Source organism: Photinus pyralis, unplaced genomic scaffold (genome assembly GCF_008802855.1).
Source record: "Photinus pyralis isolate 1611_PpyrPB1 unplaced genomic scaffold, Ppyr1.3 Ppyr1.4_LG8, whole genome shotgun sequence".
In the NCBI taxonomy this organism is placed as follows: domain Eukaryota; kingdom Metazoa; phylum Arthropoda; class Insecta; order Coleoptera; family Lampyridae; genus Photinus; species Photinus pyralis.
In genome coordinates this window covers 17,698,524-17,840,222 of record NW_022170819.1, presented here as the reverse complement: position 1 = coordinate 17,840,222, position 141,699 = coordinate 17,698,524, and the positions used below count along the sequence as shown (strand labels likewise).

Below are 141,699 nucleotides of genomic sequence, written 5' to 3'. Positions count from 1 at the left end.
CCGCAGGTTCCTTTTCCCTAATACTAAAAAAACTGATTGAATAGGCGATCTTGCCTTTGCAATGGCAAAGATCAGTATGATCTTTGGCAATGGTAAACACTTGATAAACAAATGTACGAGTAAGGTATTTAGTATCACTATTATTGCAACACATTAACATTCGAAATTATTAGGGCCATTTTCCAACAACAAAATCTTATGCAAAGTATTGTATATTGCAACAACACGTACCTAGATATCTTCTCGTCAGTATTCGGGCATCCGCAATAAAGGTAATGTTTGAGAACAATAAGTTCAACTACTTATGCGATTATAATAATCACGTTACAAACAGACAATATGAATGAATAAGTTGTGCGGCGACACAGCGCAAAACAACCCCAACTAAACATAAAGTGGAAGCTATCATCCCTAACTTAATTATGCCCTCCCTAAGACGGTTGCTGTTTAAAATTCCCACCCTATTAAGACTATAGGAAGATAGCTCACCTAGGATTAACTTCAGGACTCCCAGATCATCCATTAGATTTAACTAGAGGTTCGCCCTCGATGCCCCCCTAACATACGTCTCTATTTCGCCATCTAATTATACGATGTAGGCTTGTGTATGAAAAATAAAGTTATGTTCGCCTCGTACGTGTAAAGGATAATAACCTTTAAAGCCAATTTTCATCCATCTCAATCCAGTTTTCTTAACATGAGACGGTGGCGTAAAAGTTTCACGAGGTTTCAGCGCTGATTTATTCTCCCTTTCATGTAGGCTAACGTGTAAATGTGGTTTCGGGTAAAGTACACTTTTATAACGTAAACGTGTAAATTATTTACGTGTAGTTTTCTTCTGTTTATTTATTGATGTTGTACGTGTCCGATTTGTGAAGAAGAGGACTGAGGTTTGGAAAACGTCACGCTCAATATCGCTCTATCTACGTGCAAGTGCTATTTGGAAGATTAAGCCATAGATTTGTTTTATTTTTCTAGCGTATTTTTGACAAAAAATATGGCCAGTAGGTACTTCTGAAACCACATTTCCACATAGTGTACGTACCTATATCGGACCTATGTCTGTCCGAGCGTTCTTGACTAAAAAACATCTTGGAAAGCTATAGAACTTCCGCAGTATAATAATAAACTGAATTAAGGTTTTCTAGTGAATGTCTAATTTAAACTTACAGAAAATTTTGTTCTGCAGTCTATTTGTTTATTGATTTTGTAGACTACCGAGAATGTGACTCAAAGCAGCTAGTTATTTTGTTATGTTAAATGGCAATCCCTATTTTATATATATTTTATTGCATTTTTGGATTCTACGTAAAATTTCAGTTCTTTTGATACCCACATGTCGATATCTACTATTTATGGTTTTTAAGTTATTTTATTTTAAGAGAAAAATTGGCGGATGCAGACGATACCTTGATAATTGATTACTTAAAAAAGTTATGGTAACCCATTTTTACCAGTACATAGAGAAAGAATAGGGCTTTCTTTCAGATAGCAATCGAATTTTAAACAAATCTAGTGACACTAATCCGCCACCTGTTATAGGTTGTCACGAGGGTTGAGATAATTTTTTCAATAATCGAAAATTGGCTCGCAGTGGTTTCACCTATGAAGATTTTTGGAATGTTATTGTTATTTATGGTAAAATGGACAGAATCACGGCGCACGGGGAAGGCGGAACGAAATTGTATGAATTTTGGAAACCCCCAAAACAATTACTTAGAGCAATTGTTGCAAATGAGGCTAATATTGTTAATGTCCTTGGATATTTCACGGCGTACCCCACTAATTTGTTGGGCGAGACGCGGAAATTGCTTTGGGTTTAAATATTAGTGCATCCCTAAGAAACTACAATTAAACGGCATGTTTAATCGACATAATTAACATTACTGGTGTGATCAAAATCCTATTTTTAAATCGACAAGTACCTACACTTCCAAGGGCTCTGGAAGTTTAATGTGTTTTTTGCATTGAAAAATAACAAAACTTTCTGTTTCTATGTGTATCAAGAAAATTTGAATACAGAACGTTATATTAGGAAATATTGTTGTTGAACTGCAGCGATAGACGGTGCCCCTGCACATAATGCAGGCATTATTTCGGAATTTTTACATTTTTCCAGGGAATTGCATCGGAAACCTGGGGCCTGTTCATTCCCCGGACCTTTCCCTCTTAGATTTTGTTTTGTGGGGATATGTAAAAGAGACAGTTATGCCGGGGCTTCTCACAACAAGAGAAGACATGATCTTGAGAGTAGAAATGCACTTACAAGCCATTGAGTCAATGATACAAACTCTACAAGAGAACATTTAAGGAAAAGAACTGAATTGTGTTTGCAACACGAAGGCTCTCATTTTGAGCATGTGTTGAAGAAGAGAGGGTTTTAAAATAACTTGATCCTATTTTCATATAAGTTTTGAATATAAAATTTTATATTCCAGGATATAAGTTTGTGTTTTTCAATTAGCTGATCACTTTGTTGTCTTTTTATTAATTAATTATTTAGTTTACAATCAATGAAAGAATTCCTTCCTTAATTGGTTTAAAATTCAATTCTCATAAAATCATGACCGACTACTAAAAAGAAAATCCGGAAAAAATGGTATCAATTCAATGAAAGCGGAATAACTCGGAAACTGTTAAAGATATCGGAACATGTAATATCAAAATATGTCTTATCTAAGGCAATAGTAAGAAACTGGTAATTTCATTTAAAAAACTGAGTTTTTAGTCTTTGAAATTTTTTAAAATTTGGATCTCCATAGGTGCGGTCGTACGCAACATAATTTTTTTTAAGTACACTAAAAGAAACCCCTCTATGCACTGGTAAAAATGGGTTACCATAACTAGAACAGTTTTCAAGTAATCAATTATCAAGGTATCGTCTGCATTCGCCATTTTTAGCGCATTTTTGGAAAAAAATACGCTATTATATTCGTTATGGCTGGCTGTCCGACTGAGATCTCAGCAATTACAATAGCTAGAGACTTAACATTTTCACTAAAAGCTTTCTGTTATAGTGTAGATGTGCAGGCTCTAGTCTAGTTTGAGTTAGATTACTCGTGAGATTGATAATTTTAAACTTTGCTAATGAAATACTGATCTGCATTACCAAAAATGCGCTATCATCATGCATATGGTGATTTACAACTTGTTTTTCTTAAAGTCAAAATAACTTAAAAACCATAAATGGTAGATATCGACGTGTGAGTATCAAACGAACTGAAATTTCACGTAGAAAATGCAATAAAAAAATAGGAGTTGTCATTCAAAATAACGAAGTTACTAGCTACTTCCGGTATTTTCGGAAGTACCACCATTTTGAAAATATTTTACATCGATTCAGCATAAGTAAAGAACACAAATTTTGAAAACTTTAAGTAAGCCCCCCCCCCCCCACTTTTGAAACAGTTCTTATTGTTTAATCGTGATGGTTAATATATGGCTTTAATACAAGTGGCGCAATTGAGCGCGTAACAAGACGTGCTGGTTGGCATACATACCGGTACCAAAATGCGCTTTGAGAGAGGGGGGCCGCGTTCACTTGGCCCCTCCCAAATATATTTAAGCATAATCAAAAAGCAAGAATGACGCACAGATATGTTTTACGGCGCATTTTAGCGCATACCCAAGAGTACAATTTGGTATAGAAACGTGATAGAAAAAAGTAACTTTTAAAAACGTTAGCCCCCCTCCCCCCCTCCCACTTTTTGAAAATTTGCTATGGATAAACAGTAATGTCACTAGCTTCTATTTGAGTGGCAAAAATGAGTGCATAACCAGATGTACCAGGTGGCATTCATAACAGTGACAAAATACGTAGTGGCAGGGGGGCTACATATAGTTGACCCCTCCCCAAATGTATTTTCGAATTTGGTGGCAAATTTGAGCGCATAACGAGCGCATTACTTTACAATAATGTGACTATCAAATCTCTAAATGGGGGGGGGGGGGGGCAAGTTCACGGACTCTAATTGCGTCGAGTGCTTCAATACCAATGCCTCCAAAATCTCGGAAGTCACTCCACCCCATTTTTCTTCGTGCGTAAGTAGTGCCTACAATGATGACGGATTGAACTTATTCAATGTCAAAAATTGCTCTACACTTAGAAGTCCCACATTTTCTAAGTTTACGACGAAATTCCAAAAAATTTAAAAGTAAATTTGTAACAATTGTTAGAAGTTCAATAATGTAAAGGTAAAGCCAGTTTATCACGCACACTTTGTTCGGTATTCATATTTTTTTAATATAAACTTTCTACAAGTTTTTTGGCACTAACAGTATAAATGTTAAAATCGTTTTAGTAGTGTAAAGACGGAACCAAATCGGCCGAATCGGCCACCCTCACTTTAATATATGAAAAAATTAAATACCAACACCCCGCTTATCCTACATTACTCCATTACCGAGTGGATTCACTCTAGATTCCTTATTTCTTGTACGATTTTGCTCGTAAGCAGTTTAACATTGGGAATTGATTGAACAACTGATCACCATCGAAATCTGAGGAAATATTCGTTTTGATGTAGTGGAGGTTATGTTCAATTTTTAATTAAATAGGTACCTACTTTTGATGCTATCATTGAATAATACTATTTTGTATTAGAGAGAGAAGTTTAAGTAAGTTTAATGAAGTTGCATTCATTTGTTGTTGCGGATAAATGCTGAATTTCCTTGGCATCTTCCCAGTTTTATACAGGGAGAGTGAAACTTCCAAAGAAACTGGGTTTATGCGGCAGGGCCATCTTAATCACAATACATTACAGTGAAATAACAGAAATTGCTACAAGTGTGCCTTTATATCATTATATCAATGAAAAAGGATGTAACGAGCCGTTTTTAAAAGTAAAATTTCCAAATGGGGATGAAAATTTGGAATTGGAAAAAGTGGAAAGTAGACACGTTACGTCTTAATGAAGATGTTAAATTGTGTATGAAGAGATTACATGGTTACAACTAAAACGTGCAGAAAAGTTTCGCTACCTATATCCTCGAAGCTGACTTGCCTTTTGAAAGGATCTTTGAAAAAGGATCACCTAATATCTAGAGGTCGAACGACTCTGATTTAGATGTGCTGTGAGTAGAAGGAATGAAAACAATTTGCGGAGAATGAATTTGGGAAGAGCTGCTAATCTGGATCAGATTATTACACTTTCAATTTAAAAATATCGGATGTACTTTTCCAGTTCACCTGAAAATAGGCGACGGTGAGTTCATTACAGATTCAAACCGACTCTCACGTTGTCTGCACAGTGTCGAATTCGCTATAAATGATTAAGGGTAGAATTGGACAGGCAAAAGGAGCAACTAGATAATGTCAATTTGGATGCCCTTTAAATAAGCAATCACGTGGTTTAGGTATCCGTCTAATTAGCGAAGTGCGAATGAAATCGGTGGAAGTTGACAGACGTCTGTGTAGAGATGTCAAGCGGGTATAGAAAGAGGAATTATCCACTCTTGAGAATTAATATTAGCCCCATTTCATCTTATCGCGGTTATGTAATATTAAACGTATCCGTCATTCCCCTTTGAAGCACACTATCGCCTTGCCCTCGGAATATGAAACTTGCACGTGGTGCAACTGGCATTGTTGGTCATCGGGGAGTTCAGGAACGTCTGTCGGACTTTCCTTTTACTCTTGACACTGACATGTCGCATTCTTACGTTCTGTTGATAACAGCTAGCGTTTTATTTATACGGTATCGTAGAAAACTACACTTCTCAAGTCCTTGTGGGACATATCAATGTTCCAACTATCTTCCTGATCCCTTCCAGGAATATATTCATGAAACTTCTTTTTAAAGTTCTTATTTAGATTTTGCAAGATGAGAAGCGAAAAACATAGGCCCACGGGCACAGTGTAAATGCGCCACATTAAAGAAAATAAGCAAAATATATTGTCATCAGAATCTGAGAACCCTAACGTTATAACATCTCTTAAATATAACATGAAGATGAAATATAACCGGTAGGTTACCAAGACGTATGACGACTTTAAAGCCATATTGTACACCGGTTTATATGACATGCAATTTGCAGTTTAAGTGATCTATGGACGGCGCCGTTTAAAATAAGCCGCGCCTAATTTCATTTTTAATTATCGCCTGAATGAAAATCCATTTACGCATCCTCGTCTTGTTTCATCGGTTGAATTAATTAAAAAATAATCGATGTCCCTAACAGATGATGCGTAAAGTATGCAGTTATACAAATTTCGAGTGGCTAGTAATGAATAATATGCATGTACCTACACATCAGAGTTCATAAAATGGACACGGGCGGACGTGAGGGAGAATGTGATTTTCATTATCGTGGATATGACAGCTTAAATTCGTCCCCCACACCAACCGCGTGTAGGAAAAAAAACAATTTAAGTTAACCCATGGAATAAACTAAGCGATTACATTTCTCGCTTGCGGTACCACAGCAGAAGAAATAGGAATTTGTTTATAGTTTGCTATTTCGAAATTATTGAACGTTTTATCATTACAGTGAGAAAGTTAACAAAAAATATAGCTAAAACCAACCACTGGGACCTTGCTTTGGCAAAAGAAATGAAAGATCTATACAGATTTTGAGTGTTAAAGCACCTATAATAACGCAAAACAGCTGAAACATTGGACCAAAAAGCGTTCTTCACCGTTCAACGTCTTCGCACGCTTTTTTTCTACTTTTGTTTGTGTTTATTAGTTATCACTAATAATTCATTTATTATTCAAAGCAGGGGCGGTTTTATACATCTACTCGGGGGGGGGGGGGGGGGGGGAATAAAAAAGCTACAGAATTGCAAATGCAGAGGTGCGTTAAGTAACAGTGTGCTATTCATAAAAACTGCAAATCCCAACATTCTGTACCACATTCAATTAACTTAACTTGCCAAATATTATCCCAATCCAATTTAAGCATGAAATGAAATTTTAAAAAAAAGCAACAAAAAGCGCCATTGTTCAAAAAAAGCAAAAAAGGCAAAATAAAAATAGGCTCAAAGGCTTTCATTTTTCATGAAACGTATAGATCCAAAACTAATAACCATTACATTCTGCATTCAAAATTAACGTATAAGCAAAATGCCATAAATCCGCACCATATTCATTATTATATAAATAACATTTTTAGGGTTGTTTTACATTACAGCACATGAGCAGACGTGTTATTAATATGCATTTATTGAAGTTAGCAGTGCGGTGGTAATCAGTGCCGAGTGCAGTCGTGAGTCGCAGTCTGGACAATACACCGATTCTGCCCCCGCCGGCATTATTTTGTATTTTATTCAATTTTACTTTTCCATCAGGTGGTTTGTGGTTAGGTCTATTTAATTCGATTATTATGTAAACCTAATGAAATAAAAAAAACAATTGAGCAGTATGTTTAGGGGGGGGGGGCGATCGCCCCTGTCGCTCCCCTAAAAACCGCCCCTGATTCAAAGTCAGTAAACACAAAGCTCCTTATTCAAATAAATCGGCAGGTAAGAATAAAAATGACATTTTACAACTTATTCCTTAAGTAGATGGTACGACACCCTCATTAAGTTGCGAATCACCTTCTGTTTTTTGTCGGCGGCCCGGTGCAGATTTATAACTCTCGCCAGGAAAGATTTCCGGTCACAGCACACCTTGTGTCGATCTACAATCTATGTTTTTCTTAAGATGTGAGCAACTTTCAGAATAGGATCGTGCTAATGTTGAACGAAAAGTCCTTTTGTTCAACATTGACACGATACTATCCCGGAAGTCGCTTACATCTTTAGAAAAACATAGATCGTAGATCGGGATCAAGTGTTCTGTGGCCGGCAATCTTTCCTGGCGAGAGGTTTATATGTATACATATAGATGGGTCAGGTCCTACTTTCCTTTACACTTTACAGTATTAATATTAACTCAGCTTTTAACGTTTAAATCTGCGATATTAGTTAATCATTATAAAAACTGCAGTACACTGATATTTTAATTAATATTTCATCTTTAGTCCTTTGCAATCGCTCATCCTAAATTAACCGCTCATCTAATAGTTGCTAGACAATTTTTTAACTTTGACATTTTTTTTCCGCTTTTTTATAATAAAACGTAGCATACTTTTGTTCTACAAAAAAGTCTTTTGAATAATTTAATAAAAATATTACCTTGTTATTTGAAAAAAAGTTGTATGACGTCACGGCACAAAAAATTTTTTTTAGTTTTTTAACTTTGAAATTTTTTTCTGTTTTTTTGTAATAAAACCTGGCACAATTTTTGTAGGTTGTACACAGAAAAATAAGATCTTTCGAATAACTTCATAAAAATTTTAGATTGCTATTTGAAAAAAAAAAGTTCGATGCCGTTGCGGAACTCTTTAGAATACTGCGGCTATTTAACTCTTCAGTGAGCAGATTAGAATCATTTTCAAAAGGACATGTTTTTAATAAACAGGCAGAAAATTTTGTGCCTTTTTTTTCAAAAATCCTTTCATTATTTTCCATTTCAGTTCAGACATTTTAACATGTCCAAAGAACGGTGATCGCAATAGCCACCTAGCTCGAGCTAGAAAGCTAAAAATCTATGTTTTTCATGTGCCATAATTTTAAACCTTTGCCGTTTATTAAAGACTGATCCACGAGATCGTTTATAATATATTACTGTCTGAGTGTCTACCCGTCTGTCTGTCGATCTGTCTGTCCGTCAGTCTGTCTGTCTGTCCGTGTGCAGTTGCGTACGATAACTTGTGTATTTACACAACACAATTTTGTTTTCTGTTAGGATATTTAAATGAAATTTTGTATGTAGGCACCTGAATAAAGGTAAAACTAGTGAATACCGAATCAAATAAATTTGTTTTGCCACTTGTGTATTTTATCTGTGGTTTTGCGCATGCGCAATCCGATCCGACTCAAAACACGTAAACAATTATTGCGCATGCCCAGATCCACATTCGTTATTTGTAAACCAATTCTTCTAAAATTTTAGCATAGTATAGGTACTTCTTATAAATCGAAATTGGAGTAGCAGGTCAATAATGGATTGCACATATAACTTTCTAACTTCTTATTTGTGGTCGGATTTTTACGAAATTTTAACAGAAGTTGGAGAAGTGGAAATGCGATTTTTGTAAATCGTCAATAATTACTTTTTTAACTTGTGAAAATTTGGTGTGCCATAATGTATTTTGTACTAGTTTGTACAATAAGCACCAAATTTTGTACCATTACTTTTTAACCGCCAGTAACATGTCAATTTTGGAGGTGCAATTTAACGGTACAACCCCGAGTATACAAATTCATACAAATTTTTATGCCATAATTTTGTACTCATTTTGTACTAATTTGTGCCGTAAGCAACAAGCTTTGTATCACTATTTTTTAATCGCTAGGAGTGCTAGGACCAAATCTATACAGGGTGTTCATTTGAAAACTTCCCACCAAGGATTTATCGAAAACCACTAATTAAGGGAAAAAACGCCGAGACACGTCAAAAGATTTGTTAAGATGGACAACTTTTTAACCAAAAACTTCCACCCTTTGCCCCCCAGAGCCATTCCCTTAAAAATGTTAAATGACAAGTGGTATTGAGTTGTTTGAAAGGTCTTTCGAAGTCCTTTAATTTGACGTTTCATTTTTGAAAATCGGTCGATTCGTTTTCGAGAAAATTAAAAAAAATTTTATTTAATTTATTTAATCGACCTATCTTAATTTGTTCAGATATAAAACAAAAACACACGAAAATATCACTTTTATTTGTTGCTATGGGAAAGAAAGAATTTAATTTGCTATCAGTCCTTTGTGACAGTCTTGAGATAGTGAAAATTAATTTATTGATTCAGATTTTACTTCCAAAATGGTTTACACACTAGCCAAAGAGCGGAAATTTTTCTAATTTTCTCGAAAACGAATCTATCTACACGCATCTTGTTGAGCAGGCCGTTGTACCGTTAAGTTGCAACTACAAAATTGATTTGATAGTGGTTTAAAAGGTATTGGTACAAAATTTGTTACTTGTGGTACAAATTAGTACAAAATGAGTGCAAAATTATGGGGCAAGCATTTATAGAAATCTGTATACTTGGAGTTGTGGCATTAGGTTGCAACCCCAATGTAGATTTTGTCCTAGTTGTTAAAGGGTAGTGGTACAAAACTTGTTAGTTACGGTACAAATTAGTATAAAATGAGTACAAAATTATGGTACAACAATTTTCAAGAATCTGAATACCTACTTGGGGTTGTGGCGTTAAGTTGCAACCCCATTGTAAATTTGGTCCTAAGGATTAAAAGGTAGTGGTACAAAATTTGGTATCCATGGTATAAATATAAATATAAATATTAATAGATTTGCTAATTTTATTAGTGTGAGTTACAACATAATGAACTCCGTCTAGTTTTGAATATGACTGTTCAAAGGGAAGCCGCATGTTCCGTCCTGCACGTTGGGGTTGTTAGTTTCACTCATCTTTCATTTTTTATAATTGTTATAGTTAATATTTTAAATCTTGCCTTATTAATAAAACTCGAGAAAAGATGGTTGACACAAAATAGCATTAAATTCTCATGTTAACGTTATAACTAGTTGTTTTTCTCATGCTTGTAGCCTTGTCCTTAGTTGACAAGAGTAGGTAATAACTAAAAGGGGTGGAATAAAGAATTAACACTTGTTAAAAAATGAAGGGTAGGTAAATTATCGCCGAAAGTTTGCATATAGCTGGAATAAGGTTAGTCTGGAGTCGTGCAGTAATTCGACATTTCAACTCGCATATTACTCAATTTACGTGTCTGGAAGCTCAAAGTCTAATCTTATACGAGTGTTATTAGAACATGCGAAGTTTGAAATTGTGTTAAACGGGGTCCACTTTTTAGGTGTATCGGCGGAGTTATAAATTTTTAATTTAGCGCCACACTGACAAATATTAGCGACCCGTTCTGCCACCAGCATGTGTGTAAAAATAGATGTGTTCATATGGGTACAATTCCCTTTTCCCTAGTAAATCAAACCGGAACAATATTGACGATACAGGACCGTAGTTGGTATAGGAAAACGTGGCAAAGAACTTCCCGGTCAAGTTCGACGTACACAAAGGCCGGCGCCTGAAAGGGTGCACGTGGCGCTAAAAGTAGAAGTTAAGGGTTAACGTACACGCGTGGAAGTAAACTGATTCGTGGAAAACGTGGATAATACGCTTCTGTCCCAAATAACAGTTAATATCAGGAGAGAAACTGACAGCGAAATGTGTTAGGCGTAAATATCGGGATATCAATACTGAAGCGGTATTCTGAATCGCTGGCTCATTTCTTGCACCTGCGGCTGTGTAAATCATAGAAGATGGGACCAAGAAAGATTCGGAAATAATGATAGTCGTAATGCATTAGCATATTTCATGAAGCATTATGTCGGAAAGAAATGTTACGACAACCGAAATGGCCTGAAAACTTTTTAAACGAACCATTTAATATTTTATCGCCACATGCATTGTGTGAATAATGCAGAAACTACAAGGATCCACCCGAAGATGACTTATAATTTCTTACTCAATTTAAGGAAATTATGAAGGAACACCCCTCATCGGTTTCTGCATTGCCCCTTGAAACGTGAAATTGAATGTGATTGTCTAAAATGTTCCTATCGAAAAATACACTGTCCTGTTCTTGCACATGTGTAAATTGTGTTGTGAAAATGACTAAGATAGTTTAACTAAAATGATATAATGAACTATAGATACTATGTATAGTATGGATATACTATCGCGGATTAAAGCAACTGAAAATTTTGTTACAAGATTATTATTACCTAACTTTAGCTATTGCCTTAGTTTGTAAAAATCCCTTCTTATTAATCTAGGAGAATTAGCTCCAACAGAATTTTTTATGGAATTCATTAGAGAATCAAATTTTTATACTTTTGGTAGTTTATCGGTCACTTCACAATTATTAACAGGGATTTGTAAACGATTTTGGACTTCTGTACTTGGAAGTGCTATTGATTTCTGATAAAATTGACTTTGATCTCTTGGAGTCTAGTGTGAATGTTTCTTTGACATAGGTTGTAGTGTAGTAGACATAGGAAATTTCATGACGATTTCGGGAATAAAGTATTACTAAAACCTACGGCGCTAGAAAAAAGAAACTGTTTGGCACCAGAGTGAATCTCAATCAAACGTCGTTTAACCTTCCTGCTACGAAGAGGGATACCAGTTACAGGTGTACCCCAATTTTTGTTTTTTGATGATAATTTTGTACTAAATGACTTCTGCGCTTTCGTATACCTACCCGTTTATTGATAAATTTTGCAGAAATGATGAAAACACTTTTAGTCGTAGCATTATAAAAAAGGACAAAGGCGATTAAGGCTTGAATTTCGATACTATTGGTTTGTATTATAGTTCAGGCCAAATAGCTCTAAAATAATTTATTAAACAAAAAAAAGTTTGCGATCCAAACCGGGTTTTTCAGACAGGTAAAATGATTAGAAATTGGGGATTAAAACAGCTGAATTTTTCCGTGTGCGAAATCCCGGGGGTTAAAAGGGGTGGAGAGTAGTGTTTTGCAATTTGTGACAAAAATATTAACTTTAGGCGAAAATATTCAATTCAATTCAATCTGCACTATTTTCCCATAACCTGTAAAAAAACCGGAAAAACTGTTTTTCTCGTTTTCTATTCTAATTTTTGTGAAAAAAGTAGGTTTTTCTGGTCGCGAAAAATAGTGCAGTAATACAAAAGTTGTTTTTATTTTTTCACCCCTTTCAATCACCTGGATTTCGTCTGCGGAAAAATTCAGCTCCCTTTCCCCAATTTCTAATCATTGCACCTGCATGAAAAACCCAGTTTGAACCGAGAACTAACTCGATTGTCAAAAAATATCATATAGCCTGGACAATTATATTTAAACACGTTTCGCAATGTGTTTTCGTTTGAGTTCTAAGCCCATAAGATGAAAAAATTGCTCCTTCTGCCGGAAAAAACAACAATTACTTAAGTAGGGGTGTGGAATTCAATACAATCTAAAGGCGCGTTCTCACGAGTCAAGTTTAATTGACCAATTTTAGTTGATCAACAAAAGTTGAATACAACTTGAATTTGAATTTTGTTCACATATTTCAATTAAAACTGAATCAATGGTTCAATGTAAAAATGGCGTCGAATGCGGTTGTGCGTGAATGTGTTCAAGGTATTACTGTTTTGTTAAAAGAAGAATTGAAAAGAATTGTTAATAATTTGAACAAAAGGCGTAAGAAACGTCGGTTTTGGGTGAGGCAGTGGATTCTAAGAAGAAATAGATGGGGGGCATCAGAAACATTGTTGAAGGAGCTAGCATTAGAGGATAAAGAAGGGTATAGAAATCATTTAAGGATGTCCGAAGAAAAATTTGAGGAGCTGCTGTCAAAAGTGTAGGATGTCATAAACAAGTAAAAAGGCTTTCGCCCTAAGACGAGTAACTTCAGCGCATTTTCCATAAATTGATCAATACTTCCCCAAAGGCCATACCTATGTGCGCTATGTTTTTCATTACTAGAGGCATATATGGTTAAAATTTTAAAGAAATATCTTCATAAATAAGGAAGTTGACACTTACTGCGCAGTTGATATTACGCGTCTTGCGCATGCGCTTATTAATCTGATATTTACAAAATGCAATACGTTTGCTTACTATAAGCATCTTTGGTTAAAATTTTAAAGAAATATCTCCATAAATAAGAAAGGTGACATTGCGCAGTTTGCGCATGCGCACATCTGATTTTTACTATATGCGATATATTTGCCTTTACTACAAGTAGGTATCTGTGATTAAAATTTCAACAAAATATATTAATAATTAAAAAAGTTAACATTGCGTAGCCTGCGCATGCGCAGTTCAAATGTCAAGATTTTCCTTGACTCATGTGCCAAAGCGATACGCTACCGAATGCAAAAAGAACGAACTAAGTATCTTGAAAACTGTAGGAGTAGTTAAGGCCTCGGGCAGACGGACGGACAGAGAAAGTGGCTGCAATAGGCGACCAATCCGACCTAGATTAAAGCTGCAAGTAAAGTTACTTTAAGATATTTAGCTACAGGGGATTCATTTACAAAAATTTCATCATAATACTTTCAGACCACTTGAGGCTCATATTGTTTTCCACTATTTTTTAATGGTTAATAGCCTAAACACAGTCAACAAAAGTTGACTGCGTAATTACTAATTCAGACGTTTCAATACAAGTTTCAGTTTGAAAACAATTCGTGATGATTCATCACTGGAACGATAAAAGTTTGCTTGGGTCAAACTTTTCTTGATCAATTACAAAGTTGATCAACTCGATTGAATGAAAGGTTCTCACTACAGTTTTCATTCAACTTTTGTTGATCAACTAAAATTGGTCAACTAAACTTGACTCGTGAGAACGCGCCTTAATCAATATGTTTTTTGTATATAACTGTTTTACGAGTTGTTATTTCAATGGAAGATACTGTTCCCTCACATACAGTGTGATTGATTTTGCGTGTCCAAGCTCCAAGCGTATATTTTTTTATTATTGGAGATAGCAAAATAGTGTAAAACGAAAAAATACTCTACTTTCAATTTCTGATAAAGCTACATATTCAAAAAAACAAGTGATATAAAAACAAAAAAACATCAGAAAACAAATAAATTTTTTTTAATAGAACGGTTACTTTGTTCTGTAATATTCTTAAAGAGCTTGAAATTCTCTTTACAATGATATCAAAAATGTAACGTTTTTAAAACCAATCGAGTAACTGTGGAAATTTAAAAAAAAACAAAAGAGAGTTTTCCACTTGTCATGTATATGTCACAAAATCAGTTTAGTGAACAATATACAACTTATAATTATTTCTGTAACTGCTTTTCAGCTGTTTAAAATTTCACAGCTACTGCGATTGGTTCTAAACACATCACTGTAGATTTAATTTGTAAGATGATAATTATAAGATACTTATTTGATATCCGTGTAAAGAGAATTTCAAGCTCTTTAAGAATATTAAAGGAAAAAGTAGGTAACCTTTCTATTACAAAAAATGAATTTGTTTTTGATGCTCTTTTGTTTTTATATCACTTGTTTTTTTTAATACGTACCTAGCGTTCTCAGTAATTGAAGGTAGAGTATTTTTGTTTCTTACACTTTTTTGCTATCTAAAATAATAAAAGAAATATACGCTTGGACACGCAAAATCCATCACACTGTATATCTGTAACATGTTAATTCTAAGGTAGCTCTATTTTAGGAAATTAATTTGTTGAAACTGTTCACTACGAATAAATGCGGTTTCATAAATGCGTAGTGATGATCAACTATTTTTATTTTTTAGATGCCAGAAGATGTATTGTTTTTTCCATTTGGTTTTCCATACGATGAAAAACGAAATGTACGAAAATTAACTAATTCCTAGGAGAAACTGAAACCACTCCAAATAGCCATTTTTATAACAAGCTCGTGATTGATAGTCGTCTTAAAAAAACAAGACTTTAAAATCCCGGGAAACGTCAAAATTACCGTTTTGTCCCAACTATTCAGAAACGTACCATCTTATTTGGCTAAAAGCTACCGTAGAATATAAGAACGGGGTGAACTATTTACTACCTACGAAGTTTATTAACAATTTAGAAAATGGTCTCCAAAGTGTTAAGTGCTCATGGTTTTGTATGCTAACTAATAACTATTTATAAACAGTACCTAATAATGATGAGTTTTCAACAACCCCTTTAACAATTAGGTACATGTTCTGTCTCAAAAGAACTGTTATCAATGTTTGCCTTATGGGCAGAAAACTCAGCGGTTAAATTAAAGTGTCAAATAGAAAATCTACTGAGTTATTATGGGAATGTTCAACGCACGCAATCGTACTCTAAATATTACATAAAGAACGCATTAGAAAAAGGTTTGGTTCGGATGACGGGGTGTTTCAAAAACGATTAGAAATCGTTAGTAATCAGTGAGAAACTGTTGGTTTCAACAAGAATGGGAATCAAACAAAATGATGACGATCGGTCGGTCTGTCTGTACTCTCCTTTCCGACTAAACCGATTTAAACCAAATTTGGTGCACATATTCTTAGATATAAAAAGAAGTGCTGACAAGTTGTAAGTGTGCCAAACAAATGATAGGAGAATGCTCGGATGGAACTATGAGAGTTAGCGTTGGAAGTATAGCCTCTGAATCAATTTGCTGACAACATATCGCAGAAACTGAAAGAAATGTTGCAACAACCTGATAAGATGGAAAGTAAATATGAACGGCTTGAAGATAAATTAACACCAAAATGAGTACTTAAAGGTGAAGAAGAAGATGTAGTGTTTTCGTTAGAGGAGAGAAGCTGGATCTACTGAAATGGAAAAACAAGCATATACAGAAAGGTGTACAGGATGTACTTAGATCGAAAGCAAACTGGATATCAAATTAAGGGAGAGACATTAGCAAAAGTGCTAATGCCATTTATGGTTGTGAAGCATTGACAACATGTGATGAAGGACGAAGAAAGAATAGAAGCTTTGGAAATGTGGATATGTGGATATGGAGAAAGGTTTGGAAGATTAATTGACACGAGGAAGTGCTGGAAGGAGTTGGAGAAAGCAAATCACTCATGGACACCAATTACAAAAGAAAGAGATAAATTGGTTGGATCATGTAGTGTTTGGTGTAAGTAAAAGAAGGAAGGAAGTAAGATGAAGATGATTTACGATGTCAAGGAAGAGAGATGAGTGTACGTAGTAATGAAGAGGAAGGTATAAGATCGAACAGCACTAGGACTATTATTAACATATTATTAAAACAATCATCTTTTAAAATCTGTTGATTTAAGTTGCGATTAAAATCACGATTTAAATCAGAGCAACTTTCTATGCCAATCAAATTAAATTTTTGTATCCCATAACACAGTCGCCGCCACTGGATATTTAAGATACGAACCCACATTTTCTAACCTTACTTTTAAACTTCAACCTCTAAATCAACAAAAATGAGCAATTTAAACGAGGGACCAAAAAAATCAAGCCTAGAACTCATTTACAGTGGCATGATCTTCTTAGAGCAATTTGTTGAAAATGTTACAAGCTACTCGTCACGTTACAACAGTATTTCGAGCATTCTTTACGCACCGGAAAACTTAACGGGCAAACCTTCCAAGTATCCCAACTACGGGGACGACCCAAATAGCTACACTCTCGTAAGTTTACCTATTAATATTGTTAATACTAAACGGGAGCTTTGCAGCGGTCCTACGGAAGCTGGTGGAATCAGAGCGAGGCAGCTCAACCTGCCTATATGCCACAAGACGTCGATCCTATACCGTCTGAAGATTTCGTAACTGTTAGGTCTGGTGACGGCTGTTGAATTGATTCTTAAGTTATCTATGTAGATTTAAGCACGGTGTGTTTCCTGAAAGTATCTGTATTTATGAGACTTACAATCCGGGGGCTGTTGTACGGATTTGGGGTCATAAAATGGGCAATCCATGGGTGCTGTTATGGCAGGGTGCACCTCAGCTTTGCTTACCTAGCTCTAGACGGTTTTCACCGCCCATTAGACAAGTTAAGGAACTGATAAAGTAAGTTTTTTTTGGAGTAGAACACATTTTACATTGGATTCTTGTAGCGAGATTCGTATCGAGTTTAATCAGAGCATGTTAAGTTATTATACATCGTTGGATGCAGTTCTGTTAACTGGGTATCAACCTAAATCATTACTGCAGGGTGAGCTGTTACAGAAAGGTCTTTTTGATTGTTTAGATGGTTGTGAGTGTGATGTTAATAAATGTACCCCAATTCATTCAGGAGGGGATGGTCTTGACTTGTTTGCAAGTTTACCTGTAAGACTATTACTGTCACGAGCAGCATAACTGTGTTATTACAGTTTGAGGTGATGGTGCACATTTTCCAGTATTTGGATTTGAAGTCTTTGTGTCGGTGTGCGCAAGTTAATAAACGATGGCACTCCATCACTTTTGACCCTACTCTTTATCGGGAAATTAGTTTGAAAGTAAGTTTTAAGGCCAGTGGAGTTATACACAAAAAGGGCAAAGTTCACAAACTAGTGGGGTATCTACTATCTACCATTTTTAGCTAAGAAACTGTTCTGTCAAGAATTTGGCACCTGGTTTTGGTAGATATCTATTAGAAACTCCACAAGTCATTTACATATGAGTCTGCATATCCAAAAACCAGATAATAGCTAGATTCGTCATATACGTACCATTTAAAATATGCAATTTGAGAAATATACCCCTAACACATACTAAAGATATGTATCGACGCCTATAATTGTTCCCGAGGTATCTAACTTTGTGGTAAATTGTTCTATAGATGAACCTGGGACAGATTCCCTATGTGAGATACGACTAGCAACACACAATAAACAAGGACCACTATCACCACCTTCGTCAGTATTTTGTCTGTGGTATTAGTTTTGTAATAATTTAAACAACCACATATTTCTATATAGGCCAATTGGATTTGAAGATACAGCTTTTCAAAATTTGGTAATATTTTGAAAAAATGAAAAAGGGTTTACTTGCATTCATCAGTATTTTCCAAAAGGCTTTAGCTCTGTGCGCTATGTTTTTCTTTAGTAGAAACATAAATATGAAAATTGGGATTGTGCACATCTGATTTTTACAATATGCGATATGCTTGCCTTTACTGGAAGCATCTGTGGTTAAAATTTCAAAAAAATATAAATAAAAATTTGGAATTGCGCGGTCTGAGCATGCGCCTATTAATCATCAAGATTTTTATTGGTTCAGGTGCCAGAACTGTAAGCTATCGAATGCCAAAGGAAGAAACTAAATATCTTAAAACTGTGGGAGTAGGGTGGACGGGGAAAGAGGTCATAATAGCGCCTTCCAACATGTGGAAAATGTGCTTTATTATCCACCATATTCACTTATTAGATTATTACCTATAATATGTAAAACGAGCATTACCCTCTGTTTTAATTCAACTTTTTCTCGTTCCCGTGGGAATTTCGGGAAGTACGCAGATTCGACTTGAAAACGTAATATCCCGTTTTTCCGGTTCTCGTACAAATTTGGGAAAATCTTGGGGCTCCCTTCAATCTCCAAGGAATCTACATGCCAAATTTCAGCTTTCTACTCCCAGTCAGTAGTTATGGCGGGTCCGTTAACTTGGCCCCCCCACTGAGAGATTTCATAGTCGTATTATTTTGAAATGAATGCGCTCGTTATGCGCTCATATGCGCCACCGATAATAACTCTTGCGCCATTATCGTTTTTTAGAAATCCGAAAAAACATTTGGGGGGGGCAAGTGAACGTAGCCCCCCCCCCCCCCAGTACGTATTTTGTCCCTTGTAACTAGGTCACCTGATACATTTGGTTATGCGCTCAATTGCGCCACTTGAATTAAAGCTAGCGCCATTACGGTTAAGCCGTGAAAAATTTTCAAAAAGTGGGGGGCCAACTTAACGTTCTTAAAAATTACTTTTTTTAACATCTTTTCATACGAAATTGTACTCTCAGGTATGCGCTGAAATGCGCCGTAAAAAGATATCTTTGCGCCATTATTGTTTTTTGGTTATCCTTAAATATATTTGGGGGGGGGGGGGCAAGTGAACGGAATCCCCCATAACGCATTTTGCTACCGGTATTTGTGCCACTTTATACATCTGGTTATGAGCTCAATTGCGCCACTTGAATTAAAGCTAGCGCCATTACGGTTAAGCCATAAAAAAATTTTAAAAAGTGGAGGGTCTAACTTAGCGTTTTCAAAAGTTATTTCCGGAAGTGCGTACATTTTGAAAATATTTTACATCGATTCGGCCTTCGGAGTAACTCCTAAATACAAATTTTTAAAAACCTACCTATTTTACTTTCCCAGAATCTTTTAACTAATGCTCCCAAAAAAACACCCTGTATAGTGTTTCTGAAACACTATAATGGCGCTAAGATTTTTGTTTACGGCGCATTTTAGCGCATGATGAAAGGTACGATGTAGTAGAAAAAACATGTTAAAAAACGTAACTTTTGAAAACGTTAAGTTAGCCCCCCCCCACTTTTTAAAAATTTTTATGGCTTAACCGTAATGGCGCTAGCTTTAATTCAAGTGGCGCAATTGAGCTCATAACCAGATGTATCAAGTGGCACAAATACCGGTAGCAAAATGCGTTATGGGGGATTCCGTTCACTTGGCCCCCCCCCCAAATATATTTAAGGATATCCAAAAAACAATAATGGCGCAAAGATATCTTTTTACGGCGCATTTCAGCGCATACCTGAGAGTACAATTTCGTATGAAAAGATGTTAAAAAAAAGTAACTTTTAAAAACGTTAAGTTGGCCCCCCCACTTTTTGAAAATTTGTCACGGCTTAACCGTAATGGCGCTAGCTTTAATTCAAGTGGCGCAATTGAGCGCATAACCAAATGTATCAGGTGACCTAGTTACAAGGACAAAATACGTACTGGGGGGGGGGGGGGCTACGTTCACTTGGCCCCCCTAAATGTTTTTTCGGATTTCTAAAAAACGATAATGGCGCAAGAGTTATTATCGGTGGCGCATATGAGCGCATAACGAGCGCATTCATTTCAAAATAATACGACTATCAAATCTCTCAGTGGGGGGCCAAGTTAACGGACCCAGTTTCGGCTGTACGCTGTCAGTCAGTAATGGAAGAGTTGTACGCATATTAAAAATCCAATAATAGATGAAATTTTGAACACAGCTGTGGACGAGGCACTTGACAATTTGCCATTTTCCTCTTCAACAGTGGATGAAAGTATTGTAATGAACATTCCGGAACTTTCCATAGACATCGAGGTGCCATGAAAAATTAGTCATCGGCGATAAAGAACGAAGGCGGATGTGCGTAATCTTTTCGAGAAATAAACATTCTAGAAAATCTCGGAAGTATCCGGCAACGTTTCGACAATATAAGCAAATCGAATTATGATTCAGTTCAGTTCCAATTACGACGCCGAAGTAATAAATAATTCGCGCTGTGATAAATTGTCTATTCGTAAGTGATAAATAGTATTGTACTGTTGTAAATCAATTCATTTCAAACCTGTTATAAATTTATTGTTAATTATTTGTAAATAAATAAACGACGTAATTAAATTTACGTTACAGTGTGGTACCAGCAAGATGGCACTCGGGCCTACAATTATAACGTAGTTAGAAGTAAGCTTGATACGTATTTTATTTGAAAATGAGTGGTTTGACACATATAGACCTCTAGGTTTCCGGTTTTGACGTCTTTTGACTTTCTGTTTATGGCGGCATATTGAACACTTTGACCTTGAAATCTGTGCACGCGCCAAGTCTAAGCTTGGTTCTTGTCTAAACTAACTGAAAGTCATCATGGTTAACTAACTAGCGCTTTTTCCTGAGCTAATGTCACTGAAAGGTCATTGTGGTTGTTGTCTGATTTGAGTAGGTTCTTGTCTAAACTCAAAAGTCACTGAAGGTCATCGTAGTTGTTGTCTAAACGAAACGGTAGGGTTCTTCCCTGAACTAATATCGCCGAGGATCAAACCTGCAAGCGAGTTATGTACGCTGCTTTCAATGTCGAAGGGATTATTGGGGGCATATAAAGGATTTAGCGCAGGAATTATATTAAACTCGCCTAAGGCAAAGGTGTAGTATTATCTTTGCTGAAGATCATCGTGGTTGTTGTCTTAAGCTAAACTAAAAACCCACTGAGGATCATGTGATTCTTTCCTGAACTAAAGCGATTTTGGGGACATTGGGGCATTCTTGAGATCTGCGTCTAGGTCCTCATTATATGGAGGCTTTTTTTATTGATAGGTTAACGACGGGCATAGCCCAAGGAGATATTGATTATCAATTTTGAGGGATGCACATGATCACTAAAGCAATGTCAAACAAAAGGGAGAATCCTGGCTTCCTATTGGTTGACTCCTGACAACAACCACGATAACCTTCAGTGATAATAGTTCAGGCAAGAACCCTAGGGTTTTGACAACAACCACGATGACTTTGTAAAGTGCTTATCTTGACGTTTTCAACAAATGTCTCCACATTTGCCCGTGTATTTTATTTGATTTTTGCCTTTATTATTGAGTGGGCGTGGTTTCAGGTTGTCGATCAAAATTTTGCTATTGCTAGTTTACAGTAATTCGAGTTATTCCTTTCCATTAGGTGTTGATTACGGTAGTAAGGGGGGTATTGCATTGGGGTAAAAAATGGCCCCCCACTTTTGACGGAAATACACGTTTTGAAACAGCAGGAATCCGAATGAAACAAAATCTCGATGATATCGGTCGGCCTGTCAGTTCGTCTGTACTCATTTCCGCTAAACGGCTGAATGGATGGGAACCAAATTTGGTACACATATTCTTCGAAATAAAAGGGCAGATTCAAGTAGGTGTGTAGGTGGTATCTGTGCTAGCCACGGCAACTTTTTTGTTTTTGTGTTTTATCTGATTAAAGATTTTGGCAGACAGTACCCTTCCTGAGCTCGGAAACAGCTGCGGCTACGACTCGAAGGTAATATTTTAATTTCAACGCGACTCCGTGAGCTTATTCTTCTTCTATACTGATTAATTTTCCCTTTCAAAGGTTCTTCTGTCTTTAGAAATAGTGGAGTTATGGCAAAAAAAACGAAACATGTGCTAAATTCAAATTTTTATGACTTGTGGGTTTCAAGTCAATCATATCAAATTTCTTATTCCTTATGGACGCCATATTGGATTTTTACACGAGACAGAGAAAATTACAAAATCGGAGATACCAAATACCTAGGTACTTTGTATTTCATTCGGAAATTAATCTGGAATTTTTGCATTGAACTAAGTTTACAATTTTGATTTTTGATTTTTATAATAACTTAAATAGAGTTTGTTGTCATGTCAACCTTTTTCTATATGCTTTGTGTTATTTGTTTATCTTCTTGACTTGTGTAAATAACGTTTGTTATACAAACACCAATTATTTATTACTTATTGTTATTTATTACTGTATTTCTTATGGTCATAATTACCTAGATGACCGTATTGATGGACACTATTCCAGACAATAAACAAAAATGTTAAATAATTTTAGGCAAGCCATGGATTGCTATAAGAAATACATTGTAAACTGGAACGCAAAAATTCAAGATTAATTTCCGAATGAAATACTAAGTATTTGGTATCTTCGTTTTTGCAATTTTTTACTTTATCTAGCGAAGTTAAAATCCATAAGAAATAAGAAAGTTGATGTAGAAAGATGAGAAAAAATCATTAAGGGTTTGTTAAAATTATTTTTTGCACTTTGAATATAAATGAATGAACGCGCATTTTCGATTTTCGGTTTTTTGGCCAGAACTTCGCAATTTGTGGAGTTACAAGAAATTTTGAAAGGAAAAAGACCTGCGTAACTCAGATGAGCTTACGTTAGTAGCTCTAACTTTGGCTACAAGGGTCCTGGGTTCGAATCCCAGATAAGGCATGGCTGTTTGTGATTGTATAGTGGGTTGAGTGTGAAGAGTAGCAAATTGCTAACACTCCGCCCACTATACAATAAAGGCAATAAAATAAAAAATAAAAAAATAAAATTAATTAGCGACTTTCTCTTCCGGATTACGAGATTCCCATAGTGAAAACGAAAATTAGGTGCGAAATTCTTGACAGAAGAGTTACCTAACTCAAACTAGATATAAAAAGTAAGTGTTTGGCCGTTTTGCGTCTAATAAACACTGCCAGAACTTTAACGAAATCAAAATAACTGTTTTGCCAAAAACAATTAAAGTTTTTTAACTTGAACATTTTTTTCTGCCTTTTTTTTGTAATAAAACCTACCATAATTTTTGTAGGTTGTACACAGAACAAGCGTCGAATAGTGTAATAGAAATGTTGTGTTGCCATATGCCTAATATACAGATCCAAAATTTGAACCAAACCGTTGAGTCGTGATCTTAGAAAAAAAATGTATTCTTTAAAAGTTGCTTAAAATGAACGTCGACGTTTGATGAAATTTTGCGTGTGATGGCAATCAGAAGTTATTCAAACACCATTTCTCGTGTACTTCCACTAAATCGTGTGTAAAAATAATCTAGAAACTCGTACAGCGATCCCCTAATTCACAATAATCAGGCTTATAACTGGAAAAAGACGGAATGAAGACGATAGAGCACAAATCAAAGTTGCAACATTCCTTTTTGCTTAGAAGGGCAGCTCGAGTTTGCGATCCTTGATGTATGAATTCACTGGCCTAATTATTATAGTTTACCATCAGTATGTAAGTAACATTTTTTATTGAAGAGATATTGGAACAGAGTGGATGAGATCGTAATGAAGCACTTCATCACCAAGTGCCGAAACGTAAAGAAACTAGACATCTCGTGGTGCGACATTGAGAAACAGATTACTGAGCCAGTTTTCATGGAGTAAGTCTCACAGTGACAGAAAACTTTAACATCCTTATCGTAGATTTTTGGAAAAGTGTTGCCCGAACATTACGCACCTCTCTTTGGGTCACTGCTTCAGTCACTCTTCGTCATTGGGCTACCTCGCGAAATATGGAGAGCTCACCGGTTTGCGTGCCCATGTTACGATTACCATACTTCTCATTTTTTTTTCAGATTTACGTCTACGCAATTGTAAATGTAACATGAATGAGTACGAAGCACTGTCAAATTTGAGTAAACTGACTGCCTTAGATCTGTATTGCTCCAACATATCTGATGTGTATTTAATTAAAATTTTAAGAGCTAATCGCGACCTGAAGTATTTAAACCTTGGTAATAATTGCGCGTATTGTTTCGGCTGGGTAATGTCTCATTTCAGATTTGTGTGAGTTGCTCGAAAGGCTCGACGAGGTTACTGAAGTAATATCCGTTTTCAATCCCAATCTGGTTATGTGGAGCTCCTGGAAGACACATTCGATCACTTCGGACGGTGTTAAATTCCTGGCGCGGTGCTCGTCTCTAAGGGAGCTAGACCTTGGTTGGTGTCTGCTTTTAAACGATCCCGGTAACAGTCTTGAGCGAATAGCGTCAAATTGCAAACACTTGCGAAGGTTTGTCGTGCCGTTAATGGTCCAGTTAATTTTAGGTCTTTGTAGATTAATTTTGTGTGGTTGGAGAGGTGTTAATGATCAACTGCTATTGCCCATAATTCGATCATGTAAAGAGATTAGGGAATTGGATCTTTTAGGGATGAAGAATATATCTGTGGATATTTGTGAGAGAATTTTGTCTTCATTACCCAACTTGCGACTATTAGACATAAGTTTTTGTGATTTAATAAAACCCGAGCAGGTTTGTTGATATTGCAGAGAATCGCTACTTAATCAATTTGGTTTTAGGTTGTCCTTTGGAGGCAGCACTATCCAAATATTACTATACAACAAGCGCTGTGATTTGTACTCACTGGTGGCATAGTGTTGAGTATCAACGTATTAATTTTGTTTCTTGTAAAGTGTTAGCAAAAGAATGTAGTATATTTTATTAAGTGTTGCTTTTATTTTATGATTACCAAACTAGGTACCTCAATACATGGGCAAGAGCCAAATAGATCAATCACCTCCAGCTTAATATTTTATTTTTGTTAACTTAATCCATATTTTTAATAACTTAACAAAGTTGCCCATGCAATCCTATACCTTATTCATCAAACTAATTTACATGTTGGCAATAATTGTTTTTTTTAATTAGGTATATGAAAAAATGTAACGTAAATATTGAACCTAAAAGTGAATCTTATAGGTAAGTAGTAAAATTTAGTAATTGATCAAGGTTGGTAATGAATAATTAAGAAATAACAAAACTCCATTTATTCTTATCGAGAAAATTAAATAAAAGTGAAAACAATTAAACTGATTTTGGGAATATTCAAAGACCTACTTAATTTTATTAGTTTGGTTACCCTTGTGATACAAATGTTTTGTTAAGTTTGAATATTTTTTGTATACGTACTAGTTCAAAAGTTACAGCCCTTTGAATTTTCTTTCGAAATTGGTTTCTAGTCTATAACTTTTGATTGAGAAGTCTGATCGAAAAAGTACGAATTGTTTTGGATTCTACGCACCAAAATTAATAAGAAAAAGTGTTTTCCCGAGAAATTTTGGTGCAGTCGATTTTTGGTAAAAAAGGAAGGTTGTACACTGCCTTATTTTTTTGGTGCCCGCAAAAAAAATTGTCTGTTACTAACATCTTGTATATTATTTAATAATATATAAGATGTTAGTAACTAGGTAAGCATGTAAGCAAATTATTATAATTATAATCAAAAACTGAGCGATCATTTGTAAATCGAGTTGTCCTAGAAGACATAGTTAAATAAAAGTCATGTATTTTTTTGTTTATTTAAATTGAAATATCTCTATTTAAAGTTTACCAAATGGTGTACCTGCCAGAATGAACTACTAGAGCGCACTTTTGGGAAATGGAAATTATTTTAATACTTGGACAAAATGTGCCATTCGTCGGGCTCTTGAAACTAAAACGCGACACAAGACCAACAAAGATAGGTAGGTAATTAATTATACTTGTGGTTTTACTGTTGGCACTAAAAAAAAGCATTATGCGGGTCACTCTGTAATTGGGCGCAAGCCTGTTGGGGGCCCAGGAAAAGAGAAGGATAATAAATAAATAAATAAAAAATATGAAGAGAAATAATTAGGAGCCAGGAGATTATGACATTCAGAGCACCTTTAATAAGGAATGAGACCAGTAAAATTATGGAACCGGTGACGGATTTTAAACGACTATGAAAATGTTAGTGAATTTAGGGAAAATAGAAAAAATACAAACAAAATAGGCGTCGTAATTTAGGGCATGTGAATACGAAATTAGATGAATTAAAAGTGTTATAAATAGACGAATTAAAAGGTAAGTTTCAGGGAAGGAAACAAATAAAAGAGATTGATGTACCTACCTAATTATCACAGTTAGGGAATATTGGAAATTAATAGGGATAGGGAATCAGGATGACTCAATCGGGGAGTGAATCTTGAACTTAAAAACGGCATCTATAGTTTGCAAGGAGGAGGTAACGAAACAGCTTTTAGACTCAATTACATTGTACGCATTCGATGATTGACGATTATTTGATTCATGATATCAGTAAGCGGTTTAATGGTTGAGATCCAAATTACTTTAGTAGGGGTTACAATCAAAATTTTGCTAGAGGAGCAGCTAGGGGTTACAACCAAAATTTCAATCGAGGCAAAGGTACAAATTTAAATTGTGGTACAAGTAGGGCGAATGTAGCCTTTGTGAAATTGACACCTAGATAATGTCAATTAAGTATTTGTGTAATTGGAAATTAAGTTGACTAAGTAAAGATTAATTACTTCCTTTTGCTTGCTTCTGTTATAATAATTGCCACTTTGTATTTTAAATTTTATTAGGTATTTAATGATTCATGGAGTTCTAGTAAGAAGTTGGCTGTTAATCCCAGTCCTAGTATAGACTTTCCAAAAGATTGTCACCAGAAGAGTTTGGTAGCAAATTCAATCTCATTGCGAAGTTTGGCACTATCAAAGAGTTTTCCAAGTTGCACAATTTGGCGCATATTATACGATTATCTTGCAATTTATACAAAATCGACACGGGACAGACCTATCAAGTCCTGGACTACACTTAGTATTGCGAAGGAATCCAGACAGAGCCGTAGCCAGAGGAGTGCAAGCCCGCTCTTGGGGCCCACTTTGCCCGCTCTTAAAAGTTGCTTAAAATAACACAATGTAGCATGCTCATAAATAATCAAAATTTCTTAAAAAAAATTAACAAAACAAGAGATAGAAAAACTTCAACCATTTTAAGTGGAGAAAGATGTTTTCGGTTGAAAAATGGATTTAATAGTTTCCTAGCGTTTCTTCGAAAACGACATTTTTGGGTTTTTTGTTCAGGACTTCGCTATTTGTAGAGCTACAAGAAACTTTGACAGGGAAAATTAATCAGCATAAAATTGTGCTTAAATTTGCCTATTTAAGCTACTTTGCATCTAGTGCGGTTTACGAGATCTATGGTGACAATGAAAAAACCCACCCTGTATTATTATCATTTTATTATCTTTTTTACCACCTGCAATACGCAATACAGGCATAAGAGAGATCCGAGGAGAGATCTACAAATGACCTTCTATTGTATTTGGAGAACTTATGCATTTGTTGAAGATGACCACGATATAAAAAATTAAAGTAACCAGAATATCCAGAACCAGAATATAAATGGGCTTATTTTGTAGGTACTAATTTTAACGTTAAAAAAATTTGATGTGGCTAGCACAGATATCACCCCCACACTTGCGCATGCGCTATTCTGCCCAAAAGTAAGAGAGATATTGCATTGACCCCCACTTTTTAGACGGAAATACACGTTTTGAAGCACCAGGAATCCGAATTAAATAAAATCTCTATATTGTCGGTCCATCTGTACCTACTCTCATTTCCGGCTAAACGGCTGAACTGATTGGAACCAAATTTGGTATAGGTACATATTCCTAGACATAAAAGGGTAGAATCGCGCAGGTGTGTGGGTGGTATATGTGCTAGCCATGGTTAAATTTTTTCAGATATAATTAAACTGTATATAACAAGCTGGACTCCCAGATTCGACACTAAAAAGCGTATAAGCGGGGAGAAAACGAGTTAAACTAATTTTAATCTGGTTATAGAAACGATTTAAATGCTGACAAATTGGAATGTTAAAGTGATCTAAATGAAATATGGGTCAAACTTATAATTAATAATACCTACTTCATACATTCTTATGGTGTTATCTACTTTCAACCGAAATGATATTGACAAGTACGTTTAGTACGTAAATGCAAGTTAATTAAAAATATATAGCCTCGATTTACACCTTAAAACTCATTAATACAGTTAAAAACTGCAATAATAGAATTACCCTTGATCTAATTTTAACCAACTTATGGCCGTTTGCACCAACAAATTTAAGGGTAGCTTAAAATCCATGGCACCCATTGTCTCAATAATCGTTGCCATGGATTTTAAGCTACACTTAAGCTAAGCTCCACTTAAATTTGTCGGTGCAAACGGCCATTAAACGCGGAAATTAAATCCGCTGTCGACTCACTGGATAAAATTAACCCATTTTGTCCTGCACTAGAAATAGTCTACAAAGTCCATAGGCCAACTAAGCGAATTACCAAATTAACCAACTTCAATTTTCAAAAAGGCAGATTTTCTTAAAATGTACGTCCTTTTTCGCGATTTAATTGGAAGGAGTCTCTTATTCTGAAGACGTTCACATACTAGGTAGATGATGCAGTAACTTTAATGAAACAATAATGAACATTTTCGATTAATGTGTTCCGAAAGTTTGAAATAGGAGTGCCCATATTTGGTTTAATATAGACATTATTAAGAAAATCAAACAGAAAAATAAGTTTCGGCTATAGAGCCCATCGGAAGGCTTCATTGAAGCCAGGAAAGAACTCAAAAGAATGATCCTCTTTGCTCATAAGAAGTACATTAATCAAATTGAAATGGATATGCGGAAGAATTCCAATAAATTCTGGAACTATACGTTATACTATAAGTCGTTGAGGAAAAATAGTCAACTTCACGGAGTTTTTTTAACCAAAAACACCTCGTTAACGGACCCCAGAAGCATTGCGGACGCCTTTGCATCCTTCTTCGAGTCAGTCTACACTGTTGAGAGGAATGATGGCCTTGAAGATGACGTGGAATCGGACCTGGTGTTATCCAAATTGCCTTGATTGAATCCGAGATACTGGAAGCAATTAAAAAATTGAATCCGAAGTCGGCTATGCGCGAAAATGTAATCCCACCCTACATCCTGGATGCGCATCTTTATAGGTAACCCCCTTACTACATCCATTTAATTTAGCTTTGCAAACGTGTACATTTCCTGACGCTTGGAAAGGCACCAGAATAACACCAATTCACAAAAGTGGAAGCAAAAAACGACGATTACCAATTTAATGCAGTTTACGCATTTCTCACAGCAGCAGCCTTGGATGAGAGAGCCCAGGTGGACTGTGTTTATACAGATAGAGTGATAAAAAACTCAAAAGCACTACTATTACTAGATCGAAAAATCCCTTACTTTTTGACGATAAGATGAATGGAAAGGTCTTACTACGAGTCACCTCCGTTAAGGACCTGGGCGTGTTTTTCAATACCAACCTTAACTTTAACTTACACATTGAATACCTAACAAATAAGTGTTACACACTTCTTGGTTTCGTTATCAGGCATACACTCAATTTCACGAATATACAGACAATGCTAACCTTATATAATGCGTTTATTAGATCCAAGCTTGAGTATGCTGCATGTATCTGGTCTCCTCAAACTCTCAAATACTCAGACATGATCGAAAAAGTGCAGAAAAAGTTCATCCGAGTAATGTTTTTTTAGGTCAACCCAAAATTATCCACATTTGATCTCTTACGGTACCCAGCTTAATTACTTAAATAGTACTTTCGGCTTAGATATAACGAGGTTAGAAACCCGACGGTACATTGCCTCCACAATTTTTGTCTTCAAAATTTTACACAACTTGTTATACTCTTCCGAATTACTTCAAGAAATTAAGCTTAAGGTACCATTTGTTAAGCTAAGGCAAAATAATACTATTTTTGTAGTTAACAACACAACTTCCCCACTTATTAAGATCTTGATCGCTTTAAATAAGTTATCCTCAGTTAATGATATCGACTTTTTTCACGATCCCCTAAATTCAATAATAAATAAAATTAGATCCTAGTCCTAATATTTGTTCAGAGCCCCAGTGCCATGTAATTGGAATTTTTATTCTGTATGGTTTCTGGTTAAATAAATAAATAAATAAATAAAAAATAAATATTTGCGGACGACCTGCAACTTTTTAATAAAATCCAATCCGTAAGTGACTGTCAAAAATACACTGAAACTAAATATCCATAAGTGTAAGGTCTTAACTTTTACTAAGTCGAAAAATCTCTTACTGTTTAACTATAAGAGAATTGGAAAGGTCTTACTAAGAGTCACCTCAGTTAAGGACCTGGGCGTGTTTTTCAATACCAACCTTATCTTCAACTTACACATTGAATACCTAACCTATAAATAATGTACCCCCTACAACCCCCTAGATTCAACTCTGATTTATTTAAACCCAGAAAATTTAATTGAAATCGAAAATGGCAGGTAGGTACTCGTACTATAGAGCAATTTTTATGCAATATTCTTATCTTATAAAATAGGGTGTGGAAGGGTTATATTTGCTTGCTAAAATGATAGGGTGGAACTTTCTTCGCCTACTTTCACAATTTTTAAGCGTTTTCTTGATTGCTGGTAAAATATGCATTATGTTATAAGGATTAATTATTATTCATGGGAGTAGGAGGAGAGTTTTAATGGGAGTAGGAGGATGGGAACTGATTTAGATGTTGGATTATGGTTCACAGAGTTGAAATTGAGATTTTAATTAGCCTCTTACATTACATCGGGTTCAGTGAAAATAGCCGTTTATAAATACAACAATTTTTAAGTCAAAGAACCAAACAAGCGGTTTTAAATGATCACGAATCGTCGTTAGCTAATTTTCTTGCAGGGGTACCCCAGGGTTCCGTACTCGGACCGCTGTTGTTATTATTTACACTTCTAATTTTGGAAAATCACTGAAATACACTAAATTTCATCAATATGCTGATGACACACAAACACAATTTGATTTCTTTGACTATGAAACTTGCAAATAAATATATAAATGAGGACAGTCAAATTCTTGTGAATTTATCTGAAGAGCATGGCCTGCAAATCTTCTACGATTTTATTTGGCAAGATAAACGCCAGAAATATGGCAAAACATGAGGTTTGTGTGAAAGTCAAAGACAATCAATTGTCAAACGTAGATTGTGTTAAAAGTCTGGATTTATATATTGATTCGGGATTATGATTTAAACGCCATATGTTCTCTATAATATCTAACGCGTTTACCAACCTAAAATTGATAACAGATACATACTCAATAAAAAAATAAAAACTATGTGACTCAATAGTGGCTGTCTCATTTTAACTACTATGATACACGAATACAAATTTCTTTTATGCGTCTGATATTCGCAATAAGAAAATATGATCGCATTTCCCATAGATTATCTGATCTGAAATGGTTAAATATGGCGAATAGAAGGAAATGACATTCTCTAGTTTTATTTCACAAAGTAATCTGGAGCAAAACACCAGGGTATTTGTATAGTAAGATCCAATTTAGCTCGAACCCTACATTCAAACTACACCCCCCTTCCACAAAACAGCACTATTCGAAAGGTCCTTTACGTATAATATTGCGAAGCTGTATAATGATTTGTCGAGTATAATATACAAAAGTTATCTTTTAGGTTTTTTTTGCACTCGTACAAGATAAATGGTTTTAATTATAATTTTTCAATCATTTCACGTTCATTGATAATTATTCTAAGATGTAAAATTATGGCAAGGGTTAAGTGGTAGAGCAGGGTTATGGGCGAATTTTGTCACTAGCATCTGAACTTCGCCCTTTTAGTTGCGTTCATTGTATATATGTATTGTAAAGAATGTTTTATCGTAAAAATAACTGTACGTGATTAATAAATGGCATTATTATTATTAAGGTGTATGTGGAAACTATTTGAAAATTACTTTATTTTCAATATACCTACACTAATATGGCGAGAGTTGTTCTTTTTTATGGTGAGAAGAAAAGGGAAAACTTTGCAATAAGCAAAACCACAAAAAAAAGGTAAAATTTGATGAAGAATTGGCTAGCTGACGGCAAAAATTCATTTTCTTTTGTACAGAACTTCAAAACATTGTTACACGAAGGGAAGTTTCAACCCTTTATTGCAACAAAGGCCGAAGATAGTAAAACCAGTAATAAAATGTCTAGTAACTTTGAGTTTTGGAGCCTCTTGGTTTGCCTAAGGCTATATGGCGGCATGTCTCCTATACGTATTTTGGCACTTTAGATTTCTTATGACAGATAAAGTGTATGTAATTTTCAATACGAATGATAGGTTAAGGCGACCTAAGATTATGCATTGGCTTATGTACGAACACTTGTGGTCTACAATATAAACATTTTTACCTAGATTTTAACACTAATCCCGAACCCTATGCGCAAATATAGAATGGAACATCTTAGAAACACTTTAAACATTGAATTTTTCAAAAATGGAAGAATTTTCGGTTAGATAGATCTAAATGCGTACCAAATTACCTTAAAATAAGTAATTTTTCCCTTCATGTCAAAGATTATGAAACACCGACGCGGTATGAGCATTGGTTATTTAATACGTTGGCAGTTCGCGATAAATAATTAAATTACAGTCTTGCAAATGAAAATACAGGACACAGATATTGTTTATTGACCATCATGGGCAATTACACACGTTCCAGTTTTGTTGCAAATAGCGCCCCTAAAACAAATGATTTCGATACGAGTTCCCTTTCGAAAGTTGGAATCCAACAGAAGTCAAATTGGCAAGTCGTAAACGTACTGGGCAAAGTTTGTACGCCGCATGGTGAGAACCACCGCAATGACAGCAAATCGGCGTACTACGGGGATGGGGGCAAGTTTCGACGCTATGATTTTCGCCGCATCTGACGCACCGGGGCCCGTACCGACAATGGGTCGACGTGTGCCAGAACCCCTGACATTTGAAGCACTGAATAATGTCGGACTCTCCTTGGTTCGTATACTTTTCTGGAATCGCACTGAAGGACGTACAGTTAAAGAAGTTCAATCCCTCGTCGATCAACCGCTGCATTTCTAACGCGTTGCGTACCTCGACCGTCACGTGCGTTTTGGTCCGTATCACCTTACTCGTACGAATGCCCTGCTTTCTTAGCGCCTTTTCCAGTTCAGCCTTCGGTATGCACCACGGTACATCTTTAATCAGTACTCGTGACCGATACCTGTATTCTCCCGTAATAAATCTTGCCACCTGAACTGGTCCCCGAAAAATATCCTGTAAGGGCAACTTTAAGACACTCTCCACATCACTCTCTTTGGAAAAGGAGATCGTGAGCCCGCAAAGTGTTTTCTGAAGACGAATTTGACCCGTGACTATCTTTCGCGTTTTCGAAATGAGCGACTCGAGGCCCAGATCTAGACGCGCGTTTCCTTTTACCAAGTCGTGCGTTGTGACATACAGTGAACACACAAAGGGCTGCCTCGGGTTACCACCCCCCGATCTAGGTTTGATTTCATAATAGTGCTCCGATCTAAGCTTATTACTGCGCTTACTGCAATCGCGATGATTAAATTTTCGATTTCTTATCGGTAAGTCAGAAGTTGACTTGGTTCCACGAGAATGGACTGAAAACTAAGGGCCAGGGTAAATACAGAAGGGAGTCTCTAACTTACGCTGGAGCTGGACGAACTGTGATCGATTTCTGTCGTGCCAGTACTGCTGTCAATGCTACTGACACTGCTTAATTGGCGTATAGCCCAAGGGTCGTTTCTCGAAGACATTCTTTACTTACCCGATCACGGATATTGATACTTCAACATGAAGTTCACTGCTGCAAAAGGGAATCAATGCGCTATGCAAAAATTATCTTGTCATTTTTTAACGAAATGCAGGAATCATTACTGTTTACAAGAAGCGAGAAGTTATTAATTAAGTCACGATGATGTGTTTATATAAATACTCAATAATGAGATCAATTGTAGGTACTTACATGAATGTGTGTATTTCATCCCTCAAGTCCTGACGAAGAAAACGTCACTTATTTAAATTTCCCAAACAAAAACAAATCCACTGAAACTGTGACAGATGATTTAAACGAATCTTTTATTTATGACACTTGATAAAAGCCGGATGTGATCTTATACTGAACGAAGATTTACGACACCCTAAGAAAGTTTTAATGGACCAAATAATGTGTATACCAACAGTTTCTGTACAACAGGGGGTAGGTACAGTATACATCAACACATTTTTCGAGACTTTTGGGAATTTGATAATCGCCGGTACAATCAAATAAAACTGGAGATGGACCAATCCTAAGGCAACCATTTGACGAAGATCCATCTAACTTAGACGAAAACGACGCGAAGGCGGGCAAATGGACACTAATAATACTGCAACTTTCTTTCGTAAATGAGCTAAAATCCATTGGCTACATAAATGCTAAATTGTACATCATTGGTTCATTGGCTCAGAGAGCTTCCTTAAATTGAAAAGGTACGTCACGTTTTAATCACTAAAGTGTTTTCCCTCAAGGAAGTAGCTCAGGGTAAATTGGAATGCGGTGTAATTGCATTAATTTCATTAGTAAGGTGATGGATTCAGAAATGGGAGGGAATAGAAGATAGTGAAATAGAGAAAATGTACAAGAAAATAAAATTCTAATGAAGAAATAAGGGAGAATGTTGTAGTACAATCCGCGACCAGAAAATTGGCTCCCGCATGCGAAAGCGTAGAACGGACAAGGTAGTTCAAATTATGTAATCCCGAGATATATAAGTCGGGATTATACGTAATCCCTCGCGTAATCCCGAGATGTAAGTGAGGATTATACTTAATCCCGAGATATAAGTACTTACATCTCAAGATTACGTATAATCCCGACTTATATCTCGGGGTTAATTCTCGAGATTAAGTATAATCCCGACTTATATCCCGGGATTAAGTATAATCCTCACTTACATTTCGAGATTACGTATAATCCCGACTTATATCTCTCGGGATTAAGTATAATCCCGACTTACATCTCGAGATTACGTATGATCCCGGCTAATATCTCGGGATTAAGTATAAGCCTCACTTACATCTCGAGATTATGTATAATCTCGACTTATATCTCGGGATTAAGTATAATCCCGACTTATATCTCGGGATTAAGTATAATCCTCACTTACATCTCGGGATTACGCGAGGGATTACGTATAATCCCGACTTATATCTCGGGATTACATAATTTGAACTGCCTTGTCCCTTCTACGCTTTCGTACCCGGACATTCAATACCAACCACTCGTTTGGCAATAAGCCTTAAAAATTATTAAAAATACCAACTAACACCGTTACAGAATTCTACGGGAGCAATGCGAATTTTATGGGGGTAAATTGTCCTGGGAGAGAATTGTCCAGGATCGAATTATCCGGGCGTGAATTGTCTTGGGATTGAATTGTTCTGGAATCTGGGAGCGAATTGTCCGTACGTGAATTATCCGGGCGCAATTTGTCCGCACACCATTGCAAAATAATGATAGGGGATTAGATTAGATTCGTGCTAGAGTTGGTGAGTCAAAACGTACTATTTACTATTTGGTTGCGTTAAAAATTAATTTCGAAGAGGAAATCGCGTACACTGTTTGTGCCTGAGTTTTTTACTGCTAAAAATTTATTATAAATTGTTTTTCGCGAACCATTGTGCACCATTTTTAGTGCGTTAAAATTGGATTGTTAGAGAAGTTATAAAAGCAGACCTTTTTTTGTACGAGAGATTTTATTGCGCGTATGTATTCGTGGTTCGATTTCAAGAACTGGAACTTGCATTCTATTGAGTGAATTTTATACAAATAATAATAGTAAAGAATCAGCGGTTAAAAACATATTAAGTAGCGAGAACTCCTAAGATTTGGGTTGGTGACAAATTCCTAGTTACAGCAGCGGCCAAAAGTTTATCACATAATATAGTTTTTCGGCAATTACTTTTCATGGTACTATTACCATAGAATTGCCAGATGTTAATAAATAATTTTAAAAAAATGAAACACCCCTACAACAAGTAATATCTGACTGACTCGAATTGTTTTTCATATCACTCTTAAGAATATAATAATATTTTATTGCCAACCGTAGTAAATCCTAGTATTACAATGAAAAAATCAAATTATGATAAACTTTTGGCCGCTACTGTACTTTTTTAGCGGTCTGATCATAGTATGGTCGTTTGAACTTAGTGCAAAGTTCATATTAATATAGGTACTTAAGTGAAAGTAAAATCAATTGATTCGGAAGTTACAGTTTTACATCTCGAGAACCAGAATAAAACCTCTGTGTATAACGGCATACGGTAAAGATGTTAAAGATAATTAATTTTTTACATAGTGATGAAATTATCGGACTTTTTTTAACGAAAAACTGTATGGAAAGTGGTACTTTTTTCACGATTTTTACTATGCGTTTCCATGGAGTTTAGTCCTGTCTATTTTCCATTTTTGAGTGACAGTAAATCGCGAATGTCAATAAAATTATTCAATTGCGGTTTATTATGGATCACTATGAAAAAAATTTCGTGTACAACACGTGTTGAAAGTGTCTTTTTTCCATGCATTTGCATGAAACTGCAAATTCATGAAAAAAAGTATCACTTTCAAAACTAGTTGTACAAATAACTATGGTGCAACTTCATCGCATCAAAACCTAGTAATAAATTAGCCAATATCAATACAGTAGAAAAGTGGAATTTTATCTCTGCATAAATAACAACGATCTCGAGTATTACTTTCTGGAATTTTGAAACTGATTGATTTGGATTTGCCATTTATACCAATTTTCCTTCCATCAAAATTGGCATTCATCACGAAAATAACGTACAGGGGTGGTGCAGTTTAGCTGTACCGCACAAGAGCGATTTATTTCGATATTTAACTGAAAAACTAATTTTTCCAAGGAGAGATCAGATCAATCCACAGCAGAAAGGAATGTCACCCACAATAATAACTGTAGGTTATTTTAATTTTTGTTTAATTGTATAAAATAATGGTCGGATATTTTGAGGAGTTTGTATATTGATTTTGTTTGAAGTGAGTAATTTTAATTTTTCCTAAAGGGTTCAATCCATGAGAATTATTTCCATGAACAGATTTGTACTTCAGGGTTTGAATTATTTGGTTTCATTGGTTGAGAATTGCATTTAATTTCCTTTGGTTGAATTAAAATTTTGTTTCGTATTCCAGGGGTGTGTGTGTGTGTGTGTATGCGTATTTGGACCAAGAGAATGAACCATGGATTTATCATATGGTAGAGATAAAATATTTTTTCTACAACTGTCAAAAAAACCTGTCATTTTCTGACGGATTTCGAACCGCGAAGTACTAGATTTTTAATCGGTTAATTAATAAGTAAGGTTGCTCTTGACAACGTGCGCGAAATCGTCAACAGTGAAAAAAAAGTATTTCGCGCGCGGGACAAAGTTGAACTTAAACAGCAAATTTAATTAACAATCGGTTCAGTTGTAGAAAAAATATTGTATATAACGCTAGCGCGAAGTTAATTCGCGCATTTGACTGATATTTTAACTCGGCTTCGCCTCGTCAAAATACCTTCAGTCTCAATGCGCGAAATTGAACTTCGCGCTCTTGTTATATAAATAACTATTTTATTATACCTGAAACACAATCTCCGTTTTAAACACTCAAATGCGTGCGAAAAAGGGCCTTTAAAACACACGTGCTTTAAAGTTGCTAAGTAACGATACTTCAAGTATGACTTTTGAAACTGTCATCTGGATGAAATAAAAAATCCTCCTAGGTCGCTTTCTGTAAATGCAGAACATTTCTTTGGCTTTTGTACCTATCCTTTGGTTGAAGCTTTCACAAACGCGCGTAATTTAGGGCATGCTTCCAAATCTGTTCCACTTTTTAATCGCAGCATTGCTTTAAAGTTTTGAATGAATGCTCCAAAAGATAGAAGATTTAAATACCTTTGACATTTCCTTCATATATGCCAGCATTATGGATGCATTTAAGACTGTATTCGTAAGTAACTTCCTATTCATCAATGGAAACAACTTTTCATATTCTTTATAATAGGCTTTACTGGAGTTGGATTTTACACCTACCAACGTTTGTTTTGATTTTACGACAATCGATTTAATGGACGGTGTATTATCTTTTTCAACGGAAATCGTTTAATTCACAAAGACGATGATTTTTATAAGCAAACGTCAAGTGACATTTCCATGGCAATCGTGAAATTACGAACACCCAGGCCACTTAATTAGACATGTATTCGAGTATAACGTCAATATGACTTCATTGTATTTTCTATTTTTAAATTATACTGCAGGTATAATAAAAAATACTATAAGATACACGTGTATAATTGGTCTTTAAAGCACTTGCAACGTTAAAGGCACTCCGCAGTTGCGCGTGCTTTAAAGACTTGATTATACACTTGTATCTTAATATACTATAGATAAGGATCAAATTTATCAGGAAATAGGCATTGCTTTTTTTTGTATTTCTTTTTTATGAATCAAACCAATATTTCATATCCGGGAACATGTAAAGAAAATTGCTAGGAAAATTTGAATTTACTTTTGCTTTACTTACGATATTAGAGCAACTAAAATGATACGTATTTATTGAAGTTCAATTAAACCACAGCGTTAGGATTGGAATTTCATAACCATGGCATAGGAGTTAAAAGGACAAACTTCTGCAAGGTAAGGGGTAGTAGATTATTTTATGTGGAGAAGTATTATTTTTCATGGCGCAATAAAGGAAATAACCCTATTATTGAGTGCAAAATTACATTGTTGTATTTTCATAACACTTTTCCCTCCGGAGACAGGAAAAGGAAAAGTAAAATCTACTCTAGCGATAATGGCGCACACGTTTTTTTAACTAGAAAAAAAATAACATCGATCTAGCGAAAAGGATTATTGTTGAAAAAGAAAACTGTCAAAAGACTTTTTCCTACGCCGTTTGTTTTATAAAAGTAGATACGCGGACATCTGTTTTAATCGTCATCGTATTGCGTATAAATTGCGAAAGATAACTAAAAATTCTGTTCTCAAATTTAATCCAAATTTCGATCAAAGAACGTTTCCTTTTATTTATCTCAAGAATAATTTGATATTCATTTAAAACTAATCGAAATCGTAGTAGAAAAGAAAAACACTTACCCTGCAAGCAGTTCCCTTCTGAGTCATGGGAAATACCTGAAAACGAAGACTCTGTGAAAGTATCTGCTTCTCTGATACATAATTTTACATACCATAAACGGACTTTTTGTCTAAAACGAAGCTACTAAATTGGTTTTCAAAAAAACGTGGGTATTTTTTTAATTTGAACATGCATTGAAAGGCTTTTGCCGTTTAAAAGAGGAAAAAGAAATCGTACTAGTACCAAAGACTATCCCCCTCAGTCCTTGCTAGTACTAATTTGCAAAATAGGTAATCGAATGCATTTTATGACAGTTTATGCGAAAGACTTACCCCTGCACTTTTCATCCAGAGAAATTAAACTCAAGAAAACCATAATGTTCAAAATACGACACTAACACTCCCGCACAAATAACGACGCGTCTATGATTTATTGCCGATTTGGATACTAATTCAAGAAAAGGATGCGCAGATTATCGAAAACAGGTGTACGGTCAACGTCACATGCGGCGACGTTATCTACATTCCACATTTCCAAAGAATGGGTATTTCCTATAGATTTATTTTAACGAATTTGCGATGAATTATAATCAAACTTTCAAAATTAAAAACGGACTCTAAACTATTTCTGCTTGTTCTATACCATTTTGTAAGGAAACAGGCCACTTATGCCTTATTAAAACTAGAATTTAAGCCCAGTTTTTGAGCTTTAATTTTCACGAATTCTTTAGTTATTTATAGGGAATGTTATACAGCGTGGCAAGTTGACGGAGGGACATGGAGAAATAACATGGGAAAATACATTTTCGGCAATTCCTGCTCCCCATTTTAACGTAAAGAAGAAATAAAAAGACCTTCGGATAGATAATTAATCGGCATTAAATGTCACCAAAAATGCGTGCCTACGCCCTTTTTTAAAAGTATGAAAGTTAAGTAAATAAATCCAAAAAGGTAGTAAAAAATTGGTTGGCCATGATTTACCTACCAAATTTGTCACCTAATTCTTTGATTTATAACTGTTGTCATCTCTAATAAACACACCAACACGAATAATAATTACACTACAGAAGAAAAGGTCTTTGTAAAATCGTATTATGCTGGGAATAATCCACGGCGAAGTTTGTGATTTAGTTTAATGGCCGGTTTTTTATAGTGTAATTATTTCACCCTCTCGTGGTTGAAGTGAGATGATAGTCAAAGGAACGATTTGTTGTAGTAGGTACCTAGCAAGTGCGACACGTCACTCCATGGCCAACCAGCATCGTGTATGGTGACCATAAGGCCTTATTCTGCTAGTTGTTTCAACATACGCCAAAAAGCATTTCCGCCAAAACATTTTTTCGCCATTACATAAAGTTTTCGTGTATTTTTCGTTATGGAACGTTTTGGAAAGACTTCCGATGCTAAAATTAGTTAAAAAGTAAATAATTTAATTCCGGCTAACATGGTGAAAACTCATAAGTATGTATGAAAAGGTTTATTTTGTAATCCCTACAAAAGACCCCTTAGGTACGTTTAGAACCAGTTTTCGCAATTTTGCAAACACAGGAATTACGTTTTAAATAGCCAAACTTGAAACGAGGAGCTTTAAAAGCTTTAAAATTACGAACCATTAATCTGATGTTTACAATATGCGATACGTTTGCTTTTACTAAAAGCATCTTTGGTTAAAATTTCAAAGAAATATATCCATATATAAGAAAGTCTGAGCATGCGCACATCTGATTTTTACTACATGCGATATGTTGGCCTTTACTAGAAGTATCTGTGTGGTTAAAACTTCAACAAGATATATTAATAAATAAGAAAGTTAACATTGCGTTCATTATAATCAGAAAATACTATATTGGTACACTCAACGTATCTTTTTGGGAACACCACGAGTCCTGTTCCAAAAAAAAAACGTTTCGTGCCCATTACAATATATTCGATTATAATGAATGCACTCGTCGTATTATAAGCGATTATACTGGGCGCGATTTTGTATCAATTTTTGACTATTTGATTTCTATTTCATTAAATAACAAAACGTCAAAGCACATAATTGATCAAATTTTGTAAAATTGGTTTTCTTTTTTCCATAATAAAATGTATGATAATAATTTATTCGAATCGATTAAATTTGCTCGATTTGCTTCTGAATGTAGTATTCAATAATTTAAGTTTTCGAGTCCAAATTATTCACGAAGTAATGGCTTAGCAGCTGGGATGAACCTTCGCGTAGAATTTATTAAAGCGTTGTTACGAGGCTAAGAATCTCAGCTTATATCAATATAGAATATTAGAATACAATAATTATTATTATTATTTAAAAAAATATGACTCCTTTAGCAAGCATATTGTGTGTATCACCATCTGAATTATTTTTTGAATGATTGGTCAAAACATAACAAAAAAATGAACGGAAAAGGTAGTACAAGATAAAATTGAAAAGAAACACGCTCGACAAAAACATTATTATGATCGCAATGCAAAATCAATGCCGATATTGAATGTAGGAGATATAGATATTAAAAAAAAATAGTAAAGAGTGGCATTATGGGAAAATAATAGGAATAGTTAGCAATAGATCATATACAGGTTAATTCAAATTCGAGGCTCCCGATGGGGACCTCGGAAACAGTAAGAGATAGATAGGTAGTTTAAATATGGAAAAGTTGCGTATTTTGATGCTTAACCAAATGCCGTTTTGAAACTGAAAAAATTCCGACTACTTTCGGAGAGAGAAAAAAACGAAATTTTGCAAAATGATTTTTATTTTTCACCAAAGTTATTTAAAAAGATATTTCAAAATAAGTGACACATTATTAAAGCCACTTTTTTTCCTCTACAAGATGCTACTTTTAAATTTTAAGTCTGACGTTTCGTCTCCGGTTAACCATCATCAACTTTGATTTTTCTTATTGAAGTCATTTTTACTTTTTTAAAAAATAAAATTGTCAAAAGGCTCTGTCCTGCGCCCTTTGTTTCATAAAATTATAGATACGGGGACGTTTCTTTTAGGCGTCACCGTATTGCGTATAAATACGAAAGATCACTAAAGACGATTCACTTTCTGTTCTAAAATTTAATCCAAATTCATTAACCAAACAGATCAAAGAAGGTTTCCTTTAATGTATCTCAATCATTTAAAGGTTAACTGACACCGTGGAAAAGTAAAACACTTATATGGTAAATACCTGAAAACGAAGACTCTGTGAAAGTATCTGCTTATCTTAATGCATAATTTTTAGGGTATAACCTTCCTTTTTTACCAAAAATCGACTGCACCAAAATTTCTCGGGAAAACACTTTTTCTTATTAATTTTGGTGCGTAGAATCCAAAACAATTCGTACTTTTTCGATCAGACTTTTCAATCAAAAGTTATAGACTAGAAACCAATTTCGAAAGAAAATTCAAAGGGCTGTAACTTTTGAACTAGTAGCCCAATCTTGGAACTGTTTGAAATTATGGATTCTACAGGCCATATTCTATAAGAAAATTTCCGAGGAAATTTCTTTTTCGGGTCGATCTGAGAAAATTTTTTTCGGGGCTCAAAAAAAGGCAGTGTATAACCTTCCTTTTTTACCAAAATTCGACTACACCAAAATTTCTCGGGAAAACACTTTTTCTTATTAATTTTGGTGCGTAGAATCCAAAACAATTCGTACTTTTTCGATCAGACTTCTCAATAAAAAGTTATGGACTAGAAACCAATTTCGAAAGAAAATTCAAAGAGCTGTAACTTTTGAACTAGTGGCCCAATCTTGGATCTGATTGAAATTGTGGATTCTACAGGCCACATTCTATAAGAAAATTTTTTTTCCGGGTCGACCTGAGACAATTTTTTTTGGGGGGCTCAAAAAAAGGCAGTGTTACAACCCCTGATAATTTTACATATACCATAAACGAACTTCATGTCTAGAACGAAGCTACTAAATTGGTTTTGAAGAAAACGTGGGTATTTTTTAATTTGAACATGCATTGAAAGGCTTTTACCGTTTAAAAGAAGAAAAAAAATCGGACTAGTAGGTACTAATTTGCAAAATGGGTTTTATGACAGTTTATGCGAAATACTTACCCCTGCACTTTTCATCCGGAGAAATTAAACCCGCAAGAAAACCATTAATGATCAAAACACGACACTAACACTCCCGCACAAATAACGACGTGTCTATGATTTATTACCGATTTGGATATTAATTCAAGAAAAGGATGCGCAGATTATCGAAAACAGGTGTACGGTCAACGTCACATGCGGCGACGTTATCTACATTCCACATTTCCAAAGAATGGGTATTTCCGATAGATTTATTTTAACGAATTTGCGATAAATTATAATCAAAACTTTCAAAATTAAAAACGGACTCTAAACTATTTCTGGTTGTTCTGTACCATTTTTTATGGAAACAGGCCACTGAAAAATCTTAAAACTAGATTTTAAGCCCAGTTTTGGGCGTTTTAATTTTCACGAATTCATTTACGAAGCATCAGGATTTACAAGATGTAATGAGAATCCAAATGAAGCACACTTTGCAATCCTTGTTCCAATATCGGTCTCCGACTTTTGGATCCTTTTTGCTTTCAATTAATGAATGCGAAACATTTTCTCCTTATAATACGCATTATACGAAGGGTCGTTTTTATACTCCCGGCCTATGCATGAAAACAAAGGACTAGAGCAACAGCAAAATTCTCTTTGTCAGTATAATTCCAGAATCCAGGGATAATAGTTTCAATAGCATCTTTAAACCAGTATAAAAATATTCATTTGGTTTTTTCGTAAAATGGCCCTCAGCGGCTGCAATAAGTTCGTTATTGTCTCTAAATTTTGTCCCCCTTATGCCCGTTTGTACCGACAAATTTAAGCGGAGCTTAGCTTAAGTATAGCTTAAAATCCATGGTAACGATTATTGAGACAATGGTTGCATGGAGCTACGCTTTAGCTAAGCTCCGCTTAAATTTGTCGGTGCAAACGGCCTTTAGTGGTTCTTCGGGATTCTGGGTGCTAGATCTGGACTATAAGGCGGATGTACAATTTCTTTGAAGGCAAAATTAGTTACAACAGTGTTTGAAAGTTTGGATTGGATTGGTGCATTGTCGTGGATCAAGAAGACGCTTTGTGCCAGTTTAGTTTTCCTCGTCTGTTCACTTTAATAGCATCCCTAAAGACTCCTTTGACACTATGAGGTTTGACCGTTCAGATTACGTTTTCTAAGTGGATTAATTCAAAGTCATCTTTATTTCTTCAGGTCCGGAACCTGATCGGCCAAACCGGATAGTGGAAAAGGGGTCTTAGGCGATGGCATCCTGTTTGCATAATGCTCTCCCGTTACTGTGCTACCCTTAGTCATATAATCATTCAGCAAAATTATACATTATTTAAACATAATCTATCATAGAAATGAAAATGTTCACTGTATTACGAAATTTACAACCCCGGCACTCTGAGTATGCTGTAAGAGACTGTTTTAATAACTTGAAAAACTGATCAAGCCTAAAGCATACGGAAATTTATTATTGAAGGGCAGTTTAAGGGTTGTTTATACATTATTTAAACATAATCTATCAACGAAATAAAAATGTTCACAGCATTACGAAATTTACAACCCCCGCACCCTAAGTACTCTATAAGTTATTGTGTGAATTACTTAAAATAATTGGCAGGCTTAAGGCATACGGAATTTTATTATTCAAGGGCAGTTTAAGGGTTGTTTATACATTATTTAAACATAATCTATCAACTAAATAAAAATGTTCACTGTATTATGAAATTTACAACCCCCACACTCTAAGCATTCTATAAGTTATAGTGTGAATTACTTGAAATATTTGGCAGGCTTAAGGCATACTGAATTTTATTATTCAAGGGCAGTTTAAGGGTTGTTTATACATTATTTAAACATAATCTATCATAGAAATAAAAATGTTCACTGTATTATGAAATTTGCAACCTCCGCATTCTAAGTATGCTGTAAGAGATTGTTTTAATAACTTGAAAAATTGATCAAGCCTAAAGCATACGGAAATTTATTATTGAAGAGCAGTTTAAGGGTTGTTTATACATTATTTAAATATAATCTATCAACAACAACTCTAAGTACCTAACTGATTTTAGAAAAATCTTTATTGAGGCACTTTTTTATGCAGAATCCATCGCAATACACAAATTTTATACAGGGAAATTGTTTTTTCTTATACGACGCCAAATTAAATTTTTTCGTACGGGCCACTCTATATCAGTAGTACTGGAATTATGTTACAGTGGAGCAAAGGAATCAAGGGAGGTTTAGTTTTAATGTATGTAGGTATGTAATGTATATGTGTGGGTGGGTATTTACCGAGGACATCTGGACCGTATATAGGGATATATGACGGAGCACTAAATTCTCAGCGAAATTTGCAAATTTTACAGCATCAGCTTGAACCGTTTATTGAAGACATGCCAATTAATTTATTGCAAAGGGTATTTTTACAACACGACGGGGCACCACCGCATTCAGCGAGAATCATCTAAATGGGCAGTTTGGAGGAATCTGGATGGGGAATCAAGGGCTAATCCAGTGCCCCCATCTCCATGTTTAAGACCCCTTGATACCTTTTAATACAAAGGAAGAATACAAGGGACGAATTAGAAGAGGCGTTCCTAGGTGCATTTAACCAAATCTCACCTTTGAATTTAATAGAAGCTGCAAATGGGGTAAGGAAAAGGTGTAGAATCGGTTTCGAACAGACTGGGAGACAATTTCAACATTTCCTAACAAAAATAATTTTTTTTACTTTCCTTTATTATTGTTACTTATTTATCTGAGTATATTTAGATCAATACTAATTTTCAGTTACGTTTGTTATGTAATTTATAATACTATTAATGTTTTATTCACAAAAGTTGATTTTGATTTTTGTGTATTACCCGAAATTAAAAATATTTGGAACTAATAAAATTTCTACATAACCTAGAAATTTTCGTTTCAAACAACCGCGCCATATTTTGTACGTAGGTACCTATTAACTAGGTCCATTTTTGTCTATCTCTTAAAATAAAGGGTTTTCCATCAGAAAGTGCCCCATTTGGACCGCCCTGTACACTGTGTGCCCTAGACAGGGATCATCATCCCCGTCAAGTCAGCCAACATTTCTTCAAAAATGATTTTTGGAGGTTTTCCTTGTTTTGTAACGAATTTTATAACAGGCCAGTATTCGATTTTATTCATTTCGGTACACATATAGCGCGCGAATTCAAAGCAGCCCAGTCCGGAAATATAAAAACGACCCCTTGTGCATTCTTATTACCTTACCTAATTTGTTTTGTGTTAGAAGCCGCCCTTTCTTTATCTAAGCCAGAACTGTATGCATTAAAAAAAGTGGATGCCGCGAGAAATTGAAATTCGCACTCCTGGCATATCCTTAAAAATTGATTCTATGTCAATGCCTACAGCTTTCCTCCCTATGGTCTTTTAACATCAAATTAGAACATGCAATTTCCTGTGCAACGTGTGGATCCAATTTGAATTTCATTTGACATGCGCCTTCGCCGGCCCACCAAATTAGAACGACTATTTTTAATCCGCTCTCATATTTGCCCACGCGAACAGCGAAAATGTCGAACAAATTCGCCGATAAAGATTATTTCTTGCGTTGCAGCGAAAAAACACTGCAGACCGACGAAAAGGGCTTCTTCTTGCAGTTTTCCGATCACGTAAGCGAAATCGCGGGCGAAAAATGGATTAGGAACACGTTCGGAAAACTAAAAAGTGACCGGGAACGTATCGGGGCAATCTACAGTTATAAACCTGTAAGTTGTAGTAGTTTAGGTTAACGTTTTGATCCGGTTCAATTGGTCCAGGTGAAGGAAATCGTGTGTGAAACTCTTGGTCACGTGCAGGAGGTGTATCGCAAGAAAAGTGCCGAAATTTCTCATAAACGGCGATTGGAAGTGGAGAAGCTTTTGGAAAAGGGAGAAAACGACAAGGCGTTACTGCTAGCCTGCCAGAGCGTACTAAGGGCCCCACCTACAGGTAGGTACCTTTGGAGTCACAGACAAACTGGAGCTTCCAGATGTATTTTAGGTGAAAATCATAAAGTGGACGATGGATTTACTCTGTCCCTGGCCTACTGGACGCGAGCCGCCGTCTTGATGGAACTTAAGAAGTACTCTTGGGCCTTGCTCGACTTACAGGCGGCACTAAAGGAAGGTGTTTCGGACGATATGAAAGTTGAAGCCTTCGTAAAGATGGGCGCATGCTATAAGGGAATGAACGAGCCGAATAGGGCAAAAATATCCTTCGCCCTTGCCGAAAAAATGCTTGCAGTTGACTCAGTTAAGTGGAAGAAACTCGAGCGTTACAGAGTGGGCGACTTTCAAGAGGTACGTGACGTAGATAGGCGAGGTAGGTTGTTCATGGTGACCACCGGTCCAATCACTTTAGAAATTTCAGTGTTGCCGCCTCTTGCTGAAGAGCGACACGCGACTTTTACTAACGCATCAACAAAAATTGACGTCAAACAAGATATAGGCAAAGGTCGATTTGCTGTGGCACGAAGCGAGATACACGCCGGCGATACCTTGGTTGTAGAGGCGCCTTCGGTCGCATGCCTCCTGCCAGAGTGTTTCGCAACGCACTGCCACCACTGCTTTGACAGGTGACTTGCTTCCTTTCGACAACCACTGAGCACATCTTGCAGGCTTGAATCGCCAGTCGGATGCACAGACTGTGCCAGTATCGCGTTTTGTAAGTCAGAATGTCGGGATGCCGCCTTGGAAACATACCACAAATACGAATGTCACATTCTCGATCTTCTAATCGGTTCCGGCATGAGCGTTTTGTGTCATATGGCTCTACGGATGGTATCCCAAACGACATTGAAAGAATCTCTGAGCCAATACGAGGAATCTCGACCATTCTGCACCAATGCACACTTAAGACCACCGGAAGACTTCTTGCAAAGGACCCTAATGGCGGCCTTTCTCTTGAGATGCTTGCAGAAAACGAATTACTTTATTGATGGGGAAGGAAATGACGACGGTACTAATCACCCAGTTTGGGCTAATTTAAATTGTTCACGCTTCAGACGTCCCAAATGAAGAAGAGCAGAAAATTGGGGAGTTACTACTGTACAATTTGGAGATGCTTCAGTTTAATGCTCACGAAATATACGAGACCCGTTATGAGCAAGAGAACGAGCTGGAAAATGCAAAAATTGGCTACATTGCTGTTGCCCTGTATCCTACAGTCGCTCTTTTTAATCACGAGTGCTATCCGGCGGTTACTCGGTGAGTATGATTTGATATGACTTTTGATGTCAATTTCTCAGGCACTTTGTGGGAAGAAGTATTGTAATCACCGCCGTTCGGCCGTTAAAACTTGGAGACGTAATTGCGGAGAATTATGGTCCGATCTTTACCAGGAAGCCCCTGATATCCAGACAAAAAGCGTTAAGCTCCAGATACTGGTTCGAATGTAAATGCGAGGCATGCTCGCAAGATTGGCCTAGTTTCGAGACCGGATTGGAAACGATAACTAATCGTTTGCGGTATTGGGAAAGAGAGTCGATGTGATTCAGAGTTTGCGTTTTAGATGCCCAAATGACAAGTGCACGAATTTTTTTACTCTTCCTCTCTCGAATGAGAAGCTGCGGTGTCCCAGATGCAAGAAGAACGTGTCAATGGTAGATTTCTTGGAGAGTTTGAAGGAGGTTCAGAAGAACTATGGAGACGCACACGATTTGGTTAAGGAGGGTAAAACTGATGAAGCAACTGTGCTGTTGTGTGATGGAATCAATACATTCCACTTGTGAGTAGATTTCCTCTTAGGTTCAACTCTGAGTCTTTGTTTTAGAATTTCTCGGCCTCCTCATGGCACAACACATGTCGCTCAAGAGGTATTGCGCGCATGCTTAGCTCATAGAGGAAATGTATATGTTAAGAGTAAAAGTTAGGCTCTCTACTTAAGTGAAATAAATTTGTTTATGCTTTTATGTTGTGCGCAGATTTTTCGTTCTGGAAGGACAAGAGGTGAGTCCATTGGCTTGGCTCCATGACGGAAGAAATTAAATTGGGTCCCTTCGCAAGAGATGCATTAAATTAATTCTTCTTGAACATGACATGATGCGTCAAAAACTGGCCCCATGGGATGAGTAGCACCTAGAGTAGCACTGTCCTTAATTTTCAGACATCTGCGTAATATTTTCCCACAAATTTAACACTGGGACCGTAGTCACTAGTTTCTTGTTGTTGGCGTTTCAGTGTGAAGAGATACTCCTCTCCTTCATTCTAAGGGAGGGCTACAATGTACCTTCCAGCATCTTCCCACTCAACTGTCTTGTAGAAAAATTACCAGCATTCGTGTCGCTTTCCCCCTCTGACTTCTTGTTTATTGGGTTTATGCCGATGGTCTCCAGATTCCATAAGTCAGAAAGGTCTGTCGGGGTTGTGAGCAATGAAACGATTGTGTTAGCCATAGACGTGGTTAACTTCCCCAATCGTCCCCAAGGGTCCACCCAAAAATAGTGTCAATTCTTCTCCAATTTTTACAGAATTTCCTTGTTGCGCTGCTCCAGCAGTTATATAACTGCAGTGTCTTCAATTATCTGAATCTAAAGTTGCTTTCCCGGTTCTATCAACAATATTAGCTAAGTGTTTCGGAGGATACTGGGAGTGCACTGATGATTCACATTCTGCTGGACATTCTCTCCCACCATGACTTATAACATTGGACAATATTGGATAATGACTGCGGTTTCATGACTAACATCGGCCTTTCTTCTTGCATTTCCTAGAGGGATGGCCAATTTTCTAGCACATGAAGCAAGCATTTTTATCAATCATTATTTTCTGCTTATCTTCATAAGTCATCTCTTTCGATTTCCAACATTTGGCAGAGTCGTGATTTTCAGCACACAAAAATACAGAAATCCTTCCCCACTACATGGTATAACAATCTGGAGGCTGTGGGAACATTGAGTTCTTGAATATTGCTTTTATTCTGGGTCCCCTCCTACCATTCCATCTTTAATTGTTGTTGTGAAGGGGTAGGTTCGATTCCAATTTCCATGTATTTCACAAGAGCGCGAAATTTGTCTTGCGTGTAGATTCTCATCCAATTTTTCAAACTGCGCCCACCATCCAAGTCAGTTTTCTAGTTTCCCGCCGAATTTAGGGAGTTCAACAACAGGTACACCCTAAAAGTGCTCGAGCGGTTTATCGCGAGCGCTCGGGAAAAATGCTCGTGAGCGAAAGAAACGCTCAAAAGCCGAAAAAGCGCTCGTGAGCGGAAAAAACGCTCGGGAGCGAAAAAAACGCTCGGGAGCAGACAAGGCGCGAGCGAGCAAAAAAAAGCACGCTTTTAGAAGCACCAAAAGCGCTCGCGAGCGGAAAAAAACAAAATGCTCGGGAGCGGACAAGGCGCTCGCGAGCGGAAGAAGCGCCCGGGAGCGAAAAAAACACGCTCAGAAGCGGAAAAATATCTTGCGAGCGAAAAAAGAGCTTGTGAGCGATAAAAAACACTCATGACAAAAAAAACCGCTCGCGTGCAGAAAAAAGCGCTCGCGAGCAGAAAAAAACAAAACGCTCGGGGGCGACAAGGCGCTCGCGAGCGGAGAAAGTGCCCGGGAGCGAAAAAAACACGCTCAGAAGCGGAAAAATATCTTGCGAGCGAAAAGAGAGCTTGTGAGCGATAAAAAACGCTCATGGCCAAAAAAACTGCTCGCGTTCAGAAAAAAGCTCTCGAGCACTTTAAGTAAACACTTGAGTATCGAGCACGCCCGCTTCGAAAAGTGCCGCTTGGGGCGTTTTTTGAAGCGAGCAGTACCCAACTCTGTCATTTGGTAAATCTAATATCACTCTTTGACCATCCTCCATTCAGCAACGAACTCAAGATTATTTCTCGAAGTCTAGATCAGCTTCTCCTTCAACAGGTGGGCTCCCTCTCAATGTGGGGCCTTGTCGTGGTTGAGTAACCAAGAGGGCGTGTATCGCCATGTTCGAGCCGGCATATGTCGGTCCCAACTGAGAATGCAAACTAAAGACAACACCCCCGTCTTTGTGCCGTTCGAGGGGGCTCGTAATAGCGGATGTACGGATCCTGGCAATTGAGTTATCTGGAGTGGTGACAACACACTTCTGCGGCGGGAATTTTGCATAAGACGGGAGGTCATGGCTAACCCACCATGATCAATCGGCTCTGCTGTCGGGTCAGACCGCCAACTGCGTGAGCATTTAGAGGGCTACCGGCGGAAAACTGACTAGCGGAAGGTAGGCCGTTCTCAAATGACCTACCTCGAAGTGGAACCAGCTCTGTTTTCTGCTACCCTCCAGAAGCTATATTCTCCTGGTAGCCTTGGCGTTTGGATAGACGTTCCCTTATTGGGTCCCGTGGTGGCTGTAGAGCTGGGAAGACAAAATTTCATTCGTCTGCCATGGATACTGACACAAAGAAACCTTAGCCAAAGAGAGCGTCCCAGAGTATCCCTCAAACTTTGTTGCAGTACACCAAGACTAAGCTCTTAGAGTAATCGAAGAATGGTGTATGGAACACTACTTCTCCAGCAACCCGACAAACACGGATCCAGTTCTGTTCACAAGAGAAAGAAAGGTAGAGGGTCTTCGGACTTCCCTGCTATTACAAGAACACCTCCAATTTTCAGAGACAGTGAAATACATAGGAATCACACTTGACAAAAAAACTGAATTGAACCAAATATATCCAGCCCAAAGCCGAAAAAGCAAATAGGGCTTTCTGGCAAAGTCACCGTGCAATTGAGAGACATTCGGGACCATCCCCAAATACTGTTTTGTGGCTCTACTCTGCCGTAGAAAACAGAAATTTGAAGGAATTTGACTGGAAATTCGAACTAGGTCCAATTTAACATTGGCATATGGAGGTGACACTAAAGCTCTCTGCAGACGGGGACAATAGTGGCGTCCAGTACTAGCGGCCAGAAGTGGCAGCCAGTGAACTGGCTGAACAGTAGGCTTCCACATGAGGGCAGTATTGGCTTCCAGTATTATGTACTTCAGAAGTTCACTCCGATATGTGGCCTTTATTGCCTTTATACGAGCTCTCAAAAAACTCAAGTCGGGCACTGCAACCCCTACCTCTATTAATTCATTTAATAACTTCATTATTGCACTCTCCCTCTTCGTCTTGTTGGTATAATCAGCATTACGGACGTTCCATAGCAGTTCGTAATTTACGTACCTAAATGTCTAAAAATGTATTTATATGGTCCGCACTCCATTTCACACTCCCATTTGGACCCCGCTGGACCTAACCCCCCCACCATTGTGAATCAATTTAAGAATGGTATCCAATTTATGAGCTATTTAGGAGCTTTTCATATCGCAAGCTTAAAATTTTAGAGCTCGCTTTAATCACTAGGAATCGAACATTTCTTATGGGGTGGCCGAGTCTACTTGGACTCAGCCCCCCCACTGATCAGAATTACTTTTTTCAAATTAAATTTTGTACTGGAATTACGAGCTATTTAAGAGCTTTCATTTACAACCAATTTCGATTTTTGAGCGCCACTCCTAAAAGAGTAAATAGATATAATCGATGGGGCGGCCAGTTCCACTTGTGACTGTGTTAGAGCTTCCTAGTGCGTTTAGTACCTCTGTGTGCATCCAAGGAAAAGTCCTGAATCGCCTACATATGAGTCTAATCCTGCACTCGGTGCTTTGTTGTCTGTTACTCTAAAGATTTTCCTTTTAGTAAGGTTTTCTGTTAATATAATTGAGCAACTGCAGTCAGGATTGCGTATACCTCGGCTTGGAGCACGGTTGCTTTTTGTCCTAAATTCTGAAGCCCTGTCAATTGCTTCCGTACACTCCACAGCCGGTGCCCTCCGTAGTTTTTGAGCCATTTGTGTAATGCACGATTCCATTCAGCTTTACCATACTGGTATAACCCTCCCATTCGTATCGAGCGGGGATTATCATCTTAAACAGGTTCTCCCTCGTGCCGACATTCCGTAAATTGGGGAAAAGCGTCGACTCTGTCAAGGATCCAGGCTTTGATCTTACCGAGAGCCTCCTCCTATTAGCTTTCGGTGCGCCGCCCCGGAGAGTTTTTTAGGCTCTTTAATGCCGGTGCTCTCGGAGTAGTTTGTTGTGTTTTCTGTTTTTTCTTGGGCCATAAGAGTGCCACGAGTATGGGGGAAAGAAATGTCCGCACGCGTCGAGCCCCTTGCACACTTCTAAGGCGACTTAATACAACGGTGTGGCGCCCGGTGCTCCGAAGTTGGAGCCAGTAGTTGCTGATCATCTATTCAGCCACGCATCTACTTCGGCCCTCTGACTCTTGGAATTTAGGTTTTTACGACCCAAACGAAACGCTTCTGGATTCCGCAATAGTTCAAAAGAAGACATAGATCGGTCCGATTAGCTGCTAACACTGATGAGAAAACATTCAAAACCACCCCAAGTTTTCACTTTTTACACAAACAAATGCACTCAAAACTCACAGAGAGTACGTGCTCATGCAACTAACCGGTAGCTCAGAGGTAAGGCTACTGTGAAATGGACCTGGCCGCCCTCAACGATTGACTATTTGACCTATTGAGGGTGGAGCTCCAAAATTAAACTTACTTATATAGGTAATTATACTCGTCATTCATGGACAAAGATTAATTTGTAATAAATAAAGAAAAACAGATTAGGGGCTACGCCAGAATAGACCTGGCCGCTCCCAGGATGACATCTATTTGCTCTTTTTAAGAGTGACGCTCAAAAATTGCAATTACTTGTAAATGAAAGCTCTTAAATAACTCGTAATTCATGCATAAAAATTAATTTGAAATAAGTAAACCATAACACAGGAGGGGCTACGTCCAAGTGGAGCTGGCCGCCCCATCGATTATATCTATTTGCTCTTTTAGGAGTGGCGCTCAAAAATCGAAATTGGTTGTAAATGAAAGCTCTTAAATAGCTCGTAATTCCAATACAAAATTTAATTTGAAAAAAGTAATTCTGATCAGTGGGGGGGCTGAGTCCAAGTAGACTCGGCCACCCCATAAGAAATGTTCGATTCCTAGTGATTAAAGCGAGCTCTAAAATTTTAAGCTTGCGGTATGAAAAGCTCCTAAATAGCTCATAAATTGGATACCATTCTTAAATTGATTCACAATGGTGGGGGGGGGCTAGGTCCAGCGGGGTCCCATTTGGTCTCGTCTTCACTTCCTCAGGTTTGGAACACATTTTGCAACAAAAACACTGAATTAGTTCCTCTCCCAGCAGAGTCCGGCGACGCACTGGCAGCCAGTACCCATTTAGCAACGTCCAATAATGGCAGCCACTAGGTCACGTGACCCGAACTAGCCCTCCCAGCGTCCACTAAACTCAAACCTGTTTGACTTTGGTGGCCGCCAGTAGCTTACTGGACGTTGGAGCGGCAATACCCCTGCACACGAGGACAATAGAGGGATAATTACTGGCCTCCATTAATGGCTAGTACTACTGGACGCCACTATTGTCCCCGTCTGCAGAGAGCTTTAAAATAGACAAAGGAATAAAAAAGTATCTCATAATTTATTAGTATAAAAAATCAGTCATTTACACTTAACAACTATTGCATTCCTGAATCGCTCCTTTAGAGCTTCCTAGTTCTTCTTGTATTTGTTCCAGAGATTTACCTCTCGTTTCAGGAATGTAGAACTTAATAAATACCACACTTAATATTACGCTAATAGAGTACATATAAAACGGTATGTGCGATCCAAGATCGCTCATCATCACAGGTAGAGTTTTGGTAATAATGAATAGACACGTCCAGTTCGTTGTTATTGTAATTCCAATGGCCAAGCCCTTAACTTCTGATGCAAATAGCTCCCCGTAAATCATGTAGGGCACGGGTCCGAGACCAACGGAGAACAAAAACGCGTATATCACGATACTTGCTAAGGGTATCGCATCCATGCCAGGAAAATCAATATTATAGAGCTTGAGATGAAAGTACAGAGCTAGGACTCCTAGGCAAACCCCAGTGCCTAAACAGGATATGTACAGAAAAACTTTCCGTCCGGCTCTTTCAATCATGAATAGCACTATGACAGCCGATAAGAGCTCGACGACCGCAACAATAATGGACGATATAAACGGGTCGAGATCAGTACCGGCAGCTTGAAAGATTTGAACAGTGTAAAATATGACGCCATCTATACAACTTAGCTGTTGAATGATGGTCAACCCCACTGCGGCGATGAGCCCACGAACAACCGCTCGGGACTGTAAGGCCTTTCGAATACTTGGCTTCCTGTACTCTTGGTTCACGCATACATAAATGTCATCCAGGGCCTTGTCAATGTTATAGTTTTCAGGTCTGTAGAACCTCAGCGCCTTTTCCGCCTTATCTCTACGGTTGCGCTTCATTAGGTACGTAGGGCTTTCGGGTAGGAATATGAAGGCAATCCCCAATACCAACGCGCAGGTTCCCAAGATTAGAGTCAACGTGACGTAGTGCACGTAAGCACCGCACGTGACGACGACGACAACTCCAACATAAATCAAAAATTCGAAAAACGATCCCAACATTCCGCGTAGCGATACGTCGGAAATTTCGGAAATGTACATCGGGCCAACTACCGATATTCCTCCGGTTGCTATTCCAGACAGGAGCCGGCCGAGACACAGCACGTACACGTCCCTTGCGAAAACAACAATCGCGGTGAATAGAAGCACCGGTAAAACCAGGCCGATGGTAATCTTCTTCACGCCGTACCGGTCGGCCAAGTACCCGGAAGGTAAGGCGGAGATCAGCACACCGATCGCAACCATTGCCCCAACCCACGAACCTTCGGAGGTGGTCAAGTGGATGTAGGACGTCGAGTTTTCGCTCTGCATCTGAGGCAAAACCGGCGCCGTCCAACTGAGCGATGCACCAAGAGTAACCGGTCCCAGGCAAACTATGGAAATAGTCAATATCGACAGCAGATATTATCAATGACACTTACCAGTTGCAATGAACTGTTTCGCTTTGGGAATTAAATCGTTCCCCTTCGACGCGAGAGTGTTTTGCATTTTTTCTGGGCTCACGCTCACACCCACTTGATAAGAATGTAATTTGGCCTAGGTTAATTTGTCTTTTTATATAATTCGGGCTCGCTAAATAAAATGTGACGGCATAGTTACCGACTTCAGCATTATCTTACTTTAAATAATCCGTCAAATATCTAATATTTGCCAAGCGGGAAATGAATAAGATTTCGAAAAACACACCAGGATACTCTTTTTTAGATTCTGTTGTTATCCGCTTAGGAGACGTAATTCGCTTCTGGCAGATTTATTGTTCGTTTAATTAAATAACCATAATCATATTTTCCAGTTTTTACCGTGAACGTAGTGAAGCAGTTTAGTTTCTTTTTTGTTACTTATAGTGATTTTTATTAAGGGGGTAACAAAGTGAGTGTGTCATTTCACTTATTTAGAATAATTCACTTTACAACTTTGGTAGTAATTTTGAAGGTCTTTGTTTGCATTTTTTTAACTCATAAATCTTAACTTAAGTCATAAATTTGATTTTTAATTAAACCACGGATTTTGAGTTTCTCAAATGGAACCTGTGAAATTAGTTATACGCTTTAGGGGTTAACTTCAAATTTAATGCTCTTATTTAATCTTTGAAATTTTAAATTAGAGCTTGAATTAGATTAATTGTGAATTTTGACTGGTACAGTTATCGATAAAATCTGATACTTCTATCTCTTCCAATCTGATTTCCTTTCACCTAAAGTACATGCAATACGTGAAAGGCATGTACTCTACAGTAAAAGGACAATTTGTTGGAAATGTCAATTTGGCTGTAAGATGCATGCTGATTCATTACAATCCTGGGAAGAAGTATTGGGACGAAACTGTGAGTTCTGCGTTGAATTGTGAATCGTTTACCATTTGAAAACAAAAACAGCCGAAGAAGTTTGGTCGGGGCGGAAACCAAATGTGAAACATTTAAGTGAATCCAAAGGAAAAAACATAGAAACTTGATCCGAAGGGGGTAAGAAACGATAGTGTAAGAGTCTGAACTTTTAGATCAAGTTAGTTTCAGTTTGTCAAAATAGATACTTCAGTTCTTGATTTTTTTTAAGGCTCGACTGCTATGGTCATTTGCCTTTATTTGTAAACTAACTGTAACTATTTGCCTTTAGATTCTTTTTATTAGCCCCGTTATTTTTAAATGTTCCATTAAAGTTTCTATTGCACGCTTCTCATCACGAAAAATTTCTGGTTCCGTTTCTGGTATACCTACTTGCATTCTCTGTATGTTATACGTTGGGCATTCACAAAGAACATGTCTGACACTCAAATTTCTTGATTATTATTGTTCCTATGGTAATAAACGTATTAATTACATTATTTACGGATTTATTTATGGCAATTCTACTAATGATAAACAAACAAATAAGGATTGAGACTTTTTGTTAATTACTCTGTCTGTTTCCCCCTTTTTTCTCATACTGATTTACCAGTGATGTAATTAAATCAGATTAAAACAAGGAATTCACTTAAAAAACAAGCAGTATTAATGTTGGATTGAATTACTTATGAAAATGGATTAAAAAAATAATAATAATAAATTAAATAAGTTGTCAATATCTTCGGACTATTCAGATTCACGCAAGATATTAGTGTACCATGGAAAATATGACCTTCGTCCTTAATGTTGAAATTTAGCAAATTAGTTAGCTCATCTTTCCTTCGCGCACCAGCAGGGTCCATAATTGAAACGGTCCGACAATTAATTGCTATGATTTCAATGGCCAATTTACCTTTATTGTTAACCTATTCTCAATTTCAAATTTTTTTGAGTTTTTGCGTTCTTAGCCTTTAGAAATGCCTAAAACCTTGAATTTCTATGGATGTTCGAAGTGAGCCACGAGTAGGTACCTATTTCGTTTGTTTAATTTTTTACAGCCTTTTCAACGCAGCATTCTTCTGAATCAGCCAAGATTATTCTTCTTTAAACTGAAGGATGAGAATGTAGATGAAAGTGTGGCACCACCATCAATGCCCCAATCCCATACGTCATAATGGGCCAACACTAAAGTTTCATTCGTATTATTGACAGTCACAGCAAAATTTCTATTGTCGTTTCATTGTAGACCAGCCAATATTAATGTTCCCATCTATTCTTCCTACTTCGATTATGTTTTCATACATGCGATTAAAAAACAGCGTAATGAAAAATTGCGCCAAAATTCAAAAAAACTCAGTCCGGGAATATAAAAACGACTCCTCGTATCACCACACGAGTGATGTGCATATAATGATCTATTTAGATAGCATAAACCTCAGCTACTGACAGATGGATTTACTGTTATTGCAACATTAAGTTGTTTGCTGAGATTTAAAGTAGATAAAATTATTTACAACCAGAGCTGGGCAGTATTCGATTTTGTAAATACTTTTATGGAAGCAGTATTTATATTTGTAACTCAAATACTTTCACAAATATTTAGTATTCTAATACTTCGCAAAGTATTTGGATACTTCGTAAGGTATTCGAATACTTCGCATAGTATTTGAATACTAACCTTCCTTCTTTTACCAAAAATCGACTGCACCAAAATTTCTCGGGAAAACACTTTTTCTTATTAATTTTGGTGCGTAGAATCAAAATCAATTCGTACTTTTTCGATCAGACTTCTCAATCAAAGGTTATAGACTAGAAACCAATTTCGAAATAAAATTCAAAGGGCTGTAACTTTTGAACTAATAGCCCATCTCGTTTACAATATGTTATTAAGAAACAAGGTGGAAACAAAATAATCCTTTTCGGTCATCAAAATCATATCTCCAAAGAATGGTTTCAACCCCATGGTAAGCTCCAACGAAATCAAAGGAAAATTGCTCCAAAGTACTTTTTTGTAGTGAGTAAAAATCGTTTAAAGAACCTAAGTTCATTAAAAGCTCTGGCATCTTGCGTAAGTAAGATTTCTCTTTTTTTATCTTTAAAGGGTTCGATTCTTACAACTGCCCTGTAAAGGCTCTACGGTCATAATTCGATGGCAGTATACTCGTAATGAGGCTTTAGATAAATGTTATATTTTTACTATAAAAGTATTATGTATAAATATTAGACTATAAAACACCATGGTTTCTAATAATAATTAACAATAAAATCAATAATCTAGTTCATTTTGGATTTGCTGTAAAGTTTTTCCTCGCGTTTCCGGTACGGAAAACTTAACAAAAACTGCAGAAGCAATCATACATATCGCAAAAAAATAGAATGTGTAATTAGGCCCCATATTTTTTAACATAATGGGAAACGACTTTGTAACAACGCTGAGTAGGACCCAATTTGTGGTCATGGTTACACCATTCGCCAACCCTTTGACATCTGGAGCGAAGAGCTCTCCGTTAATTAGCCACAGAATTGGTCCCATGCCGCTAGCAAAAGACAGCGCATAAATCACCAAACTTGTCAGTGGAATTATCCCAATTCCGGTAAAATCGATTCCGTACGCCTTCATATGAAAGTACATCCCCAGTACTGCGAGAGACGCGCTCATGCCAATGGTGGAAATGAACAAAAACGTTCGTCTATTCGCCATTTCCACCACAAACACGTTCAGTACAGCACCCGCTAATTGCACCAAAGTGAAGATAATAGAAGAGGTGTACTCGTTCATTCCAGTCTCTGCAATTTGGAAAATATTCACCGTGTAAAAGATCATGCTGTCGATTCCGCAAAATTTTTGAAAAATCGTCATACCAACAGCTGCCGTTAGTCCACGAACTACCCGCTTACTTCTAAGCGCCTCTCTTACGCTCAACTGTCTCTGTCTTCCTCCGATACTGTTTTCAATCTCAACAATAATACCGGAAACATCACACTTTGCACTTCTGTAAAATTTAAGGGCCATCTCGGCCTCCTCCCTTCTGTTATTCCTCATCAGGTAGTTCGGACTTTCGGGCAGAAATACGAAAATGGAGGCCAAAACCAAACCGATCACCCCCAAGATTATCGTCAGCGTGGTATATTTAACGTAAGCTCCGACAATTGCAACAGTCACAACCCCTACGTAAATGACAAACTCAAAAAACGACCCTAGCGTACCTCTAAATGACACGTCGTGAATTTCCGACATGTACATAGGACTAACCACGCAAATTCCACCGGTTGCGACACCAGAAAAGAAGCGCGCCGCGGATAGGCTGTAAACGTCTTCGGAGAATGAGACAACTATGGTGAAAATCAGTACTGGGATTATTAACCCGATGACGCATCTTTTTGGACCAAAACGACTCGCCAAGTAACCGGTAGGTACGGCAGCCGCCAATACTCCCAAGCCCAAAATGGAACCCACCCACGACGATTCTTCCTTTGTCAGATGAAGGGAGGATGAATTTGATTCGAGTTGCGGCAATACCGGTGACGTCCAGCTTACCGAAACGCCCAGGGAAAACGGGCCAAGACAAACTGTAACAAATGGCCTATGGGTTTGATATGGATGGACTTATAAATTACTCACGTGATGCTAGAAGCTGTTTCAATCTACCCAGCACACTTTTTCCCAAGTAATCGTTTTCTGGCATCTGGACTGCACGATACGTTATTTTCAGAAGTAAATAAAACTGACACCAGTCAGGAAATATGCATTAATATTGTATGAAAATTAAGTGTGGATTGCAACGCATCATGAATGAGATCTATTTCTATTAATCTTTATTTAAAAGATCATTAGGTTAACGCGTTGCAATTTCATGCCTTCGGTCCCCCTTCTCATCCTATTGTTGCAGCTGTTTGATTTTTTTGTCTGTGTTTGACGCCAATTAGTGCACACTGTGCATGCAATTACCGTGCATGTTGAGCGTCATGAAGTGTGCAAATATTGTTATCATACTAAAAGTCCTCAGCAAACACTTATTTCATTTAATTCTCGTTTCTGATACCTACCACTTGTAAAAGATAAAATTAATAATAATAATAATAATGTTTATTAATCCAATAGATCACAATTTCTGGATATAGGACAAGTCAAATTAAACCAAATGTAACCAATAAAATACGTACATATAACGGTAAAAGACAATAATATTCTATAAGTAAGTAACAAACACATAAAGAAATCACAAGAGTTAAAATGAATGATTGAAATACTCTTCGATGGAATAAAATGCATGGTTGACTAGAAAGTTTTTTACTGTGTTTTTAAAATGGCGTCCGGCATGCGGTTTTATTTCCATGGGGAAGTTTGTTGTATATTATCGCGCCCATATAATACGGGTTCTGCCTAAATAAATTAGTGTGATGGTTGTTTATAGCTAGATCATTGCCGTGCCTTGTGTTATAAGAATGAAATTTAGCTCATTGAAATCTCGGATACTGTTTTTAACAAATTTCAATACTTCCAATTTGTATATGCACGGGAAAGTAAGTATCTTCTCTTTGATAAAAGTCTCTCTGCATGACTCACGAAAGCTTAGATTGAACATTAGCCTTACTGCTCTTTTCTGTAGAATAAATATTGAAATATTCGTCTAACGTTTGTTGAATTACCCCAAAGAACTACATATCTCAGTAATGATTCAAAATTTGAGGAATAAAAAGTTTTGACTACGTGCAAGTCAGTGATTTCCTTTAACCTTTTCAAAACATAACAATTCTTAGCACAATTTTGTGCAACAGTACACACTTGTTGTTTCCAATTTAGAGACATATCAAGTTCAATACCCAGTAATCTCATTGAGGCTACTTGCTCTATAGATTTGTTATTTTTCCTGATTAATGTTCTTTCCGTATAAAGATGTTGACGCATAAGGAATTGCATTGTGTAGGTTTTATCAATATTTAAAATTAGTTTATTTTCGCTAAGGAAAGCATCTAATGTTTCAAGATATGGTGATATCGAATCTGTCAGGGATTCTAAATCGTTTTCCGAAAACAACAAAGTTATATCGTCCGCAAAAGCTGTGTAATGGGAACTAATACATTGACCTAAATCGTTGCAATAGAGTATAAACAGCAGGGGCCCTAAGATGCTACCCTGGGGCACACCAACATCAAATTCACGCAATGCAGATGTAGCTTTTAAATATTCTACAAATTGTTTTCTCCCGTTTAAATAGCTTTTTAACAAATTATTTATTTTGCCTCGCAGCCCATACCGTTCAATTTTTTGCAGCAATATTGTGTGATCCACACAATCGAATGCTTTTTGCAGGTCAACAAATAGTGCGAACACTTTGTTACCGGAATCAAGTTCGGTGTAAATTTTGTCCAAAATTTTGCAGAGAGCAAGTGATGTAGATCTAGATTTTCTAAAACCGTCTTGCTGCGGTGAAAATAGATTGTTTGTCTCTAAGAAGTTAGTGATCTGTTGAGTCAAGAGTTTTTCAAAAACTTTAGAAAAAACAGATAACCTTATAGTTACTCATCGAGTATGGGTTGCCTTTTTTGAAAAGACAAATTACTTTAGAAATTTTTAGTTCATTTGGAAAGTAGTCATTTTCAAAACATTCATTTATTAATAGAGTTAGTGGTTTTACTATTAAAAGTGCGCTCTTTTTTAAAATTGAGACAGGAACTAAATATGGACCAGAAGAGTGCGTATTTTTAAAATTATTAATTACATTTAAAACTTCTGTTTCGCTAACCGGTCTAATAACGAAGAAAGATTTCGGGTTTATGGAATGTAAGTACTTTTGCTCAATATCCAGTGAAGAGTGACAAGGTCAGTTCTGTTGTTTTGTTGTGACGAAAATAGTTCTTTCGGTAAATTGATAAAATAGTTATTAAATTCATTAGATATGAGAGTCTTGTTTGTAACTTCGATTCCGTCGATAGTTATGCTGGAGACATTATTTATTTTAGATGATTTACTATTTTTATTAATGATTTTCCACAGAGTATTAGATTTGCAATTTGAATTTAAGATTTGTTTGTTAAATGACAGTTTCTTCGCAGTTCTTATTGATAAAATTAATGTGTTTGTAAATGGGAAAGCTCAAGAAAATAGTATATTGGAAGACAAGTGTTACAATGTGACCTATTGTAATACGATTATCTTTTGGCACGAGTGGCATAGCGAAGCGGAGCCACGAGTGTCCACAAGATAGGAGGATTACAATAAAGCATTGTAACACGTGTTTTTCATACTATTTTTTCTATTTCGGGGCTTTAATTTAATTAAAAATTAATTATCAAAAACTATAGGAAACTTAAGAATTAATATGTCTTAAGTTGGCAACACCATTTACGTTGACAAATTTTAAGTTGGCAGCGTAGATAAACACAACACTGACATTTGGAAACTTTAAATTCCGTGAATGTGTAATTTTTTACTCCTAGATAAATTTATTTATGGTGGATGTGTAAACTGCTGATTTGGAATGTATTAAGTTCTTCGTGTACCAAAAATCAAGGAAAACACATAAATTTTACGTACGTAATTTGATTTCACATCTGATGATTTGACGTTGACGTCTTGGCGAACTGCCAACTTAGAGATGAAAAGTTACCAAAAACAATGTTACAATGGAACTCATTGAAACACTGTTTTTGCCGAAAACAGTTGCACAAAATTCTCATTGTAACACCGAAATAGAAAAAAAAATTTGTTTAACCCCCACGCAAAAAAAGGTTTTAAATTCTCATGCTTGTCAAAACGTTAAGATTTACCTTTTATACCACAAAAAAAACAAAACGTTCATATTTTGTACCACTCGAAATTATTCAATTAAGCACATTGATTATTATGAATAATGACCGTATTAACCGTAGCATATATACATCTCCTGATTTTACACTTTCACCAGTTCCTTTAGCAATTTGATACAAAAAATAGTCCAGCAGTTTCTCATTAAACAACCCAAATTTTTTCAATAAACAAACCGCTTGTGTAATTATAAGTAAACAAGTTGTAAATCAGCATATGCATGATTAAAGCGCATTTTTGGTAATGCAGGTGAGTATTTTATTAGCGAAGTTTAAAATTATCGATCTCATGAGTAATTTTGGCTGCGTTAAATAATTAATTTTATTTCATTTCAATTGACGGTACGTCTTCATTTTGTAAAACAAATCACAAAGTAAATAATAAGTTTTTATACTGGTAGCGCTATCTAACGGTAAAATTATAGCACCTCCGAAACCCATATCGAAATTATTTTCTTCAATTATCGATCTCACAAGTAATCTAACTCAAAATAGACTAGTGCCTGCACATCTACACTATAGCAGGAAGCTTTTAGTGAAAATTTGAAGTCTCTAGCTATTGTAGTTGTGGAGATCTAACGCGGACAGCCGGCCTGCCAGCAATAACGAATATAATAGCGTATTTTTTTCAAAAATGCGCTAAAAATGTAGGTTTAGTGTTCGGTTGTTTTAAATGTTTATAAGATTAAATTATAACCCTCGATTTCAGATATTTTGGCTGTTCTGATTCAATAATAGTATTATTTTATAAACTTTCCTTTGGTTGCATTAAACCTTACCCAAATAACAATTTTCGCCAGGTTTTGTCACATTTACTATTATATGGGATATGGGATAAAACAATGATGTGTGAGCTTATGAAAAGAATTGATTGCTGGGGTTAATCTTTCTACCCTCAACACTGGCAAAAAAAGATTGCCGCCGGGTAGTTGCGGTATAATAATCTAAAAGTCGTGATTGCTTTAAACCAAGTATGGATGGGGGATCTTACTTACCCTCGAATCCATGACCGTCGGGGTAATCTTGCCACCCTCGACAGTACTCAAAAGGATTATTGACGGGAATGCTACTACGATGCGCAGCTCTAGGATTTGTTTCCTCTAAGTGTGACAAAATCTCTTTTTTTACATAAAACATCCCCCAGTGAATTTTCAAACATTTATTAAGTGATTTATTGAGTTCGTGGCTGTATTAAAATATAAGGTCCATGAGGTACACGTGTATTTAAAAGTTAATCTGTAAATAGTAAGTGTTCTTTAAAATTGACGTTTTCTAAAGATAAAGCCAATTTATAAACTAACTATTGTTATTTATAGTGATTATAAAGCAAAAAGGTCTTTCTTGTGAAAACATAGTGTTTGGATCAATATGTACCGGTCTCCAAAAGAGCATCAAATTGGGATCGAAATAATTTTTTAAGTAGTACAAAAATATAAGTCTTAACGTCACTAGCATGAAAATTTGAAGCCGTTTTTGTGTGGGCGTTAAACGAATTTTTTGTACGTAAGGGGCTGATTTCACCCCCTCAGACGGTCGCTAAATGAATGCCAATTTTTTGTGTGGTACAGAATGTGAATTTTAACGTTCTGACGGGCATGAGAATTTGTAGCCTTTTTGCGTGGGGGTTAAACGAATTTTTTTATACGTTAGGGGCAGATTTACCCCCTCAGACGGTCGCTAAATGAATGCCACTTGTTTGTTGCTACAGAATGTGAATTTTAACGTTTTGACGGGCATAAGAAATTGAAACGTTTTTTGCGTGGGGATTAAACAATTTTTTTTACGTTAGGAGCAAATTTCACTCCCTCGGGTGGTCCCTAATCTATAGTAATTACATCAAGGCTGCCACAGCGGCCATTTTTTATATGTTTCAATTATCCTGCGCCACTCGACGTTCGGGCGTTTTCGGCAATTTGGCTGCTGAGGGCCTAGAACAAGAGGGACAATAAATAAATAAATAAAAAGACGGATTAGTTTGATATCGGAAGAAGAACTCTGTTTAATTTATACGTAGAAGACATGGGCGGAAACATGTTGGAAGAGAGAAAAATATGGTATGAATATAAATATTTATGTAGGTACAGAAATAACACAAGGTTGGAAAAGCGAAAGAGAAATTAAAACCAAGATAGCGATAGCAAAAAATAGAGGAGGATTTTTACTGAGACTTTGCATTGAGAGAAATGATATTAAAGATGTTAAAGTTCATAAAGCGCAGGAAGATAAACTAGATTCAGAGCCGGGCAGAATACTTTCAGAAAGTATTTGAATATTAAATAGTAAATACTTTACACAAATCAAAGGTATTTGAATACTAAATACTTTTACGTCCAGCACAAGCGAATACTAGATACAGATACATTGAAAAGTATTCAAATACTTAAAAAAATAAGTATTCAAATACTTTAGAATGTATTCGAATACTTTAAAAAGTATTCGAATACTTTGAAAAGTATTTCATTATCTTACTTTGAAAAGTGTTCGAATACTTGTCACTCAAATACATTAAAAATTTAAAATAGTATTCTAGATAAAAGGCTTAATACTACTTAAAAAATCAAGTTATACTTCGTATGGAGTTAGCTTTTTTTATATTTCTATTGTTATATACAAATTTAAGGGGAGTAAAAGCATATTATTTTTACTATATTATTATGGAGGTACCTACCAGGACCTTTCTTATACCAGTTATATCCTTAAGAATACGTGTACCAGTTTTCAAAGCGATCGTACGTGGTGCACATGATACGTACGCCTTTCAGAAATTAATCCTAGCGATTTTGGAACGGATCCATTTTTGACCATCCGTTTGTCCGTGTGCATGATAACTTGTTTATAAACGAGCGATCGCTTTGAAAATTGGTACACGTGGTCTTAAGGATATAAGAAAGGACCCTATTGTTTTTAAGTTACGTAGACTATCGAGTCAAAAAGTTTCACTCCAGGATCGTTCGATATTCAGTTGTATCGGATTTTTATATTTGATTTTGTGACAATGGAAGCTTTCTCTAAACATTTCTAAATTGTTCCCAAACATTTAAATAACTTAAAAGTACTGCCTTTTTTTGAGGCCGGAAAAAAAATTGTCTGAGATCGACCGGGAAAAAACATTTTCTTATAGAATGTGGCCTGTAGAATCCATAATTTCAATCAGTGCCAAGATTGGGCCACTAGTTCAAAAGTTACAGCCTTTTGAATTTTCTTTCGAAATTCGTTTCTAGTTTTTATTGAGAAATCTGATCGAAAAAGTACGAATTGTTTTGGATTCTACGCACCAAAATTAATAAGAAATAGTGTTTTCCCGAAAAATTTTGGTGCAGTCGATTTTTTGTAAAAAAGGAAGGTTGTACACTGCCTTTTTTTGAGGCCCGAAAAAAAAATTGTCTCAGATCGACCCGGAAAAAATTTTCTTTTAGAAAGTGGCCTGTAGAATCCATAATTTCAATCAGTTCCAAGATTGAGCTACTAGTTCAAAAGTTACAGCCGTTTGAATTTTCCTTCGAAATTCGTTTCTAGTCTATAACTTTTTATTGAGAAGCCTGATCGAAAAAGTACGAATTGTTTTGGATTCTACACACCAAAAGTAATAAGAAAAAGTGTTTTCCCGAGAAATTTTGGTGCAGTCGATTTTTGGTAAAAAAAGGAAGGTTATACACTGCCTTTTTTGAGCCCCGACAAAAAAATTGTCTCAGATCGACCCGGGAAAAAAATTTTCGAAAAAAATCGAATACTGCCCAGCTGTGACTAGATTGAACATGTATTATTAAGAAGGAACAGTTTGTTGAAGGAAGTAGTCAAGGGAACTGAGGGAAGAGAGGAATAAGAAGAAGAAGGAAATTGGTTAACGATCTGAAGGAGGAAAAAGAGGGAATGAAGTAGTAAAGAGAAGAGCAGAGAAGTCGTGGAAAGAAGCCATCAGGGACCTGCTCTAGTAAAAAAACTACCGATGATTAAAGCTCTCAACGGAAGGAACTATTTTCTACCAACTACCACCCTTCTCCCTTATCCCTGATCAAAATCGGTAGGTTGGGGAAGGGGAATTGGTTTTATCCTCAACGAAAGGGATTAATTTCCACCAAATACAGTCCTCTACCCCTTAATGTAAATCCTCATATCACAAGAGCGGATAGAGTCGGAGGGAGGTACTCACAAAGGACGATTGAGACATCTGGAAGAAATATAGCCATTGCCCCTTGGTAATGTCAAAGCTTTAATCTCAAAAACAGTATCTCAGATGAGAGTACCCATAAATGATAATGTAAAAAACCTCCCTCCCCATTAATTATCCACCAAGTAGGTAAGCATCTAGAAGATCAAACATAATGTCAATTAAGACACTTTTGGCTATGACTATGGACTATGGAGAGGGTTGCGGCTCGCGAAATCCAAAATGCACTCATGTTCAATTAACATGTGGGTTTTGACGCTTCTTTTAACTGGTGGCGGGTGATAAAACAGAAAACACGTGGTCGATAAAAAAATCTTTTCTAAAAACTTAATCCTATTTACATAGATACGTTTTTTGCGAATAAAAAACACACAAACAAGTTAATAGTTAAATTATTATGAGCTAAGGTCACTTTGAATTTGTTCTAATGTCTTACCGCGCGTCTCAGGTACGAAAAACTTAACAAAAATGGCGCACAAAAACATAGACGCCGCAAATAAGTAAAAAGTATAATTAGGGCCCATATTGTTCATCATTATTGGGAATGACTTTGTCACGGTGCTCAGTAGTATCCAATTTGAGGTCATCGTTATACCATTCGCTAGCCCTTTCACGTCCGGTGCGAACAGTTCTCCATTAATCATCCACAGTATCGGTCCCATGCCCATGGAAAATGTGAAGGCGTAAGCAATCAGACTTCCAAGCGGAATCGCTTCTATTCCGGTAAAGTTAATTCCAAGCTCCTTCAGTTGGAAGTACATGCCCAATACTCCAAGTGATATTCCCATGCCAATTGTGGAGATGAATAGGAACAGTCGGCGATTGGCCATTTCTATTACGAAAACATTCAAAACGGCGGAGACCAGTTGCACCAAGGCCAAGACGATCGTGGAAGTGTACGCGTTCATACCAGTCTGTGTTACTTGAAAAATGCTCACGCTATAAAATAAGATACAGTCGACTCCGCAGAACTTTTGGAAAACTGTAAGTCCAACGGCTGCAATTAAGCCGCGTATAACTCGTCTGCTGGTCAGCGCCTCTTTTACGCTTAGCTGGTTCTCCTTGCTCTTAATACTGGTCTCAATTTCCATCATTGCATCGGAAATATCACAATTCTTGCTTCTATAAAATCGAAGCGCTCTCTCTGCCTCCTCTCTCTTATTGATTTTCATCAAATGCGTCGGACTTTCGGGGAGGAATATGAAAATCATCGTCAAAGCCAAACCGACAATCCCCAGCATGACGGTTAGCGTTTTGTACTCGACGTAAGCGCCGATGATCGCGACCAGTACTACCCCAACGTAAAGTAAAAATTCGAAGAACGACCCCAAAGTGCCTCTGAACGATACGTCTGAAATTTCTGACGTGTACATCGGACTGATCACGCAGATTCCTCCCGTTGCGATGCCGGAGAAGAAACGCGCGATGCAGAGGCTGTACACGTCCTTCGAGAATACGGCGACAACTGTGAATATTAGCAGTGGTAGGATAAGTCCGATGACGCATTTCTTTAGACCGAAACGGCTCGATAGGTATCCTATGGGTAGTGCGGCCGCTAGTACGCCGAGTCCCAGCATCGATCCGACCCATGACGACTCCTCGCTGGTTAGATGGAAGGAGGTGGCGTTTGATTCGAGTTGTGGTAGTACAGGTGATGTCCAGCTGATTGATACACCCAATGTCACCGGTCCAAGACAAACTGAAACAAAAAGGAACGATTAAGTTTGATGAAAGCAGGAAAGTTTACTTTTACGCTGCACTATAGACCTTTGTCTATCAGTAAATGTACACAAATACGTGTATGTTGGTGACAAACACTTCAAAAAACTAAAGTAAAATTTCAAAAAATCGCGAATAATTAACTCACGTGTGGCTAGAAGTTGCTTTAATCTCCCAACTAAATTTTTTTCCAAGTAGTCGTTGCAAGGTGCCATTTTTTGAATTATTTCAAAATAAAGCAAGAAACTGCGGATGAATTCCGAAGTAGACCGGGCGTACGATGACACACACACAAGACTGGCTCCAGTCTTAAGTTGTATGTAGGTAATAACAATAACTTGTGTTAATATAATCCTTCTTCGCTATTTGTAAAGTGAGCACGTGACCTGCGTGTGCATTTGCATTGTAAATACATTTTGGGCAAAGATCGCCACCTACCATAACTTTCAGGCATGGCCCATCCTTAAGGCAAAGTGCAATTTGATGATATCTTTATCTACTTAAACAATAATAACACAAAAATGAAAAACAATGCGCTTTTTGTCGAAATCCACAAGGCAAACTGGAAGCTCGGTCGCTTCGTTTCTAGCTGGGTCAGTTGTGGCCGGAATATTTAAATAAAAGTTCATTATTTTACGATTATTATGTTTTAAGGACTATAATACACTGAAGGATTTATCCTTTACATATGAGAAATTGATTGTCTGTTCGAGTTTTTAAATTTAGATTTTTAATAAAATCGCTCTTCTTATATAGATCCATCAAACAAAGCAAAATTGCATGAGAAAATACAAAACCACAAGCACTCCCTCTTGGGACGGTTCATTTTATTTTTTTTTAATCAGCATCCTTAGTAGTTTCCGAACCATTTACAACCTTTCCTAGAAAGTTCTAAGCTGACTTTAACTTCTAGTTGGAGCTGTAAACCTCCTCCTTGCTCCCATCGATAGGGAGAGGTTGCGAGTGGTGTATGGGACGTGAGCCAAAACCAATTTAATAGGCGAAGCCCTTTCCTTTAAATGAACATGACCAGCTATCATTTTCAGAAAATATGGTTTTCCAAACCAGGAGAGTAATTCATTAGTAAATTCTACTCCCGCGAGAGTAAGGTATATTCACAAAATACAAAATCTCTTGCAGCCCACATAAGTTGTACAGAAGCAAGTTCAAGAATCAGTTGGGGTAGTTATATAATGTGAGTATTATAAATTCAACATCGTTTCAAATCACTTCAGCCTTAGCCCTCAAAATATCTTCTTCTCCCGGATCTTGGAGTTTTACGCACGAGTTATCTTCAGCTATACATCGAACAATCAAATCACCTGGCCCTTGATGAAGCTTTATTACATTGGACTTCATTAACAAAGGGTGGCCCTTTAGACTCTTCAGCTGCTCTTCGCCAGTCACGTCCATACCACCATTTTTTGTTCAGTTCATCTCCTTCAGAAATAGATCAAGCACGTCTTCGAGCCCTACACGAAAAAAAATCAAGTGCTTGGCGGCACACCTTGCATAAGCTTCCCTTGGATCTCTTTTGGAGGGTTCATCTTTTAGAATTTCGATGTGCCTTCGTATGGATCTAACTGTCTGTATTGCCCATACTTGCTCCTGTGGTGAAGCTGGCAATATTTTGGATAATCACGGCTTCTTTTCTCGCAGAAGTGCTGGGCGAAGATCTCCACATGATACGATTAATGAGCAAAAATTTCAGTGACGTGTGCTGATGCCGTCCTGCATACATTTAACATCACGAAAGACTGGAAAGGCAGCGAGAATTCGATAAAATGCCGAAAACACATCACCAAACAAAATATGCTATTTTTTCTTCAAACTTACACAAATTTACACAAAAAACTTATTTTAATGGTAGGCTCTTATAAGATATTGATAACGTTCGTTAAATTCAACGTGATTGTCAAGTAACTAGAAGTTTGTTTTCCTTGGCATAAATAGGCAGGTGCTTTTTCCCCCCAGAGACAGGAAAAGGAAAATCTGCTCTATCGATAATGTCACGTGTCATACGTGGGATTTTTTTATTATCCTAGCTTTTATTTTTTTAGTCGTACAGAAAGATAACAAACCATTTCATGGGAATGGTTAATTAGAGAGGATAGTAGGGATCCTTCCGGAGAGATTTTAGGGATCGATTCGGTGCTGAGCTGCGGAGATTTTAAGCGTAGAATTCTTTAATAATATTAAAATTGGGTCAATATAATAATATTATTAAAGATCTATAGGGAAGGTCTAATTATTTTAAATAATAATATTATTAAAGAATCTATGGGGAAGGTTTAATTAATTTTCTTACAACAGTAAAAACATAGTTCATTTTCGTGGAAGATATATAACCATTTCAATGATCGCGATAAAAATGATAAAATTCATCTATATGCTAAGGGTGAAATTGAAATTCTAATTTGGAATTTTAGACGTTTAAACGACGCAAGTTATAAACATTCTTTAATTGTGTGTGCGTACTATAAAAACAATTAATGGCTTATGAGTAATGTGGTGTCATCCGCACATAAAAGACACTTAGTTAAATTTGACAAATAGCCTGGGAAGTCATTGAAAAAAATTAGAAAAAGAAGAGGTCCCAAAATGGATCCCTGAGGAACCCCCAAATTGATCATCTTCATATCCGATAGCCTTCCATTAATCTTCACCGCCTGTTTCCTGTTTTGCAAGTACGATGCAATTAAGTCGTGGCTGAGCTGGTCGAAATTATAGACAGTCTTTAATTTTTGAAGTAAAATATCATGTGATACACAGTCGAACGCCCTCGAAAAATCTAAAAAAGTTGCCATAGCAAATTCTCCCTTTTTAAAGCTTTCTAAAATATAATTCACAAAAGCTGTGACAGCATCGGCATAGTGCTTTGATTTTTTCGATACCCAAGCTGAAACTTGAAGAAAAGATTATTGTATTCAAAGTACTTTATCATTTGTCGATAAATGGCAATTTTGAAAATTTTTGACACTGTTGGGAGTACGGACAGTGGCCGGTAACTGCTAGGATCTTTTCTATCTCCTTTCTTATATAATGGTATGACAGTTGTAATTTTCAGCTGTTCAGGAAAAATACCACACTGAAAAGACAAATTTACTAATTTTGTTAGTGGATGAATTAGAACGCTACGATTATGTTTAATTATCTTCGTACTCACCCCATACACGTCAGGAGTGCTACTATTTCTCAATAAATTAATAATATCTCGCATTGCTGTTTGAGAAACGGCGTGGAAAGTAAAAGATACATCCAAATTTAGTTTAATATTCGCACTACAAGTAGCTATCGGATCAAGATTTGCATAGGAAATTATTTGGAAAAGCAACTTTTGTAGACTGAAAAAGGTAATCGCTAAAAGTATGTTCATTGTTCCTGAGGTTTAGTATTTTTGCTGAAAGAATGTATAATTCTCCATGCAGCTTTGATTGTATTTTTGGAATTTAAGATTAAATTATCGTAACTAAAACGTTTGGCTAACGTTAGCATCCCTATAATCTCGTTTAAGATGATTTCTTAAACGTTGCAACTCAAGTGACTTCTTATTGCGAATTGCGATAAATAATCTCCACACAAACCACCCTATTACGTTTTTCTTTCAAATCATCATTGAACCAATTTATATTATTGTCACATCTCCTCACATTAACTTCTCTTTCAGGAAACGCCACCAAGAAAGCTTCCATAAAGTAACTAAAAAATGTTTCAAATTTATCGGTAAAATTCAATTAATTATCATTCAGGAAATTCCAATTAACCAGAGTTAACGAGTTAAAGAACAAACTACATCCCCTTCTTGTGGTGGGTCTAAAAATATTTTTAACAAGATCGGTAGATATATAAATTCTTTGTTATCTGGCAATTAACGGACCAAAATGATCTGATAGCAAAGTGTCACAAATTCTGGAGTTGTAAGTATCCAGGCTAAAATTAATAAATGTATTATCCAAACAATTTTGCAACCTTGTAGCCACAAAATTTGTCCTTAAATAACCGTATATTGTAAATAAATCAGATAAATTGGTTGTATTTTTCTCCAATGCGTTAAAGTTAACGTTAAAATCCCCTGTAATAATAACATTGTTGCTGTACGCCAGTTTATACAACAAAATATTGATATTGTCCAAAAAAACATTAAAATCCCCATCTGGAGAACGATAAACTACTACTACAATAATATTCCGACATTTGAGTGCACATATCTCACAGTGCATTTCTATCAAATATTTATATTATATTATATTTATTCAAGCATGTTGTCAGTAAAAAAAACTGCTTTCGGTCATTTTCATACTTTGTTAAAAATATTAATAAAATAAAAATAAAAAAGAATAAAAATATGAAAATAAACTCATGCAGTTTTTAGACAACATGCTTTCCAAAAAATTATCGGTAATTTTGCTTCCTTGAATGCCAAATAACTTCTTATTATCTTCGCCCCTTTTTTTCCTAACTACTGTAGTCCATTTCTGCTACTGCTACCGATCATAGTAGCCTTGGTGGCTGCTACTGATCGGGTAATTACCTTGTTAGAGTCATAAACTATTGCCACTACCTGATTATGCAATTTATTATCCTCATTATTTGATTTATTGACCCCTAAAGCAGGAAATAAAAAATGAAACTCAAAAATTTAAGTTTCAAGTAAAAAAAGGGAAAGGAGCAATTCTTTCATTCGGAATGTGACCAATCATTGCATATAAATAGGTCTAGCCGAAGGTCATTTTAAAATTCTTGCTAAAAAATTCAAGCAAAGTTACCTAATAAATTCGATAATTTCATTTCAAGGAAGGGAGATTCAAGCCCCTTTTTATGCAACCCCGTTGCATAATAACGTGCAACCGTGGGGCTGAAAAGAAAGGTTCTGTTGCAACTGCAAACCAAAAGACTTAATTTAAACCAGAAGTTTCAGAGCTTAAATTGCGATTGTTTAGGTAACTAGTAAGAACTTTGCAACAAGCAACATTATAACATGACAAACTGCTAAAAACGTCTCCTGTGCTTCTATGTAATTCAGCCCATTTTATTTATTTTATCTATTCGTTTTCGAGGTATCGTGCTAATGAACAGATCTCGAGACAGATGGACAGGCACCGCAAAATTATAAACTCTCTACGTCCTAGGAGATCGTCAATAATTTGAAAATGTTGGTTATTTAAAATATTTTTGCTATAGTGTTTTATAAAGAATATATAATAACCTGTCATATTATGTAATAATACACAGGGTGTTCCATATCAAAGTCACATTTTTGTTATCATCTGAAAAATGCGATGTGGTTTTGTTTTTTTAATTGCAGATTTGAATTCATTGGAAAAAATACACAATTTTTATTTATATATATACAGTGTGTAAAGCGATGGGGTATACAAGAGGGAATTTTTTTTAAATATTGATTTATGACAAAAATTTATTATTCATAATATTTCTTGCTTGCTTTGAAAGTACCAATTACGTTTCGATTGTTTGTGGTTTGATAGCAATACGCTATTTTGATCATAATGTAGAATAACTTTCAATAAAAAAATTAATTTTATTATTTTTCCAAATTTCTATAAATAAATTTTAGATTATCGAAACTTTATTGGTACTTTCAAAGCAAGCAAAAAACATCATGAAGAATAAATTTTTTTCATAAATCGATATTGAAAAAAATTCCCTCTTGTATACCCCATCGCTTTACACACTGTATATAGTTGGAAAAAACCTAAATACTTACCAACGGTTATTAAAAAGCACAAAATTTAATAACAAACAAAATTTGCCGAGAAAAATGTAAAACACTAATTTAATTAATTCACAGCTTTTTTGGGACACCCTAAATATCACCACAGGATATATGTTCCTACATTTTTCGAACTAGCTATGAAGTTAATTAGTTTCTCAAGTTTATTTCAAAAAAGTTTAATGTTGAATATGTGGATTATAAAACTGCCTGTGTCAACTTGAAAATCTGTCCATTATCTTTGCATAGAACTAAGATTGATGTTATGTGCTTATATAAAATTATCAATCACCTTCTTGACAACTACTTACTTTCCAAAATTCTAATGATTACTCCTTCCTATGTCCCTCGTCATCAACAGCCTCTCCTATCATCTCAAGCTAGAACCAATTTCTATTATAATGCCCCAATGAATAGAATTTTTTTGTTGTTTAATAACAACGCTTTTCGAAACTTGGACATTTTTTCGTTTAGCTTTAATTTATTTAAAAAGAAATTATTTAAAATATTACTTGAGATCTCTTAATTCGGTTTATTAACTTTGTTATTTATCCTTTTTCCTTTTCTACACGTCGCATCGCATTTACTATCTTGCCATACATCATTTATTTTACTGTATCTTAATTTTAATTTTATTTCATACTGTACGTAATTACATTTTGTTTGCCTCTACTCTTTGTTGAATTTAAGTAGCACATCACTTGTGTCCTGCATACTAATTTATCACTTATGTGTTTAAAATTATTTTTATTTTAATATTTTATTTATATTTTAATTTACTCTGTTAACCTTGTTTAAGCTTTTATTTTGATTATACTTGTGGAATGTCACATTTACCATTGATTTATATTTTTTTCAATACGATGTAGTTGCTATCTTAGGTTTGTCCTGTTTGCAACTCAAATTGATTAAATAAATAAATTAAATAAATAAACAAATAAATTAACCAACTCTTACGTATATATAAGTAATAAATTATGGAAAACAATTTAATACTTACTAAATAGTACACAATACAATAGATAGTGGCGCCATCGTGCTGTATTTGCGAACTAGTGCAAAATTCGGCCTGGCAACATCCAGAATCTGATTCAGCACATTTTTTTACATCTAAAAAACCATGTGGCCAAAATGGCTCATAAAATGCCGTTAGAACTAAGAAACAGAGTCGTTTTTCGATTTGGCCACTTAACTATAGGGGCTATACTCATCTGCAAAGCTCACAGAAACAATAAAAATCTGCACTTAATCCTTAAGACCAATCGATTGACTGTAACCAGTTGCCAAAGGAAGAAGGACCTTGTAGTTTGTGTGCTCGCCATAAAAGAATTATATTGCTTATCAAGCTGAAGAAGCGTGAAAGGCAACCGCGTTATCTCTAATTGCACAGTAAATTTACAAAGTTAAACATTTGTTTTGGGTTAATTTACAACTTTTACTGATACTACGTAACAATGCTGTACCAGTGAAACAAAGAAAGTATCCCATTCCCACACTTTCTTGAGAATTCACCTCTCAATAAGCAATAAAATAACTATTGTTCAATCCTGTCATTGAATACAAGTGTTTCTTACTTAGATACCAAATGTGAAAGTGTTTGTTTTACCCATTCAAACTATTTCCATAGCAACGGGTGAGCGAAAAGAGTGAGTGAAAAATTTTCACCCACTCATAAATACACATACGCTGAACATTTATTTATTCATAATTCATCACTAATAGATACAAAGCAACAAAATTACTTATAAATATGAAAATTAACATCACAATTGTTAAAAATTGGTTGATTGATACCAGGGACTTTAACTTTTCCACTTCCACTTCTCTTTGATCAAATGTCTTCGCTTTTTTAGGTTGATAACCCTTAGAATTACTTTTTAGAATCGCGAACAAGGTTTTAAACCTAAAACATTTCATATATTACAACCAGTAAATTAATAATGAACTGAAACTTACTTGCTTATGTCCACTTTCTCAAAAACAAATAGGGTGCATTTAAGCATCGAAAATATAGACCATAAAGAAGGGGCAGCGTATTTTTGTATCAATCCATTGAAATAAGCAACCACTACTTCTTCAATTACATTTACGTTTCTGTTCTCCATCCACGACCGAAATTTTTCCAACTCCTTGATGTATCTGTCTTTGGATTTTTTCGGTAATAAATTAAATGTCGCTGCATTCGCTTCTTCCAAAATGTTATCTGGCACAAATACACTATTTTCATCTTCCATTTTCTTGGAAATCTAAACGCGCACACTTTTGCTACAATTATAATTTGTTGACACATTGTGTCAATTGTTTTACCCAGATCTCATGGGAACCATAACAACGAAAACTACCTACTATGTTTTTTCAGATGCTTAAATATTAAAAAAATAACTATTACACTGTTTCTTTTTAAATTTTTATTAGTAACAGGATTGAACAAAACGCTATACAGCACTCGTGGAAAACTAAATCACTCACTTGTGTGTCGTTCCACACTCGGCTACGCCTCGTGTGTAATCTCGACACACGCGTGAGTGAAACTTTTAGTTTCTCCACTTGTACTGTAATATACTATTTTCTACAACTGTCAAAAAAACCTGTCATTTTCTGACGGATTTCGAAACGCGAAGTACTAGATTTTTAAACGGTTAATTAATAAGTAAGGTTGCTCTTGACAACGTGCGCGAAATCGTCAACAGTGAAAAAAAGTATTTCGCACACGTGACAAAGTTGAACTTAAACAGCAAATTTAATTAACAATCGGTTCAGTTGTAGAAAAAATATTGTATATAACGCTAGCGCGAAGTTATTTCGCGCTTTTGACTGATAAACTATTATCTCACTAAGACCATGTTCATTGCAAAAACCCAATTCGTTTATACCCATTAACATGGCCTTTTGCCTTTATTATTCATAATTGCGTGTAAAAACGTACGCGTTACTATTATCGGAATACAATTAAAAGTAAGCCATATAGTTAGCTTATCATTTCTAATTGCTTTTTTAAACGAAGTTATCGAAATACCGAAATATTACTACAGATTCATTAAGGTCGAGTAGCCCTCATTCACTTGTATTTGTATGGAACCGATAAACTCGTTTATAGCACTCACATTAGTATTGGTTGGAAATCATAAAAACTACTGAGGAATCACAATAACAAGAAAAAACTGAATTCGTCGACGTCCCAAAGCTCTGGAAAAGCCATATATTTTTTTAAATAACGCTAATTTAATTTTAAAGAAATTTTAATTATGTATTTATAAACATTTTTAACATCCAAGGTAAATATGTTTGGCATTACCTCGAATTTAGTACAAATAATCAAAATTTTTAATGTAACCGAGTCGCAGAAATATTCTGGAAACAGCGCATCTACATTCGGTCAGAAGACCATACGTTCAGTTCACTATATTCATTTGACTAGATATACCCAATGGCATTAGTTTTGAGACACGCCATCTGTCGGCAGTGAAAACAATATTCCTTATAAATTTATTATAATAGTTATTAAAGTTACATTTTTAATACTGATCCGGTTCAAGAGCTTAATTCAAGTTGAATTGCATGTAACGACTTCCCTTTAGTTTCAATCACACAGAAATGTACAAAAACAACACACAAAACCATACATATAGCGTAAAAGTAAAACACGTATTCGGTCCCGTGACTGTCCATAACAATGGGCGATATCTTCGTTATAAGAAATAAAACAAACACGTTAACCGTCATAATAATTCCATTGGCGACACCACTAACATCAGCCGCAAAACATTCTCCATTGACAATCCACGGTATCGGTCCCAAGCCGACCGAGTACGCGAACGCGTGCATTACCAAACCGACGATGGGGATGGCGTTCAGACCGGGAAAGTAGATGTCATTCTTCTTCAGTTGGTAAAACGCGCCGACGGCCGCCAAGCACACCGCCATTCCAATGGCCGAAACGTGCAAAAAGGTTTTTCTGTTCGCCTTTTCGATGATGAACAATACAATTAGAGCCGAGACGAACTGAGCAACCGCAACTATTATCGCTGACGTATAATCGTCAATATTAGTCTGAGCAGCCTGAAAAATTTGCACCAAGTAAAAGGCGATGCCATCAATTCCGCTAAGCTGCTGAAAGATGGTCAATCCAACTGTTGCAATCAGCCCACGTATTACGACTCTCGATTTGAGCGTCTCGATTGTGAATCGCTCGCTTCGTTCCGCTTTGTGTATTCGCTCGTAGAGCTCGTCCAAATCGTTGTCCACCTCGTAATTCGAGTGTCTGTAAAATCTCAACGCCTTCGCCGCCTTCTCCCTTTTATTCATCTTGATCAGATGCGTTGGACTGTCCGGTAGGTAAAAAAATACTAATCCGATGAGCAAATTGAGGACGCCCACGATAATTGTTAACTTGATGTAGTCGAGGTACGCTCCTATGACCGACACAAAGACCATGCCGACGTAGATTAACATCTCGAAGAGAGATCCCAAAACTCCCCTGAATGATATTTGGCTTATCTCCGATATGTACACGGGTCCAACGACGCAAATGCCTCCGGTCGCCATTCCCGAAAAGAACCTCGCGATGCATAGTGAGTATACGTCGTTTAGGAAAATCGCGATAAATGTAAAAATTAACATCGGCACAAGCAGGAGTAGCGTACAGATTTTTGCGCCGTAACGTCCCACTAAGTATCCTAGGGGGACGGATGCCACTAGCTCGCCGATTGCGACCATCGACCCGACCCATGACCCGTCGCTGACTGATAAACCTGTTCCGCTAAAGTTTGTCGCGTTGCCTTCCAGCAACTGGGGTAAAACTGGTGAGGTCCACGTAAATGCCACCCCGAAACATATTGGGCCGAGGCAAACTGCAAGGAACTTATAAGTTATTGTTGAAGATCGCCCTTTGGGATAATCCAAAATTTTGCTTCTTGTGTTTTGAGTTAGATAAGAAGTGATAAAACGCGACTTGGCGCAAGGTCATTGCCTCGACATCGTAAAGAATGTTTCAATTTGATATGGTAGGCTAAACTGTTTTTAAAAAATAATTAGGTTCATAATTAATATTCGGGGAAGTTATTAAATACGCTTTTCAGAAGAAATTCAATTAACTACAGGAAAAGTATGGCCATAGTATCTAATCATAATTACCGACCAAATTACTCTAGTTAGCAAAAACATTGCCTTGGAAATTGTAATAGTGTAATTGATTATTGATGAAGAATATTTCGCATTCCTAAAGTGATTTTGCAACTTTCTCTACCTATACTTTGGCAAAATTTAAAAAAAGGGGTGCCTACCAAACAGAAAAATTTGCAATTTTGGATTATCCCATCCCGCACCCGATCTAGTATACGCACCAGTTGCGATAATCTGCCTCACTTTTCCGATAAATATCGTATCATGGCTCTTATGGGATTTTTCACTTTGTTTACTCACATCGTGCACCTCCATTTCAACACACCACAAGCGTAACAGTGACAACGCGCATTGAATCGTCGCAAGAGTGATCGATAAGCGCGGTATTTCAATTATCTTTTGAGTGGACAGAAAGTTGCTTTTATATTCGAGCCTATGTTTTGTGTAAAATAAACATTTCAAATCTACGCACACAAAGCTATTAACATAGGCTCGAGGTGGGCGGGAATAGGCTCTTGTCGGGTTGGTTCGAGACGCATGATCTATATACACTGAATTTCCATGGAAATACAAGTATGGAAAACAGTGAGCTACTCCTGTTCTAACAAAATGACTTTGCGTGTTACTTCAAAAAACCCAGAAGGTTTTGAAATGCAAATTGAAAAATGTACCTAGGTAGGTACGCAATTACATTACATTGAACAAATGTGCACATCTTGGAAGAAGCACGTTTCACGTTGACCTTTAAGCCTGATGAAAGGATTGCTTTACGTAAAATTGGGTTTCTAAGATTAAGAGTTATCACCAAAAAAAAACAACACCAATTAGGATGCTATAATTTATTCCCATTCTGATTAGATACGACTTTTAAAATTTACGCTTTGTAACCCTTCATAATTAAATTCTTCTTGGTCCTTCAGTTTAGTATTCAAAATTCAATTACCTACTGTCGTCCTTTAACAAAGATCATACGAGAATAGTTATATAACACACCAAGCTGCATTTCCCGTTTAGTTAGTCGTAACATAATGCGTTTTCCCAATTAAATTATTTTTAACAAAAACGTACACACAGCGCATATTCTATGAGCAAAAATTCACAGATTTCGCAATTCATCGGAGACATTGGAAATGACAACCGTATCACGCCATAATATGTAACAAACAAATAACTCTGGATCACTTGCTCCACTCGCTCGCAAGCTCGCTCGTGTTGCAAACGTCACTCTTCTGAATAAAAACCTAGTTTTCATATACGCGATTACAGCAATCTTTATCATTTATTTCGCGAGAACATTCGTTTAACTTGTTTTATCAACAGTCGTTACACAGGGCGTAAAGATACAAAAAATATATAATACACCTTGTATATAATTGCTTCTATTTTTTTAGCGTCGAGTTGTTGAATTAAACGAGTTTGTTATGCTTTGTCCCAAATCGCTCACTCGTATGGCACGCCATTTTACTATTTAAAATTAAATCTTATAATATTCAAACAAAATAAAAGCTTAACGTTACAGTAAAAACAGGAATATATTGGAAACGTTGTTATTATGTTTATACATCAAATTAACGACGAATTAAATTTATGTTTAGACACAAAAGAAATTTAGAACATACGTCTTAGTACTTATAGGGAAAGTCCTGAATTATAATTATGCCTATACATAAAAACAAGTGTATTTTACAGGGTATTTTATTATCCAAAAATATTTCAAAATCATCGTTTTTAACACTAAAGTGAATTGTATATCTTACAAATGTGTAAAATAAAAAAAAATTAATTTGTATACTTGTGCTGAATTATTATTAGGCCACAACGCAATTTTAATTTATTCTGCTAACTTACTCAATTACTTTTATTTTAATTAAACCTAATATTAATTCCTTCATTTATAATTATGCTTACACTTAACTATAACCGAATGAATTATAATTCGCTAACAACCATTATTTTAATTGAATTATTATTATGCACATATTTTTAAATTCCTGTTTATTATTATGTACTTAAGATTTCTTACTAAATTATTATTATGTAGCTACATAATTTTAATTCAAATTTGACTACAAAAGTAGACGCGGCAACATTGAATGAGAGACACGCTAAAGGAGACACAGAAAGAGAAGGAAGAGTTTGAGCGAGTATATTACCAGTAAGTTTGCTTAGCTTTTTTTTAAATAAACAAACCTTCAAACTAAAGGGGAAATGCATTTGGAAATTAAGGCCGGTCCAGACACAACGATTAATCGGACGAATAAAACGGTTATGTAAGTCTTTCGACAAAACGTAGTATCAGTGGCGCACCCTGCTGATTAATTTCCTAAAAATTAAAATTGACGGCAATCATAATAAAAAAAATAGTACAACTGGTGACCGTGCCTCCGTTACCGTTTCGGCAATTTACAATGTTGTCAAACTCTGCATTACTGAGTTCCGAATTAAAATTATGTATATAATTCAGGAATCTAAATTTTAATTCAGAATTATTATTATTATTATGTACATAATAGTACTTCATATATAATTTAGCCCACAGGATAGAAAATCTTGTAAAAATCTTGAAAAACCCAAATTGTATTGAGAATCGACATAACATAAAAGAATTATTCCATAAAGATACCAGTGCGCAGACCAAGAAAATCAGGGTTGCAAAACAAGTCATATTTTCCATTTAGTTACTCGCAACATAACATTTACAAAACGTTCTCTAAATTAAACGTATACACATACATTCTATGATCAAAAAAGGATTGGAGAAATACGCCTCAATAGCGGCAAGACGCAGAGAATACCTACTTTCCTATTGTAGGGAAAGGATGTAAGAATGAAATGCCATAATTTACATAAAGTTTTTGGAATCTGATGGACTCCTCGCTGTTCTTGCATTTCGAGGGAAACTCGGAAACTTTGCATTGCTTCATTGCCCCCGAGGCGACAAAATAAATCTATTATCACTATACTTCGAATAGTTTCCATAAATCGTGTTAAATCACAATTGGGAGAAAGCTCCAATTATAATCATAATAAAGACCTAGCCGTCGCATCGGCCAAATAAGCATTTTCTAGACAAATTGTGTGTTTTGTTTTTCAAGAAATAAGAAATTCAGCTAATGCAAGCACTTAAAGCACTAAAGTATCGCCAAAGTACAAACTATTAGCGCAACTGTACCTACGCCCTGAAAAAGCACCGCGAGAAAATCTACTCACAGGAAAAATACTGAAGGAACTTCACAACGCAATTTTGCACACTATGTACTTCCCCAACTCAGTGGAAAGTGGAAATGTTAATTTGCATTCCACAGATTGCAAATTTAGTAGAATGTAATAATAAACAATTTTAGTTCAGGCTTCCAAATTCTAATCTAGTTCAATGCTAGAACCACGAGATCAAATTAAGAGCTTGAGCTTTGAATTTCCACCGAAAACTTAACTTTACGTTTACCGTAGTTTTTGTTAAATCTTGGTGCAAGTTCTAATTTGGACCAGATTACTAATCAACGGCGCATATCAGAAACCTCCTAATTTGTGAGCGGATCATTCTGTCGGGTGCATAAGATAAAAGACCTTATGAAGTAATACAAAAATTAAATAATATGAAGAAACAAGTGTGTAATCAACTAATACGCGTGTTTTCTATAGTATTTTTTATTATAATTGCAATATGATTTAAAAATAAAGGAAATAAGATATATATAGCGACGTTATACTCGAGAGATCTCGATGGAACAGACAGACAGACAGATGATGGAAAATCGAGCACCTAAGCGTTACCTCAATTGTCTCAATTATCTTCAATTACTATTAAACCTTGATATTATTATTATTATATTCAATATACACCTGAGCGAATATGACAGTTTTAGTCTTTGTTAAGATATTGCTTAACACGTCGATCGAGATTCTAGAGGAAGTAAATGTATTTATTTGCATTTACCGTTTCAATTACTGGACAGGTTCTTCCAACTCTCATTTAAATGTAAATCCCCTTAGATTATTAATAAAGTTCTTCTTGTACCAGAAAAATTAAAAGAAGCTTAAAACGATGGTAAATTGATACTGGTATTTTCGAGATGGAAACTTGTAATTAATTATACATATAATTCTGAACAGCATTAACGCAAAGAATACTAAAAGTATTAGTTACTCTTTACAAGAAATAAATCATCATAAATCATAAATGACTCAAAGCCTCTTTAGCTAGTTTTGACGCTTTTTCATGTAAAATGAACTGGAAATTCAAAGAATAAAAACTAAATTGCGCATGCCTAACCCAACTTTTGTATTTGCGCAATCCCAAACATCTTTGAATGAAATTTTGTACCTCAAAGCTAATGTCGAATCAAAAAATTTGTTTTACAAGGTATGCTGATCTGGTGGGACAGAATCAACCCCTTAAAGTGTGTTGTAAAAATTATGTACGCGTGAATTTCTCGAGGGTCGTTCAGTTGTATGGGATTTTTTGAATTATGTTGCCACCACTTGGGAATTCAGCAATCTAGTTTCTCAAGAAGATTGATCCATAAATAATGATTTTGACATCCTTTGAGTAAAAATATTTTGGTCGCCAAAAATGTATCATTTCTGGTTCATCGAATTCAATCGTTTTCCCAGAAAAATTTGTGCACAAATAACGATTTGGACAATGCAACGAAAGCAAAAGTTAATTTGTGATAGTTTCACACCTGAAATCCATAACCTTTCATATAAGAAAGGGACCTGAAGTCGATACGAGAGACTGAGCTATAGTACGGAACGACGTAAATGTGAAGACATAAACTCTCCAGTTTCGTGGGTTACGCTACAAACGAATTTCTTCAGCGGGTGGTGTATGCGTGGCACACAGAAAATTATTAATATTTAACCCGGCCGCTCTGTGTAGATTGATTTGCCCGCTCTTAGAAACAAATCTGGCTACGGCCCTGACGGACGGACAGAAAGTCCAAAATCGTGAACTCGCTAGGAGCTCGTTAACAATGTACCTAATCAAAAAGAAGATTGTTTCAAGGAATCCGTGAAATGATTTTTTGTTCAACCATGGTTTTTATTACAATTTGAAATACAGTACTTTCAAATCAAATCATGCACGAGAAAGATTATTTATAACAATTTCAAATAAGGAAATGCTAAAGGAATTTCGCATTTTTTGCAAAATGGATGTATAAATACATATGACTATAAATAGAAAGTCATATGTAACCGGAATACGAAGAATTTGCCATGTTATATAAATCAGTCGAACATTATTTTTTACTATTTCTCAAATCGGTTTAAAAATAAGTTGCTGGCGCCATTGAACTGCACCTTTTACATAGTGAAATCGTAATTATTACACACTTGTGGATTCTATAAAACACAAACAAACTGATCTTTTTAGATTGGATTTAATTTACCAGACTAACAAGTTTTAAGAACATCCTGTTTCATTCTGTACGCGTAAAGAGAATCTAATCAAACATTTATTTCTTGGTTTCGTACCTATCATCTTAGTGTAAGGAATAGAATACACTATGCTATCATGTAGCGATAATCCGAATCGGAAATGATAAACAATGTAGGAGAATGCGTGTACTTAGTACAACCAATATTACAGATTAACGATCCAAGGAAGTTACAGTAATTCGGAAGAAAAATTAAATGTCTGATCCAGTTTTTTGGTATGATGTAAAAGACAAAATAATTCAAGGTTTTAGGGCCGATTGAAAATTTGCGATCTGGGTGGAAGTTTTAGATTTACTGTTTATAGATTGAAAAGGCAAAGATTGAGGATCAAAGCTCCATATTCCAAAATTAAACGCTCAAACTTGGATTCACATTTTATGATTCAAAATTTTAAGATGCACGATGGCACGTGTATTTGGTTTGTTAGATCCGAAACCGATCCGGTACACTACAAATTAATGTCGCTCAGTATCTAATCGATCTGCCTAGATTTCATAAATGTATTGCTTTTATTTCAAACAAAATGATCATTAACTGCAGTCACTTAATCACGAGTAATCACTACTATCATGTCAAAATACTACGTCATTAATTTGCGATTTTACACTTTCTATGAACTGCAGTAAACAGAAATTTCTCCCACGATTCTGGTTTAAAAGCACAAAAAAGAGTCATTTTTTCTAAAAACAACAATTTTCGCGCAGATATGAAGATGCTATTACTTTGTACAAAAACATTTCATCAGGAAATTGCAATCATTAAACTTTGAACGAACAAATAGTTTCATGGATCCGTTTAATCAGATTAATTTCAATGCAAAACGAAAATACCGTTACAATTGAAGTTTTGCTCGAAGTTCACCCGTAATCAAAATAAACGAGAACGTAACAGAGAAACCAGAAAAGACATCCTCTACACAAGCAGGTTTTGAAAATCAAGGATAGCAAGCAAGATTCACTTAAAATTTTTGCATTCCGTGCAAGTTTTTCTTTTTTGCTTTCTAGTTATTAAAAGTCGACGACACGGACGTTTTGAAAAAAATTGCCGGTACCTCCCAGGGAAAGTCTGATAAAAATTCCACAATGTGTTTATCGCGCCAGCTAATGACATTTTTACCTCTCACCCATTACAAACAAATGGACGCGTTTCACGTTAAATTGACAAGAAAAATTTGTACTTACATGTGGCGAATAACATTTTCAATTTCCCAATCAAGGGAATCGCGTTGTTCTTCACCGTATGGGTCATTCTACGTGTTCAACCAGCACTCGAATGACGATTTTGAGTTTTGAACGAACCGAACAGCACTAATTTTGAGTCGATACAAACGCTAAGGTCTAAAGATACTGGTATAAATTGAAAATAGTGTACACACACACAAACCAAGAAGTAGAAGGTGGTTAATTATCGCACGCTCAGATTTATCGAGAACGACTGGATTGAAAAAAAAATATTTTAATATGGTAATTAGCATCGTTTTCCTTATATCATTAACTTAACTACGTATTAATGTATTTGTTTTACGTTAAACTTGGGGCATTACCTAGATAAACCTATCTATTATAGATTAATTGCAATTATTGGCGTGAATTTTGTTTATTGAAATTGCCTCCCAATCTTGGTAGACGAACATTGGCGCTTACTCCTTTCACAGCAAGGTTTTCCTTTAATTTGAGAGGATAAGTTCATTTTTTTTAACAAAAAAGGACCCTAAATTTAAAAGGGGCCAATCCCAAATTTTACAAAAAAGCAAAGTCGACTTTCAGATTAACAAAGTGGACAGCAATTAGCAACAATTTGGCAAGCTCAAATATTTAGTGGAAAACGAATTGATTTCGCAGGCGTATCGAGAAATTGAAAATTTGCTGCACTATGAAACAGGATCTAGTACACGCCAGCTCATTCTTTAAAGTGAATCCTGTAGAAATACAAAACCAGCGGCTACCCAGTCTCCGGAATTTAAAAATTCAAAAATAGAACTCAAATTTCTCAAAAACACTACATTGTTATTCACAGTTGGTGTAGCATCGATGACTCCTCGGAACATAATTCCTTTACAATGAAAGATACCGAAAAAAGCTCTGTCACATAATAATTTGTCTTAGGTCTTTTATCGATAAAATAAAATTGTTGATTGGCCTTCGCCTAATGTCATATTTTTTTAATTTTAAATGGTGCCCCTCTAAACAAATTATAGCTCCCTATAGCCGAAACTACAAAATTTCCCTGACACAAACAAAACCACACATACCATAAGAAAATTTCGGAGAAAAAACCAAGTCGAAACACCATTTTGTAGAAAAACGTTCTTTTCCGAACCCAAAACTGTATACTTTCTTCACTAGTTGTACAAATAACTATTTTTGTTTAAGTTGTGCTATAACCTGACTAAATATAAGTGACAAAAGAACAAAACTGTGCCATTTTAAACGGACCATCATTGATATAACGTTGTCTAGTCATGGTCCCATAGTGAAGAGTTCTAATCCAGCTGTCCTAATATTATAAATTATTTGTTCTCCTTGTTTTAGCTTAATGTAAGCAAAGAGTAACCATAATTACTCTTTGATGTAAGTAATTTTAAGAATTTTTGTAAACCTTTAAGTTTTACCTACTGCACTTGAAAGCCAATCAGCAACCCAGATTATACCGTTGGAAAGGTATGATGCGAGTAACGAAATGTTCTCTAGTTCACTTTTTACTTGGAGCGTTTTGAAAAATTGTGATCTTGAAAATGTTAGTGATGATACAAAGACGGCTCAGTTGTTATGTGTCGCACTAATAGTTACTTATTGTAACGTGATTTATAAATTCGGGTTCGATTTATATCAATATTTATTAAACAAAACTAAAACACTATAAAAACCGTACAATTTATATCGATTATTTATATCACACACACTTCGCAATTTATATTTCCGCGCTCGATCTGGTTCAGTAGTAAAAACTGCCGCGATGTTCGGTCCGCAACCATTTATACACGCAAGCAATGTAAGTCAAACATCCGCGTACATTCTCGAATATTCCTACACAAATCCCACTATCGCGCGCGTAGAAAATTCCAGAGCGCCAAAGGCGACGTCATGTCTGGAGCGTTTCCGTTACATTATTATACAAGACGATAAAGGGATTTTTAACGTTGGATCCATCGTTCCTCGAAATGGGGGTTGAAATATATTATGTTATCAAAAATCTCTAAACCTTCCCCATATAGTTTTATTCGTTGAAGTTTTAAAAATAACAGCGACTATAGTTTCGGCGTACTGCCATCATCAGGCGACTAGAAGTGTATCACAATATAGCAAATTTGAAAACATTAAGAGCTAGTACTTACTGTGAAAGTTAACAGGAAAACGGTAAATTACAAACGTTGAAGACGGATAAGACGAACATATCCGTCTTCAACGTTTGTAATTTACCGTTTTCCTGTTAACTTTCACAGTAAGTACTAGCTCTTAATGTTTTCAAATTTGCTATATTGTGATACACTTCTAGTCGCCTGATGATGGCAGTACGCCGAAACTATAGTCGCTGTTATTTTTAAAAACTTCAACGAATAAAACTATATGGGGAAGGTTTAGAGATTTTTGATAACATAATACATCACTTCTTTCACGAGATGGTTAGTTTGCCTTTATCGTCGTCCATAATACAAAACTTTATTTTATAGCAGAAGACATATAAATCATTGTAAAGCTTCTGCCAATTCTGATTTTTAATTTAGAGATGTCAAAAATAGCAAGCAGGTTCTGCCGTCGCGATTGTTGCTATAGAAACAGAATTGTCATATATTCTAGACGTCATTTTATATCGTGCAATTGCAATAGGAATGAGTGCACACTCATCTGTTTCACTTTATAAATGTCATTTTAACATAATTTTGCTATAAAATAAAATCAATTGAATTTAAGCTTCTACTGGATCCCTGAAATATAATAAAGGATAAAAAACAATCCCCTAATCACTCGGCCCTAACCATTAATCATTAAATTATGACTTCGCGCGTCGTGTCTTTCTCTCTTATGCATTTATTGCCATGTACATCGTACAGGGTGAGTCAACGATTGCACGGAGTAACTTAATGCCTTGATAAGATTTTTCAATAGAGTGCTTTTGTATAATGATATGGTTGAATATTGTCCACATTTTAAAAATATTTGGAATTATACAGGGTGCGCTCACAAATTAGGGCGTTGAAACGATACACTTTTTTAAATAGAACCCCTGTATTTGAATGCAGATTTTAATTGTACGACTTTTTTTATTATACGGTTAATATTCGAAAAACTACTAGTTTTGAATATAATTCGATTTGTAAGAAAAAATTGGTATTTGCAAGCGTCAGTTTATTATCAAAATTATTGCTTGAATTTTGATTCCAGGCTGTATATGTTTTATCTCGGATAAAGTAAAAATCAAATAAATACATCTACTATGAAAGCTTAAAAAAATAGCTTACCGGGTGTTTTTTTAGGTCCAAAGTTACAAAACTTCAAATTAAAAAATCTTCCTTTTTTTAAATGGAACATCCTGTATATTTTCCTGTTATCTTTTAGCTCCTCCAAAGAATGTTGATAATATGTCCTATATACCTCTCTGAGAGTTTTCGAAATTTCGAGTGTTGCTATTCCTATCAATAGATGTCAATAAAAAATTGTCCAAGGAGTTTTCACCATCTACCGCAGAAGTAATTAATGAGATGAAGGAAATACCTTATCAAGAGGAAATTATATGCAGCACAAATCAGCAGACCTTATATTTCTTACGCAATTGGAGCTTTGTCGAAGTTCAACAAAAATCCAGGGAAAGTTAACTGGTCTGGTACAAGATCTTCTGTAGAGGCACCTCTAAAAAGCATTATGCGAGTCACTCTGTAATTGAGCGCAAGCCTGTTGAGGGCCCAGAAAATAAATGTCAGTCTCCACCATTTGCCAAGAAATTTTTTGGTTAAAGACATTGTCGTGGGAAATTTGTGAGAGAAGAAACCCCTTGGAATTTGTACTCTGACAACAAAAGTGCCATAGATTTGGCGCACAATATGTAACTGTAACTCATGGAGAAGAAAGGAACTGTCTGAAACTTAATCATATTCGTAGTGAAGATAATGTTGCAGACATATTAACCAAGCCACTTCCCATAAAGTCATTCAGGAAATTCAGAAATGGTTTCTATGCCTAAGTGGTTCAGTGTATTCAGGTATATAGTTAAACGGTAGCAAACTGCTAGAAAACCAGTCTTCGGATTAACATTACCATTTTCAACTAGGCGACCTAGAGAGACGGATATAAGCTGAAGCAAACATAATTTTACAAAAGATTAATTAACAATTAATTAAGCATATTGTTTGTTGGAAAATGAACTGAACAACGACAAAGGTGAAAACTTTATAGGTACTGGAAAAGCGTCATCCTCATGTGAAATGTCGCACGAACTGTAATTGGGATGACGGTTTTCCCATCGCAATTCTTAGCTTAGCCCCATATGTTAAGCTTTTATAGTCATCGTCACCATTAAGATTTGCACCGAGAATGCGTTCAGGATTTCCCAATCATAAACGAGTAATTTGCCATTATCCTATTTTGGTTCTCACTATCACACTTATCAACACTCTGACTCATGTAATGGCTGTACCAAGCAGAAAAAGAACAACCAGGGGGGTCGTGCGTGATGAAAAAGGCAATTAAACTAATTTCCCGATTACATAATTAAACTAATTTCGTGGATTACTAAGAAAAGAACACTAATTACGCACGTATGTACTGGCGTGTGTTGTGAAAAGAGGAAGAGGATTTATTTTGTTTAAAGCCTAAGTATAGATGAGCTCCCGCGAACACCCCACGCGTCCGCTAATTGTAATTGGTATAGACATGTCAATAACATCTACGAAAATTGAATATAAATCGATTTAAAAATGCCACGTTAAACGCTTTATCATTCACTAATTTAGTTTGTACCAGTTCGTACCAAAATAGACTTAATTTAGATATTTTGGACATCTGCCTCGTCATTAGGACGGACAAATTCCTTTTTAAATTCAACTTATTTGTAATTTGAAAATGATGAATAATGCATTTTCGTTGTCTTTAACGATAGTTAAACCTTTTATTTTACTTCTTGTTTCTTTTATCATTCTTTGTTTTTTTGTTATTGTGGTTTTTTGATATTTGAATTAGGCTACTCAGTTTCTCTTTTCGAAATGTTGTCGGTGATGGTGTACTGGGTTTATTCGCCTGTACAAAGTAGACTGTGGCGAAGTTGACACTTCCATATCTTTACCATTTTCCACTATGGATCAAGATAAACTTTGTATTATCTTGAATGGATGTCGGATCAGAGAGGTACAAACGCCATAGTGCCAATAGTTCAAAACAACTCCTTCATCTGATACTGAAACTAGCCTGTAATACCATGTCTAAGACTGTATTAGTTGTACAGTTGTATTATTTATTTCCCTTCTTCATTCTGCATTCACACAACCCCCTTTGTATTTTAAAATCTTGGAGGAAGAATGCAGATAGGATTGTTACACTATAGATCGTCAAATTAAGAATCAAAATCGACCCGTTTCAGGTTCACATGAATCGCTCTGTATAATAAGATAAGGTAAACAATCTACTTGCCAAACACTGAAACGACAACACTAAAAAAACAAAAAGCGCATTTAGACAGCAAAGTTTTGATTATCAGTTAACAACTACAGTTATGGAAGCTTCTTTCCTAGTTTAAGTTTTGATTGGACCAGTGTAGCCTGTTAAAATTATCCGAGTCGTACGAATCCATTTCAGACCTAAAAGAAACTAGTAACACTGAAAATATAGCATATATTTTTTAATAGACCACTATTTTTTTTACTACATATTCTTAAATCCTCTTTTGAAGAAAAGCGCAGAATAAGAATTAGCTTAGCCTTTCTTCATAACTTGGTCCAAAATAAAATTGATTCTCCAGAACTACTTCGAAATCTTAACTTTTAGGTTCCACGTTTTCGGGATAGGGAAGAACATATTTTACTTATCGAGAGCCAATAGCAACTTAATTATAAAATCGCCTATACAGGGTGGTGACTTACGTAACGCATCATAGGGATTTCAATGTAAAATTCATAACATGCGATTATTGGCTCCTCAAATTATTTTAGAGCAAAAACGTATTAAGGTTTTTTGTAGAAAAAATTTTTTTACGTCAATCAACCGTATTAGTTTTCAATTTTTTGCATAACAAAGACGGAAAATTGGAAAAATAAAACCCCCATCTTTTTCAATAATCTGTGATGCCATGGAACTTTCATATGCTAATTGCGTACGTTATACAGTATGAATCTTTTCTTTGGAACTAAATCGCCAAAATATCGTTTGTATATTTGTATATAAATTAAAAAATGGTAGCTCAGTAGCTGGATTTTATTCCCAATTTATTAATAGCTTTCCATTGTACGCACCAAAATTAATAAGAAAAATGTCTTCAGTTGTGCATTTTTTGACCTCTGTTTTTTGGGGAACTTTCTCGATTAGGTACCTCCTTACAATTTGAATTCCAACCACAAAGATGAAATTTTCCTTTTTGTAGAATAAACTCGATAGAGAATACTTAATTGTGATGGTTTCTTCTTTCGTTTCAATTTACAGCCCTTTGAATTTTATTTCGAATTGGTTTCTAGTCAATAACTTTTGATTGAGAAGTCTGATCGAAAAAGTACGAATTGTTTTGGATTCTACGCACCAAAATTAATAAGAAAAAGTGTTTTCCCCAGAAATTTTGGTGCAGTCGATTTTTGGTAAAGAAGAAAGGTTATACACTGCCTTTTTTTGAACCCCGAAAAAAAATTGTCTCAGATCGACCCGGAAAAAAAATTTTCTTATAGAATGTGGCCTGTAAAATTCATAATTTCAAACAGTTCCAAGATTGGGCTACTAGTTCAAAAGTTACAGCCCTTTGAATTTTTTTTTTCGAAATTGGTTTCTAGTCTATAACTTTTGTTTGAGAAGTCTGATCGAAAAAGTACGAATTGTTTTGGTTTCTACGCACCAAAATTAATAAGAAAAAGTGTTTTCCCGAGAAATTTTGCTGCAGTCGATTTTTGGTAAAAAAGGAAGTTTATACCCTGCCTTTTTTTGAACCTCGAAAAAAAATTGTCTCACATCGACCCGGAAAAAAATGTTCTTATAGAATGTGGCCTGTAGAATCCATAATTTCAAACAGTTCCAAGATTGGGCTACTAGTTCAAAAGTTACAGCCCTTTGAATTTTTTTTCGGAAATTGGTTTCTAGTCTATAACTTTTGATTGAGAAGTCTGATCGAAAAAGTACGAATTGTTTTGGATTCTAGTTTTCCCAACCATTGTCGACTGAAATTGTCGAACCACCTATACGGATCCTGAGGTATCGTATTATTGACGTTCAAATTGTCCTTTCATTGTAGTTATTTTCCGTCATAAATTAAAAACTAGAACATTACTTAATATTCTCGAAAAGATTAAGGTACTTGCATATGTGCGAAGTTGCGCCAGAATCCATTCTTTTTCTGGATGCTTCAACTCCGATATAGCACCAAACACTTGCCGCCAGTTTTCTTTTTCTCGGGCTTCTTAGGACAATTCGACATAATATGTCCGAATTCATGACATCTATAACACTTGACAGTCTTTTTCATCTTCTACTTGATTTTTACTTGTACATCCTGAAGTAACTTTGTCTTGACATAGTCTCCCTCCATGCTCTTAATCATTGGTTGATACTTATCTGGAAAACCAGCCAACATTAATGTTCCAATCCATTGTTCCATAACTTCCAAACCAACACGAACTTAGTTGCAGTTACCTCGATTATGTCTACAAGTTCTTCCATCGATGAGCAATTCTCAAGCTTTGCTGTTATAAGACCAACTTTCCTAGTTAATCCAGAATCTTCCCAAAATTTCATGGCATTTTTCACTTGGCGAATGGGGCCGGAGTAATGAGAAAACAAGCAATAAAATCGGCTTGGATCTGGCTGCAAAAAGTTTCTTTTATCTTCGTCCCTAGCTTCAACAGCATTCCAGATCCTCCAATTGGTAGTATTCCTGCACAGACAACTTCCAGGTATCCTTTAATCTCTCTATATGTGGTAAATTAAAAAGAGCCATTCTTGATTCTATCCCAAAAAATGCAAGCTTTTGAGACGCCCGCAGTCGCAATAAGTGCTGTAGTACTGATAATAGAAAATCTTCGACAAATCTTCAACAAAACAATTTAAGAACCATATAAAAAAAGAAAATGCTAAGGTATATTATCTGTGGGTAGGTAAGTACTTTATTTGATTGTCAATAATTAAGTAGGCTGCTAGTTTTAAAAAGAAACTAAATGAGTAAGTACACTAATAAAACATACAAAATACTGTTTTCGCTAAATACACACTTTCTACGATCTTAATTCATTTTGTATTTCTTCAAGTGATTTCCCACGAGTTTCTGGCACACAAAACTTTATAAATATTACGCAGAAGAACATACAAGCCGCATAAAAGTAAAACGTAATGTGTGGACCAACATCATCCATCATAACAGGCATTGTCTTGGTAATGATAAATAAGCACACCCAGTTAGCCGTAATTGTAATACCATTAGCAATACCTTTAACAGCCGGAGAAAATAGTTCTCCGTTCACCATCCAAAGTACTGGTCCCAAACCTGCCGAAAACGCGCAGGCATAAACCATCGTGCTGGCTAAGGGTATGGCGCCCATACCGAAGAAGGTAATGCCGACTAATTTTAAGTGAAAGTACGCGGCCAAAGCAGCCAGGCATATGCAAGTACCAGAGGCCGATATGTACAGAAAAATTTTCCTCCCGGCCTTTTCTATGACAAAAATGACGACAACAGCCGAAAGTAGCTGAACCGTCGAGAGTATAATTGCTGAAGTGTACTCGTTCAGCTCCGTTTCGGCTGCCTGAAAAATGTAAACGGTATAAAACGTGACGCCGTCAATTCCGCTGAGTTGCTGAAACACCGTCAGACCGACCGAGGCAATTAGTCCTCTGACCACGGCCTTCGACTTAAATTCGAGCATAACGTTCACTTTTCGACCAGTTTCCTTGTGCACGCGTTCGTAGATTTCATCGAGGGCGTTCTCCACGTTGAAACTTTCGCCGCGGTAAAACAGCAACGCGGTTTTCGCCTGTTCGCGTTTATTTTTCTTAATTAAGTATGCTGGGCTTTCGGGGAGGAAACAGAAGATGAATCCCAAAACCAACGCGACAGCACCTAGGATGATCGTCAAAGTGGTGTAAGAGACATACGCGCCGCAAACTGCCACGAAAACTACGCCGAAGTAAATTAAAAATTCGAAGAACGACCCCAATGTACCTCTCAGGGAAACTTCGGCTATTTCTGATATGTACATAGGGCCCACTACGCTAATTCCGCCAGTTGCCATTCCCGATAGGAGCCTACCAACGCAGAGGGTGTACACGTCGCTCGCAAACAGCACAAGCATCGTAAACAGCAGATTGGGGATCACCAGGGCTATTGTCGATTTTTTAAGTCCGTAACGGCCAGCCAAGTATCCCGAGGGTATCGCGCTTATAAGTACACCAATTGCCAACATTGAACCGATCCATGATCCCTCGTCGATTGATAACGTGAAGTTTGCTCGATGGTACGTCAGATTGGTTGAGTTCTGCTCAAGAAGCTGTGGAAGAACCGGAGATGTCCAGCTTAATGATGACCCCAAGGATAATGGTCCCAGACAAACTGAAACAATGGTTCAACTTTGCACGAGAGCGTAAACAAGCGCCACCTACCAATTGCTATCGCAATGAATTACAGGAACTGATAATTATAGTCTTTTGCTTCACTTTGGCTTACCTATGGCGAGAAACTGGCGCAGTCTTCCAATAATTCTTCTTCGTCTGAAGTTGACATCGGGTTTTTCGATTATTTCGAGATTATTCGCACATTCATTCATTTGATATCGATCGCCAAACTTACGTTTGTACACAACAGCACTTTCTGGTTTGAACCCCTCCTGGAGTGGAGGTCAATGCATAGGCGCACCGTTCAAACTTTCCAACGTCATTTTAAAGTTAGGTACCTACATTGATATCAGGTAGGAACTAGTTGGTCGATATTATGTAATTTCTACTGACTAGTGACTTGACTTACTAAACACATGCAAGTTTATCTCAAGGTCGTTTAAGATAACGTACCTACGTGATTTGAGATAAAATCTGTTCGGTTGCGCCGCAGATTATAATCCAATTTTAGGATCGGATGTAAACCTAAGTACAACCATTATCTTTGAACAAGGCTAAAAAGTGGTTGGTCAGCAAAATGATCCATCACTGAACAGGAGTTGTAAAGTAGGTACTTGACCCTTCTGGGTCTAATGAAGCTGTCGCTTTACATTGCAAATTCTGTCTAGTTCTCGGGATATTGACAGTTATTTAGATGGGGCTACAAATACCTACTACCTAATGGAACCACTTGATAAGGATTACGGTTGGAAAAGCTTTACTATTGTCGAAGGCGTTACATTCAGATAATTACTGTAACGCAAATGTTTTGTTATACTCCGTACCCAATCATGGTAATTATTAATGTATTAAAGAATTTGAAGATGGCAGTAGTAGTAACAAAAAGGAAAAGTTACTGAACTTATTAACATAAAATACCCCAAGAAAGCCTACCCAGAGAAACACCTGACGAGAAGGGTTGTTTGAAAATCAGCGGAGAAACAGAACAGTAATAATGACGATGAACAATTACAATGATGATCTCGACCAAGGAGTCGGATGACAATTACTTTGCGTCGCATGTCAAGGTCAGGGCGATCATGGAGATCATCGAGACCGCTAGGAAGCAGTTGATCCTGGTTTTGGCGGTGAAGATTTGATAGAAGGCTTCAGCGCATGGGAGAAGAAGAAAAACTCCCAAGTCTTGTCACTTATTTTGCTTACGGTAAGTGACAAATATATTTACTAAATAGGGTCCATAAACCAACAGAAAAGGCGTGGATAACCCTAGACCAAGATTTTGCGTGATGCATCAGCTTGAATTTCTGGAAGATTTAACCAACATTAAGCAAGGATATGTTTTGCATATTTCAACATTTAAACTTTTTATCACTTTTTAGCGTAACACAACGAAGTTGAGGTAAAGCTTATGTGCTCGTGTTTCCGTCCGTCCGTCCGTCCGTCCGTTCCATCGAGATCTCGGCCCCTGGGCCACCTAGAGACTTCGGGTTTTCGCTAATTGATAGCTGTAATGGTCTATATTTGCCCAATTCGATCAGTTTCATTTAACTCCATATTTTGCGCAGACTGCGCAATGCCAACTTTCATATTTATGGGGATATTTCTTTGAAATTTTAACCACAGACGCTTCTAGTAAAGTTAACATTTCGCGCATAGTAAAAATTATGTGGGCATGCGCAGTGACTGCGCAATGCCAACTTTCTTATTTATGGAGATATTGCTTTGAAATTTTAACCACAGGCGCTTCTAGTAAAGGTAAACATTTCGCACCACAGGCGCTTCTAGTAAAGGTAAACATTTCGCACATAGTAAAAATTATGTGGGCATACGCAGTGACTGCACAGGCTGCTCATAGCCAACTTTCTTATGTATGGCAATATTTCTTTGAAACTTTATTTTACTTATTTAACTCCTCTCTTTCTCTGGACGTGGACATGCTTCAATATGCAGATTCGACATTTTGTGTGCTTTTGGTGACGATGCGTCGTTTCAATACTTTGTGTTACGCGGCAATACCCACGAGTGGGGTTTGGAACATTTTTGATAGAGTTCGGCTAACAGCAGTGCACCGCATAATTTTAACCGAGGAAGGCTAACATTTTTGTATCGTAAAAGAGCCTGTCTAGCAGAGATGGGCAGTATTCGATTTTGTAAATACTTTTTAGTATTCAAATCCTTTATAGTCCAGTCAAATTACGGTTTGGGCTGGATGTTGTCACTTCACTCAACGACACCAAGCGTATCCTATGTAAAAAAATTTACTGATTCCGAAAATCATAGTCCCCCCAGCCGGAAACGCCCGGAACATATTGTTATAAACAAAAAACGAAGAAAAAATGAGAAAATGTCGTGTTTTTTCACATTTGACTGCCAATATCTCGTTAACTATTGCTCTGAGGGAAAAAGTGAATAGAAATGAACTTGTTTAGAATAAAATTTTCTATAAGATCCGGTCCGGAACGCTAATTTTCAACTGTTATTTTTATTTATGGAAAAATGTAAAAAAGTTATCTCGAAAATTAACACTTTGTTATTATTAAGTAAAATTCATCCGATCTTTTTGAAAATCCGTATTTAGTAACTTCTTTTGATAACAAAACAATATGACAAACCAGATCACCGTAGGTTTCATACTCATTGATTAATTAGATAAACAAGTAGAAAAAGGTATGCTTTGTCTTTCAAACTGGGGGACTACAAGAGCGTTCCCAATTTTTTATAATATAGTGGAACCGTAAAACAATCTTTTCCAATAATCGTCTCGATCATTTTTGCAAATCAACGGACTGTGGAATTTTTTTAGTTAACTAACAAATCGAATAGCTTCCGAGATTTAACAAGAAAAGTAACTCTATAATCGGCCCTTGGCACTCGGATTAATAAAAATCATTCTTTTTGGTGAAATAGAAGCATAAAAAAAGTTCACGCTGTAAAGAATCGATCGTTGCGACCCGATTTGCAAAATCATTTTTGGTTGTTTCGAAAACTGGCTTCAAAGTCAAAAGCTGATTTCTCGTGAACTATTAATCGGATTTGGACGTATTTTTTTTTCAATGTACGGCTTTCCGAGAGCTTTACATTCGCCTATTATAGAGTTATATTTTTTTTGTTATATTTCGGGAGTTATTCCATTTGTTAACTAAGAAAATTCTTCGGATTTTGAAAAAAAAATTGCACAGTCCAGGAATCATCGGGAATTATTGGAAATGATTGTTTTAGGGTTATAATATGTATAAAAAAATTGAGAACACTCTTGTACTCCCCCAGTTTGAAAGACAAAACATCTCTTTTTCTACTTGTTTATCTAATTATTCAATGAGTATGAAACCTACGGTGATCTGGTTTGTCATATTGTTTGTTTATCAAAAGTAGTTACTAAATACGGATTTTCAAAAAGATCGAATGAATTTTACTTAACAACAACAAAGTGTCAATTTTAGAGATTACTGTTTTTACATTTTTCCCTAATAAACAATAACAGTTGAAAATGAGTGTTCCGGACAAACTGTATCTTATAAAAAATTGGGAACGCTCTTGTAGTCCCCCAGTTTGAAAGACAAAGCTACCTTTTTCTACTTGTTTATCTAATTAATCAATGAGTATGAAACCTACGGTGATCTGGTTTGTCATATTGTTTTGTTATCAAAAGAAGTTACTAAATACGGATTTTCAAAAAGATCGGATGAATTTTACTTAATAATAACAAAGTGTTAATTTTCGAGATAACTTTTTTACATTTTTCCATAAATAAAAATAACAGTTGAAAATTAGCGTTCCGGGCCGGATCTTATAGAAAATTTTATTCTAAACAAGTTCATTTCTATTCATTTTTTCCCTCAGAGCAATAGTTAACGAGATATTGGCAGTCAAATGGGAAAAAATACGACATTTTCTCATTTTTTCTTAGTTTTTTGTTTATAATAATATGGTCCGGGCGTTTCCGGTCGGGGGGACTATGATCCGATTCAGCGGATTTTTTTACATAGAATACGCTTGGTTTCATTCAGTGAAATGACAACATCCAGTTTATACTACTTTTAGAGCTAATTTGACTGGACTATTAAAGTATTCAAATACTTTGTAAATAAATACCTTTATGGAAGCAGTATCTGTATTTGTAACTCAAATACTTTCACAAATATTTAGTATTTGGATACTTCGTAAAGTATTCGAATACTTCGCAAGGTATTTGAATACTTAACCTTCCCTTTTTTTACCAAAAATCGACTACTCCAAAATTTATCTTATTAATTTTGGTGCGTAGAATCCAAAACAATTCGTACTTTTTCGATCAGACATCTCAATCAAAAGTTATAGACTAGAAACCAATTTCGAAAGAAAATTCAAAGGGCTGTAACTTTTGAACTAGTAGCCCAATCTTGGAACTGTTTGAAATTATGGATTCTACAGGCCACATACTATAAGAAAATTTCTTTTCCGAGTCGATCTGAGACAATTTTTTTTCGGGCCTCAAAAATCAAAAATCGACTGCACAAAAATTTCTCGGCAAAACACTTTTTCTTATTAATTTTGGTGCGTAGAATCCAAAATAATTCGTACTTTTTCAATCAGACTTCTCATTCAAAAGTTATAGACTAGAAACCAATCAAGAATCGTAAATGTTGTAATTGAAGAAGTAGTGGTTGCTTATTTCAATGGATTGATACAAAAATACGCTGCCCCTTCTTTATGGTCTATATTTTCGATGCTTAAATGCACCCTATTTGTTTTTGAGAAAGTGGACATAAGCAAGTAAGTTTTAGTTCATTATTAATTTACTGGTTGTAATATATGAAATGTTTTAGGTTTAAAACCTTGTTCGCGATTCTAAAAAGTAATTCTAAGGGTTATCAACCTAAAAAAGCGAAGACATTTGATCCAAGAGAAAGAGAAGTGGAAGTGGTGTCGGTGTCGCATTTTTATTAGTTGACAGTTTTTCTCGTCTAATTGCTAGGCAACAGATTTTCATTACCTTAACAACCCCAATTTACTCGGTAAAATACAAACCTCTTGTGCAATTATAAGTGATAATCCACAATGTTCAAAAGGGAAAAGTTTCGTTATCTTCGAAGATACGAATTTACCCTTAAACTTGGCAAACGAGTCGGCTCTAATTAATTGTTACTGTATTGCTAACTAAACTTGTAAGAAAACACAGTAAATGCACTTAGTGAAAAAGACGTTTAATACAAAATAAATACGTACTTATATAAACATGCTAATCACAATTGTCCAAAAATTTTCTATGACTTTAGTTCATTTTGGATCTGTTCGAGGGATTTACCACGAGTTTCGGGCACATAAAACTTAATAAATATCACACAAAGCACCATACACACTGCATAGGAGTAGAACGTGTAATGAGGTCCAACTTCCTCCATCATTACCGGTAAAGTTTTAGTGATGAGAAATAAGCACAGCCAGTTTGAGGTGATGGTAATACCGTTCGCCAATCCCTTGATAGCCGGCGCAAACAGCTCGCCGTTCACCATCCAAGGCACCGGTCCAAGACCGGTGGAAAAGAAACACGCATAAATCACTGTGCTGGCTAAAGGTATGGCGCCCATGCCAACAAAATTAATACCGTTTAATTTCAAGTGAAAGTACATCGCCAAAACCGTTAGGCAACAGCATGCCCCCGATGCGGATATGTACAGCAAAACCTTCCGCCCAACCTTTTCAGTTACGAAGATGATGGCGATGGCAGAAAGTAGTTGAACCGAAGACAAAATAATGGCGGAAGTATATTCGTTTAGTTGCGTTTCGGCAGTCTGAAAGATGTACACCGTGTAAAAGGTGACCCCGTCAATTCCGCTGAGTTGCTGAAACACCATCAGACCCATCGACGCGATTAGGCCTCTAACCACAGCTTTCGATCGCAGCTCTGCCAAAACGTTCATTTTTTCATCGGTTTTCTTGTGCACGCGTTCGTAGATTTCGTCCAGCGCGTTTTCTACGTTAAACCCTTCGCTCCGGTAGAACCGCAACGCCCTCTCCGCCTGTTCGCGTTTATTGATTTTAATCAAGTACGCAGGGCTTTCGGGCAGAAAACAGAAGACGCACCCGAAAAGTAACGCGACAGTGCCCAGAGTGATGGTCAAAGCAATGTAGGACATAGACGCGCCGCAAATTGCCACGAAAACCACGCCGGCGTAAATTAAAAATTCGAAAAACGTACCCAGCGTACCCCGAAGGGAGACGTCGGCTATTTCGGAAATGTACATGGGACCGACCACTGAAATGCCACCGGTCGCTACTCCCGAAAGGAGTCTGGCAATGCACAGCGCGTAAACGTTATTTGCGAACAGCACAATTATTGTAAACAGCAAATTTGGAATCACCAAGGCTATTGTCGATTTTTTCAATCCGAAACGGGTGGCCAGGTATCCCGATGGTATCGCGGTTATAAGCACGCCAATCGCCAACATGGATCCTATCCATGATCCCTCTTCGATTGTTAGCGTGAACGGTGGGGAATTTTCGAACAGACCCGAGGAGTTGGTAGAGTTGGATGTGGGGTCCGGCTCTAGCAATTGTGGAAGAACTGGTGATGTCCAACTTAACGACGCTCCCAAGGACACCGGTCCCAAGCACACTGAAACGTAAAAAATTGTGAAATTTTCAGCGAAAAACCAAGGCTAAAACTAACTTTCTAAATTATTTATTTAAACTGTTTCAATAGGTTTAATCCAAAACCTTCATTTTGAAGTTTGATAAAAATGAACATACCTGTAGCGAGAAATTGGCGCAATTTTCCGATGGTCCTCTTTTTTTTGAAATCCACTTCTGATTTTTTGTTTAACTCCAGATCCTGCATTTTTGATGATACCTTCGCAATTTGTTTCAGAAATTCACGCGCAATTTTCAACGGGTGTGTTCGGCGAACCGGTAAAAAGTAAATTTCGTTACACAATTTACCGTTTTATTAAGATTAAAAGATTAGGATTCGAGTACAGGAAAGTTATCTAAATTACTTCATTCAAATTTGAAAAGGCTTAATCTGATACGTCGTTGCTGATAACGATTGGTATGGATTTTAGGTGTGAAATTTTATCAGTACTTGGCATCAAAGTGGCATGATATGCGTGCAGATGATTTAGGGATTATGTCAACATTTACTCTTTGGCATCGTTTCCCACACTATACTGCGGCAATTATAGTAAAAGAAATTTACAATAAAGCAAACATTTATATCCACACCCCGTAAGACGAACTTGAAGATTTTTTTAATAAAAAGTGAAAATTACCAAAGAGAACAATAGGATCTATAGATACATCTAAGAAATCACTTACAAAAAAAAGTTTCTAAAAACATTTTAGGGCATTGGTTCATTGGGAAAAAGTGCCAGCACCCAATTTTTTACATTCTTATATTTTGTTGGGAGGTATCCTCCTCAACCCCCCTCACCGTCTCACAACTTGCGTGTTTGCGCTCCACTACCACGAAAATGCATAGAAGTTTGCCAATTCTGTTTCCGCCGACCTGTACCTACACTTCATGCCTACTGCTTGGATGGGTCCTGGCAACCGTCAAAGAAATGGAAACTAAACAAAAACTACCAATTGCTGAGGTGGTATGGGATTCCAGCGAAAGAGGTCTCCCTCAATGCCTACAAGTGCAAGTCAATGACATTGAAATAGCCCGATATCTCTTGTCTTCCTCCACCGAGTAGAAGAATTTATTTTTACAGGGCAATTTCGGGAATCGGGATTGCTTATAAATCATTTAAACATAATCGATCAATGAAACAAAAATATTTGGCGCACTGCAAAAGTTACAACCCCCGCAATTAAAGGTTGCTATAAATGTAAGTAATTTTTTAAAAAAATACGTAAGTTTAAAACGAGCATGAAATTTATTTTTAGAGGGTAGTTTCGGGGTTGCTTATAAATCATTTAAACATAATCGATCAATGAAAAAAAAATATTTGGCGCACTGCAAAAGTTACAACCCCCGCAATTAAAGGTTGCTATAAATGTAAGTGTGAATTTTCTAAAAAATACGTAAGTTTAAAACGAGCATGAAATTTATTGTTACATGGCAGTTTCGGGGTTGCTTATAAATCATTTAAACATAATCGATCAATGAAACAAGAATATTGGCGCACTGCAAAAGTTACAACCCCCGCAATTAATGGTTGCTATAAATGGAAGTGTGAATTTCCTAAAAAATACGTAAGTTTAAAAGGAGCATGAAATTTATTTTTACAGGGCAGTTTCGGGGTTGCTTATAAATCATTTAAACATAATCAATCAATGAAACAAAAATATTTGGCACACTGCAAAAGTTACAACCCCCGCAATTAAAGGTTGCTATAAATGGAAGTGTGAATTTTCTAAAAAAATACGTAAGTTTAAAACGAGCATGAAATTTATTTTTAGAGGGTAGTTTCGGGGTTGCTTATAAATCATTTAAACATAATCGATCAATGAAACAAAAATATTTGGCGCACTGCAAAAGTTACAACCCCCGCAATTAAAGGTTGCTATAAATGTAAAGTGTGAATTTTCTAAAAAATACGTAAGTTTAAAACGAGCATGAAATTTATTTTTAGAGGGTAGTTTCGGGGTTGCTTATAAATCATTTAAACATAATCGATCAATGAAACAAAAATATTTGGCGCACTGCAAAAGTTACAACCCCCGCAATTAAAGGTTGCTATAAATGGAAGTGTGAATTTTCTTAAAAAAATACGTAAGTTTAAAACGAGCATGAAATTTATTGTTACAGGGCACTTTCGGGGTTGCTTATAAATCATTTAAACATAATCGATCAATGAAACAAAAATATTTGGCGCACTGCAAAAGTTACAACCCCCGCAATTAAAGGTTGCTATAAATGGAAGTGTGAATTTTTTAAAAAAATACGTAAGTTTAAAACGAGCATGAAATTTATTTTTAGAGGGTAGTTTCGGGGTTGCTTATAAATCATTTAAACATAATCGATCAATGAAACAAAAATATTTGACGCACTGCAAAAGTTACAACCCCCGCAATTAAAGGTTGCTATAAATGGAAGTGTGAATTTTCTAAAAAAATACGTAAGTTTAAAACGAGCATGAAATTTAGTGTTACAGGGCACTTTCAGGGTTGCTTATAAATCATTTAAACATAATCGATCAATGAAACAAAAATATTTGGCGCACTGCAAAAGTTACAACCCCCGCAATTAAAGGTTGCTATAAATGGAAGTGTGAATTTCCTTAAAAAATACGTAAGTTTAAAACGAGCATAAAATTTATTGTTACAGGGCACTTTCGGGGTTGCTTATAAATCATTTAAACATAATCGATCAATGAAACAAAAATATTTGACGCACTGCAAAAGTTACAACCCCCGCATTTAAAGGTTGCTATAAATGGAAGTGTGAATTTTCTAAAAAGTACGTAAGTTTAAAACGAGCATGAAATTAATTTTTAGAGGGTAGTTTCGGGGTTACTTATAAATCATTTAAACATAATCGATCAATGAAACAAAAATATTTGGCGCACTGCAAAAGTTACAACCCCCGCAATTAAATGTTGCTATAAGTGTAAGTGTGAATTTCTTTAAAAAATACGTAAGTTTAAAACGAGCATGAAATTTATTGTTACAGGGCAGTTTCGGGGTTGCTTATAAATCATTTAAACATAATCGATCAATGAAACAAAAATATTTGGCACACTGCAAAAGTTACAACCCCCGCATTTAAAGCTTGCTATAAATGGAAGTGTGAATTTCCTAAAAAATACGTAAGTTTAAAACGAGCATGAAATTTATTGTTACAGGGCAGTTTCGTGGTTGCTTATAAATCATTTAAACATAATCGATCAATGAAACAAAAATATTTGGCGCACTGCAAAAGTTACAACCCCCGCATTTAAAGCTTGCTATAAATGTAAGTGTGAATTTCCTTAAAAAATACGTAAGTTTAAAACGAGCATGAAATTTATTGTTACAGGGCAGTTTCGTTGGTTGCTTATAAATCATTTAAACATAATCGATCAATGAAACAAAAATATTTGGCGCACTGCAAAAGTTACAACCCCCGCATTTAAAGCTTGCTATAAATGTAAGTGTGAATTTCCTTAAAAAATACGTAAGTTTAAAACGAGCATGAAATTTATTGTTACAGGGCAGTTTCGTGGTTGCTTATAAATCATTTAAACATAATCGATCAAAGAAACAAAAATATTTGGCGCACTGCAAAAGTTACAACCCCCGCAATTAAAGGTTGCTATAAATGTAAGTGTGAATTTTCTAAAAAGCTCGTAAGTTTAAAACGAGCATGAAATTTATTTTTAGAGGGTGGTTTCGGGGTTGCTTATAAATCGTTTAAAGATAATCGATCAGTGAAACAAAAATGTTTGGCGCACTGCAAAAGTTACAACCCCCGCATTCGAGAAGTGTTATGCATGTAAGTGTGAATTTTCTAAAAAATTACGTAAGTATAAAACGAAAATGAAATTTATTTGAAGAGGGTAGTTTCGGGGTAGCTTATAGATCATTTAATCCAGACGAATCGTGAAATTTTCGTGTTGCATGTACTATTGAAATACAATGAAATTGTGCAATTGAGTTAATCAAATAAAGCTAAACAAAGAAAGAATTTTGTCGCCTTTGTCAGAGTATTTACAACCAGATAGCGTATGTTCTGATTTACTGCCACACGTTGAAACCGCTAATCCGATCTGCACACAGACCTTAAAACAAAGCAGCGATTGCTCAGTTGAAGCTAAGAAAATGCCACTAGTCAAAAAAACTAAGAAGGGCGACTTAGTTCCAAAGCTGAAACAGTTCCTTGCCACGCGTAAGTTTTTTTCCCCCAAACTATTGGCCGAAATGCTATTTTTCAGTATGCTTGGGTCCCATCAGTTTGGGCGCCTCCCTGAGTTGGACCGCGCCAGTACTGCCCCAACTGCAAAACGAAAACTCCACGTCGACCGTCCACCTAACAACATCGGAAGGGTCCTGGGTGGGATCCATGGTTGCGATCGGCGTACTTACAGCCGCCCTGCCGTCCGGTTACTTAGCTGACCGTTTCGGTGTTAAAAAGGTGACCATCGGCTTAGTTCTTCCCGTGCTGGGATTCACGGCGATAGTCATTTTCGCACAGGACGTATACGCATTGTGCTTCGGACGTTGGCTGGCCGGTATGGCAAGCGGTGGCATCTCGGTAGTGGGTCCCATGTACATTTCGGAAATATCCGAAGTCTCCATTCGAGGAACTCTGGGATCGTTCTTCGAATTTCTGATTTATGTCGGCGTCATGATCGTAGTCGCCTGCGGAGCGTTCGTTCATTACATAACGCTCACGGTGATTATGGGTGCGCTGGCCTTTATTCTGGGGGTCGTTTTCGTTTTCCTACCCGAAAGCCCGACGTACTTGATGAAATGCGACCGAAGAAGTCAAGCCGAGCAAGCCTTGCTTTTTTACAGACCTCCAGATTACAACATTAACGGGGCTTTGGATGAAATTGAAGAGTGCCTACATCTCGGAAGAAAGAAAACGAACATTAGAGAAGCTCTGAAATCGCGAGCAGTTCGGCGCGCCTTCCTTGCCGCTGTGGGATTAACAATTATTCAGCAGATGAGTGGAATTGATAGTGTTCTTTTTTACACGGTGCAAGTTTTCCAAGCAGCCGGTACGAATCTGGATCCTTACATGTCGTCGATAATAGTCGCACTTGTTGAACTAGTTTCCACCGTTATTGCCGTTTTTGTCATTGAAAAGGCGGGGAGAAAGGTCTTTCTGTACATTTCTTGCATGGGAACGGGGCTTTGTCTTGCAACCCTCGCTTTGTATTACCATCTGAAAGTGCTCGACGTTTATTTCACTGGTATGAACGTAATTCCCTTGGTAAGTGTAGTGGTTTACTCATTTATGTTTGCTATCGGACTTGGACCGGTTTCCTATTTGGTTTACGGGGAGCTATTTGCGCCAGAGGTCAAGGGTTTGGCAATTGGTGTTACTATAACCACCAATTGGACTTGCCTGTTTATAATTACAAAAACGCTGCCGGGGATGATGGACGACATGGGCCCACACGTACCGTTTTATATGTACTCGGTTTTGGTAATGACAGGAACGATATTTATCAAATTTTTTATTCCGGAAACGAAAGGAAAAACCCTTTCTCAAATTCAGATGGAACTGGAGGGATTTAAATGCCCCAACCGCGACTGTTCTGCTTCCTAAAATGAAGGGATAAAGTTGTTTCAGATTTTTGGTTCCTTTTCAGTAGGTTGGTGCTCCCTAAATAGATTAATGTTTTTCCTTTATTGCACAATTAATTGCTTTGTTGCAAATCATTAAGTCAGTCATCCCCCCAGAAAGTTGTGTCATGATAGCTGGAAAATTGCAATAAAAGTATCTTATACTAATACAGTCTTAATTTATAAACATTTCGTTAAGGAATTTTGGTAACAATCCATGGAAGTCTACCGGTTCGCTTAAAATGGTAATAATCGTAGGCCAGCTTGCCTAAAATTAATATAATGAGGCTCGCCAGAATCCCATTGACCATATCGAGGGCGTTAACCGCATAATCGTTGGGTAAGCGACAGACCGCACTTCTCGATAGGGTTATAATCTGTAAAGACACAGAGTTTATCACCAACACCTTTTTCAAAGTTTACCATCGCTGGCGACTTTTTATCGCTCTCCGGTGGAGAACATTTGACATCCGCAATGTCCTCCACTTGAGATTGGTACTTTCTGAGCAGGTCTTGAAATGATGGAATGAATGAGCAGTCGCATTTCCATGGATTTTCGCCCAGGAACAGTCGTACCGCTTCGGGCATGTTAGGATTCTGTTGCAGCGCGTTGTCCAGTGCATACGTGGGTACCTAAAGCACAGATTACTAAAAAAGTCGCGTTGGATTTCCCACCTGCACTAGCTGGTTATTCCTCAAGGATAACACGCGAAAATGTGAAAACCAGTAGGAACCCTCGAGATCTTCGATGCTGTCAATGAAGTTGTTGTCTAGGTCTAAATCTTGCACGTCCTTATAAAGGGGGTTGGTTACCAGTGGCATTAAGCTACGTATTTGGTTTTTATCCAGCGCGAGTGTCTTGGTTTTGTTTGGTAGTGTCGGGGGAAATTCGAGGAAATTTTTATTCGAACAATTTACTTCGATGATAGGTTCCAGCTCAAAATTATGAGGATCACGAACGACATCGGACATTGTGCAGCTACATCGTTCGGGACACATAGTGCGAACATTCTACAATGCCGTTGAGTGAAAAACAGAAACATTTCGCGAACTTACCTTCTTGAATTCGGCGATAGGAATGATCGGTTTGCCTTGGTATGGTGGCTGGTAGCAGGTCATATTGTCCACGCCATAAATCGACGTGGTTTTTAGCTGTTCTACCCAGTCCATGTTTAATGAGCAATTCCAGTGGTTATCTGAATAACGTCTCCAAATAGGTGCAGTTAAGCAATAGTGTTATCTTACTTGATAAATTTGTAAATGAAATTCGATTAATATCCCGAACGACTTTCTCATCCAACCTCTGTAAACTATTTCCACTCAAATCGAGTACCTCCAACTTTGTTAACCAAACTAGGAATTTTGTAGGTATCAACTCGATTTTTAAATCTCGTAGTTGTAGCACCTGAAATAATAAAGAATTTAGTGTATATTGGAGTTTGTTGCGTCATTTAAATTAACCATTTGCACCAAAATAGATGTTTAATATGACTTTCAGATCATAAAAATATGACTAAATAACGTAGCGTATAGAAACTACAAAAATAAACTACAAAGTAATAAATTACGAAAGCAAGCAATAAAACTAAATTTATATAAACGCTTTCTTGAGGTTTACTTTATAGCAGGAAAGCAACAGTGTACATGAGCACAGGAAAAATTTAATACAACTTTTTGGATAAATCTGGACGATATAACACTACCTAATGGTCGGGGTGAGGATAGAGCAAAGTGGAAAGATAAAAGTATTTATGTACAGAGATAACACAAGGTTGGAAAGGCGAAAGAGAAATTAACACCATGATTGCGATGTCAAAACTAGCATTTAATAGCAAAAGTGGAGGATTTATGCAGTGAGCGCAGAAAAATGAACTAAATTAAGAAGGAAGTAATCCGCAAAAGTGTTCAGGAAGAAAGGAAAAGATTAAGAAGGAAATTTGATGACGACCTGAAGATATGGGCATTAACAAAAAACTAATGATGATGATGTCCAAAAAGTGCTATTTATTTTAATGCGAATTAAGTATATCCAAATGATTTATATCACTTAAGAATTGGTCCAATTAACCAGTTAAAAGGCCAACCAAATTAAGTGCATAACTTTCATTTTCTATTTGTGGTGCGTAAATGTCTTCGAGATCACTAATTAGCCTTTATTTAGATGCAATAACCACTATACCTTAATGGTTATTACAAACGCATGTTCTTACCTTGATCTGATTTTGGGGCAAAACCGAGTTGGTTATCGACGAAATATTTCCTTGCCAAATTGTAATGTTCCTCAAATATGGGAATTTGGTATTGATCTTGTGGAGATTTAACGTTTCCTTGTTCACGTTGCACATCTCCAGGGTTCTCATTTTCATCATGTCGTCACTGGTGAGGTTGTCGAAATGGTTCTCCTTCCAAATTCGCCCGGAGCACGAGTATGTGTTCGTGTTTGGAAAATGTTGACAGCCCGATGACGGACGGCACGGGCTGCATTGTTGCATCATCATCAAAAAAAACCTGTAATTAAGTCGTAAATCAGAAGCCTACCTTACAATTTATAAAGATGTAGGTCAGGATGTAAATTGCACTACCTTCACCGTGGCCAAGGTAAAAGTTCGACGGCAGCCGATGGATGAATCATTCAATTTATATCCACGCTTAATTTATGGATTCGTGACCTGGCGAATTGCATATTTTATGTAATTATATGGTAATACATTTGTGTAATTGGTAGGTTGTAGTACACGCAATCAATACCATGATCTTACTTAATCTAATGCAACTTTAGAAGGCGTTTGCACAATTGTATTGATTTCCATCAGATGCAGAAATTATTAAAGGACTTTTGCGGAAGCAGTAAAATTTCGTGTGCGTTTCTGGTGGCCAAACCCAGAAAGAAAACTGATGAAGCGTGGATTTGTAAAATTTTGAATTTTAAATTAAAATGGGATAACCAAAATTATAATCAAGGTACCAAATCTGTTAAGGAAATAGTAACATAAGGTAATATAAGACGATAAAGGGATATTTTATTTATTGAGTGAATTAACTTTCACGAGATTACTACCGGCGCCCTCAGAGGTCTAGAAAGATCTTAGCTGCTCTACATCACTAGGAAAGGGGCACATCAAGATGAAAGAGGTAACCTTCTTACAGAGGAATTTGCAGCACAGTAAGGGGGCGACCTGTTTAATAGGCCGTCAACTATCATTCAAATTATCAGAACTCGCGTGTGTATTTTACGTTCCAAAAACACCGATCGTGGCGATCGTCTAAAAATGGAATCTGGGATCCCGTACCAGTAGCAACGGCTTTCCAAACGAGGATCTTTTCCAAATTTTACTACGAAACCTGCGATACCAGCAGCTTTATCGAGATTAACACCCGAATTAAATTAAATACTATCCTTATCAGACTACATATCGATCACTCTGACAGTCAAAAACTCGAATGAATCCTTTAGAAATCCTTGGAAAGTTCCAGTCCTGATGTTAGCTTCAATCAAGGTAATTTTAGTGTGCTGAGGAGATTGATTCTGAAACAGATGACTAACTAACTAATCAAATGTAAGATTGATAATTTCACTGTTAATGATGGTAAGTATTAATACCTAATTTAATTTTGGTGCGTAGAATCCAAAACAATTCGTACTTTTTCGATTTTTCCCAGTCGATCTGAGACAATTTTTTTTTTCTGGCCTCAAAAAAAGGCACCAAACTTTCTTGGGAAAACACTTTTTCTTGTTATTTTGGTGCGTAGAATCCAAAACAATTCCTACTTTTTCGATCAGACTGCTCAATCAAAAGTTATACTCTAAACCAATTTCGAAATAAAATTCAAAGGGCTGTAACTTTTGAACTAGTACCCAATCTTGGAACTCTTTGAAATTATGGATTCTACAGGCCACATACTATAAGAAAATTTTTTTCCGGGTCGATCTGAGACAATTTTTTTTTCGGGCCTCAAAAAAAGGCATGTATAACCTTCCTTTTTAACCAAAAATCGACTGTACCAAAATTTCTCGGGAAAGCACTTTTTCTTATGAATTTTGGTGCGTAGAATCCAAAACAATTCGTACTTTTTCGATCAGACTTCTCAATCAAAGGTTATAGACTCTAAACCTATTTCGAAATAAAATTCAAAGGGCTGTAACTTTTGAACTAGTAGCCCAATCTTGGAACTGTCTGAAATTATGGATTCTACAGGCCACATTCTATAAGAAAAATTTTTTTCGTGTCGATCTGAGACAATTTTTTTTTCGAACCTCAAAAAAAGGCAGTGTATAACCTTCCTTTTTTACCAAAAATTGACTGCACCAAAATTTCTCGGGAAAACACTTTTTCTTATTAAATGTGAAATCGGAGTCCAAAAAGTCAAAATCTAATTTGAAATACTCTAAAATTGAATTTAAAAAATTCAGAGGTGATCTCGAGGATTGCTTACGCTTCTGGAGTCAATTCAAAAGAATTACGTTACAGGTGTCTATGTCTATGTATGATTTTCGTGGTCGGGTACACCGGACGCCACCATGACCACCTGACAATTTGTCAATTTTCAAAATCTTTCAGTATTTAGGTCATTGAGTTGCTGTAACCGTTTTTGCGATAAAAATGATCAGCTTAATTAAAAGTACTCTTATGCTAATGCTTGCACATGGCATGATTAAGAAACCGAATAGTTTACATACGTTATGTTCCGATATAGGTAATGAATAATATATAAGCCGTATATATGCGACAAAACGAATTTGTAAACCGTCCACCTTCGCAACCACTTGACTGGAAAAAATAAAGAACGACGGGAAAGCATCGATTTTTACAGAGATATCCTACTTTATAAACATTCGGCGAAATGTTTGCACAATTACGAAGAAAAGAAAAAAATCTGAAACCGCCGCGCGATTTGTCAAGAAAAATTCTGTTGAAATAACCATCTTCATGTAACTAGATCATTGCAACACGTGTGCAACTTTTTCCTTTTATTTAATGTAAAAATGACGATTAACCTTGTTCCTTTTATTATTCTAAACGATTTTCTAGTTTGGTAACGTTCGAGAACGCTGTAATTTTAAAATATTTGGCATAGTTGCGAACGAAATTGGGGCAAATTTTGCGTGCCCAAATAACATTTATAAATTACCTTAGCTTTAGCGCAAGAGTTGATTAACGAGGATTTGCGTTAAATTAAATGTTCCCGTTTGAATATTGCTCTCAACAAGTGAGTTCGTATACAAATTACCGAGCGTGCCAAAAATAATTTTCTTGGGTGTTAAACGGTAATGGTTTTTTGAACAGGTGTCGCATCATCTGTTAAGCATTTGCTCCGTTTTTAGTTGGTCTTTAACAATTTTAATATAACTACAGAGATCTAAATTGATGTAACGGGATTGGTTGTAGGACAATTCGCACCCGGACATTTCGCACCCGGACATTTCGCACCAAGCAAAATTCGCACCAAAGATATTTCGCACCCGGACGTTTCGCTCCCAGACAATTCGCACCCGGATAATTCGCACCGGAATAATTCGCACCAGAATTTCGCTCCCCTGAGAGGGTATTTTGTGTAAGGTTGACTTTTAACATAGAAAGTCGGCTATGAAGTATTAAATTAGCTCAGAGCTTGAAATCTCCAATATTACTCACCAATACCACGTTTTATTACTTTGTGCATGTAATAGACGTACACCTATATTTAAAATTTGGATACTTTCAATATTAAGGTATAATTTGGAATCGTGACGTCCATTTTGTGTTCAAACTCTAAATGGGATAATCCGGATAATTTATTAATATTGAATAAAAGTTCTCTAAACCGTTCCCATATAATTTAATAAAACGAAGTGATACACTACATGTTCCGACCAACGGTCATCTTCAGGTGATCTACAAGATGGTAGAGATCATTGAGGAGAGACTATAGCTATAAAACTTACAATAGATGGAAAACAATTAAAAACCCAAAAGGGCAGTAAAACTGGAAAGCCCAACGACCATATCCGTGGTTGGTTCCAGAGTAAAATTGAAATTTGAAGAGGTTGATAAACTAAATTTTTTGCAAGGGAGGGCCGAACCTAAAAACTAACATTAGACGACGGTATAAGCAACGATGAAACTTACGTATAAAAAAGTCAAAAGGTTAAAAGACGATATCCTAACTAATAAAATACCCAATTAAGGGCTTTGAAACTGGAAACCAGCTGCACTTCCAAAATCAGTGCTCGGTTTAGCTAATCTTACCTTGTCATCGTTGACCCAGATCCTGGCATTGCATGTTAAACTAAGAGCCGATGGATCCTTCTTTGCTCTTTTCGCTCGACACAGCCATGATGAGCAGTTTTGGAGTTGTTCTTAGCAAAGAGGTACATGTATCCTTCATAGATTATGTATCTCTTTCCCCTTTTCGTTGTTATGCGCCCGTATAGCTTGCACCGCCTAAATCTCATACTTATCCATTATCAACTTTTTGTAACAAATCAAATTTCAACTTTTAGCCTCAGGGACAAGTCCATTATTGATGATATTTTCCTTGATTTTGGCATTTTAATGTGGCACTTAAATATTTATGTTGGTTAAACAATAGCCATACAATTTGTAGAGGAATAATTTTTTTAATAGTATTTATGAGGTAAGAACTCATACGTACAATCCTATGTACCTTTTTAAATGGAATGGCAGTAGAGATATTAGGTCACTTTAATAGCATCCATATCACTCAAAATCTGGAATTTAGTACTTATTTTAGTGTAATCTCCGTATTAAACATGAGAACACTTGCTAAAGGTACCATGAATGAAAATTTATTTTTAAAAAAACAAAAAAAAGGTAAAAAGACACTCATCCGTGATGTAAATTGTCCATGCAATCATGTTCACAAGTAGACGGATGCTGCTAAACGCTGGTATCGGCCTATCAGCAAAACTGTCACCTGACATTTCTTAAACCTATTTACTCAGTTTTATTGTACCAATTCACAATCAAGGTTTTTTTCATTTGGAAACCTTTTAGCACGTGCAAATAATATTGCAATAGGAATATAAAAGTCTAAATAAAATTTTAACAATTATTATTTGTTAATAGCTGCAAGTTAAGTTTCCTAGTTCTCTAACCTTCGATGTCGTCCATTTAAAGGACACATAACGAAAAACGTATGTATTGTCTTAAAAGAATCTCAAGTAAATTATAATCCTATTTGAACGTAAAACAAATAGATTCTTGAGAGTTTCCGTAAAATTAAAGAGATAAAGAACTGTAAAGTAACGAAAAAAGCAAAAAATGTTGATAAATATCGTGAAAAATTGATCTTGCTATAAATTATGTGGCTATTATTTAAATAATATACTGAAATTGTTAAGATCCATGACTCAATGGGGTGCTTAAGAAGCTTCGGAGAAATAACACCAAAATCTACCCATTTATTATTATAACAATTTTTATGGGGAGATTTTGGTGTTATTTCTCCGAAGCTAAATAATACACGGTGGTGCATTAGAAACCATACATAGCTATTTCTGTAAATTAAAATAATTTTCAAAAAACGCTTTGGCACGTCAAATTGATCATGGAAGGAAACAGTGTCTAAAATTAAACTTGCTCACTAATGTCTTTGTCTCGCATCGCTGACAGTGCAACCCTTCAAATCTTAAATGGTCGCCCATCTCTGAATTCGGATATGTAATTTTTTTGGTTTAGTTGTTTTATTTCCAGCGCATTCGACGTTGCAGGTACAAGTTTTCTCTTTTTTATACCACTTGCAACTGCATAATTTTGACGCACGATCGCATTAGTGATCGGCCCGACATCCTTCCAATGACATAAACAACAGCGTGCCCTCAACTTACTTTTAAAATATTTCGAAAATATCAAATCTAAAAAATTATAGTCTCACCAAATTCAGAGAAGGAAAGCCTTTCCAATGATGTCCTATCTTCCTTGTTGCGCAATTACCAATGCTAAGGGTTTTGCTTTAGTACTAGGTATGCCATACAAAAATTAAAAAGGAAGAATATAGGTACTTAATAATTACAAACATTTAAAAGAAAAAATCATCAATATCGACCTGTTCCTAAAACGTTTCAAGATTTTCAAAACCCTTACTGTTTTGATTATTAACAATCTCTTTAAAAAATGCCAGAATTTTTCCTTGTATCTCTTCAAACTATAAAATAAATAACAGTAAGAAAATCAAAAAGACACTTTTAAGTTCATTCACTACCATAGTTGTAGCAAAGATACCGCAAAAAAATAAGCAGTTAGTGTAATTTTACTCAGTCACCAATAAAATCAACATATAGCCATATGTGGTCAAAGAAACGTAAAACTGGTTCTAAGAAAACTGGAAACTTACCTTTTCTGAACACCACCACAACACTACCACCAGAAATAAAATTTTTTTAAATTAAAAAAAGTATACACAAAATCAAAACCCGTGCTCAGATGAATTTTAAAATACCACTCTGTCAAATGTTCAAGAATGAAGATACTATACAGGCGTAAAAGTTCTAATTAGTTGTGGTCATACGTAGTTAAACCTGATTTTTCGGACCTAATTACTTTTACCTTGTAATAAACCCTATTCATCTTCCAGAAATAATAGAAAGGATGTCATTACGATATTTCTCTTATTGTTTCTTTATGAAGTGCAATTTGTGTTATCGGGGTCTTTTCAAATTTACCTTTAATTATAATATTATCTTAATTACTTATCCAAATTTAGTGCCATCTATGAAATGCATTGTTCTATTGTCATTTATACATACTCGTTTTGTCTAAAATAAATTTAATTCATTTCCTTTGTCACCCTTTTCAACTAAAGAAATAAAGAACAATTTTTTATGTGTCTTCATTAAGAAATCTTTATGTAAGGGAGCGTTAAAATTACTTCCTTTTTCTATTTTCATCTTGATCTTATAATGTAAATATTTTTAACTTTAGACTTATCACTTTGTTTGTGTACGGTATTATATGTTGATTCTGTTTTAATATTAAGAGCGTCTCAAAAGTAGCGAATATTACACATAATATTGTAGGAATATTACACATAATATTGTAGATATACTATAACTAGGTATAACTATTTGGTACTATTATTTGAAACGTTTTTCCATGAAGTAGATGTTTACCAAGATGTGCACTACTACATACATTCTGTAAAGGCAATGGTCTAGTAGCCTCTTAAAAATATTTAATTTTAATAAACCAAAGATTTACAGAATTATCCGGGTGTGAATTATTCGGGAGCGAATTTTTCGAGTGCGAATGGTCCGGGTGCGAATTATCCGGGAGCGAAATGTCCGGGCGCGAATTGCCGCACACGTCACAGGATATACAAAATCGTCAAACTACTTGCTAAATTCTGGCAAAAACCAAGACACAAACAATCTATTCCTGAATCTCGCCCTAGGCAGTGTATTTTTCGTGGCTAGCTAAAACAAAAGCAATAAAGACCGTTATTATTATTATTATATTCACGCCTTAGACCGAGAGACCATAACCATTTTCCGAAGGTGTTAATGGTTTTGGCATGTTTAAGACCTCAACTTTTGAGATGGTAGGTAATGGGTTGTGGTTTAAATCAAAATGAATTTGCAATCTACAGATTAATTCTTATGTGAGTCAGTCAAGAATTCCCCTACAACGATTCATCCAGTAGAGATAAGCATAGTATTCTACTACGCATAATCCAAAAAAGGGGAACCACGCTTTGTAAATCACTACAGAGTTATCAGGAGGGTCAAAGAATTATTAATTCGGATAGTTGATTTGTGTATGAGTATTTGATAAAAGTTATTCGATTATCGTTGACAAAATGTACAGAAAAATAGTGGTAATATTATTACTAGTGCACATTTTTATAAGTGGTAAGTGCAGCGATCGTAAAGACTGTCAGTCAGGTGCATCCACCAATAAAATATGCAGGTACATTCACGGGGTGTAATATTTTACATTTCTTGCAGATTGTCAATGGCAAAATCGAAGGCGAATGTTTACGGTACCACCCGAACCGCCATCAACATGGATAACTTCAACAACGACAACACCAGCTCCAACTAGAACGACCTACACAACGCCAAGGACCTCAATAGCTCCTAATACAACGACTCCACCTCCAACGACCACACCAGCTCCAACTAGAACGACCTACACAACGCCAAGGACCTCAACAGCTCCTAATACAACGACTTCGCCGACCACACCAGTTCCAACAACAAAACCTCCACCAACACCTCCATCGCCAAACCTTATTGGAAAACTTCAATTCATAGTATGTTCAAATTGTACCATAATAATGGCATAAGCAGCAATACCTGCAGTGAAAAATTCTATGCAAGAGCAAACTACTCTTACAATACAAATATATACAGCTTTTCACCTATGACTCTTATACTGTGTCATTTAGATGTTTTAGATTTTAATACACGATTTCGAGTCTCTTTATGAATCCAAAAAAAATTAATGGACTAAGCGAATCTCAGCGCTTTGCTAATTTCCCCAAAGTTTTCTGGTTTGTTACAAGTGAAAGGAAGTTAAGTGTCCGACTCTCGAAATGAACCGAAAACCGTGCATCGGTTTTTAAAAAAACAAAGGGATCAAATTTGCTTAGAAATGATGGGGGATTTCAAGAATAATTTTTATTTTCAGAGAAATCAGTGGCGTACCATCAATGTCTGCTAAAATGGGCATGTGAAATTCCGTACGAACGCCACTGATAGAAATTAAAAAAATGTGGTATGTTAAAAAATGCCTCTGGATACATAGTACATACAGGCCAAATTTCATTAAAATATCTAAAGTGGTTAAGACGTTTAGGACATAGGTTCATATGAAGTTTTCTTTTTAAAATGGACCCAAAAATCGCCCCCTTAAATATTGACATTCAATTATGAAACAGCCATAAAAGCGGCCGGTCGAACGTTACTGTCACCATAGTGTAAAGAATAGAATTACACTAAGCTATCACCCACTTTGGTGTGAGGACATCTCCACGTAAATTTCCTGCGTATTGTAGCGCTGTATACAGGCTGTTTCACGTAAATTGTTACCTAAAAGTATTTAGACTCCCATTAATAATTTAAAACTGAAAATATACACACCAACATACCATCACGATCGCTTCACTTCCGGTTTTAACAGATGTAGGTACCAACTTTCTTCTTTTAAATACACAATATTTTATTGCATTTTCGAAATCTACATGAAAATATGAAAATCTACGTCCTTTGATTCCACGATTTTCTATACCCAGCATCAAAGGTTTTCAGTTATTCAAGATTTTTTAAAATTGTAAAATTGACTGCTTTTCTTTAGCGCCCTGTACCTATGGCTCCATTGACTTTAATTTTAAAAAGTCTTCCAAAATCAATACGGCCACAATTTTAGATTTTAGATAGGGAATGTAATAGTTGATCGATGTAGAATTTTTTTCGACATTTGAAAGTGCAAAAAAATAAAGCAGATTTCATTTGAAAAAACAATCTTTATTAAAATTGACCATTAGTTTAAAACCACTCTGTAGAAGAGCGATCAAAATCTAGATCATTTTCATGTAGCATCAAGTATTTTTGATTTTCAAAGACTTTTTGAAATTCAAGTCAGCGGAGTCATAGGTACAGGGACCTAAAGAAGAGCAGTCGAACGTCAAACATTTTGAAAATTTTTGAATAACTTGAAAACCTTTGATTCTGGGTATAGGGGAATGTGGTATCAAACGACGTACATTTTCATCTAAATTTCGTTTGCACCGACAAAGTTAGGCTAAGATTAGCAACGAAGCTTAAAATCCATGGTAACCATTGTCGCAATAATAATCTATAAATCTAATAATCTTGCAACGTTAAAGTCACTCCGCTTCGCGTCGTGCCATTAAACTCGTTGCGCGTGCTTTAAAGACTTGATTATACACTTGTATCTTAATATACTATTTTCCGTCACTACCCTTTAATATGCCTTAGGGGCCGGAGGCGTACATAAGCAGCTTTGTGGCCCGTCTAGAAATAAGACATTCAATTACACAGTCTCCTGTTTTGTAAATAAAGTAACCAAAAAAAGCACAATTAAACAAGCTATTTAAAAATGAAAACAATAGACAAAGATGAGAAAACATAAAAATAAGTACAATAATAAAATGTTTGGTAGCCTCTTCAAAAAGATTAAATGCTAGTAATTAATGTACTGTGGTGGCTTGCTCGTAAATAATGAAATAAATTACAAGTACTACAATTCTGTAATGAGGTATTTGTATTTAAACGTAAAGAGTGTAAAGGTAAAATTCGTGAAGGTTAAAAATTACGAAATAGGCCGATTCCCTTAATAATTGAAACTCGTTCGAAATTACCATTTTTATTCGGCAATAAACATTAATTTTTAGTTTAATAGTTTTTTCAAAACGAAAGTAGCCCATGGTCGGTCCATAAACCGTAGGTAGATATATTTTGTGTATTTTTAAATAACAGGTAATGCAATAATTATTAAGGAAGTTTTTTGAAAATGTGTCGAACCCGAGAACACTCATTTGAAATGAGCGTTCGGCTTTATAATTAAATTTGGCTGTTTACGTTGTGGTTCAAGGCTATTTTGGCTAGACATGCAAATGCTTCTTTTGTGCATGTTCGACTTGACTAATATAATATCGATGCAATCACAATTACGTGGTTTTTCTTACGTCGGTCGGTCGCAAAAGTGGAATGCCAAAAGGTATTGACTTCAGTTCAAGAAGAAATGACCAAGACCTTTTGGAACTCCTCTTTTCTTAAATATCTTCCAAATGAAAGAGATAAACATTTAAAATTTGGCACACATCTGATACTCTCATAAACAAATTAGGGTTGACATTTAAAAAAAAAGTAGACTTCATACATATCAAATTTGGGACACGCTGTATAAAAAATTGATTACTCGATAAGTCCCTCTTTGAACATCTGGAGAGAAGAAAGGTTGATTAGCAACTTATACACGAAGCAGAGAGGTTGCACTGAAGGAGGGTGATAACTTGACTCAATGGTTTGGAATAGGAAGAAGAGTTAGGCAGGGATGTTGTCCATCACCAACTTTATTTAATAAAAGTCGAAGGCAATTAAGGTTGGAGCAGAAGAAGTAATGGATGTAAGGGTAAAGGGAGAGAAGTTGGAACAAGTAAATACTTAGACACCGCAGTATCAGACGATTGGTCGGGTAGAAAATAAATAATTATAAGAATTGCAATGGCCAAGACAGCGTATATGAGAAAGAGCGAGGTGCTTAAACAGTGATATTAGAATTAGAATTGAGAAAAAGGCTGGTGAAATATTTAGTTTGGAGTGTTCTGTGATATGGGTGTGAGGGATGGACGTTTTCGAAAGAAAATTCAAAGGGCTGTAACTTTTGAACTAGTAGCCCAATCTTGGAACTGTTTGAAATTATGGATTCTGCAGGCCACAGTCTATATAAAAAAATTTTTCGGATGGATCTGAGACAATTTTTTTGCGAGCCTCAAAAAAAGGCACTGTATAACCTTCCTTTTTTTACAAAAAATCGACTACACCAAAATTTCTCGGGAAAGCACTTTTTCTTATTAATTTTGGGGCGTAGAATCCAAAACAATTCGTACTTTTTCGATCAGACTTCTCAATCAAAAGGTATAGACTAGAAACCAATTTCGAAAGAAAATTCAAAGGGCTGTAACTTTTGAACTAGTAGCCCAATCTTGGAATTGTTTGAAATTATGGATTCTACGGGCCAAATTCTATAAGAAATTGTTTTTCCCGGTTGATCACAGACAATTTTTTTTCCGGTCTCAAAAAAAGGCAGTACTTTTAAGTTATTCAAATATTTGAGAACAATTTAGAAATGTTTAGGGAAAGTTTTTAAAAACAATAGGGACCTTTTTTTTATCCTTAAGACCATGTGCACCAATTTTCAAAGCGATCGCACGTTTCTAAACAAACTATCATGCACAAGGACAAACGGATGGTCAATAAAGGATCTGTTCCAAAATCGATAGGATTAATTTCAGAAAGGCGTACGTATCATGTGCACGACGTACGATCGCTTTGAAAACTGGTACACGTATTCTTAAGGATATAACTGGTATAAGAAAGGTCCTGGTAGGTACCTCCAATATAATAATTTAATAATAATAATACGCTTTTACTCTCCTTAAATTTGTATATAACAATAGAAATATAAAAAAAGCTAACCCCATACAAAGTATAACTTGATTTTTTATCTAGTATACTATTTTAAATTTTTAAGGTATTTGAATGAAAAGTATTTGAATACTTTTTGCTGTATTCGAATACTTTTCAAAGTAAGATAATGAAATACTTTTCAAAGTATTCGAGTACTTTTTATAGTATTCGAATACCTTTGATAGTATTAGCAAAGAGTAACCATAATACTCTTTGGTATTAGAATACTTTTGAAAGTATTCGAATACATTCTAAAGTATTTGAATACTTATTTTTTTAAGTATTTGAATACTTTTCAATGTATCTGTATCTAGTATTCGCTTGTGCTGGACGTAAAAGTATTTAGTATTCAAATACTTTTTGAAAGTATTCTGCCCAGCTCTGGAAGGGAGGAAGTATTAAGAAGAGCAGGAGAAGAAGCAAAATAATATTAAAAATGCAAAGAAAAATGGAGTGTTGGAGGAATTGGTGAAGATGGAAGGTGGAGGAAGAGGAAAAAGTAAATGGATTGATGATTTGAAGAAGGGGACCGGCTATGTGTGGATGCAGGGGGAGGCAATGGACCGAAAATTTACATCCGAAATATAACAAATCTTAGAAAATATCATGACACACATTTCTGAAATGTGGCAGAGATTTGGCCAATGCAGTTTCGAATTACTTATCCCAATTTTATTTTTGAATTGACGCATCCCAACAATAAAATTAGGAAACGTGATGGGTTAATAAAAAAAACAAATTATGTAAATGATAAACAAACATTATGCAAATATTTGCAGTATCGCAGTTAGCCTTCCTAATAAGTAATTGTTAATAGCTTACATAACGGCTACTTCTTTTTTCTCAAATTTATTACTAAATACGAAACCTCAGGCGTGAAATGCATTAGTTTATAGACTCATTATACGGTAGCTTTAACTGTTAACAAGATCGTTAACGTTAGCGTAGCGAGCGTAAATATTTACATTTTCTATCTATCCTATGGACGTAAAATACATGTAATTTTCGACACGTACGAAGACTTAATTAAGACGCCAAGAAAAGACTTACCAGAATATGTTAACGGCTCGATTAAAACTTTCCATTTTCACAGTTTTTCAGCGCAATTAATCCGCGAAAATACCGAGACGCTGATAACGTACCGTTTAAATCTCGCGTAGAGATTATACATCAGAAGGTAAGCAAAAGTAATACCTGATAATTACTTAGTGAGAAAAGGGGGAGGGATCTCGGCGTCGTGAAAATCTCTTCTTTTTATCATCGGAGCGTTCATAAAATGTACTAATTCGCGTAAAATGCATTACCTACACCTTGTCGGTGCGATTCGCGTGAAATTTCGATGCGTTTTGAATCTCTCGTTGCGCGAAACTTGCATCCGCTCTCTCTGGCGAGATTTAAAACTATTCGTCAATATCAAGGTACCGTCTATACATAGAACATACTTTCATTATTAATTTAGGCGTTTGGTTTCACTTTTGATCCTTGCACTGTCCCACGGTTCAAAACCAAAACCGCTCTCATTCAAAATTTGCATCAAAAGCAGGAGGTACTGGGTTGGGTGTAGGGATTAGTGAGAGAGAGCCTCCAGGTTGAGTGAACCAATTGGTCAGTGAGGGGAAAACTGAAAATGAGACATAGAACACGAATGATTCAGAAAATGCATTCGTCCAAAATTTTGAGAAGAATTATGGGAAGATTATGGTTGCAAATTATGAGCTGTACGCAATTAATTAAAAATAAATTACACTAATGCCCAAATCCGCCCCTGATCGAGTGGCGTGTAAACGAACTTTGTTTTCCTGTCGAGTCTCGGTATTATGGTGCGATAAGGATTTACTGATTACAAAAACAATGTAAAAATGCAATACTGTAAAATGCGTAAAGTTACAGCCCTTTGAATTTTCTTTCGAAATTGGTTTCTAGTCCATAACTTTTGATTGAGAAGTCTGATCGAAAAAGTACGAATTATTTTTGATTCTACGCACCAAAATTAATAAGAAAAAGTGTTTTCCCGAGAAATTTTGGTGCAGTCGATTTTTGGTAAAAAAGGAAGGTTATACACTGCCTTTTTTTGAGGCTCGCAAAAAAATTGTCTCAGATCGACCCGGAAAAAAAATTTTCTTATAGAATGTGGCCTGTAGAATCCATAATTTCAAACAGTTCCAAGATTGGGCTACTAGTTCAAAAGTTACAGCCCTTTGAATTGTCTTTCGAAATTGGTTTCTAGTCCATAACTTTTGATTGAGAAGTTTGATCGAAAAAGTACGAATTGTTTTGGATTCTACGCACCAAAATTAATAAGAAAATGTGTTTTCCCGAGAAATTTTGGTGCAGTCGATTTTTGGTAAAAAAGGAAGGTTTTTTTTGAGCCGCGAAAAAAAAATTGTCTCAGATCGACCCGGAAAAAAATTTTCTTATAGAATGTGGCCTGTAGAATCCATAATCATCCGCAGGGTTTCCGGCGCGGTTATCACCACCGGTAGCCTTAGACAACGGATATGTTGTCCCCCTGGGAGCGGCCCGACAATCCGGGGTGGGAGTCAGGTTCAAACCCGCTACCCACCTGGGGTATTGCAGGGACCACACGACTCTTAAGGAGAATTAACCGGCGTTAGTGTCTCACTTACGCATCACTGCATCCCCTCAGGACGCTTAGGATTTCGGGATAAAGAGACGGGGGGGGGGGGGGGGGGGGGGGGGCGAGGATGGTAAGTTGAGGGACGGGAAGCTTTTCATAGGTGTGAAAGGGAGGTGGTTGGACTCTTCACCTCTTCTACCCATGATGGGCCAATTCTACCCCCGAACCCACAGGAGTATTATTATTATGTTTTCGCTGAAATTTTTGGAGATGTTCTATCTAAAAACGTGGTCTGCACATCTGCGCATTTTCCTTACTGAAGCCTCTCCCCTTTGTAGATTGGGAAAGCCTTAAAATACGTTTCTGAAGATTCAGAACGTGCTTATAGCCGCGTGAAAGTGGGTTATATTTATGAGAGTAAGTAGTCGGATTTCCGCCCCATGGATTGCCGATACCTACTATCTTATCGATTTCCTTCGTCTTAAAAATTCCTACATTCCCAATTAGTATCGCCGAAAAGCAAATTTACATTTCGCGTAAAGGTGTTTACAAATAAATTGCGTTAAGTGGCCGAATAACAAAAGTTTTTCCAGGCTGCCAAACATGACTCCCAAAGGAATAAGCAGCAAATCTATTGGAATTTTTCGACAGTTTTTTGCTACCGGTACGTGAAAGGCGTGAAAGCTCGACTAACTCTTCCTTTCAGCATGCCTGGGTCCACTAACGTATGGAGCAGATATGGGGTGGAGTTCTCCAGTTTTGCCCAGACTGGAAAGTCTGGGTCTTACGGTCAATGAAAGCTCGTGGATTGGAGCGATGTTAGCGATTGGTGTTTTTATCACGGCCATTCCCTCCGGTTACCTCGCGGACCGTTTCGGCGTCAAGAGCTGCACCATAGCCTCGGCCGTGACGACGCTGATCGCCACGGTGATCATGTTCCTCACGTCGAACTTCTACTGGCTGTGCGTTGCTCGATTTCTCGCCGGCGTTACGATCGGCGGAGTGTCCGTTGTTGGACCCATGTACATTTCCGAAATATCGGACGTAGAGCAGAGAGGGACGCTGGGGTCATTCTTCGAACTGATGATTTACCTCGGCGTATTTCTTGTGACCGTTTGTGGCGCTTATGTGAAGTACTTTGTATTAAATTTAATTGTAGGTATATTGACGTTAACTACCGTCATTATTGTCGTCTTTTTACCGGAAAGTCCGACCTATTTAATGAGTTTGGGCAAACAATCGGATGCTGAAATGGTTTTTAAATTTTACAGAGGCTGTAATATTCACGCGGATAATCTCTTAAGGGACGCACGAGGAGACATAGGGAAGACATCTAGAAAACATCTTGGTATTGGGAAATCTCTGTACAGTAAAGGGACCACGCGTGGTTTCATCGCTTGCATTGGCCTCTCAATCTTTCAGCAATTATCTGGGGTTGACACTTTCGTCCTTTACTCGGTCCCGATCTTTGAGATGAGCGATAGTGATATAGATGCGTATACTTCAGGTATAGTGATAGCTGCAGTTCAAATGTGTGCGTCAGGGGTTGCTGTTTTCATAGTAGAAAGGGTACGTAGAAGACTGCTGCTGTTCATCTCGACTATCGGCTCCGGATTGTCTTTGGCGCTTTTAGGTGCTTATTTTCACATGGAAACGAATAACGTCAGCTTGCCTGGTTTTAATGCAGTTCCCGTGGTGAGCTTTGCGGCATTTTCTCTGAGTTATGCGGTTGGTTTGGGGCCAGTGTTGTGGATGATTTGCGGTGAGCTGTTTTCAGAGGAAATTAAAGGTTTAGCGAATGGGATTACGATATCAGTGTGTTGGTTATGCCTATTTATAGTTGGAAAAATTTTTCCAGTTGCAGCAACAAGTTTGGGGCCTCATTACACGTTTTACTTTTTTGCCGTTTGTATGGTCGCGTGCATTGTGTTTATAAAATTTTGCATCCCCGAAACTAAGGATAAAACGTTGGAAGAAATACAAAGAGAACTTAACGCTTAGGTTTTTATGTCTTTTTAATAAATTGTGTTTTTGAGATTGCTTTTGACACTACCTAGCGCACCCCTGGGATTTATTACAAAAACCGGTGGTGAAAAATAAAAAGTGACGCTAAATGACTCCATGCCAAATCCGTTCAAAAATACAACACCCTGTATTTTAGTACATTTTCAAAATCTACGTTGTTTGATACCACATTTCCTATACCCAGCATCAAAGGTTTTCAAGTTATTCAAGATTTTTGAAAATTTCTGAGCCGTTGCCTTGAATTTCAAAAAGTATTCTAAAATTGACAATACTGAATGAAGTTAAACAGATAAATAGACTCAAAAAGAAATGCACTTCAAGTGGCCAAACTGGCAGTACTAACTTGACGCTGCGTGACAATGATTTAAATCTTGTGCGCCCTTCTACAAGGTGTTTTAAAACGAATTGTCAACTTTAATAACTTCAAACCTTAAAAAGTTGATCTAGGTGGCCAATGTCACAGATAAAATACCCAAATTTTATCTGTGCCAATGTGGAAGTCGTCCCGGGAAGATTTGTGCAATCAACCCACGATATGGCCAGAGTGTTGCCCAGTATAGTAACAATTTATATTGTATTTTGACTACCACCGTAATTGGTGCATAGTCTAAAAAGAAGTTTTTAATTAATTCGCATTTTGAAGAAGGTAGGGTCAACCTTAGGTGAATGTGTTTCCGGCGTTAATGAAACAACCGGCGCCTAACAGAATATGATAGCGTCAAGAAATTTAGGGTGATCTCAAGTTGTTTTAGGTAGCGCCTAAGCTGGCGCCAAGAAATTTCATATGGCACCAAGTAACTTTGGGAGGTGTCTAAGAAATAGGGATTGGAACCCATATGAAATATAGGTTTCGGTCCCCCACTATTTATATGGAACTATTTTTTAAAGGTTCCGGTACCGGTTCCGGATTCGGTTCTACTTTTTTTTTCGGTTTTTAAGGGTTTCAACGTTAATAAATAAAATTTTGTACGAATATCAGGCTCGATATTTAACCCTAGGGCGACTACAATGCCTCGGGCCAGAAGCCTTTGGCCTCTGTCGTCCTCGGCATAAATATCGCCTTAATGCCCTTGATAACAATGGTAAAATGAATGGGAGTAATGAATAAAAGTGAGAATTTGGATTTTTTTGCCTAACCCAGCAAGATATTTCAGGTATCGCTAAAAGTAGTTTTAGGTGGCGTCTAAGAAAGCAGGGAGACGCATAAAATGGCAGGGTGGCGGCGGCGCCTGGCATATTTATTTTCTCTCTTTTTGTTCTAGGCCGTCAACAGGTTTATACGCTCAATTACATTTCATAATGCTATTTTAGAGATGCCCCTGCAGAAGGTCTTAACAATAAATTTTAGGTGGCGCAGCAGGGTGTTGCTTAAGAAAGCAGGGTGGTGCCTAACAGAATATGATGGGGCCAGGAAATATTAAATGGTGACCAAGGAAGCATGCGGTAACGCCTAAGAAATCAAGTTGGCGCTAACAGAATGTGATGATGCCAAGAAATTTTATGAAGGGCCACGTAGTTTCAGGTGACGAGTAAGAAAGCAGAGTGGCGCCTAAAAAGACAGGGTAGCGCTTAACAAAATATGATGGCGCCAAGGAATTTTAAACAGCGCCCAAAAACGCTAAGAAACCAAGGTGGCAAAGTAGTACTAGGGTGGTGCCTAAGAAAGCAAGGTGGCGTCTAACAGAATATGATGGCGCCAACGAATTTCAGTTGGCGTCATGTAGTTTTTTAAGTGGCGCCTAACAATGACAGTGACGTTTAAGAAAAAAAGGTGGAGCCTAACAAAATGTTGGCGCCAAAGTTTTAGGTGGCGTCTAAGAAAGCACCCAACCATCCAAATCTTAAGCACAAACATCCGAAATTAAATTATAATTTTCAACTTTTTTTTACAAAACATTCACATTGGGCTCTAGCCTTCTAGAAATACTATGGTATCGTAATTCTTATAACAGAATAAAAATTTAAATTAATCTTAAACCTAAATCATTAAAATTACTACGAATGCCCATTTGAACATCCATTTAGTACATTTCCGCAATCAACAAAGTACTTAAAGGGAATATTATCGGCAACCACATTTCTGATTTGCTCCTCAATATTAGACAACAGATCCGCATGTACTTCCTCGAAACTACCATTGGCACTGATGACCTTCCAATTATCCTCTGTCTTTCCAAAATGGTCGTAAATCTTTGAGACAGTTTGCTGCATTTTAGTGTTTTCATAGCGTTCGTTTCCAAAACCTAGCCGACTTGACTGAGTTTCAGGATTAATGTGCAAAAACAGGACCAGGTCGGGTTTTAACAGGCCGATTTCGGGCTGCATGCACCACTTCATCGACATTCCTACAATGACAATGTTCTAGCACTGGCTACACAATATCAAACTACCTTTAGCTGTGGAAAAGGCAACACCGGAGTACGAGTACCGATCGACAATCAGCGAGACGCCATTGCTCAATTTCTCCTTCATTCGATCGATGTTCTCCCAACGATTCGCACTGAAGAGCAGATGGATAGTTTCGTCGTTCAATTTACAGGTTTCATCGCTTAAATAGTGGGAAATCACCTGGCCTGTTTGGGTTGTACGATCTGGAAAGTTCATTCGTTCCACTCGAATGTTCTTCTTCCGTAGGGATTCCACAAGTTTGATAGTCTGGGAGGTTTTGCCGCATCTGTCTATTCCTTCGACGACGATAAAGGCTCCACGACCCATTTTCTGAAAATAAGAAATATTTCGTGGTGAGGAAATTTAGCGGGATTTTGTGTACTTGAAAACTTAACCTCATTTTTACACATTCTGACATTTGTTATTTAAATCGGATGCTTTACATTTATACGAGATGTGTTCTATTGATTCATGTTATCCTGGTACCTCGACATGGCACGGCATATTTTATATATAAAAAAACCTTAACGTTTTTCGGAAGGTTGTATGACAAGTTGCCTATACATCAGTGTGTATCTTGCTAATCGACTAAAGGCACACGCAAAAAATGGTAAAGTTGTAACTAAATTGACATTGATGCCAAACAGTGCTTAAAATATTAGTTTACTGCTTTGTTTAGGAATGCAAAATTAAATTGCACTGGGCCTTTTTTTTGAATAATAATCTTTCCAGACATCTAACGTTAGTCAATGGAATTATATACTTATATGTCACTATTAAGGGCAGGGAACTGCATTATTACCTGTTACTAGTTAACGTTTATAGCACAGAGGTCGCTAACTGAAATACTAATTCAGAATTGATTGCAATCGTACCTTAGCTTTCATATTCTCCTAATACCCCGGTTTGAGATTTCATGTTCTGTATATAAAAAAAAACTGTTGTTACGCCCGTTTTCAATGACTTTTTGCATGCAAAATTATGGATGTCGAGAACACACTGATGTATAGGCAACCTGTCATACCGCCGTCCGAAAAACGTAGGGTTTTTTATATATAAAATATGAAATTTCAAGCCACGCTATTAGGAGAATATGAAATGAAAGGTACGAAGATAATAAATGTTTAAAATCATTTGTGCACGTCGCGGCCTCTGTGCCAGTGAACATTAACTAGAACCTAGTTGTAATGTAGTTTCCTGTACTTAATAGTCCTGAAAAGTATGTGCTTTCGTTGTCCAATGGTAGATGTCGGAACCAGAAGTTATTCAACATTTATTCAAATTATTCAAAAAGAAGATCAAATGCAATTTCATTTTGTATTTTTTGCATTCCTTATTTATTTATTGTCCCTCCTTATCAAAGCATAAAGCTACGAATATTTAAGCTCTGTTTAACTCATTACTTTGCCCAATTCAGAGTTGTCAATCTGAGCTGTTCTAATTACCACTATCAGCGAAAGAATGATTATCAATTTGCTGTAGGATCGGTGCTTTGGAATGCATCAATTGAGAGGAAGAATAAACAAGGGGGATAAATCCGAACCAGAGGCCGATCGCTGGAGGAACAGGGGGCAATGAAAGGGCGGACGAGCTAGCTGGCTTGTGAAGGCAGTGGTGGGGTCTTCAACGAGTCCTAGCTTACCCTAGGAATTGCTCAACGTCAGGAATAAAGACTAGGTAACCAGTCAATTCCAGCCTCAGTGGGAACAAGCAACTGCAGACAGTCCAGGGCCTTTTTAACAGAACTCTTTGGCAAATCTGGGTCTTAAGCTTCTATAACTGAATAAAATCTAGATTAGGAAAATCACCAGTGTCCTCACGGAGCAGAGCAATGGATGGTCAACTATCATATGCATAACATTGGGTTTGTGGAGGAGCCCACGTGCAGGTTCTGTGGCGAAGCAGATGAAACTATATCGATTATGTGGTTTGTCACATGGATCCAGAGACAGACATCCTTGGAGACAGTTATCTGGAACCGGGGAGAGCGAAGCAACTTAGGCTAAACGGGGTCCTATCCTTTTTTGAGAGGAACGGGCACTGCGAACCTAGTTGCGAAAGAAATGGGGTACGCACAATGGGCCTTTGGTGTGCCTAAGTGCTGCTTGGTCGGGCCCCCCTGTGAATAGATAGATGTAGATGCATCGTCACCAATTCATGGAGACATGGAAGCAACAAAAGCAGCCCAATGTGATGAGCAAGCAATTAAATTACGTCAAAAAGCAAAAGATACCCAATGCCAATCCCTTAGGCCTCATCACGAGAGATAACATACTTAGTTCTTATCCCATGCCAAGCTATAGCCGTACCTAGGGCGCTGTAAATGCCTTAGCCGTACCCAGGAGTTCGTTTGCTATACCTATTTGTTTAGTTTGTTTAAATTTTAATCTATAAATCGATTAAGACATTTAAGTTGTTGGTAAATGTATTGCAAACGGGGGAAACCCTTGGATTTCCCTATCACACATCAAGCTTAGGGTACCCTCGAACGAATCTGCCCTTTGAGCCTACGCAAAATGTGTATTGATTTATTTATTTACCAGGGGTGCTTTGGTATTTAACATTTAAATGAAAGTAACTTTGACAATGACCTTAAGTTGGCGAGCGTGTAAAGCATATGTTTGTGGTATGTTTTGGTAAACAAAAAGCCATGCTGCCTTTGTTTACATTTTGTTTAATGTAATAATCAAAACGTTATTTAAATTGATCATCTCACTCGATTTTTACAGCCCACTTGACGTAAAATATCGAAATCAATTACGTGAACTTGACACATTTGCTGGAAAACGCATGTGCGCCTAAACTAGGGCACAGGATGACATTGGCCCAGTTTACACTCGCAAGGGGTATGTTTTAGCGAGGCACACTTTAAGGGTGCATTTGCAATTGAAACGCGAAGGCTGAACTAATTTCTACCTAATCTTAGAAGGCTGTGAAACAAAACACCGAGGGTGAGTAGGACTCCTTTGTTTATTGACTCGATTAATTCCTTTCAGATGGGCACGGTGAAGGGATTTAAAGTGACCGATTCCGAAAGAAAGACCCGCGTCGGCATCGCCGCGAAAAGTCTCGAGGATCTCAAAAAGAAGACCGTGGACAAATTTAAGCTGTCCGAACAGAAGATCACGTTCCAAACGGCGGACGGTACAGTAATCGACGGCGACGATTACTTCGAAACGTTGCAGGCGCAATCTCTGCTGATTTGGGTCAAGGAGGGCGAACGAGCGGAGACCGACGCCGAAATTCTCTACAAGGCGATCCGCGAAGTGAACGACGAGTACCTAAGCGCCGGCGAGAAGGTGCAGGAGTTCTTCACCGAGAAAATGAAGAATAAAGTGTTCAAGTTGGCGGAGGTGCTAAAGGGAATCGACACGAATAAAACCCTCCGTTCCACTAGAGAGGATCATCCCGAGTGGTTCGAAGGTAAGTCGTTCATACAGTAGTTTGACACATTGTTCGTGTGGCAATGAGGATACTCGACGAGTCTGTATGAGACACAGTAGTTATCATCCATTCAACGATCGGCGGGTAAGCAGGTTGCAATTTTGCAGTGGCGGATTAATTGTTTAATTTCGGCAGGCTAGACTTTTCGGATCCCTGTTTGTTGTGTTTGACAAAAAGGCACCAACAAGGAAAAAACCCAGTATTAGATTTAAAATTCGAATCCAAAATATTGATCTGCTCCTTTTCAAGTAAATTGTTTTCTCACTCCTTAGACATGATCAGTGCCATGGACACACACGCACACCCAATCAATTATAAATTGGCTGGGATAGCAAAAGATTTTGTCAGTTTTGGGTGGACTTGCCGCCAGTAATAGGATTTGGTGGTTATGCCAAAGTTCAGGCGTGCGCATGCGTCTTTTATCACTTGTGTATAGCTTGTTATGGAAAGTCATCTTTGAAATTTAGATTTAGGTCTCTGCAACCAGTAACGTAACATTAGTTTTAATTAGTATTAATTGGTGGTGGTATTACTGATGAGAGGAACACTGCCCACATAGCATTTGAAATCTTATGTTAGAAAAAGTGTTTTCCCGAGAAATTTTAGTGTAGTCGATTTTTGGTAAAAAAGGAAGGTTGTACACTGCCTTTTTTTGAGGCCCGAAAAAAAATTGTCTCAGAACGACCCAGAAAAAAAATGATCTTATAGAATGTGGCCTGTAGAATCCATAACTTCAAACAGTTCCAAGATTGGGCTACTAGTTCAAAAGTTACAGCCCTTTGATTTTTCTTTCGAAATTGGTTTCTAGTCTATAACTTTTGATTGAGAAGTCTGATCGAAAAAGTCCGAATTGATTTGGATCTACGCACCAAAATTAATAAGAAAAAGTGTTTTCCCGAGAAATTTTGGTGTAGTCGATTTTTGGTAAAAAAAGAAGGTTGTACACTGCCTTTTTTGAGGCTCGAAAAAAAAATTGTCTCAGAACGACCCGGAAAAAAATGTTCTTATAGAATGTGGCCTGTAGAATCCATAACTTCAAACAGTTCCAAGATTGGGCTACTAGTTCAAAAGTTACAGCCCTTTGAATTTTATTTCGAAATTATGGTTTCTAATCTATCTTTTGATAGAGAAGTCTGATCGAAAAAATACGAATTGTTTTGGATTATACGCACCAAAATTAATAAGAAAAAGTGTTTTCCCGAGAAATTTTGGTGCAGTCGATTTTTGGTAAAAAAGGAAGGTTATACACTGCCTTTTTTTTGAGCCCCGAAAAAAAAATTGTCTCAGATCGACCCGGAAAAAAAATTTTCTTATAGAATGTGGCCTGTAGAATCCATAATTTCAAACAGTTCTAAGATTGGGCTACTAGTTCAAAAGTTACAGCCCTTTGAATTTTCTTTCGAAATTGGTTTCTAGTCTATAACTTTTGATTGAGAAGTCTTATCGAAAAAGTACGAATTATTTTGGATTCTACGCACCAAAATTAATAAGAAAAAGTGTTTTCCCGACAAATTTTGGTGTAGTCGATTTTTGGTAAAAAAGGAAGGTTATACACTGCCTTTTTTTGAGGCCCGAAAAAAAAATTGTCTCAGATAGACCCGGAAAAAATTTTTTCTTTTAGAATGTGGCCTGTAAATCCATAATTTCAAACAGTTCCAAAATTGGGCTACTAGTTCAAAAGTTACAGCCCTTTGAATTTTCTTTCGAAATTGGTTTCTAGTCTATAACTTTTGATTGAGAATTCTGATCGAAAAAGTACGAATTGTTTTGGATTCTACGCACCAAAATTAATAAGAAAAAGTGTTTCCCGAGAAATTTTGGTGCAGTCGATTTTTGGTAAAAAAGGAAGGTTATACACTGCCTTTTTTTGGGCCCCGAAAAAAAATTGTCTCAGATCGACCCGGAAAAAAATTTTTCTTATAGAATGTGGCCTGTAGAATCCATAATTTCAAACAGTTCCAAGATTGGGCTACTAGTTCAAAAGTTACAGCCCTTTGAATTTTTTTTCGAAATTGGTTTCTAGTCTATAACTTTTGATTGAGAAGTCTGATCGAAAAAGTACGAATTGTTTTGGATTCTACGCACCAAAATTAATAAGAAAAAGTGTTTTCCCGAGAAATTTTGGTGTAGTCGATTTTTGGTAAAAAAGGAAGGTTATACACTGCCTTTTTTTGAGGTCCGAAAAAAAATTGTCTCAGATCGACCCGGACCCGGGGTTGTAAAATTGGATTTGTACTTGGTGACAAAATCACATTGGTCACATTTTAAATCCTTAGCAGATCGATATCTTAACAAATGTTAAGATGTGCTTTAAGACTGCATTTATGTGGGGGAATCTCACTGGGCACACTTTAAATTCTAGGAGACCTTGTAATGTGTTTTTATAATTAGATTTATCATTCGTTGCATACAGGGTGAAAACGAAAAGTTTGACGTTTGGGATGTTATCATATCTTACTTTCCATGTAGGACAGAAAAACTGCCTATTACAATTGTTACGTAGAATTCAGTGGCGTAGTAAAAAAAATGTTTGCACCACCGTTTCTGAGGTATAGGATGCGTTCCAACGGCCTGTACTCAGTTGGACATGGCCGCACTGGTAAAAGTGCGTAAAGTTTATTCATATTTCGCTTTGTCAGCCGTCGAACTTAAAAATTCGCCACTACTTTTCCCATCGCAAATTCATAACTCGAATGCGCAAACTTGCTTACCCGCATTCCCTTACACAATGCCCACATAACATACAAAATTTATATCAAACAGGCTTAGACACTCGATCAAAAACAAAAGAGGAATATATGTTTAGGAGAGCGCAAGACAGAGTAAGAACGTATTACTACAAAACGAAAGAGGAATTACGGAAAAACGCCAATTTACCGCCCGAACGATTACATACGTTGCTCCTCGACCTACATGACGGTCTTAAATTTGTCAAATTCTTCGGCAACTACTTCGATAGATCGTGCGCGATCGGAGACCGTAAATGTAAGAGTTTGTGCGACGAAACCGGCAAATTCCTCTGCGAGGGAAGGTGGGATAAGGGCGCATGTTTATATAAGCCGATGCACAGTATTAATCCTTATACGAGTAGAGAGGCACGGATAATTTTTCAAACTTGGAACCTCGATCATATCATCGAGCGGAGCAGGTCCGTCATACCTGCGATCGTTTACGCATTGTCTTCTCAGGATTCTTCCATTAACGGTACGAAAAAGGGACAACTCGACACTAAGAAAATATTTAACGATCTGTTTAGCGTTAACAATTTAAAATTTGTTCATATTATTTGTCACGACAAAGGCGCTCACGTCGGTATGACGGCGGGACCGTACTTAATGTAAATTCTATAGACTGGTAGATTTAAATAATTTTTTATTACACCAAACGGGGGGTTTGTCGACAATATTAATCAAGTTCCTTGATGACTTAATGATAGGTATTAAGTACCTTTTTATAATCACTCGCAAATGAAAACATTTATTTGTATATGTTTGTGATATCTAGGAAATTAGCGTTCATTTTACAAGTATCTGTTTTTAAATTATTTATTTATAAATTGTTTTATATATTAGTGCTAGTGGTTTAATTTTAATGTAAATTTGTATTTGTGTTTCGCCCCACTATTCATTTATTGTAACCCCCTTATACAATGTTTAATTTAAAACAAAATGACTGACTAATGAAATTCTATGAGCTTATACAATTTTTAGCGACACAATTGAATATGTTATATTTGTACCGATATGTTAACTAACACAAAAATGTACCGAATTGTATATACGTAGTGCTAGTTTTTAGCGTTTGTGTTTCATGAGAAATGATTCGATCTATGCGACTTCGCTGTTTTTAGCATATGTAAACTCATTACTTACGAAATACTTGAACTGTTATCGTTTAAAACGGTGCCTAAGCAATGTTTGTTGAATAGTGTTATACATTGTTACGATATGTGTATAAGAAACGGACTGCGGGAAACAAGAGATGTAATATTTTGCTCAAGTTTGTATTCAACATTAAAACATATCCAGAAATTCAAAAAGATTTTTATACTGTATAAGTCTAAGAGTGTTAAAGCATTAATCTGCTTTTAATCGTATCGCAATTGTAAACCCAACTTCCCAGTTAGTGTCTCGGAACGCAAAGTGCAAGTTGCGCTAAATTACCTCATTACCCGCTTAGGTACCCTTTTAACTAAGATGTATGTACTCAATGCATGGTGCTTCGATGTAACTTATATAAACAATCATGTAAGAAGCAATTATTATAAGCGATATAATATTAATGTTGTACAATTCATAAGTCTGACTCGTGTTGATGCTGTTCACTTGACGATAGATTAGCTTTAATGTGATAGAAGATAAACATATATAAGAATAGATATATTTTTATCATGTATTTTATCATATCATGTAATCAAATATATATATACTGTGAGGCTTCCATGCTTATCACTTAATATTGTGATCTGTAGCTAAAACTTGTGTAGCGAACTGCCATTTTATTAAATGTAATAGCTTTAATGAGTTTCTGTATAACAATGAATCTTTGAAAATATATATACACAAACAATATTTTGACATTCTTGAGCCCTTTTTCAATTTCATTAGATAAACTTTAGTGCCAAACTATCTACATGGATGGATGAGCTTTCTGCAACGTTTGAGAAAGCTGCTCCCATCTACATGGTAGGTTACAAAATAAATTTCTTCTGAATCTAGAATATTACTTACAGCTTCTCGAAATAGGCGCACATCACACATGCAATAAATACCACCACCAGAACAACAAATACATCGTGAGTAATCATTTTCACTAACGGGGTGTTAGATAGAACGTTGATACAAACTATCTTATCATGTACAGGGGGAAAAGTATTTCTGATGGTCTATAATAATGTGGAAAGATGCGACACGCAATGCATTTGAATAAAATTCGTTACATGATCCATTCATTGTTGGTGCAAAGATAATCTTTGATTGTTATTAGTACCAGGTTTAATGACAACAAATAAAGATAGACACATTTGAAAGTGTTCTGTGTCTAATTTCAAAAGTATGCATACTGAAGATTCGGAAGGGACACCTGATGACTTGGGAGGTGGGAAGACGGGAAGAAGTCTCTGTTATAACCTTAATCCGGCGGGTCTCAGGGGTGTTTCCAGAGTATCTTTTGTATTTGATCCGCTTATTCAAGCCAACCTAATCGCCATGGGAGAGAGAGAAGGGTATGTTATGTGTTTTACTCATTAAAATAGGTGAGGATTGGCAAACTTGTCAAATCAGAGGTGGTGAGCACGACTGTATATCCACCACCATAGGATAACTGGGTGATTCTTAGACTCCTTCTCTAAGGGGTGATCACTATTATTATTATTATTACACAATTCGTAACATAATTATCAGTGTGCTCGCGCACCAAATTTCCCGGGAAACATCGGACTACCCCACTGAAGCATCACCGCCAAAGCAAATTGAGGTCCAGTGTTGGGACTCGCCAGGTGGGATACCGGGAAATTCGAATTCGTAGAAAATTTAACGTGAAACTTTAATTGATTAATTGGCCTTAAAGGATCTATCCAATTTTGAATTTCTGATATAAATAATAGTAATGTATAATTTGATTCCACAAATTCCATATAATCTGCGGTTTATTTTCTTACAGAGTAAAAAATTGTTAATATTTAAGTATAGTCTATTGTGTTAAGTTTGAAAAATTAGGTTATTTGAAATACAGAATGGTCAATTAAAATTGTAAAGGTTCATAACAAAAAACATCGTATTTGTAAGAAATTCATTGGGCAAGGAAATTGAATTACTTTCAATACAGAGATATGACCATTTAGTGTCGTTTTATTTTTGCTGGCAAGGTGGAAAACTTTGTAGCAAGTTTCAGAGAAGCAAATGAAAAACCCTACAGTAAGCAAAACGACAAAAAAAAGGTAAAATTTAGCTAACCGACAACAAACAATAATTCAATGGATTTTGGTACCGTTTTAGTTCAGAATTTCAAAACTTTCTGAGGGAGTGTACACCCTTTATTGCAACCAGAGCTGGGCAGTATTCGATTTTGTAAATACTTTTTAGTTTAAAGTATTCAAATACTTTGTAATTAAATACTTTTATGGAAGCAGTATTTGTATATGTAACCAAAGAGTCGTTGTATACTCTTTGATGTAACTCAAAGACTTACACAAATATTTAGTATTCGAATACTTCGCAAGGTAGTTGAATACTTTGGGAAGTATTCGAATACTTCCCATAATTTTTTACCAAAAATCGACTACTCCAACTTTTTTTCGGTCCTCAAAAAAAGGCAGTGTATAACCTTCCTTTTTTACCAAAAATCGACTAAACCAAAATTTCTCGCGAAAACACTTTTTCTTATTAATTTTGGTGCGTATCCAAAACAATTCGTACTTTTTCGATCAGACTTCTCAATCAAAAGTTATAGACTAGAAACCAATTTCGAAAATAAATTCAAAGGGCTGTAACTTTTGAACTAGTAGCCCAATCTTGGAACTGTTTGAAATTATGGATTCTACAGGCCACATTCTACATATAAGAAAATTTCTTTTCGGGTCGATCTGAGACAATTTTTTTTGCGGGCCTCAAAAAAAGGCAGAGTATAACCTTCCTTTTTTATCAAAAATCGACTGCATCAAAATTTCTCGGGAAAACACTTTTCCTTATTAATTTTGTTGCGTAGAATCCAAAACAATTCGTACTTTTTCGATCAGACTTCTCAATCAAAAGTTATGGACTAGAAACCAATTTCGAAAGAAAAATCAAAGGGCTGTAACTTTTGAACTAGTAGCCCAATCTTGGAACTGTTTGAAATTATGGATTCTACAGGCCACATTCAGTAAGGAAATTTTTTTCCGGGTCGATCCGAGACATTTTTTTCTTCGGGCCTCAAAAAAAGGCAGTGTACAACCTTCCTTTTTTTCCAAAAATCGACTGCTCCAAAATTTCTCGGGAAAACACTTTTTCTTATTAATTTTGGTGCGTAGAATCCAAAACAATTCGTACTTTTTCGATCAGACTTCTCAATCAAGTTATAGACTAGAAACCAATTTCAAAAGAAAATTCAAAGGGCTGTAACTTTTGAACTAGTAGCCCAATTTCGATCAGACTTCTCAATCAAAAGTTATAGACTAGAAACCAATTTCGAAAGAAAATTTAAAAGGGCTGTAACTTTTGAACTAGTAGCCCACTCTTGGAACTGTTTGAAATTATGGATTCTACAGACCACATTCTATAAGAAAATTTTTTTTCTGGGTCGATCTGAGACAATCCGTACGTTTTCAATTAGACCTCTCAATAAAAAGTTATGGACAAAAAACAAATTTCGAAAAAAAATTCAAAGGGCTGTAACTTTTGAACTAGTAGTCCAATCTTCAAACTGTTTGAAATTATGGATTCTACTGGCCAAATTCTATAAGAAAATGTTTTCCCGGTCGATCTCAGACAATTTTTTTTCCGGCCTCAAAAAAAGGCAGTACTTTTAAGTTATTCAAATATTTGAGAACAATTTAGAAATGTTTAGGGAAAGTTTCCATTGTCACAAAATCAAATATAAAAATCCGATACATCTGAATACCGAACTCGATAGTCTACGTAACTTAAAAACAATAGGGACCTTTCTTATATCCTTAAGACCATGTGTACCTATTTTC

General features: G+C 36.3%; 15 protein-coding genes across 21 annotated transcripts; 6 read left to right on the top strand and 9 right to left on the bottom strand.

Moving 5' to 3' along the window:
• The first annotated feature begins 16,863 nt into the window (after window positions 1-16,863).
• LOC116178625 (F-box/LRR-repeat protein 4-like) lies at window positions 16,864-25,432 on the top strand. Its single transcript, XM_031498176.1, has 11 exons — window positions 16,864-17,115; window positions 17,163-17,263; window positions 17,308-17,496; window positions 17,544-17,757; window positions 17,802-17,927; window positions 24,165-24,289; window positions 24,333-24,436; window positions 24,485-24,643; window positions 24,690-24,921; window positions 24,967-25,162; window positions 25,210-25,432. The coding sequence occupies exons 1-11, from the start codon at window positions 16,909-16,911 to the stop codon at window positions 25,261-25,263; spliced, it is 1,707 nt and encodes a 568-aa protein (XP_031354036.1). The 5' UTR covers window positions 16,864-16,908; the 3' UTR covers window positions 25,264-25,432.
• Window positions 25,433-33,201: 7,769 nt separating this feature from the next.
• Window positions 33,202-34,656, bottom strand: LOC116179170. Its single transcript, XM_031498884.1, has 3 exons — window positions 34,543-34,656; window positions 34,226-34,383; window positions 33,202-34,184 (listed from the first exon to the last, which is right to left on the bottom strand). Exons 2-3 carry the CDS (start codon window positions 34,331-34,333, stop codon window positions 33,276-33,278), a joined length of 1,017 nt encoding a protein of 338 aa, XP_031354744.1. The 5' UTR covers window positions 34,334-34,383; window positions 34,543-34,656; the 3' UTR covers window positions 33,202-33,275.
• A 12,603-nt stretch (window positions 34,657-47,259) lies between these two features.
• Window positions 47,260-49,659, top strand: LOC116179359 (SET and MYND domain-containing protein 4). Its single transcript, XM_031499143.1, has 9 exons — window positions 47,260-47,476; window positions 47,528-47,699; window positions 47,751-48,071; window positions 48,120-48,324; window positions 48,367-48,707; window positions 48,754-48,955; window positions 48,997-49,215; window positions 49,260-49,475; window positions 49,521-49,659. The coding sequence occupies exons 1-9, from the start codon at window positions 47,282-47,284 to the stop codon at window positions 49,618-49,620; spliced, it is 1,971 nt and encodes a 656-aa protein (XP_031355003.1). The 5' UTR covers window positions 47,260-47,281; the 3' UTR covers window positions 49,621-49,659.
• Window positions 49,660-55,237: 5,578 nt separating this feature from the next.
• On the bottom strand, window positions 55,238-56,695 carry LOC116179435 (facilitated trehalose transporter Tret1-like). Its single transcript, XM_031499226.1, has 2 exons — window positions 56,629-56,695; window positions 55,238-56,580 (listed from the first exon to the last, which is right to left on the bottom strand). Exons 1-2 carry the CDS (start codon window positions 56,693-56,695, stop codon window positions 55,238-55,240), a joined length of 1,410 nt encoding a protein of 469 aa, XP_031355086.1.
• Window positions 56,696-59,751: 3,056 nt separating this feature from the next.
• LOC116178619 (facilitated trehalose transporter Tret1-2 homolog) lies at window positions 59,752-61,347 on the bottom strand. The gene is made up of 2 exons (XM_031498169.1): window positions 61,150-61,347; window positions 59,752-61,097 (listed from the first exon to the last, which is right to left on the bottom strand). The coding sequence occupies exons 1-2, from the start codon at window positions 61,211-61,213 to the stop codon at window positions 59,794-59,796; spliced, it is 1,368 nt and encodes a 455-aa protein (XP_031354029.1). The 5' UTR covers window positions 61,214-61,347; the 3' UTR covers window positions 59,752-59,793.
• A 7,455-nt stretch (window positions 61,348-68,802) lies between these two features.
• Window positions 68,803-87,893, bottom strand: LOC116179382 (facilitated trehalose transporter Tret1-2 homolog). Of its 2 annotated transcripts, none has more exons than XM_031499171.1 (2): window positions 87,697-87,893; window positions 68,803-70,201 (listed from the first exon to the last, which is right to left on the bottom strand). In XM_031499171.1, the coding sequence occupies exons 1-2, from the start codon at window positions 87,761-87,763 to the stop codon at window positions 68,898-68,900; spliced, it is 1,371 nt and encodes a 456-aa protein (XP_031355031.1). In that variant the 5' UTR covers window positions 87,764-87,893; the 3' UTR covers window positions 68,803-68,897. The 2 variants fall into 2 exon arrangements, with proteins under 2 accessions (XP_031355031.1, XP_031355032.1); XM_031499172.1 differs by lacking the exon at window positions 87,697-87,893 and adding an exon at window positions 70,370-70,513.
• Window positions 79,174-81,540, bottom strand: LOC116179381 (facilitated trehalose transporter Tret1-like). Its single transcript, XM_031499170.1, has 2 exons — window positions 81,295-81,540; window positions 79,174-80,802 (listed from the first exon to the last, which is right to left on the bottom strand). Exons 1-2 carry the CDS (start codon window positions 81,386-81,388, stop codon window positions 79,484-79,486), a joined length of 1,413 nt encoding a protein of 470 aa, XP_031355030.1. The 5' UTR covers window positions 81,389-81,540; the 3' UTR covers window positions 79,174-79,483.
• A 7,894-nt stretch (window positions 87,894-95,787) lies between the features above and the next one.
• Window positions 95,788-97,665, bottom strand: LOC116179651 (facilitated trehalose transporter Tret1-like). Its single transcript, XM_031499459.1, has 2 exons — window positions 97,355-97,665; window positions 95,788-97,240 (listed from the first exon to the last, which is right to left on the bottom strand). The coding sequence occupies exons 1-2, from the start codon at window positions 97,452-97,454 to the stop codon at window positions 95,910-95,912; spliced, it is 1,431 nt and encodes a 476-aa protein (XP_031355319.1). The 5' UTR covers window positions 97,455-97,665; the 3' UTR covers window positions 95,788-95,909.
• A 4,739-nt stretch (window positions 97,666-102,404) lies between these two features.
• Window positions 102,405-104,174, bottom strand: LOC116178926 (facilitated trehalose transporter Tret1-like). The gene is made up of 2 exons (XM_031498586.1): window positions 103,972-104,174; window positions 102,405-103,837 (listed from the first exon to the last, which is right to left on the bottom strand). The coding sequence occupies exons 1-2, from the start codon at window positions 104,057-104,059 to the stop codon at window positions 102,486-102,488; spliced, it is 1,440 nt and encodes a 479-aa protein (XP_031354446.1). The 5' UTR covers window positions 104,060-104,174; the 3' UTR covers window positions 102,405-102,485.
• Window positions 104,175-107,822: 3,648 nt separating this feature from the next.
• Window positions 107,823-109,451, top strand: LOC116178919 (facilitated trehalose transporter Tret1-like). 2 transcript variants are annotated; one of them, XM_031498576.1, is made up of 2 exons: window positions 107,823-108,031; window positions 108,097-109,451. In XM_031498576.1, the coding sequence occupies exon 2, from the start codon at window positions 108,206-108,208 to the stop codon at window positions 109,418-109,420; it is 1,215 nt and encodes a 404-aa protein (XP_031354436.1). In that variant the 5' UTR covers window positions 107,823-108,031; window positions 108,097-108,205; the 3' UTR covers window positions 109,421-109,451. The 2 variants fall into 2 exon arrangements, with proteins under 2 accessions (XP_031354436.1, XP_031354435.1); XM_031498575.1 differs by having other exon boundaries at window positions 108,078-109,451.
• Window positions 109,334-124,949, bottom strand: LOC116178920 (protein singed wings 2). 3 transcript variants are annotated; one of them, XM_031498578.1, is made up of 8 exons: window positions 120,526-120,585; window positions 120,389-120,466; window positions 111,648-111,945; window positions 110,683-110,842; window positions 110,494-110,633; window positions 110,113-110,448; window positions 109,861-110,070; window positions 109,335-109,814 (listed from the first exon to the last, which is right to left on the bottom strand). In XM_031498578.1, the coding sequence occupies exons 3-8, from the start codon at window positions 111,933-111,935 to the stop codon at window positions 109,632-109,634; spliced, it is 1,317 nt and encodes a 438-aa protein (XP_031354438.1). In that variant the 5' UTR covers window positions 111,936-111,945; window positions 120,389-120,466; window positions 120,526-120,585; the 3' UTR covers window positions 109,335-109,631. The 3 variants fall into 3 exon arrangements, with proteins under 3 accessions (XP_031354439.1, XP_031354438.1, XP_031354437.1); XM_031498579.1 differs by lacking the exons at window positions 120,389-120,466; window positions 120,526-120,585 and adding an exon at window positions 112,020-112,048 and having other exon boundaries at window positions 109,334-109,814; XM_031498577.1 differs by lacking the exons at window positions 120,389-120,466; window positions 120,526-120,585 and adding an exon at window positions 124,640-124,949.
• On the top strand, window positions 119,124-119,861 carry LOC116178921 (gamete and mating-type specific protein A-like). Its single transcript, XM_031498580.1, has 2 exons — window positions 119,124-119,284; window positions 119,381-119,861. The coding sequence occupies exons 1-2, from the start codon at window positions 119,233-119,235 to the stop codon at window positions 119,719-119,721; spliced, it is 393 nt and encodes a 130-aa protein (XP_031354440.1). The 5' UTR covers window positions 119,124-119,232; the 3' UTR covers window positions 119,722-119,861.
• Window positions 124,950-126,770: 1,821 nt separating the features above from the next.
• Window positions 126,771-128,168, top strand: LOC116179433 (facilitated trehalose transporter Tret1-like). The gene is made up of 3 exons (XM_031499225.1): window positions 126,771-126,831; window positions 126,874-127,956; window positions 128,008-128,168. Exons 1-3 carry the CDS (start codon window positions 126,771-126,773, stop codon window positions 128,166-128,168), a joined length of 1,305 nt encoding a protein of 434 aa, XP_031355085.1.
• A 1,878-nt stretch (window positions 128,169-130,046) lies between these two features.
• LOC116178694 (thymidylate kinase-like) lies at window positions 130,047-138,831 on the bottom strand. 3 transcript variants are annotated; one of them, XM_031498270.1, is made up of 3 exons: window positions 138,755-138,831; window positions 130,583-130,910; window positions 130,047-130,537 (listed from the first exon to the last, which is right to left on the bottom strand). In XM_031498270.1, exons 1-3 carry the CDS (start codon window positions 138,782-138,784, stop codon window positions 130,188-130,190), a joined length of 708 nt encoding a protein of 235 aa, XP_031354130.1. In that variant the 5' UTR covers window positions 138,785-138,831; the 3' UTR covers window positions 130,047-130,187. The 3 variants fall into 3 exon arrangements, with proteins under 3 accessions (XP_031354130.1, XP_031354129.1, XP_031354131.1); XM_031498269.1 differs by lacking the exon at window positions 138,755-138,831 and adding an exon at window positions 130,963-131,094; XM_031498271.1 differs by lacking the exon at window positions 138,755-138,831 and adding an exon at window positions 130,976-131,005.
• LOC116178692 (DNA fragmentation factor subunit beta-like) lies at window positions 133,159-138,595 on the top strand. Its single transcript, XM_031498268.1, has 4 exons — window positions 133,159-133,259; window positions 133,310-133,531; window positions 133,577-134,003; window positions 136,788-138,595. Exons 3-4 carry the CDS (start codon window positions 133,577-133,579, stop codon window positions 137,363-137,365), a joined length of 1,005 nt encoding a protein of 334 aa, XP_031354128.1. The 5' UTR covers window positions 133,159-133,259; window positions 133,310-133,531; the 3' UTR covers window positions 137,366-138,595.
• Window positions 138,832-141,699: the final 2,868 nt, after the last annotated feature.

Bases quoted from the DNA above. Each gene is read 5' to 3' on its own strand.
- LOC116178625 (XM_031498176.1), top strand. From the start codon at position 16,909: ATGAGCAATTTAAACGAGGGACCAAAAAAATCAAGCCTAGAACTCATT. The intron at 17,116-17,162 runs GTAAGTTTACCT...GGAGCTTTGCAG, and splicing joins ACCCAAATAGCTACACTCTC to CGGTCCTACGGAAGCTGGTG. The intron at 24,644-24,689 runs GTAATAATTGCG...GTCTCATTTCAG, and splicing joins CCTGAAGTATTTAAACCTTG to ATTTGTGTGAGTTGCTCGAA.
- LOC116179170 (XM_031498884.1), bottom strand. From the start codon at position 34,333: ATGTCTTCGAGAAACGACCCTTGGGCTATACGCCAATTAAGCAGTGTC. The intron at 34,185-34,225 runs GTAAGTTAGAGA...CCTGGCCCTTAG, and splicing joins ACAGTTCGTCCAGCTCCAGC to TTTTCAGTCCATTCTCGTGG.
- LOC116179359 (XM_031499143.1), top strand. From the start codon at position 47,282: ATGTCGAACAAATTCGCCGATAAAGATTATTTCTTGCGTTGCAGCGAA. The intron at 47,700-47,750 runs GTAGGTACCTTT...GATGTATTTTAG, and splicing joins ACTAAGGGCCCCACCTACAG to GTGAAAATCATAAAGTGGAC. The intron at 48,325-48,366 runs GTGACTTGCTTC...CACATCTTGCAG, and splicing joins TGCCACCACTGCTTTGACAG to GCTTGAATCGCCAGTCGGAT.
- LOC116179435 (XM_031499226.1), bottom strand. From the start codon at position 56,695: ATGCAAAACACTCTCGCGTCGAAGGGGAACGATTTAATTCCCAAAGCG. The intron at 56,581-56,628 runs GTAAGTGTCATT...CTATTTCCATAG, and splicing joins GAAACAGTTCATTGCAACTG to TTTGCCTGGGACCGGTTACT.
- LOC116178619 (XM_031498169.1), bottom strand. From the start codon at position 61,213: ATGCCAGAAAACGATTACTTGGGAAAAAGTGTGCTGGGTAGATTGAAA. The intron at 61,098-61,149 runs GTGAGTAATTTA...CATTTGTTACAG, and splicing joins GAAACAGCTTCTAGCATCAC to TTTGTCTTGGCCCGTTTTCC.
- LOC116179381 (XM_031499170.1), bottom strand. From the start codon at position 81,388: ATGGAGGTGCACGATGTGAGTAAACAAAGTGAAAAATCCCATAAGAGC. The intron at 80,803-81,294 runs GTGCGTATACTA...AGTTCCTTGCAG, and splicing joins GAGGCAGATTATCGCAACTG to TTTGCCTCGGCCCAATATGT.
- LOC116179382 (XM_031499171.1), bottom strand. From the start codon at position 87,763: ATGACCCATACGGTGAAGAACAACGCGATTCCCTTGATTGGGAAATTG. The intron at 70,202-87,696 runs GTAAGTACAAAT...TTTTTGTTTCAG, and splicing joins GAAAATGTTATTCGCCACAT to TTTGTCTTGGACCGGTGACA.
- LOC116179651 (XM_031499459.1), bottom strand. From the start codon at position 97,454: ATGAATGAATGTGCGAATAATCTCGAAATAATCGAAAAACCCGATGTC. The intron at 97,241-97,354 runs GTAAGCCAAAGT...CCATTGTTTCAG, and splicing joins GCGCCAGTTTCTCGCCATAG to TTTGTCTGGGACCATTATCC.
- LOC116178926 (XM_031498586.1), bottom strand. From the start codon at position 104,059: ATGCAGGATCTGGAGTTAAACAAAAAATCAGAAGTGGATTTCAAAAAA. The intron at 103,838-103,971 runs GTATGTTCATTT...TTTACGTTTCAG, and splicing joins GCGCCAATTTCTCGCTACAG to TGTGCTTGGGACCGGTGTCC.
- LOC116178919 (XM_031498575.1), top strand. From the start codon at position 107,965: ATGCCACTAGTCAAAAAAACTAAGAAGGGCGACTTAGTTCCAAAGCTG. The intron at 108,032-108,077 runs GTAAGTTTTTTT...GCTATTTTTCAG, and splicing joins GAAACAGTTCCTTGCCACGC to TATGCTTGGGTCCCATCAGT.
- LOC116178921 (XM_031498580.1), top strand. From the start codon at position 119,233: ATGTACAGAAAAATAGTGGTAATATTATTACTAGTGCACATTTTTATA. The intron at 119,285-119,380 runs GTAAGTGCAGCG...CATTTCTTGCAG, and splicing joins AGTGCACATTTTTATAAGTG to ATTGTCAATGGCAAAATCGA.
- LOC116178920 (XM_031498577.1), bottom strand. From the start codon at position 124,674: ATGGAAAGTTTTAATCGAGCCGTTAACATATTCTG. The intron at 111,946-124,639 runs GTAAGTCTTTTC...ACTTAATTACAG, and splicing joins CGAGCCGTTAACATATTCTG to GTTTTTTTTGATGATGATGC. The intron at 109,815-109,860 runs GTAAACTTTGAA...GTGTCTTTACAG, and splicing joins ATAAAAAGTCGCCAGCGATG to ATTATAACCCTATCGAGAAG.
- LOC116179433 (XM_031499225.1), top strand. From the start codon at position 126,771: ATGACTCCCAAAGGAATAAGCAGCAAATCTATTGGAATTTTTCGACAG. The intron at 126,832-126,873 runs GTACGTGAAAGG...TCTTCCTTTCAG, and splicing joins TCGACAGTTTTTTGCTACCG to CATGCCTGGGTCCACTAACG. The intron at 127,957-128,007 runs GTTTAGCGAATG...GCCTATTTATAG, and splicing joins GTTTTCAGAGGAAATTAAAG to TTGGAAAAATTTTTCCAGTT.
- LOC116178694 (XM_031498269.1), bottom strand. From the start codon at position 130,998: ATGTCAGAATGTGTAAAAATGAGGTTAAGTTTTCAA. The intron at 130,911-130,962 runs GTACACAAAATC...TCTTATTTTCAG, and splicing joins AAATGAGGTTAAGTTTTCAA to AAAATGGGTCGTGGAGCCTT. The intron at 130,538-130,582 runs GTAGTTTGATAT...TTGTCATTGTAG, and splicing joins TGCCTTTTCCACAGCTAAAG to GAATGTCGATGAAGTGGTGC.
- LOC116178692 (XM_031498268.1), top strand. From the start codon at position 133,577: ATGGGCACGGTGAAGGGATTTAAAGTGACCGATTCCGAAAGAAAGACC. The intron at 134,004-136,787 runs GTAAGTCGTTCA...TATATCAAACAG, and splicing joins TCATCCCGAGTGGTTCGAAG to GCTTAGACACTCGATCAAAA.